The sequence below is a fragment of the Falco cherrug genome, chromosome 5, assembly GCF_023634085.1.
Source record: "Falco cherrug isolate bFalChe1 chromosome 5, bFalChe1.pri, whole genome shotgun sequence".
NCBI lineage: Eukaryota > Metazoa > Chordata > Aves > Falconiformes > Falconidae > Falco > Falco cherrug.
Genome location: NC_073701.1, coordinates 10,931,548 through 11,074,029, shown reverse-complemented (window position 1 = coordinate 11,074,029; position 142,482 = coordinate 10,931,548). Strand labels below are relative to the sequence as shown.

The 142,482-nt window shown below is 44.7% G+C and overlaps 3 protein-coding genes and 1 long non-coding RNA gene across 11 annotated transcripts; 3 read left to right on the top strand and 1 right to left on the bottom strand.

The window, feature by feature from the left end:
• The first annotated feature begins 33,866 nt into the window (after positions 1–33,866).
• Positions 33,867–39,635, top strand: LOC102059657 (zinc finger protein 239-like). The gene is made up of 2 exons (XM_055712155.1): positions 33,867–34,234; positions 34,777–39,635. Exon 2 carries the CDS (start codon positions 34,788–34,790, stop codon positions 35,772–35,774), a length of 987 nt encoding a protein of 328 aa, XP_055568130.1. The 5' UTR covers positions 33,867–34,234; positions 34,777–34,787; the 3' UTR covers positions 35,775–39,635.
• Positions 39,636–49,382: 9,747 nt separating this feature from the next.
• Positions 49,383–67,199, bottom strand: LOC129736210 (uncharacterized). 2 transcript variants are annotated; one of them, XR_008732511.1, is made up of 3 exons: positions 58,900–67,199; positions 54,549–54,743; positions 49,383–51,622 (listed from the first exon to the last, which is right to left on the bottom strand). It is a non-coding gene; the product is annotated as an uncharacterized LOC129736210 (long non-coding RNA). The 2 variants fall into 2 exon arrangements; XR_008732510.1 differs by having other exon boundaries at positions 66,743–67,198.
• A 209-nt stretch (positions 67,200–67,408) lies between these two features.
• On the top strand, positions 67,409–104,204 carry ARHGEF5 (Rho guanine nucleotide exchange factor 5). 7 transcript variants are annotated; one of them, XM_055712137.1, is made up of 16 exons: positions 67,949–72,739; positions 73,219–73,357; positions 87,076–90,655; positions 92,411–92,492; positions 92,867–92,931; positions 93,249–93,511; positions 94,416–94,576; positions 95,495–95,647; positions 96,997–97,126; positions 98,030–98,104; positions 99,983–100,072; positions 100,403–100,557; positions 101,231–101,392; positions 101,803–101,873; positions 102,217–102,321; positions 102,602–104,204. In XM_055712137.1, exons 2-16 carry the CDS (start codon positions 73,304–73,306, stop codon positions 102,754–102,756), a joined length of 5,301 nt encoding a protein of 1,766 aa, XP_055568112.1. In that variant the 5' UTR covers positions 67,949–72,739; positions 73,219–73,303; the 3' UTR covers positions 102,757–104,204. The 7 variants fall into 7 exon arrangements, with proteins under 7 accessions (XP_055568115.1, XP_055568112.1, XP_055568111.1 ...); XM_055712139.1 differs by adding an exon at positions 83,430–83,581 and having other exon boundaries at positions 67,950–73,357; positions 87,079–90,655; XM_027815094.2 differs by adding an exon at positions 83,430–83,581 and having other exon boundaries at positions 67,950–73,357.
• A 3,334-nt stretch (positions 104,205–107,538) lies between these two features.
• On the top strand, positions 107,539–124,590 carry NOBOX (NOBOX oogenesis homeobox). The gene is made up of 9 exons (XM_055712430.1): positions 107,539–107,604; positions 110,235–110,930; positions 111,347–111,453; positions 111,993–112,111; positions 113,025–113,158; positions 120,319–120,589; positions 121,170–121,516; positions 123,380–123,727; positions 124,331–124,590. Exons 1-9 carry the CDS (start codon positions 107,559–107,561, stop codon positions 124,354–124,356), a joined length of 2,094 nt encoding a protein of 697 aa, XP_055568405.1. The 5' UTR covers positions 107,539–107,558; the 3' UTR covers positions 124,357–124,590.
• Positions 124,591–142,482: the final 17,892 nt, after the last annotated feature.

The following is a 142,482-nucleotide window of genomic DNA, read 5'->3' as shown; positions in this document are numbered from 1 at the left end:
TTTTATCATTGTCAGAATCACACCTTTCAGCTGTGCAATTATCTATTTTCACGAACATCTGCATATGTGTCATTATAAAATGAAACAATTAATTACAAACTTATCCCTAGATAACAGTGGAATTCACTTCAGCACACTGATTTTGACAACTTAAACCTTTTCTAGTTTTCTATATGGCACAACTACAAGATCTTTATACGTTAATTACTTTCTACAATAAAATCTAGCCTGCAGCATTCCAAATAAAAAAAAAATCAAATTTCCCTGGCAGAAATTACCTTTCTAACCCCACAATTCTCTGGTAAGACTTACAGAAACTGTAAGACTACTCTTCATTCAGTCACCACTATAAAATTATCATCAAAGTCATATGCCTTAGATCATTTCGGGTTTGGCATTTGTTGTTTGGTTTTTTTACACACAGAACCTTCTATATAACAGATCCTTACATACCCCTCTTTTCCTAAGTGTCCAAATATACATAGTTGCATTATTGTTTTTTCATTATTTTAATTAATGTGCCTAGTACTGTAAAAATTATATTCAATTCATCTTACATATTGAAGAATCATTTCCCTCACAGAGAACAAAAATTCATTTTGTTACAACATGAAGAATTTTTACCTGTTCCTCCTGGTAAAAAGAACCAGTTTATCCATGAATTCCACAATTTCTCATTCAGCTAAACAAGAGGGAACAATCCTTCAAGCTCTGGCCCTAGCAAAGCTGGAAGCAAATGTTCCTTATCTGGGCACTAATTCTACTCATTCACTGACACAAATTCAGAACCATAGGTTTGAGAAACAAATTTTAGGGAAGAAAAAAAAAAAAAAAGAAAAAAAACCCCAAACAACAAAAACCCCACAGAAGTATTCCAAAGAACTAAGTTTTAAACAATATTACTTAGAAATATTAATTATTGACTAGAAAAGTCAAAATACTGTAATAAAAATATTGTATGAAAAAATACAGAGTTTAATTTTATAAAGAAACCGGGGGGGAAGCCTGTACATATAAATTCTTTTAGGATGGCAATAAATAGCAGTGGGTGACCAGCCAACTGGGATTAAACCTTACCTGTACATCAGTGAGGCGAAGGTGCAAGGAAAACAGAATCTTTTGCTACCTGCAGGTAAAAACCTCAGTAAGAACACGAGTTCACTGCCAGAAGAACACTGCTCTGGGGCAAAGCCCGTCTCTTGTTCTCTAATCACTTATAAAAAGCTGAATTATTATGGATTGAGTTATGGCAAATATGGTAAGTGGATGTACGTAATTTATCATCCTCCCCCTAGGCAGAGAATCTGCAATGTTTTAATTGTTCTTAGAACACGCTGTCATCTCTTGCTCTGCTGCTTCTACTCCACGCCTACTGGACTGATAAAGCACATTAGAAGCACTGCTGAGGACCACCCGGTATCATTATTTATTTTAAAGACTGAATTAATCCCAAAGAAAGATGTTGTAATGACATTTCAAAGAACGAACTCACTCTACACAACCTCCTGTCAACTGATCTTGACGAGGGATGGGATAGGATTTCAGGCTTACAGAAAATCTGTGTCACCATGCCACCAGCAGGGATCCATAGGAAAAGCAAGGAAGGAAAGTAGGAAGGCGGCAGGTATCGTTCAAAACTTGGTGGTTCAGTGCTTCAGATACTGTGGAGCAAGGAGCCTGTGCTACTATTTACTCATTCTTTTCAGTAACTGCTTAATGGGTTTCCTACAGAGTTTAGGTATTTTCCAGATGAGGCATTCGCTAAGCAAGGATGCCAGATGGGCAGCTGCATGTCTAAATTTCAGCACATCTAAAAATCACCCACTTGAAGCCCTATAAGTGACCTGTCCAGACACCAGACTTGAATGGAAGCAGAGGAACTGCAGGACTTAAATTTCCAGGTCTCCTCTTCAAGAGCCTTTGCCACTGAGCCTGCTTAACTCCCATTTGTGACCACTGCAATTGTGTGGAGGGAAACCCTCCACAACAGTGTCTTCTGGCTGTCCCGACATACGTGACAGTGTGGCAACTGCTGTCATTTTCTGCTGCCGGTGGTTCAGCAAAAGGTCTAGGTTTTCCATGTGGAGTTCTCAGCAGGTTTTGTCTTGAAAATGATCTTGGTAACTGGCCTCCTGCACCAGACAGTAGATGCTGGTCAGCCCAAGTCCCTTAGATAGCTGTCCTGAACAAGCAGCTACCTTCCTCAGGTGGGCTTGGGCCACTGCAGTGCAGCAGAGACAGGAGACTTGCATCTTCTCATCCTCCTCCAGAAACACCTATCATGATGAATGGGAGGTCACGGAGGGCAGTGGGAACACTTCCACGCTCTGCTCTGTTTCGGTTATCCAAACGAAACCCGACTTGCCCATGCAAGTGGAAAGGAGTCTAGTTTATAACTGGCAAACACGTCAGGGCAGGGAAGAGCCTTAGAAGAAAAATGGATCAGATTGTGAACATGGCCCTGCACTGAGGAAACTGACTTGAGAAGGCCACAATTCAGGATGCTGAACCTACAGGGCACAGTTTAACTGTCCAGAAAATCCACTAGAATATTACAATCATTAATCTAGAAGTCCCTAAGCCAACTCTTCCTACATGCCATGACATTGTGGCTTTTCTCAACTTCTTGGTTAACAGAGAAATGAGAACAGTAGATGTTTACCTTGTCCATTGCCTGTAAGATTTTTAACCGATCATATGTCTTAAGAAATTGAGTCCCACACGTCTTAGGACTCACCACAATTCTCCAGCCTCCAGGACCAAGCTATTTAATGGTGTTGAGATCAAAATCTACCTGCTTTGACATGATGATATTCTTATCTAGTCACCATCATAGTATTGCCCACAAAGCAGCTGCAAGAAAGAATTTATTGGAACCAGTCAGGTTCTCGAAGAAGACCAACATGATGTAGATAGATACGAGTGTGCACATCTCATCACTACATCAGAACCCATCATTCCCTTTCATAGAAAATGTAAATCTCTGTGCTGGCATCATTCCTAAGGCTACATGCCAATACTGCCACCACTTCATGAAAAGAAAGAAATATGCATGGTAACAAGGCACAATGCCACTTCTAGAAAAAAATTACTTTTAAAACTGTGTGCATTTGTTTCATTTTAGGTCCTTTAAAAATGCCTTCTCTTTTACATTTATTGTGTTTTTATACAGAGTGCCATCTGTGTGCTTTCATGCAAATGACAGCAAAAGGAACAAATTTATCTGCAGATAAATTTGAGAAGGTAACAAGAAAACAGAGAACAGTACTGGATCCATCAGATACCCACATAAGGAAACAGGATAACTATCAAATTCAAGAATTCTGCCTATGACTTATGAGAAGTGAGACAAAATGAGAGAAAAGGTCCCAGACAACATCCACTGCCACAGGGAACAAAAGGCTTGTCCAAAGTGTACTCCTCGCTTCTGCTCAAGAATGCAAAAGACATGATGAGAATTTGCTGTCCACCATCCCTTTGCCTCCACGCTGCACACATTGTTTGGGCCAGGCCACACTTGCACACATCTATTTCGGTGTTTGTGAGTACATGTGTGTGAGTATGAGTGAATTAAATCCATGCAAGAATTCATGTGAATGGGTAAAAACAAATTGCTTAGAGTTCATTAAAAAAAGTAAGCCAACAAAACCAACAGAAAAACACCTTCCCATTTCCATAAATTCTTACAATGAGTTATGCTAATATCCTACATTAGCCCTCATCTATACAGCAAAAGGATAACGTGGCTGAATTGGTGCTAAGGAAAGCCATGGAATAGGAAAACGCCGTGTCGTCTTTTCCTGTGATAAGGTAGAAAAGGGGCAGCAGCTGACAGAGGATGATTGATGAGTATTAATGATACACAGAACTACCAAGGGATAAGAAATAGAGGATACCATTCTTACAAAATGAGTTAAGCAAGAGCCTTCTTTTAATCCCAGTAATATTCAGAGACATTCTCTTGCTCAGCAGAAAAGGGGATTACTATAAAAAGCAACTACATGAAATGATCTTTCAAAACTTATCATGAAAGGACTTTTAAAGAGTACACACAGTGAAAGGTAGTCAGATTTTTTTTTTAAGCTGTTTTTTCTCCAGATGGCAGCTAAGTAATCAGAAACCCATGTACACTTAATGCAGTTACATTTTAATGGCAGAATTCCCACTGACTTCAGCAGCGAACGGATTATGTTTCTGTGCTATATAAAATGCATATCTACCAAAGCAAAGGCTGCTCACCATCCTCCTTTTACTGCAAAGGAGAAATGTGCGAACTGAATCAAATCCCTGATGCGACAGTCCTTTATGCCTTCCAAAATCTTAAAATTTGGCATGAATTACTTGGTCTATGACAAGGATTATTTGGTGATTGTGCCCCCCCCCCCCCCTTTTTTTTTTCTTCTTTTTTAAGAGCTGTGCATGGCTGGTGGGAAGAAACTTAAAAAATGTTTTCTGTGAAACAAAACCTAAATCACCATTCTCACAAAAACATCATACCAATGTCACAACAATGCCAACAGAATAGTCAATGATCATAATTTAAAAGACCTAGCCGATTTTAAAAAAAAATAAATATGTATTTATTACTGGATAAATTAATGTATTAGTTTGCAAAATTACAGAAAGACACTGATAATATTCACATTTTGTTTGATTTTGATGTAATTCCTAACTTAATGATAATGCTGCCTTGTACAGTAGCAATTAGACACTGAACTTTCTAGTCATAAGTGCTTTATTTTTTTAATAAAATAAGACTACATTTTTCTGCTATGGAAGTATTAGTTCTGCTATTTTTAAAGGTCTGAAGTTTTGTGTCACTGTATAAAAAAAAAAGTTAGCACTTTTTAAAGAATGAGAAATACCATTTTGTATCTTTAAGGGCTTAAAAGTGTTTAACATTAAAAAAATACATTTGTGAAGTGGGAAGTTGAAGCATGAAACATTTCCAAAAATTGTCATTTCCTTATTCAAAATTCTAGACCTTGGGAATCCAAACCAGTCTCAATTTTTTTATTTATGAGCCAGTGATCTGAACACTTGAGAAAAGCCAAAATAAAAAAGGCAAGGAGATGAATCATGACAGGCTCTTTCCCTGTAGCTTTTCCTTACCAAAAGGCAGCTGGAGCCCTTTTGGTTTTCTCCAAAGCATTTTGAAAGTATTTAAGAACAGCTGGACAGAAAGCAACCTTCTGAAAAGTTAGTTTGTCCAGTTCAGGATGGTAAAAGGAGGATATATTTTGCAAATAAAGCAGGCGAGAACACCCCAGGGTTGACAACTCTGAGCCTGACAGCTGCAGAAGCAGCAAAATTACTGATAAATTGGTTTTTGTTCTGTCCATCTGTGGTAACATGTATAACAAGTTTGATTTGACAGTTCTCTATTTCCTAGTCTGGCTATATTTTGCCTTTATAAGACAGACTTTGTATACATTTGTGAACAAATCAGGTAATGTTAGTATTGGCCATTATTATATAAACAGTATATTTTAATTTTAAAATAACCAAGGATGATTACGTTGACTTGCTTCAGTGGCTTTAAAATGCAAGGGAAAAGAATTTAAGTATGTTCAGTAGCAATAGTTATTTTGCTGCTTAGCTTCCCTCTTTTCTAACTTTTTATTTGTATGTGCAGATCATATATAAAACAAACTGAGAAAGGTAACTGGAGACAGAAAAATTGCCACTGGAAAGATTGTGTATTATTTTGAAAGAGGTCCCTATGAAACAGATATAAGGAAAGCATTTTATACACGTTATTATAAATGTTCTGTGGAGTGACTCTAAATATAACAACGTGGTGTAAGTGCCTGAGGAATATATTTAAAGATATTGCCATTTGAATATTTGGCTGCGTGAAAATGAATATACAAATATGGATATGGGAAAGTACAGCAGGTGTAGCACACACAAGTATTTTCATACAGCGAAATAACAACACAGGAAATACTTGAAGTAAATATTTAAAACTCAAACATATCTAAATGAAAAGAATCCAGTGCACATTATTTTGTTTCCATCTTTCTACAATGATTACCAAACCACTACAGCATGGAAAGATTTTATATCTTCGTATGAAGTCTTGGAAGTTGGCTGCTGGACACTGCATTTGCTAGACAGACAGTTGTGTGTTGTCTTTAAGCACTGTACCATAAAATTACCTAGACTTTTTTTTTTTTTCCATTTTCCAAGGCATATGAAATCAGTTGCATTTCCCTCACCACAGGATAGTAGTATTTGTCCCTCTTAAGCCTACACTACAACCATTATAGAGCTGCTGAGTGGTATCTGGAAACATGCCTGAACCAATGGAAAGAGGGAAACAATAAAGGACACTTTATTTCCAGAAATTAGTTATTTGCAGTCTTAGAGAACTGACAGGAAAATCACAAGGCAAGTAAATCCTTGGACAACAGGCAGTGGGAAAGATTAGCAGTTTCTTAAGTGACATTAAGTGTGCAAGTATGTGCCATCTCAAACCAATGGAAGGACAAAAGGTGAAGAGAGTAAATCTGACAAGCTACAGATTTTTCCCACTGGTCTGAAGTCACAAACAGGAGCCACACAGGAGGTGACAAGTAGGTCAGATTATGTAAAATAATGTTTTTTTTTAAAAAAAAAAAGTTAACTGCAAGTACAGCCAGGCAACAAAAGGTAACATAGCTATAAAGTAGAAGAGTGTGAAAACAGTCTGTAATACTATTGATCGGAAGACATGAGTATAGGAAGAGCTGACTGTTCGGTGAGATGGGGGAAGCATCAACAGAAAAGAAAAGAAAAAAATCGAGATCTGTATCTTTGCTAGAAAGAACTGCAGAAATTACATAATTAACACAATTAATATCAGCAACTAAAAGGTAAGAACTTGGGTCAGAACAGATAGAGAAGAAGCTACAGAATACTTAGGTTAGATTTGTCAATGTTACCTGTAGGCTTGAGCAAGCTGAGGTAGGCTGGTGGATGTCATGGACAGCTCAGGAAAAGTGGGCAAGATTGGAAAAGACAGACTGAAGGAAACATGAAAGGAAAAGGAAGAACCTAGAAACTAATTTTAGTTGGCCTGATTCAATACAAGAACAATACTGAAACAAGACTTAGCAGTCACATGGCAGTTAAAAGGGAAATTAACAACAGACAGCATAGATTTCCAAAGCCAAATTATGTCCTATCAAGTTTTCTCTTACAATAGAGAAGCATTGTTAAAACCGGAGGAGTTGAAGTTGGTATGAAGCATACAGTCTATGCTTTAAATGATTTTTGATACTATCGCACATGATTATTCTCATGAATAAGCTGAGGCAAGGATAATATAAAATTAATACAAAATGCATCAGGAAATCATAATATTTATTTGCAATTCAACGCTAGCCTGGGAAACTATACTATGTGTTACCCCAGAGCAGAAGGATTTGACAGAACCATTAATGATTTGAAGGATGGCATACAGAATACGTTCTTTAAAACGGCAACTGACCACAAGGTGGTAAGGCTGCAATCCCTGCAGCCGGCAGGGGTAGTTAGAACTCAGAATATGCGGGTTAAATTGGAACACTGGGCTTCTACTTAAGTTAGTGAAAATTATGTCTTTCAAATAAAAAATACTTGCACAGGTATCTAATATAGAGTTATTAGGCTAATTTCAGAGATAATTTTGAAAGGGTTTTATATAAATGAACACTGTTAGTTTTCCAGACTCAAGAATTTAAAATCATGAAATGCCACATCAAAGCTTTCTATCCAATCGATGTATTATGACAGGCTCTTTAATTACTTGCGTACTATTTTTGCATGAAGAACCACTGGTTTCTTCAGTGAACTCGGTGGATGGATGAATGAGAAAACTCTTCAAAATCTATTTTGCACCTCTATTATCTACATGTGGTCTTACAAGTTATCATGCCACGCACTTCAGATTCTGCTAAGCCAACAAAATAATTTATCAGTTTTTCTGTAACACTCATTACTGCAATACCTATAGGCTAGATTCATTTAGAATTTTCTGTAGCCCACAGCATTTCCAGCAATAGCCCCAGAATTATTACATCCCTACCCAGGTCTGGGATAAGGATTCCAGCACCAGTAATGGCTGTGCCAGTGCTAGTTTGATAGATCACTGCAACAGCTCCTTTCCTAGAGTTTGGACAGTGTCTTCTCCAAGTCTATTTTACAGAGGTTTTCAAGATACTATGGTAATGGATATACCACAGCTATGAGGTGAGGTGTTCCCGTTCACAGACACACAAAGTCATTCAGGTTGAAAGGGACCTCAGGGGGTTTCTAGTCCAAACTCCTACTCAAAGTAGGCTCAACACTGAGTTCAGAAAAGGTTGCTCAGAGCTTTGTCAAAAGTGAGGTCCTGAAAATCTCAAAGGATGGAGACTTCACTACCTCTCTGGGCAACCTGTTCCTAAGCTTTTTTATCATCCTGGTAAGACACTTTCATTACATACAGTAGGAACATCCCTTGTATCAACTTATGACTATTATCTCTCACTTAGTCTTCTCAATACCCTGTGAGTAGTAGAAGGCTGCTTATTAGGTCTCTCCTATGCCTTCCCCAACACCACCCCTTCCCTCAGTTCAACCAGCCCGGTTCCCTCCACCTCTCCACACAGGTCACTTATGGAGCCTTTCTGGACCTCACTTGTACTCACAGAAGTTTATTAATATATTACTTGTACTAAGGGCCCCCAAACTGGATGCAGCATGCTAGATGCTGTCTAACAAGTGCCAGGTCAAAAAAGAATAATGACTTTCCTGGATCTACTGGCTATATTTGTGCTGAAGGGGGCCACAAAGCTGTTATCCTTCATGTCCCCCAGGCCTGGCAAAGACCTTATCATCAGAGCTGCTACACAGCCAGTCAGGTCCCTGCTGTTGCACGAGGTTGGTCCATCCCAGGTGCAAAACACTGCATTTGCATTTTTTTCATTAATGATGTTCCTGTTAACCCATTCCTCTAGCTTCATTAGGTCTTTCTGAATTGCAGCCTTGCACTTGAGCAAATCACCTTCCACCTCCGCTTCCCAAATCAATGTCGTTCTGGGGACACGATGAGGGAGTCCCACCAACACTGCCAGCATGTGCCTGCCACCAGTCCTTCAAGCTGAAGATGTTGCTGGTGAGCATAACTGTATCACAACCTGTCCTCTAGGCTATCCACTGCTGCAGCTGAATCTAAACAGCACCCCACCGTTCTCCCCGCTCTGCTAACCTCCCTCGTGTGCTTGCCCAGCAGTCTTACCACCTCTGCCTAGTTAGGCTGCTGTCTTTCCCAAAAAGCCCATGTCTTACCTCTCAGTTCAAGCCTTTGGAGGTGACAGTACTGATGTGCTCAGCAAAGAGAGAAACTGTGATTGAAAGCTGAACAGCTGACAGCAGTCAGGCAAGACATCTGACATTCAGAAACCGTGAGGGAAACGGGGTGACCAAGACAGAAGAAAAAAGGGCAGTGGGGACAGAAAACAAGTGCATCGGGAAGGAAACTGAAATCAGGTGTGTTAGACAAAGAGACAGGAACACAGAGCCGCGCGGGAAATATTGGAGATTCCTGCTCCACAACACGGGAACATTGGAAGTATTTAATGAAGAGTTCTTGAGGATACGCCCTTGTTAAAACACGGGCAAAACAATGAGGTTTTCAAATAGCTTCACTTTTTAAAATAGCTGAGCCCTAAGTATTCAAGCACTTTGCTACCATGAAATGCGTACTGGGATCATTTCAACAGAAACATTAATGTGCAGGAAAGGAAAGATGTCAAAACACAATTATAGATGTAAAGTATAACAGTCACTTAAAAGATGATACTTGTGTGTGAAATGACACAGTGGAAATGGTAAATATCTTTAAAGATAAGCAGAAAAAAAGTAAAACCAGAATTTGTGTGCTGTTTTGCCTTTTTTTTGTTAGAAAAGGCCTGAAAGCAAGTAGTTTCTTTTTTTTTTTTCCTAGTCAATGGATGCTGATAAACAGCTGTGCTTCAGAGATGAAAGAAGTGCATGAAATGAAACCTGACTGTGATAGATAATTAGATTTTTATTTGACCCACTTAAAATTCTCAAGCTCCACCTATTCCAAAAAAAAAAAAAAAAAAAAAAACCCACACACAAAAAAACCCAAAAAAAACCCCACACACAAAAACACACCAACAACCACCCCTTACCACACACAAGCAAGAGGAATGTATTGCAGATGGAAGATTATTATCTGGAACGATACTTTGCCTGTTTAAGGCTCTAGAATCCCAATGACTATCCAAACTTCCCTAACTTAAGCTTGCAGTTCCTTCAGCTCTGCTTCTATGCTCATTTCAGTTGTTAAAATATTAATTGCTCTTTGGGAAAAGATCTATTTAAAGGGTGATAGTACAAGGGACAGTTCTTGCTATTGGATTATTGATTTATTCATTCCCATTTTAGTTGTGCCTGGTTCCAAGAGGCTACTGTAAATGGATGACTTTTTATCTTGCAGTTCTTATTACTTTCTAAAGATTTCATTATACATGGATTCATAAAAGCATACAAAAAGGAGAAATAAAAATAGGAGTAATTTCACATGAACAAAAGACAAAGAAAAGCTCCTAAAACATTATCAGAGGATGTTACTATGGTCAACAATTATTTATTTGGAGTTGTTGTTTAAACACGTTCTGGCAATCTTACAGACTAAATACTACAAGGCAAACGGCAACAAACAAATGACACGGAAGGTGGGTTTGGAACTGAAGAGAAGTGGAAGAAAGGAATCTGCTAAACCAATGGTAACCAGGAGTAATGAAGAAATACGGGGACCAAGCACTTCCAGAAATGCGGCAAAACCAAAACTTGTAGCTCAATGAGCAGGAGCTTGACTGCCACAATTGCGTTGTTAGGAGCATGCCACAGCCATACACGTGTGACCCTGCTGAAGGGCAGAGCTGAAGTGGCAAAATGGAGCGTATTTTATACCATTTGGAATCCTGCATAAATGTGATCAGCAAAAATAAAAGCCTTCCATCACTGACTTCAGCCGCCTCACACAAAACGGTCTGTCAACAGATCCTTGCAAGACAAGTTCTCAAAATGAGCAACGTAGAGGATGGAAGGGACTTTTTCAGTAACTGAACAGCAATGTAGGCCCCCTGACAGCTCAAACATGGCCTCAGTACAGACTCTTCTCGTCCAGGAAACCATACAACTTCAGCTGTGCTGATACAAAATGGTGCAAAGCTTCCCAAAGCACAGAGCAGCCAGATTAGAAAGGAAGCCCAGGTGCTCAGTCAAGGATGCATCTAGCCTTCACTGCCTTCCAGATGGGATCTGGCACCTAATTACCTCCTAGGAGAGGGACAGGGCAATGCATTAACCCACTTCAGTTGCTTCTGTGCTGTGATAATTACACCCACTAAGATTTCTGTCCATATCCAAACTCACCCTTACATTCCCACCCCTCCAGCAGCTGCAACCGTAGGCTTCAGAATTAAGAGTTAAGGATCCTTATTACCTTGTAAGTGAAGATAAGGACCCCAAAGTTGCCTTGGGGAGCCAAGAAGGGAATCTGAGTGATATGGGAAGAAAGATCGAACTGGGGAAGGCAGATCTAAAAATAAATTTGGACAGACCAGAAGACACAGTGTAAGACACAAGAACATCCAAACATGCACCTCTGAGCTAGAGGGACTCAAAATCCCAGGACAATTGCCGAGCCGTCAGGGAGACATGCTGGAAGAAATCGGATTTTGAAACTTCTTGGCATTCCCACAGAGATTCATTTAAATTAAATTGTTTCTAAAAGTTTTGATTTCTATGAACACATAAACTTCAACAAAAATATGTCTGTTTAGAAGTCTTTTCAATATTTGCTCTCAGAGCAGTGAAATTAGAATTTTTAAAGTCTGCATTTGAAGACACTTAAATAATAATGAAGCCTTATTACTGAAAGGGGTGCTACAGAGTATTTTTAAGATTACACACCTGGAGGAAAAAGCAGGCAAACAAGATTTCTTTGCTATGCTAGCATTTATAAATAATAATTATTCAGAGAACAGTAGGCCTCTGAGTACAGAAACCAAGTCAGCAGGAAAAAATAAAAACAGATGCATCCAAGCACTGACTAAATGCATAAAATCATGCTAATAGCTTAATGTAACACCAATTTATTTTATTTTTTTTTAAGTAGCCCCCAGCTCTGCATGCTTTATACCTAGAGCCCTCACAGGTTAGATCCTCAGGATTTCCTGCACAGTCCTAAGGAAAACAGGATATTTTCATGTTGCAATGAACATCGAAAACCTGCCCGCCACTGGAAACGTTTTCTGCATACTTTAATATCCACGCTGAGAAAAGGTTAAACCACAGAGCTCTGCAGCCACAGAGAGGATTTTTGTTCCCAGCTGTTCCTGTTCTCACAACCATGAGCTTTGCCCACTTAAGTGTGTTTCCAGGCCAGCCCCAACATAGAAAGAGGTACCTGTGGGTGACCATCCAGGCTGCAGTGCTGAAGGGGAAGGGCACGAGGGCAAGTGAACTGTGGGGGGACTGGTGGGACTCCAAGAGACTGGCTAGGCATTAAGGCTGTTTGCTAAGGGAACCGGGAAGGGGCTGCCAGGAACAGGGGAAGAGGATGTGGGCTGAAAGCACCAGGGCTTTCTTACAGTGCTACCTCCTGCAGCTTGAATTCTGCGGGCATCAAGGAGAAAGGCTACCTACACAGAACTATCAGCTGGCTGAGCAAGTATTTTGTAGTCATTATACTCTCCTTCTTCAGCTTTTGGAATACAATATACATCTCCTCTTCCGTTTCTCCCAACATAGCTAAGGCTTCTTGAGGCTGCTCTTCCTACGCTGCCTTCTCCCATTTCTTCCCACACTTCCTTTCTTTGCCTTGTTGTGCACACAGGGAACATGCATATTTTCCCAGATTTGCTTTATTTTTCATGGGTTTTTTTACAAATACATAAAGAATGGCTTTCTTTTCAAAACAAGAACTACTATTTTTGTTAAGTACTTGTAGGGTTTATAAAGAGGGGGCACACCAGTTGCTATTTTTACTGTAGTAGGAACAAAAAGTAATGCACTGTAACACCTAGCTAGAATATCTATAAAGAATAAAGAATAATAAAGAGTTACATCATAAGACATGCACCACCTTCTTCCTACAGTAGTTTAATGCTGATCAGATTCTGCCAAACTTAGTGGAGTTTTTATGCATATCCTGCATACTATTTATAAAGGTGAAATCAAATCTGGTAACTCAAGAAAAAAAAAAACCCTAAGGACAGCAGCAAAACCCCTCTAAGAACCCCTAAAGACAGATACCAATAAAGACAAAGGTGTTGCAGTTCTTGAAGAATCTTGGAGAATATACAACTGAAGAAGGTTCTCAAAAATATCTGGTACCTGCTTTGGCATGTCTTTCTTGGAGTATAGTTCACATGGACTAACAAGGTTGTCTTCTGCAGATGATGAAAAAAATATCTAAAAGTCACATCAAAAACTATGCTTTCATTAGAAAACTGTCCGTGAGCATGATACTAAGTATGGTAAAAAATATCCAGTCTGAATAATACAAGTAAAATGTAGACATGCAATGACGTGAGGTTAGTGTTAACATTATTTCCGATTTCCAGATAAGTCACCAAGGGATTGTGTAACACTGATGGAATTTATCCACTGATCTTAACAACAGAGTTTAGGAATGAAATCAGGGAGAGTGCTGTTAACAAGTTCCGGAGTAAACTCTTAATTTATCACAGAAAACCATTACTGTTGCAGCTAAACCTACTTTTTTTTTTTTTTTCCCTTGTTAGGTAACTCTGTACCCAGAGAGAATCTAGCATGCTTAAGGATCTTGCTGCCACCTTTACTTAGCTGAGACTGCAATTTCCAAATATCTGGAGGAAGACAACATGCTAAGATTGCAGGAGGTGTGGCAGGTAGGGAAACTGATAATGGGATTGAAAGATTAATATGCTTCTGGCACTTTGCAAATGAGCCTTGATAAAGAAAATGACAACAGTAGTCCCCAACTAGTCCAAAATAAGTATCAGAGAGCAGGTCATTCTTGAGCTGCCCCACAGTGAAGAAGACTACCAGATTATCAGATTAATGAAAAGACTGTAGTATAATAATAATTACTTAAAAAATATTTAAAAATAATAAAAATAAAAAATAAAAATAATTTCCTATAATCAGCTGAATTTTTTTAAAAGTATTGGTATTCGGTACTTTTCCTGTCTTTACCTCTCTGCATCTGCTACAACTCTACCCACAGCGTCTCATTCTTCTTGTCACTCCTCTACCTGTTTTATACCTTCCTGCACAAAACAGGTCCAGAGACACATTTAGGTCAGCTAGGTACCGCTCTCTGCTGCACTGACAACGGTATTTATGCTGCCTGTGACAGTACAGCAGGATTACTCAGCACAGGCCTGCTGAGTGATCATGCTCCTTCTTGCAGGTACTAGTGTCATTGGTGATAGGGCAGTGGACTTCACCAAGGAGGACTCCTGGACAAAAGAAAATTGTCTCCAAACTCTGACACAACACCCCTCTTCTCAAGGACAAGTCCTTCTTTAAGGACTTCACACCCATGGCAGCTCTGCTCTGATACTTTTCTGGAAACAGCACTGTCTCTACTAGGCACTGAATTTTGATTTGCACTGATTTGTTGCTTGATGTTGGGCAACTACAAGGTGTTTTTACAAAAAAATCCAAAAGCTTAAAACAAAACAAAACAAAAAAAAATCATTGCAGGAACTGAAACAGTAAGATCTGAGCAGAGTAACACAAGTTAATCGTGGAAGAACGAGGTGGAGAAAAACACCAAATCCCCACCTCTCAGAGGCTGTGAGCAAGCTATTTATGGTTTGTCATAAGAACAGTGCTGAGGCAGAGAGGACTTGTATTCACAAATACTTTCTCACTAGCGCCAGGTTCCTGGGATGGAAATACAGATACATGATCTTAGACTCCCAGTTCCTTCACGTGGCTAAAACCAGGATGTTTTAGCAGACCTTTTCTTCAGAAGACAGATTGTAAAAAGGACTGCATTTTCCTGCCTGCAGAATTCCAACATTGTGAGCATGGAATGAATTCCAGCCCTTTCCTTGTGTACAGATAGTTGGGTTTGGGTTCTTTAACATGCCTTAGAGAAGCAGATGGACATGATGTAAGATACTAAACTTCCAGTCCTAGGACTTGACAGCTGTCAGAGAATCTCACACCTCCTCAAGATTACCTTTCACTTGTCTACACATTCTCCAGTCCCCAGCATCAAATACACCTGCACAGACCACAGACTCAAAGTTCACCAGGGCAGTATCTCTGGTATCCTCTTCCATATTCTTGGACACTGCAAAGCTCTGCAGTATTCCTGGTAGGCAATCAGATGTTGCCCTGCACGCCCTTTTATATCATTGCCAGAGCACTGCAAGAAAGAAAAGGAGGCAAGAAGCATTCTAGATACCTTCCAATATAGTCAAGAAGCCTCCAAGCCCCATCCCACCTAGGAATAGGCCTATTTTTAGCATTAGAGGTGCTTTTCAGAACCACGCAAGTGCTTTGGAGGATAGCAGGAAAAAGACTTCTGGCATCCACTCTCACTTACATAGGCGAGAGAGAAGTAACCCAAAAATAACAAGTACGATGGTTGTTTATGCTTCTCTTTATCAACACTTCTTCCAGTCCCCAGTACATCTGCAGTTCAGAGGTATTTCAGGACTTTATCCTCAAGTTCAGATGGGACCCAACAAACAAGACAACAAACAACACAAACAACACAAACAGGAGATTGCTCCTACCTGGTCTAAGTTGCAGAAGTGGCAGACTTAGCTATGTTTTCTTTTTTAGGAGTTTCCAAAGACAGAAATGTAAGGAGATGCCTACATGCAGGGAAAGGAGAAGATAGAAGGAGAAAAGCAGGAGGAGCCAGAGAAGGCGTATACATTTCAGCAACTGTTCTCCAATTCAAGTATCAAAGTCTAAGCACTGGTGCTCTTTTTATAAAAAGGACAAAAGCTCATCAAAGATTCATTTCTAACAAAAATGCAACATTTTAATACTGAACATCTTAAAAAAACCCACTAAAATACAAACTCTAACCATTACTTTGAAGAGGGGATTCTGCTTCTAAGCAACATGAAATGAAACATCCAAGTAATTATAAACAATACCCCAGAGTTTCCATAGAATGTTAACAACTGTTATTGGAGCTCTTAAATCTAGAGCCACATGACTCCGATATGCTCAACTGACAGAAAACACACCCCAAACATTTCAATACAAGTTCACATTGAAGGAGCACCCTTTAAGGCCTCTCAGCTTGGCTTAAGTGACTATCCTACTGAGCTAAGACTAATAGAAAATCCTATCTGGTAAGAACCAGTGTGCGATTTTCAGTCTTTATGCACACAAACAGATTCATACCTGACCCCAGAGTTTTATCTTTGGACCAGAATCTGACATCATTGCACAGATTACAACAAGATGACTTCTTAAGAGAAGCAGCGTTTCCCATTCTTAAATTCTTAAAATCTAAATCATATGTTATTAATTACCAACAGTGGTTTTTTATGATGCCTTGTTAAAAGGATGCACAAACACAACGTCCATTCAAGAGAAAGACTGTTTGGTATAGGCGCAAGCCCGTTTCTTTATCCCACCAGCTGTTCAAAGGTAAATCGGTTAGATTTTTTGCAATTTTGAAGCTCAAAGGCTCCAACATTATTACTAGCCTGTGTCACTGATAGAAGCAATGATGTGGAAAGGACCAACACTTCTTGAAACTGTACTTCATAGCCCTAAAAGGCCCCACGTCAGAGTCCTACAGGAATGGGGCGGTAGAATTTTTTTTCCTCCACAGACTTCACAAGATGGTGCACCTGAGCTGCTCAATATTCCTCCCCAAACAGTGATAATTTATTCCAGTCCTGTCCCCGAATGAACTAATACATAACAGTCAACAGTAATAATCCAAATAGAATATGACAGAATATCTAAAACAGACTCAAGTGAGCTCATCTCTGAACAACAGAACAAGTGTCCTATAAACAAATGTTGCTTTTCCTCTTAAACTCCTAGTAAGCAAGGTAGACCTGAATGGTGGCATTTTGTTTCCTTTTTTTTTTTTCCCTTGGGGGAGCAGGCGTGGGGGGGTGGAGGGGGTGGGCAGCAGAAAGTTGTTTGTTCATTTTAAACAAAAACCAGAAAATATCTTTTTGTAGTTTTAGTAGTGATGCTGGCCTAAGAATCTAAGCTAAGGTCACCTAATTTAAAGCCTCCTTGAATGAAGCAAGCTTTTGCAAATGGATGCTGGAAATTGAGGTGCAGTTAAATTGAGCACCTTTACATAAGCATGTTGCTTACCTCTATAAAAATCAGACTTAATAGGAGTTTATTAAAGCATCCCTGATGATTTTATTATTAGCTTCAGCTCATTAGAAGAGGTCCAAGTGCCCAAGTACATATTAAAAACATATCAAGTAGAAAAATATGCTTCAGGTTTATGCATTATCTTATACATGGATGTTACACTTAACACCCAGTGATAAAGATCTCTTGAACTGCGCTGACAAAATACATTACTGGCTGAAACGTTTGCAAGCTGCAACAAAAGATTTGCCAGTGGATTCATCAAATGCTGTTTGCCAACACATCTGAGGCATGTATCATTCCAAGTCTGAGCACTTATGGTCAGCATCTTCACAAGTACTACAATTTCAACATTACACCACAGACATCACATGTTGAGTGAGAAAACAGTATAAAACAGTATCACATTTGTTTACATTGGACACATTCACAGCACAAAGCTGATCAAATTGTAGAAGTTGCAGGATATTGAGAGACCGGGAGCTGAGTGGGAGGCAGAATTCCAGGAGCAGATGACTGGGATAAGAGACTGGCATTTTCAGGGAGAAGACTGCTGGGATTAAGAAGGGGAAAAGAAAGAGATGCCACTGCAGCTGCCTGCCGTCCTAGCATAAGTCCTAAACTATAGACGTTTGAATTAATGAGATCATTGCCTGGAAGGAGTATATTCAGTTGTTTCTGAATTTCTTGCAGGACCTGCAGCTGACTCTGCTGGTTTAGAAGAAGCATATCCATATTTTCCCTCGTTTTCTTCACTGTACAGAGAGAAGAGAATGTTAACGCTTGCTATGTAAAAATAGTTTGCATGACAGTTTAGAAGCCTTTTTATACTTACACTCTTCAAGAACAAAAGTCAAGTAACCCGTCTCACATTTCTCTGCACTGCACCTTTGCTCTCCTTTATGATGCAGAGATGTAAACCCAGAATTGTTTGCATCTAAAAGGAAGATAGCGTAAGTCAAGAGCCCACTTTATCACCAATTGCTAGGGCATATGCTTTCACACAAGGAAAAGACAGCTCAGTAACAACCCTTCCTCTCACCCACATGTTAATGAAGTTTTAAGTTTAAATCACATGTTGGCTCAAATTAAGCCAAACCAGAACGAAAACTTGGCAGATATAGCTCCCTGAAACATTACAGACATAGGATTTATCACAATCAAGACACCTTCCTCTTGCTTCCCCCATACCTTTTTTTTGGGGGGGAGGGGTGGTGGTGGGAAGCAAAGCTGGAGCAAGGGAGCTGTTAAGGAATAAGAGCAGCTGAGATTTAGTAAAAATATACTTAAGTTAAACACATAAACCTCTTCTTTGACAATATATCAGATACAGAGTTCAAGTTTCATTCCTAATCCACACATTGTGAGGCCAATGTGGCATATGTTTGATCATAAAAGTAATTTTATTTAGGAGCTTCTGTTACAATTACGCAGTAGCTAATAGTTACTTCAGAACAAGTTTCCACACTTCCTTTTGAAGCTGGTACAGTATTACGCTGATCTGATATTAATTATTGGCCAACTACCAGGCTAAAGATGAGACTTTTTTTTCTTATTAATTACAAAGTCTTAAATCTAAAAAAACCATTAAAAGCCTTCAAGAAAAAAGTGCGGGCATAAGGTCCCATCTTTAGGGCTCATTAGCAGTTACTAGGCCACCTTCTGTACCTGTGGACTGAGTGGTCTCAAAACCTACCTTAAGAATTCAGTTTTGCCATTTCATTACAACTTCATCATTATTCATTATAACTTCATTATTATTTCCATTGTTAAGATGAAAGGCTCTCCTGCTCAGACACTTTTTCAGGAGGAAAAACAATTAAATAAAAAACTCACACACAAAACACCTTCTCATTTGGGGCTCATGTCTTAATTGCCCTGCTGTTACATGTTCTGGTGGTCATGACCCCAACACCCAGAACAATTCTATTGGTGGCTAGGCAAGACCCAAAGTTAAAAATTAAAACATTTTTGACCAAGTATAAAAGGACTGTCCATGAAAAGCTACAACAACAGAAAAAAACCACGTCAGTTTTTATCCCAGAATTTCTGGTTATTACAAGAACATGAAATATTGCAAAATCCAGAAAAACTCCCTACTTTAAACAGTCACCCTGCCTGACAGCTTGTTCTATGCTAAGAGTATTATGGAGTGATGGCCAGCAGACTTTCCACTGCAAATAACTAAAAGTTGCTCATTTAGTATCCACATACAACAAAAATTAGCTGCTAGAGATTACCAAGGCCCTGATTCACTCCACTAAGCTTAGTATTTTGTTGGCTAAACACTTTAGCGGATCTACAACTAGACATCAGGCAACACTACGAAGCAGGAACTAGTGGGATCTGAGAGTTGGCAGAGTCTAAGGTCCCAGGCAACCTTCATTGCAAAGTCTAAATTTCAACTTTGGCATTTTCAAGGCACTTCTTCAAATGACAGAGATAAATATATTATATAGGAAGGGGAAAAAATAAACCCCACCCAAATCCACATGGAGGGAGAAGTGTTTAAGAACAGAGACCAGAGTTACCTGATAATCCCCTGTGAGTCTGTACAGCTTGAAATAAAACTCAACAGATCTTAATTCAGTTACCTGCTATGTGTTCACTGTGTCTTTCTCTCAAATGAATTCGTTTATGTTTGATGAAGTTTGAGCACAGAGAGAAGTTACTTCCACACTTGGTACACCTACAGGGCTTTGCATCCACATGGCCTCTCTGATGCTGGAAGACAGCTTTGCTTCCACTGAAGCTTTTCCTGCACATGATGCCGAAGGCTTTCTTTTTTGCGTGGGTTCTGCGGTGAGCAATAAGGCTTGAGGTACTGCAGAAGGTTTTCTCACATTCCTTGCACTCATAGGGCCTCTCCCCGGTATGGACTCTCTGGTGCACAGCCAGGTTGCCCTTCCTTCTAAAGCTCTTCCCACATTCTACACACTCAAACATTTTCTCTCTCATGTGGGTCTGCAGGTGGTTCAGGAGCCTGGAGTACCCTTTAAAGTCCTTCCCACATTCCGTACACTTGTAGGGTTTCTCTTCTGTGTGAAGTTTCTGGCCATCAGCGATGAGGGCTTTCTTGGAGCCTCTTTTTTGGTGAGGGGGTTTATTACAGGCTGCCCTCTGCTGCCTTTGCAGACTGGCTGCGTCCCTGTCTGGGCTGTGGGCTTCAGGTAGCTGAGACAGTACATCTTGCTTAAGGTCTTCGGGGATGCCTCTCTCTTCCTCGTTGTCAGGCAAAATGCAGTCCCCTGTTGGAATAATAGAGCAACCTGACACTCCTCCTTCCCCAAGACAGATAAGCTGCTCCTTGTAAAATAACAAGATTCTCAGGCCTAGCATCAACTTGTACCCAACTGCCCTTTCCCAAAGAGGAAGGGAAATAATGAAGATTGAGCCGAGAAGGAAAAGAAGAAGTGGCACAGGGAAGAAAAACAGGTGAGAAACCTATCTCTTCTCCTTCCCCTCCCTGCTTCCTTGTTCTTCCTCCCCTCAGGGAATGACAAAGGAAGACTGTCAAAATGAAGGAAGGAAAGAGAACACGCTGGAACATCTCACCCATCACAAATATCTACTCCCAGCTATTTATTCCTGCAGACTTTGCTAAAAAGCCTTCCAGCCTGCTAAAATAGTATTAACACTCCGTTTTAAAGCTGTGTGTTTGGGTGGGGATGGTTCATCACAGAAGTCATCCCCTTAACCTTCATTAGGCAAAATCAACAAGGAGTTCTAGGTTGTTTCTCATTTGTGTTAATTAGTATTTACTGAAAACTTTGAAATTACTTCTTTTACAGGTGGGCATGTCAGTTTTTATCCCTAATTATCACAAGAACAGTTTTAATTATTATAAGGATACCATATATTCATGCATCATAAGTCAAAGGAGTTAAATCGTTACTGATAAAAAAACTAATTGCCAATTAACTATTACTACCTCTTTCATATCTAGATCTAGCATAACACCTACTTTTCTCGTAGTGACAAGCTAAAATACATTGTATTCCAAAAAAGCTCACAGGAAACATTCAAACATGGCCCCTTCCTTCCTAAGGAATGCAACCTATGTATTTCACAAATGAGTATGTATGATCATGAACCCCACGGTAAGCTTTGGATATCTTACACTTACATCAGTTTGGCATGCACACTTATCCAAGCTTGATTTCTTTCAAATAAAGGACTTAGCCATTAGTATCTCTGATCTAGCATAAAAATATTCAGTTACTCACGCTACATATACTTCCATTTAATACATCAAGTTCGATTATTCCTCTAACAAAACCCCCTAGGATTTCTACATTCAAAGTAAAACCCTGCAGTGCAATTCCAGTCCCACCTCTATGACATCAAGGAATACAATAATACAGTTTTTAAGTAACATGCCCTTGAAGAGACAAAATGCTCTCTCCATATTCACAACTGCCAAGATCTAAATACCTGTGATAAAACAAAACAAAACAAAAAAAAGAAACCAGCAACCAACCAACCAAAAAAAAAAAACCCAAACAATCAAAAAATACCACAAAAAACCCAAATACTTAATGTGGGAGAGGAGCTCATTTCTTACGTTAAGGAATTATACCCAAGAAGTAGCTTGCATCCAGGAGGATGAAGGCTACTCCTGCAGGAGCAGTCATTCCCTCACTCTACAATCGAGCAGCTGACTATTCCCAGAGGCCCATGCAGGGACCTCAAGTCTAACACTGAAATGGGAACTTGCAGGAGCAAAATCATGGACTCAAAGACCTACCAATATGATCCTAGTTGAAGACGCTTTACTTAAGTTTCGGCAAGCTTATATACAATTTTCATATTCGTACACACATCACACCTTAATTCTATTGGTTACATACACTGTTCAAATGCTGCTATACAGATACTAATTGGTTAAAAGCATACAAGAGGTTGGTCCCATCTTTAAAATTGTTGACATTCCTGCGGTTATCAGCTCCCAACTCAGCTCCTGTTTTCCTGCCTGCTTAACTGTCAAAGATCCTGTTTTCTTTAACCTCGGTGTCTTTCTCACAGAACCTTGCAGCCTTGCTGATCAGACAAAGCTTTTAATGATATCAAGCTGCTAAAGCAAGAGTGACTTTTTGATAGGCCACATGTCCCTTTTCTCCCAAATACATTGCCACAGGAACTGAACCACCCCTCCAATTCCCATCCACAGTTGGTGCTGACTCTGGGGAGTCACACATTTCAGATGTGGCTGTGCAACCCCCTCAGACCCTACTCACCCACGAAAAAGCCTGAAAAAAGAGAAGTGTACTGTCTTTCCTTCACTTCGGATGAACTGCACTGTCTTATTTTAGAACAGTTTCTAGAAACCCACAGCAGAAAGAAACGTAAAATAGCACTGACGGCCTTGCCCCAGCCTAGCGTGCCATACCATCCTAACAACCCAGGGCAGAGCAGCCAGCTGAGAAGGAACACAACGTCCCCAGCACCACTTGGAGCCTCAAGCTTCCCTATTTAGGGATTTAACTAGAAAAGTTCACAACTCACCTGTTCCTGCAATATCACTCATCCCAGGTTCCTGGGGAAGGACTACAGACTCTATTTCTGGCTCCATCTAGAAAAGGAGAGGAGACGTGGAGTGTGAAACCTTCCCCACACAGATGTGAGGGGCAGGGAGGGCAGACACAGGTGCAGCACATTTTGGCTGCCTAAAAATGGGCAAACCTGCACTCACTGGTGGACACCACCTAAACAGAGAGATGAATCTGCTGTAAACACCTGAAGTTTGGTGACTTGCAAGGTGGAGGCCTGTGTGAGAAAAAGCAATGTTTTCCAACCTCTTTCCCCTGCAGCGCCAAGCTGTGCCCTGAGGGCTGCTTTAGCTGCTGGCACCGGAGCCCTGCTCATCCCTCAGCCCTCGCTCGTCCTTCTTCCCAACCTTTAATACACCCCCTCCGCCGCCCCCTCCCAGCTAACAGCTTCGCCCTTCCCTCCAGCGCCCCTCCGCCCCCTCCCGCAGCAGCACCGCAGCCCACCCCGGGCCTACTCCCGGCGCCGCCCCGGGTCCGCGCCTTCCCTCCCGCGGGCCGCCCGGCTGCCGCGCCAGGGCCCGGCCTTCGCCCCCGCCGGGCCTGCTGCGGGCTCTCCGTGGCGAGGGGAGCGCAGCGACCGGCAGCGGAGCGCTTGCCGGTCGCGCCGGCCGAGCCGCCCCGGGGAGCCCAGCTTCGTCGGCGCCGCCGGGAGGTGGGGAGCGGGGACCTGCCCGGCCAGGCGGGGCGGCTGCCCCTCGGACCGACCCGGCAGGCGCGGGGCGGGGGGTGTCTCTCAGCTGGCCCGCGGCGCGGCCGCGGTGCGCTCTGGTTGTTGAAGGGTAACTCGGAAAATTTAGGCGGTCTGATGGTTTCGTGCAAGGTGTACTGTGTACGCGGGAAGCTGGCAAGCTCAGGCTGCCAGCGGGAAAGCAGGCAGCTGGCCGCTGAGCCGTCTGAGCAAGGGCCGCCCGGAGCAGCTAGGCCCTGAGGAAGCAGTTAATAAGGATACTCTGAGGGTGCCTTGCCAGCTGGGCAAGAACACTCAAGGCCGTGTATGCCTAACTGAACTACCCTCGTTATAACACTAAAAATCACACCTCTAGGTCAAAAAGACCTTTGGCCTGGTGAAGACCCCTCCCCTGAGCGTGAGTGACAATAGAAATAGTTGTGCAACCGCATTATAATTACATGTAAATTACTAATCAATCAGCATAAAGAGGATGGATTTGGAAACTTACTAACTGCATATAAATATATCATGGAAGATCCTCTTTGCTTTGTGGAATATCACCTAGCCCCAAACTTTGTACAAACCTGAAGTAAATAAGCAGCGTCTCCCTGATGTATGAAGATTGACTTATTGCACGCCAGGCCACAAACCTGCTTTTTGGACAACATATTGACTTTGTGGTTCTTTTGCCTTGCATTCTGGCCACGTCTACCCGTTGGGCCCATCCAGCCCTCGCCATGGCATCACTGTGAGAGGGGAACTGTTTTACTCACCACCTGGACGGCACAGCGCAGGAGCAAGGCTCCGCACCCCCACTGAGGATGGAGTGTTGCCCTAGCAGAAGTGCTAGCTTTTCTCCACAGGCTTCTGTGCCTGCTGGGATGTGATAGAGTGAAAACCCCCTAAAACTCTGCTGCAGACAGGAACTGCATAGCTAACAGAAACATTAACACCCGAGAAAGAAGGAAGGGCGGGAGCTTAGCACTTTAAGAAGGGACAGTTAGTACCAACGTAGATGAGCTCAACAAGAATGTAAAGAAGGAGCCGTCTGACGGGGACGTGCTCTGGGGTAAAATAATTGTGGTAGTAATAGATCAGCGACTTCCTACTCAAACGGCCCCCACCCCAAAGGTGCATCCCCTGCCTGGGGGTCATGCTGCTATAGATTAAAACCAGCCCAGTGGCCATGTATTATCTTGATTGTTTAGAGTGGACTAATCGTTAGCTAGCAGATGTTTTAAGATAACAGAAACTCAATAACAAAGACTGCTAATGTATGCAAAGACAAACAATAACTTCAGGTAACTGCCCAAGGAGATGAAAAGTACATCTTGAAGAGGCGCCAGAGGGAGGAGATTCTGAATAAGGTTTGGAAACCTTATGTATATGCATGACTTTGTATAATAAATATCGGACTGCTTGTTGAAACGGTGTGCAAGTTAGGAGGAGCGATCCCCCTTGCACCCGGTGCAGCAATAAACATACCTGCTTTATAACTCTCCTCAAGTTGTAAGGCTCGATTCCACACGTCAGACGCAGCTTGGCAAGGTGAGAAAGGCAGGCGAAGAGGAAGAGCTGCCCTGTACCAATGGAGAACATGCAGCAGCTACTGCTGCAAAGAGAGGGCCCTGAAACTCAAGATTTCTGAAACAACAGAGAGATGGACATGGTGATCACTCTTTCACGTGGAGCTTCAGGACCTAACAACCCAGCAGTGCCTCTCCCCTCCCCGTGGGCTCCCTTGCCAGCAGGCAGAAGCTGTGGGTGAGGAAACATGCTGGAAGGCATGTGCTGGGTGCTGTGCTCCTCACCCTTTCTGCCAGCTCTTTGAGTTAGTCACGCCTCCCTAACAGCACACACTTCCTCCAAAACATGCCTGGATGAGTGGTGTTCTACAGACTTGCACGTCGTGCTGCAAATAGAATGCTCCAGGCTTGCAGTGAAGGGCAAGAGAAGTGACACTGTGGCTCTGCTCCTTCCTTTCCTGGGTTCTCCGGGTACTGAGCTTCACCGGCAGTTTTCCCACAAGCTGGCCTTTTGCACAGCTTTAATTGCCCCATAGTTATGCTTCACCATTTTATCCAGGGATATCCTCAGTTCTTTTTCACTGGCCCTCATTTCCATACCATGTGCACACAGATCGAGAGCTCAGTGAACAATCTGAATGTGGAAACAAAATATTCTCCACATGCACATCATAACAGAGTATTCTGTTTGCTTTCAACAGCTGTTCCTTTCCAAAAGACGGTTATAGTCTGTCAAAACTGATACATTCCAAAAACTATTTCAGTTTTGTTAAAACAGCTTTTAGAAACAGAAATACTTGCTGTAAAAACTCTCTTTGTTATTATACCTGAGAGTAAAAGATAATCACATAACTCAAAAAAATTAAGTTAAAACATAAAAATATTGTATTTTCTTGCAAAGGCCACAAGACTTAGATGCCACTCCTTCCTACCACATCTCTTACTGCCCTCATCTTCAGGGGGAAGAAAAAAATGAAGAAATTTTCCCAGGAAGTGTCAGTTCACCTTACTCTCAAGGCAAGAGTTCAGAGGAAGACTAAATCTTTCTGACAATCCTTCCTTCTTCTACAGGAGCCTATTCTTCCCTCCTTCTTTCTTTCTGAAAGGCAAACACTATGGGAGAAATAAAGCAGCCAGTGTCTAAGTAGACATCTTGACTGACCTGTCAGAGAACAGAGCCAAGGGTGACCTGCAAATAATTACGGCCATAATAATGCCCCAAGTACAACCCCCAGAGACTGTCCTGCTGTAACCTACAAACTGTTACATTTCTACCCACATAAAGCTTAAAACAACAGCGAGGGAAAGACCTGTGTATTTGCTCTTTGCTTACACAGAGCTTAAATACAGAATGGAGACAAAACTGTTGCAACTTACTATCTTCCCCATTGAAAAGTCAAACTGATTGCTTTTCCATCTCAGCAGTGCAGAGCTGTTTGGAGTGTGGAGGTGCCCAGGACCTCAGTGGCATCTGTCAGGTCACCAGAGGATAACAGATTTATCAGTTTGGGTATTGTGTCAGTCCTTTCTTTCCTTAAATGAAGATGCAGAAGTTATGGCCAAAATAATTTTTTCCTCTTTAAAATTCAGTGGTCTGACTTTAGCTGTAATGCATGACAAAGACCAGCAGATGGAGCCCTACCATTGTACTATATTTGTATTATAATAGCTTTTCGGTGACCTCGTACTGGACAGAGACATGACTGTACTCTGGTCTTGTACAAATACAAAATGGAAAGCTGTTTCCTTCCACAAATAACTATCAGTCTAGACTAGAATTAATGCAATTCCCTCAAATGGAAAGCAGTTTTGTATATAATAAATTCTAGCATGATTTATTGCATGGTTTTGCCATTTTGCCCAAATTCCAGCTTTCAAAAATCATCCAGGACAAAAAAAAGGCTCACCACATTCCCAAGGAAACTAAGGAATTACACAAAGCATGGCTATACACAATGTGGCTATTAGAATAACTGAGGATGCCAAGAACGGTACTTAAAAACACTTGAAAAATTGTAATGTGCAAATAATTGGAAAAGCATCAAAAGGGTTTAAGATTAGGATTAAAGTGTGATTCACCACATTTATTTTTACTTCATGCATTTTGGTTTTGGTAGTATATTGTAGATGCATTTTGGAGTTTGGCAGACTCCCTGGTTTTGAGGATTTTCTTGTTTTTCAAGGAAGAATAAGGAAGTTAATTTCTCAGACGCAAAGGATTTGATTTTTTGTGATTGTAGACCACATTTACAGGATAGGAGAATCTATCATGGGAAGCACAGACTCAGGAAGACTTCAAAAGCCATGGTGAATATTGGCAGAACAGAAGCTCCAGTGGCGATGCTGGGATGAAATGGCTAACATAACCCACAGAAGCATAAAACAGGGAACACTGCATAAAACCAAAGATACTCAAAATATTTACCCCATATTTGTCACTCAAGCAATTACTACAGCAATAACAGATTAGCTGCTGGGTTTGAAGAACAAACTAATACAAAGAAGTTCCTTGGCATGTATTAAGCAAGAAGTCAAACTATCACAGTCATCATTTCTGCCCACCCTCCCTCCCAAAACCCTGTGGCACTTAATTTGCTGGTACCACCTGAAAATCTATGGAAATATTGACAAAGGATACCAGAGCCTTGCAGATTTGACTGAACTTCAGTAGTGGGAAGAAGGTGAAAATGCGGAAAGATATAATAAGTTCTGCCTTCAAGAACTTACTTCTTCAAGGAGCTCCAGAGGCCAGAAGATTGTGTGGCTACACGGGAAGTTCTCATTTAAAAGCTTCAGGGAGCATTCCCAGCACCAATGGACAGATACTTCCTTCTAGGAGCAAGTCCTGACCCACCAGAATTTTTGAAACAATCTGTGGGTTTTCTGTGTGGTACAACAGATGCAGGAGTTACCTCTGTACAACACACTCTGTAAATCAATAGCACTTCATTGGTTTAAATAAGTCAACAAATTAATAAAAAACCCTTCCCCAACAAGTCATTAAACTTTGATTTAGCAGAAATTTAACAAGAAAAATAATGGCAGATAACACTTGTGTTAAGAACTAATTATACTTGAAAGCAGAGACTTTCCATTTTAAATGAAAGCCATTTAAATGGCTTCAGAGGTATGAAAGAGTAACAGTCTCAGAAGAGGGCGTCTTTAACCCGTGCAGGAAACAATTCGGTTCCATCGCAAAACAGGTTGAAGACTGATTTCATCTCCTCCACATCTGCCACCACCTGGGCAATCCAGGAAACTGCGTTTCAGTCAAACGCAGGCAGACAATTGCTCTCAGCCTTGCCAGGTCTGGCAGAAAAAAAACCCCGCCAAAGTCATGGCATAATTCTGAAATGTCCCACTTGAAAAGCCAGGCGGTTCTGAAAACATTGGTAAATTCTGAAAAGCCAGGTAAGATTTCCCCTGTGTTGAAAACATTAAGTCTGGCACTTCAGAGGTTTCCAGAAGTCATCCCATGTTCCAGGTAAATCTCAGGGGGACACAGGGATCTAAAGCCTTTAGAATCCTTTGGCTTCTCAGCAGGGATGCACTAGCATTCCACACCTACCCCGTATGTCCTGAGACCAGGATATAATTGGATTTATAATCTACATTAATAAAAGGAGTATTTTTAATAAAAGACCAGAAAACAACTCCTTTGCCAGCCTTCCAGTAAAGAAGCCAATAAATTGATTTAGTGTCAGAGTAAGCAAAAGGGCCTCTTCTTTTGTGCTTAAAGAAAGTGATTGAAAGGAGAATTATCTGAAACTATCATTGATTTTGGTGTAGCCATTGTCATGACTGGGGAGACAGAGAATCACTGACAGGGTAGATGGTAATGCAGTCTTGAAGTCACAGTCTGGCCCAACAAAGCCTTGACCTGAAATAGTGACACATCTTCATTTGCACCTGCATACTAGAGCATGTAACTTGCAAAGATGTGTTGTGACACACACACACACATATATATTAGAAAAACGGAGTTGTGCTGTTAGCATTAATCTAGCAGATGCATCCCTATTTCATGTCTGAAGTCCCAGGAAGGTCTTCTCCAGATAATGCTTCTCAAAGTTTGCTCAATTCCAGATAATCAATTTTTTCTGGCTGAATTGGGACCAAAATACAGGAGAGAGAGGGAGTTCCTGCACTAAACAGGTATTTAGTGACACTGTACAAAGCCTGACTTCCACTACCCATTCCTTCTCTTTATTTATTCAACAAAAAGAGGGAGTAGGATTCATTCCCAGGTTCTCCAGTGAAGACAGAAGCCCATAAATCCGTGTGCCAACACACACTACGTTAGTTACATGCAAATACACTTGAACACACAGACCTGCTTACAGAACCATCAGCACACTGTCCACCTGTGCTCAGCTATATTTGGATCTGCTTACAGTTTAGGTGAGAAATCAACTGACTCATTTAGCAGTACCTACTGATGGGTACGTGTCAGTGTCCCTGCTCGGGGACTCGCTCTCCAGGACTATAGCACTATTGATACATGCCACAAGTCTCACACAGAAAAGGCACAGGCTGATTCACTAATAATAATACTCATATCCACAAATGAGAGAAGTGTTTTGGGATGCTCCCTACAGGCTCTGGAGTGCCAGCTTCGTTTTTCTGCCCTGCCAGTGGTACCTTGCACAAGCTGTGTAGTGCCAGAGATACGCATATTTAACCATCTGCCATTTGTTGATTGGTGCAACTAAAGCTTAGTCTCTGTTCCCTAGTTAGGTATTAGTAAAACCCACATTCCTTACCTCCCAGGGAAGGAGTAACTTGTCTAAGATTGAGAATATAACTCATCTACAACTGTGAAGTGTTTCACCTACTGCACAGTAAGGCTCCAGGTCCATATTCCAGGAGCAGAGTTGAGTGGAGCAATAATAAGGACCAGGACCAACAAAAAAATCACCTGATGTATCCAGTGCGGAGGGTTCATTGCCTGTGAGATCAAAAATTAACTCTGTAATCCTGAGCTGCATAAGACATCTACACAGCTGGCAATCATTTACTAGCTACATCTGTCCATAACGATGTCAGCTAAACTCTGGATGTGAAAACTGAACCCAAGCACAAGGAAGACCCTCAGTCATCAAGACTGTAGATGACAAGATTATTACTGTGTGGGAGATTCCACATTTCAAACTGCATGGGATGATACTGACTAAAATTGCACGTTTTTCATTCCACCTTATGGTAAGGAGCAAGTGTTCCTGCTCCTCTGTGTGAAGGTCTGAGAGACCTGGAGAGCCACAGCTGAATGTAACTGATGGCCACAAACCTGTGATGGATCACACCCTGGGAAACACAGCAAACCACCACAGACTGGTACACATGACACAGCATGAATTGCTAAAAAGAAAGACGGAGGAATCTGCACAGCATTTCAAAGGAGAAGGAGAGGAAGGAAGAACTTGGGGAGCTATCAAGAAGCCAGTATCTGTGACCCAGTCCTCCTGTAAAACCTTATCTTAGTAACAAGACAATTCAGTTTGGGAATTAGAAGGCTGAATGTTATTTGTCAATGTATTGGAGGACACAGAACACTTGAAATGGGAGACAGTCTGGGAAAGGAATGGTGTGAAAGCATGAGCAGCAGCCAAGTTGTTAAGTGGTTCTGGTTTTGTTTTTTTAAACTAGAACTATTTTAATTTATTTTTTAAAAAATTGTGTATTTTTCCCCAGTTACATCTATTTAAATTATAGATGAGATGAGAATGATGAGAAGACGGCCATCCATTTTAAAGCTCAGATTCACAGTAACCTATGAAAATAATTTGGCTTAAGTTACCTTAAAAAATAAATTGAAGCACAGTATACCTATTGCCAAGGACTTAAAGAAAATCATCCACAAACTTAGACAATATTAAAGCCAGAAAGCTTAGTTTCCCCTTCCAATCTGAATTATCATTAGGTGTGGGATTTATTATAATTATCTCACTTTCTTAAGCTTTGTTTAATAAATATCTCACCTTTAAACATAAAACATTTCTTAACTCTAGTCATCATATTGCACTTACAAGACAAATTGAAAATTCTAGTTTTTTCTTTTCCACTGTTCCATTTCCAAATATTTTGTCAAGTCTGGAATAACAGAGGACTTATTTAATAAATAGGAAGTGTAATTCAACAGTTTACAAAATCATGACACTGAAAATTTGTGGGTTAAATAAATAATTAAATGCATGTTAATTTATAGAACTACTTGTGTGTATATGTAGTGTATTCTTCTCACTAACAAAAAAAGGGTTACTGTCTGAATTAGTTTAAGATTTCTGAACGTTCAGCAATGAGAATCAATCTTTCCTGTAGGGAAGAAAACCCTTGAAAAGTATGCCTACAAAATATGATTAACATTGCTTATTCAGTTCAAATTTGCTCACTTGGTGATTTAAACTAGGATTAAAATCCTTATTATAAACTGGTTTGTATGAAATAAAGTACTATAAGCTGTTCACAACAACCCATTCGGCTGTCATCCTCCAGCTTTATTGCGGTTATTTTGATGATGCTCACCTCTGTATTGTGTTTCAAAGCTTTAGCAATGCGTCCCTGGCCATCTTCCCAGCTTTTCCTTACCCAGTGAGTGACTTGCCAGGCTTCACTTCCATTTCCTTCAGCCATGCCACTCCAAAGATATGGAAGTACTTTTTCTGAGCAACAGACATCTGTAGGTCCTCTTTCTTTTTCATACCCACCTCCTTTGTGCCTCTACTCTCTGTGAGGTTGATGTTGTCCTGCCTTAAGATCAGCATCTTCTTTTGCATCGGCACGTACATATCAATGTAACTTTCCTCTGTGCTGCACTCCTACAGCTGCCTTACTGACAATTTGATCCCATGTTCCATCTTCCCTACCTCTAATAATTTTCCAGGTATACATTCCAAGTACCAGATCTCCAACTTGCAAAGAACAGGCTGCACACAATCACTACCACATTTCTCCCATTTACTATTTGTTCCTGAAAATTTATTTTTCACAGCCCCTGTGAAAGACTTTAGCAAACGCTTTCTCCTCCTCCAGCTGACTATACCAGGCACTCTGTGGGTATGTAGTTCACTGGTCCTTCCTTTTGTTTTTCCAGCTCATGAAACACTTTTTCTTATTTACACAACTTCATTTCTCTCTTGCAATAGCTAATTCTCCTCAGCACCACTTATCTCAATGAAGCAACATTTGGGTATAAGGTCTGCAGAACAGTTACTAGACAGAGTTGTTTAAAAGGGACTGGAAATACGTCAGAAAACAATTCAGAGTGCATGGTGGGAACTACAGAACTGTTTTGCTACCATATCAGATCAGAAGGAAAAGTTGTGTGTTCGAGGCCACCAAAGCATAAAAGTCTTTTGTTCCTTCTGCTTTGAATAACTGTGGAAAACTCTAACATTTAACTCCAATTATTTAACAATCACAGACAATTTTTAATGAATATTCATGTCAGTATTTAAGCATAGAGACAAGTGTCAGTTCAGGTTCTGCAAATCTTTGCATCCTGAGCCAAAGAATGGTGTGTCCTGTCCTCCTCTTGGTTGACTCAGTACTTCCACATGATGTGACTCAACTGCATGAAAGTCTTATGAAAATCTAGGCTTCTTTCTTACCTTTTGGCAAATCCAAAATGCTTTTATTTTCTCCTATGCGCTCTGAGTTTTCTTTCACCAAAACAGCCACTGTTCCTCATTTATAGAGCAGTATGGGAATGCACCAGGTGCTGGAATTCGGGAATCATAGAATCATTTAGGTTCGAAAAGACCTTAAAAATCATTGAGTCCAATTGTTAACCCATGACTGCCAAATCCACCACGTGGTTTGTAAACACCTCCAGGGATGGTGATACTACCATCTCCAGGGCAGCCTGCAGTGCTTAACCACCCTTTCAATGAAGAAGTTTTTCCTAATATCCACCATAAACCTCCCCTGGTGCATCTTGGGGCCATTTCCTCTTGTCCTGTCGCTTGTTATCTAGGAGAAGAGACACACATACACCTTTCAGATCAAATGGTTTGGGTCGGAAGGGACCTTCAAAGATCATCTAGTCCTGCAGGAGCATCCTTCACCAGGTAGGTGGCTCACAGCCCTATGCAACCTGACCTTGAACACTTCCAATAATGGGGCATCCACAACTTCTCTGGGCAACTTGTTCCAGTGCCTCACCACCCTCATGATAAAAACATGTATTCCTTATGTTCAATCCAAATCTACCCTCTTTCAGTTTAAAACCATCGTTTCTTGTCCTTTCACTACAGGCCCTGGTAAAAAGCTTTTCTTATAAGCTCCCTTCATATATCGCAAGGCCACAATAAGGTCACCCCAGAGCCTGCTCTTTATTCTGGAACCAGCATAAAGAAATATGAGGGAGAAAACAGAGACAGCTGTGGCACAAAGATACACCAGGGTGAAAACAACATCTGAGGCCACAGAAAAAGGTGGCAGCATAAGGGAAGGCCGCCGAGCAGAGGCGACGCCGCGGGCAGCACTGCAGGCACTGGCAGCCTGGCACGGGCCGGACACAGGCCAGCCCGGCGAGGCCCGCGGTGCGCCGCTCCCTGCCAGCCCGCCGCCCCGAGCCCCGCGCCTCGCCCCAGCCGCCCCCAGGCCCTGCTGCGCGGCCAGGCCCGCTCCAGGCTCTGCTCGCTCCTTCCCACCCCCGCACGGCGCCAGGGCCCGGCGCAGGGATCACACCCGGGGGCAGGCAGGGCCGAGCGGCAGGGAGAGGCCGGGGCGGGGCGGGCCGCACAGCCCCGGGGGGAGCGGGGCCGGCGGCGAGCTGCGCCCCGGCTCGGCAGCGGCCGGCGCCGCGGGCGGGGAGGGGCTCCACCGGCGGCCGAGCCCGGGCCGGCCCAACCGGCCGGCTGGGCTTTGCCCGCCGGGGCCCCCCGCAGCCCCGCGCCCGGCCGGGGGCACCTCCTGCTGCCGCGGTGAGCGGCGCAGGGCAGGGGCCGGGGCCGGAAGGGTTACAGCCGCGGAGGCCGGCCGGCCGCCTCCCGGGAGCCGCAGGAAGCGCCGGCGGGGCGGGCCCGCGCGGGGAACGTCCCCTCCCCGCGGCCGGTGGCCGCACCGCGCCCAGCCGGGGCTGCGCCCGGCGCCCCCTCCGCCCCGCCCGGATCGGGCCGGGGCCGTGCCGCCGGGCGGAGGTGAGGCGGGCACGGCGGGTCGCCGGCCCCGGGCCGCGGCGGCCGAGGGACCGGGGGCCGGGCTGCGGGGGCGCGCCCGGGACGGGGGTTGGTTTTCCCGCACCGTGCTGCCCCCGGGAGAGGGCGGCGGGGCTCGGGAGGGCCGGCCGGGGGCCTCCGCCGCTCCGCCGCCTCCTCCTCGCTGCCGGCAGCGCCTTCCCCCCGGCGCGGCGCCGCGGCCTCCCGCGCCCCGGCCCAGCCCCGCAGGGGGAGCGAGCGGCGGGGGGAGCTGCGGGCGGGCGCCCCTTGCCCAGCGCCCGCGACGGTCGGGGGTGACGGGTGGCCGCGCAGGCGGGTGACAGCCGGGGGGGGATGGAGCCGGTCCCGGCGTCGGCGCCTGTCGCCGGGAAGCGGCGGAGCCGGTACGGGCTGTGCGGGGGGAGGCAGCATCTGGCCGGGGGCCGTGCGGGGCCGTTGCGGTTGCCAGGCCGCGGGGGGAGGAGGGGGTGCGGGCCGCGGGTGGCCGCGCTGGTGGTGTCTGGACTGTCCCTCTGTCCTGGCAGGTGATGGGAGCATGAGCGAGAATGAGGGGGATCTCCAGCCAGATGGGCTGCAGGCAGCTGAGCCCCCTGGGGCCATTTCGGACTTTTTCATGAGGGAAGCCTCTCTGCCAAGCTGCGACGGGGCAGCATCCCATCCAAGGCCAGACTTTTTCCCCCCAGAGCCGGAGCCGGAGAAAACTTCTCGCTGCGGCTTCCGGAAGCGTAAGGAGACGGTGGTGCACCAGCGAGCATTCATGGGAGAGAAGCCCTACATCTGCATCGAGTGCGGGCAGAGCTTCAACCGCAGCTCTGACCTGATCCGGCACCAGAGGATCCACACTGGGGAGAAGCCGTACATGTGTGCTGACTGTGGCAAGAGCTTCAGCCGCCGCTCCCACCTTATCCAGCACCAGCGTGTCCACACGGGCGAGCGGCCATACCAATGTAAGGACTGCGGGAAGAGCTTCAGCCAGAGCACACACCTGGTGCAGCACCAGCGCAACCACACTGGCGAGAGGCCTTATGTCTGCGCCAAGTGTGGAAGGAACTTCTACCAGAACTCAGGCCTGCTCCGCCACGCAAACTTTCACACAGGCGAGAAACCCTACAAGTGCCCCCAGTGCGGGAAGCGCTTCAGCGACAGCTCCAACCTCATTGCCCACCAGCGGCTCCACACGGGTGAGAAGCCCTACAAGTGTGCTGACTGCAACAAGTGCTTCAGTGAGAGCTCGAAGCTGGTCATTCACCGGCGTGTCCACACAGGTGAGAAGCCATACTTGTGCCCTGACTGCGGGAAGAGTTTCAGCCAGCGCTCGCACCTTGTCCAGCACCGTCGCACCCACACTGGAGAGAAGCCCTACAAGTGTGCCGAGTGTGGGACCTGCTTCAGTGACAACTCTACCCTCATACGTCATCGTCGTACCCACACTGGGGAGAAACCTTTCAAGTGCTCCCACTGTGGGAAGAGCTTCAGTCGTAACTCTTACTTAGTCTCACACCAGCGGGTGCATGTGTGGTAGGCAGCATCCCTAGGTGTGGTTTGAGGGTGATCTAGGAAGGAACTCCTGGTCCAGGCCTGTCCACAATGTGCCTAAGGGACAAGGGGGCGGACAAGAGTGTGACTACACTGGGGCTGCTGGCCCGGGTAATGCCTTTGGCCCATGTTGCCCTTTTCAGTCACCTCATCCTCCCAGTGCACTTTGGGCATAGACAGAAGGTGTGTAGTGGTTGTGATGGGTAGTTCTGCATCCCAAGGCCTCGTCATCCTCTTTCCCTGGTACTAGGATTGGATGCCATCTGCCAAATGAATAAGTGCAGATGTTTTCTCCCACCTCCCCGTCTGAGGTGTCAGTCTGCCTGGGAGCCTTAGGAGAGAATACACGATGTCAGGTCACATGATGAGAACCTGCTCGGTCATGCAACGTATGCATGTGTAGTCATGTCAAGGAAAGTAAGATGGGAGATGAGGTCCTTACAGGGCTTTGTCCCACTCTCAGATGAAATGTGACCTATGTAATATCGCACAGGTCTGTGGAAGCTCACCATGCTTGTGGTCAAAGCCAGCTCTGTGTCTCATACAGCAGTCAGGAAGGTTAAAGCTGAGTAAGTCCTGGTGAGAAGCTGGAGACTGCATTATGTGTACACAGTGTGTGGGCCAACTTGAAGCACAGGCAAAGACCACTTGAGTCTGCTTGTGAAAGGAACGTGTAGGCATACCCTGAGCAGAGAAGGAAGGCATGCCTGCAAAGGTTTTCTGCAAATGCTGCTTGGATGAAAGAAATGAGGGAGCTGTAGGATAGGGGCATGGCCTGTTCTGGGATCTCAGAACTGGTGGGTAACTGATGTAGAAAACTATCATACTTGAAGGCTTTAAAAATAAAAAAATATAATTATACTTGTGCTGCTAAAACCGTGGTACGCAACTTGACAGGTGTGTGGAGGTCACCTGTGAGTTTGTGCTGGTAGCCTCCTCATTCTACAGAATTTGGGTTTACAGATACAGTTGCAAAATGGGACAAAGCAATAGTGTACTAGGACAGACCTGATTCCATACCAGTATTTCTCAAGTCCTATTTTGACCAGTGTGTGTGCGTGTGTATGAATAAGATCCGTATGTATGTAGTCACATACGTGTGAACTAGCTTTTATACTACATGTATCTTCACACTCATGTGAGTGATCATGTGTGCACACACCATGGCAGTAGTCAAAATGGTCAGCTGTACGAACTACGCCATATCAGTACTTCTCAGAATGCTAAGCATACTGTATATCCTAGCATTTCTCAATAACAAGCTGGGAGAAATAGGTTTTTTACCAAAACATCTGATTTTTCATATCAGGACATTCAGTTTTACACTGATTACTTTGTGTGTGTGTGTATAAGATCTGGAATAGAGTTGTTTTATTTATATATCTATAAAAAATGTGTGGCCTCTGTGGTTGCAAGGAGTGACTTCTAAATGTCATTCAGTGTAGTGCTCTCCCCCTTGTTTTACACAGGTACATGTCAGTGGCATTTGTAGGGTGTACCCCCCTCATGGTTTTAACTACAAGGAATTGCAGTGCAACACTTTACATTGTTTATATTTTTGGCTGTTTTGCTGCTGATCGTTTTAGTGGCGGTACCAGCACTGCTGGAGCTTAGAAAAGATTTCTGATTTGCAGTGTACCTTACTAATCCTGCAACTGGCTCCATGGCTTCAGTAGGTCTCTGGAAAAAGGAATGCAGACTGAAGCCAGTGAAAGGACCAGAGCTGTGGTGGGGAAGAGATGAAGGAAATAAAGATGCTAAGAAGATCCATGGATTTGAGCAGCTGCTGGCCAGGGATGCTTGTGAATGGCTTGCCTTACAGACCTTGCTACTCTCCAAGGGATTGCAGGGATCCTTTCTGCCAGCCCCACTTCTTGACACTTAACTGCTGATAAAATGTTATTTTCGTACAGTTTAATAAAAAGGAGCTGTAGGGGGAGCATGAAATTGTTTGCAGCTCCTAGAGGAACAAGGCACCTTTATTTGCAGCTGCTCAGGGAAGTAGAAGGAGCTTTCAGAAATGGGGTGGGCTTTGTTTACACAGGAACCAAAGCCTTCATTTGCAAATGCCCATTTTTGCTTTTAGTTTTGTGTTTGTGGGTTTTTTTGGGTTTTTTTTATTTATTTTTTATGAACAGCTTCAAACCAATGACTTCTCAATTTCAGTTCCACTTCTGGAAAGTGGTTTGGCAATGTGACTAAGGGTCATCAGGTTGGTTCCAGAAGCATCAAGATTTTCATTTGCTAGCAGACTTTCAGAAGGGATACTACAAAGCCTCAGTTTGTAGGCTCATTTTTAACCAAATTCAGAGGTTGTGCTTCAGTCCAGCTGTAGAACTGATGTGGATCTGTCCCATTGCAGATTACTTTCCCTAAAGGTAATCTACAGCACTAAAACTGTTTGGCTAAGAAACCCTGTTTGCCAGAGAAAGGCATCATGTGAATGCAACTTTTCTTTTGGCTATCTGAACAGAGTTGCAATGAAATCAAACCTACATCTGCACATAGCTGAGCTCAACTCAGAGGGAAACCCTTACATCAAGATTCTGGTTTGAGAAGCAAGCTGCCCATGAATATGCTTTCGCAGCAGTCCTTTGAGCATTTCTTTTCTTTCCTACATGCTTTGTGAAGTGCTGTGTATACTTAACAGTGCTCTATAAATCAAAAGGATTGACTTGCATTTATTTCTAAGATCTTTATGAACTTAAAACTGTATGCCAAATCAAAGTGGCCTTAGGGTTCGCAGCACATTGCCAGTGCAGTATCTTAGCAGCTAGGATTGGATTGCTCATCAGTGTAAGCACATTTCTGGAGTTCCTTTCCACAGCCACTGTTAGTTTTCTCTGTTCAGTGTCACTTGGCTGAAATAATTCACTTCCCCGAGCCTGTCTGCCCTTTACTGTTTGTGATCATCTAGCTGGAGAGAAGAATCTGGATACCACCCTTCCTTTGCTGTTGCAGAAGTTACAGGGTATGTTCCTCTTCTTCCAGGAATTTAATTGTTTTGTGGGCAGTGCAAATTCATGAGTCACATTCAGAAGACAGAGGTACGGGCATGTGCAAAAATTCAAGAACGAGAAGGTTTACTTCCACAGCAGCTAGCTCACTGGCTTCTCTACCAGCTGTCTCCTCCCCAGGATCATGGTGGGAGACTACTGGAAAAAGGAAAAGGTAATTAGCTACTATCACTCCAGCAGACCATCTGTAGCACACTCCATCCCAGACCCATGGTCACCAGCTGGTGCCCAGATCTTCCTACCAGCTGGGGAGCTCTGTAGAATACTGTAAATTCCTGTTGTGCTAATTGTGCTTAGATACTACAGTGAGACGATGGCACATTAGAAATACCCAAGATAGACAAATGGATGAATGACATCTCTGAAATAAAATTTTTCACCCTAGTGTTTTTCGTTAGCCCATGTTTTTTTCTTTCTTTCTCCCCAGAGTGACCTCCTGAGCATCAGTTTCTTGGCCCCTGGCAGGACCAGGTTTGGAAATAATGTGTCATCCTTCACAGAGCGATGACTTACTTACACAGCTGCTGTGCAATGCAAATAAGATTCCATAGGTGAGGGGTATTCTTAGAATTCGTCTTAATAATGTGAATCTGAAAAGCCAGAGGATGGCACACAGTGCTCACCATTCCTTTATGAGAGAGTGCAGGACCTTATTCTGCAATGACACACTGTCCTGCTGGTAGATGAACCTGGTTCTAGCAGAGCTGCAGCTGCTCTGAGGAGGTACCTACCCAGTTCTGTCACCTGGGTTATATGGGATCCAGGTTTCTGTTCTCCTGCTGAAAAAATATGTGTAATAGCGATGACTGAAATACAGCTTCTTTTACATTCCTCTGCTTCATTGTTTATGATTGGGAAAATGAATTTATTTTGACCTTGGACAAGAGATATTTTGTGTGTGTAATAAATTGTAAAAAGTATTTTATGTGTAATCTTGAAAGCATACGTGCAAACAGCACACCAGCAAACAAAAATGCCCCTGGATGCACAGCATACTGTTCTTTCTGGCCCTGTTTCCCCTTTACCCTAACAACACTGGTTCTGAATAGCCAGAGACACAACAGCAGGAGCCATCACCTCCAAAAAAAAGGAAGATACAGGGTATTACAGGAAATGGAGCAAACAGAGGCCAGAAGAAGCATTGCTGGAGTAGTCTACTTTTGCTGCTTGTGACCCCATGTCCCAGGCTCTGAAGGGCCTTGAGCCTTTCCGTGCCAAACCTGATACATCTCTTGAGTAGGCTGGTCCATGGCTCAGCCATCCCTTTCCTCATTCAGGTGCTTGCTGGCTTTCTTAGTAGAAAACACATGAATCCACCTGATAACACTTCTTTTGCAGTCCTGATGGACTTGTGACAACTGTCATTTTCTTCTCAAGGGCTTGGCCTGCTTGGGACACTCATTTGTGTGAGCCTAAAAACCAGCGAGCACAGGAGCTTCCTAGGGGAAACAGAATTTTCCTTTTTCTTCTTGAGGCTTGCTATGGAGGTATCTGTAGCTGCAGAGAGCTGACTCTGTGCCTGGGGGACACAGTGTGGGGGGTGGAACAGGATGGTCGGAGCACAGTAATTCTTTAAGGGTAAGTGAAAGCACCCACCAGTTAAAGCAGGCCATACTAGGTCCAAACATCCTCATGGATGAAGAGAGTGCAAAGTCGTGCAAACCCCTTTGTTTCCTTCCCTTTGGCACCCTGCAAAGCACAGCTCTCTTGGATGTAAAGATCAGCATTGCTTAGAAGAGACTTGTCTGAGCAGCCATATGCCCGGGCAGTTCAAAATAACTCTGCTACACCGCAGCAAACCTTGGCTGCACAGCCCTAAGGAATTGACTGAAGTAACCTTCCTCCAAAAAAGCAAAGCTACTCACAGGACTCGCAACAAGCCTCAGGAGGCCAGACAAGCAAGCTGCTTTGAAATGCAGCTGGTCTGACCCCTGACAAAGCTTCCTTGGAAAGGTTTCTCTGGTAATAGTGCAAGCACAACTGGCCTGCACAAGACTATCTCCCTGCCCTGGGCATGGGTATAGGGTAAGGGTAATGGCATGGCTTTATTAAAAATGGCAACACAGCCAAAGTAAAGGTGTCACAAGGCATTTTGCATTGCGAAAGTGAATGGTTGAATGAAGCCACCATGTGAGGGGAAAGGGTAAGCAGAAGAGGCTGAAATGGGCTGAGCAGCTAGGAAAAAAGACTGGGGAGTTGGATTTCCTGGTGCTGCTGGGAAGATGAGGTGATTTGGAGGTGGTAACAGCTGCATGGGAAAAGGGTCACCATTCTCCAGAGCCCCCAAGTAATTGCTCCCTCATATCTGGACTTCTTTCTTTTGCTTTCCAGAGCTTTTGCAATTGTCCTGCTGCTGATCGTAGGTTGCTTTGGGCCATTGCCTGCTTCATCTTTACTTCAAGCTGACCTTCACCACAACACTGCTGAACTCAGCCTAGCTATGGTTTAGGTGTTTGCACTTTCCCATCTTTAAGCACAGAACCACAGAGGAGGCTTCTCTCCGTCAGTCCCTATTCTGTCAAGGTTTCCCCTCAAAAAAGGGCAGTCTCTCCTTGCTTACCCCAAATCACATAGAACGTGCATCTTTACACGTGCACTTTTACCAAAGGCAGAGCTCTTGACAGGCCTGTGTCATTTAATTTGCCTTTTCCTAGCCTTAACTGAAGGTCTTTTCTAGGACAGGGCCGGAGAAGTTGCTTCCCACAGCTCTGCACCTGGCTGTTGTGCTTAAGAATATGCCTTTTTGCTGGTCAACTGCTTTCTTTTCTTGTCTGCTTTCTTTAACAGCTGACCTTTGATTTCTCTCTACGCCTTCAGGCAGGCAGAAATACCAAGCAAAACAGGAAAATGGTTTACATATAGTATGCATTAGAGAAATTGCAGACATCTTCCCTATTCATTGGACAGATGACCAAACCTTTATGTGAACCTATGGTCAAACAGGAACCGCAAGCTGCTCTGTTAGGGGTGGGGAGCGGGAAGATCTTTCAACAATGATCACAAGAAGAGAAGCAACAATGGGAATGCAGGGGGCAGGGGAGCAGAACAGAATATTTTGCCTCATGTCTAGACAAAGAAGGATTACAATCACTGAACATGAGTCCTCATGTTTTTAGAAAGGTGAAAGAACATGGCAAAATATGATGGTACTTGTTCAGGACCCTTGAAATAGAAGGAGTTCCCTGGCACCGTCAACAGTGATGTTATGTCTCAGGCCTATTCTGAGCACAGAGGTTGGTCTGAAAGCATTCAGAGTCTGCCTTAGGGCAGCCACATCCTGCCCTAAGCCTCAGGCACTGGTTTTCACTTGGATAATATGTGATATAGCTGCTAATGTTGATGTAACGGTGGGCTTCAGCTGCATCTTCCACCTTGGTGTGTACAGAGCCACTAATGCACATGAAGAAAGGGTCAATTCCTTTCTCAAGAAATGTAACCTAGGAAGATCCTGAAATTCCTCAGGCTCTGAGGCTCTTGATGCTTCAGTTTCTCTGCCATCAGTGCTGCAGCCAGCCAGCTCCCAGCAGGGGCATTCCTGGGGAGGGAAGCAGTGAAGTGCCAAGTCAGAAGTAGGAGGGGGAGAAAAAAGGAAATGACGGGTATTTAAAAATACTCAGCCCAGGAGGCACGAACCATGAACTGAAGAGAGAAGCCAGAAGAAACACAGGTATGGTTTGGAATATAAGGGAGAATGACAAATTACAGATGTTCCCCTCCAAGCCTATGGGTAGGTGAAAATCATGTCACTTCTGCTGTGATCACATAGGTTAGCGCTGGTGCATCACAGTGGTGGTATTGTTTTTCTAGAGTTGAGAAGAAGAGGAGTTCTGGAATACATCCACAAATTGGTACATCACTCTGTACCATGAAGCTATTAGATTCATGTCTGCAAAGAATACTCTTCTATTCTCTTTCTTGGTGCTAGCGTAGCCCCCATATCTGCAGTATCCTTCCAGCACTTAAAAATCATGGTAACTTTCTCCCTAATCCACAGAGTAAATGCCATACGTCAGCTGAACAGTGTATACTGCCATTAGCTTTTGTTGTAAAACTGTCACGTGAAGTACTACTGAAGTAAAGCTTGTGTGAAGGCATTTTGTGCTGGCATCTGTGCACCATGAGGGCTGCTCTCTTGTTCGTTGTGAACATGGGTGAAGGATTCCTGCCTCCTCATTCACAGGGCTCCTTCAACTGGCTGAAAAGTTCGTATTTCTTGTAGTAAATAGGTATCTCTGAGGCTGGGCTTTCATGAGTTCCTGCAGTTGTGAACAGGTCTCACTGATTTGTGATTACATCGGATCGCTGAAGCTCTTGCCATCCCCAGCCACCCTCTGGGTTATTTTTAACTTGGATTGCTTCCCTGCCAGCGCTCAGCACAGCTCCACAAACAGCAGGGTTGGCACAAGTGAGGGAAAATTGCAGTCTGGGGCTGGTGGTAACAAACATCCGAAGAGCTCAGCAGTTCCTTAAGCTGGTATTGCCACCGTGCAATCTGCAGTGTGAAACAGCAACCCTGGGGGAGCAGCGAGTTAAGAGAAAGCAGAACAAAGGCATTAAACAGAAATGTACCTTTTTTTGCACGCAAATATTTCCAGAGGAGGACAGGCTTATGAATCTTTTCTTTTCCAAATGTACATTACACAGCTGGTATCAGTGCTCATCTCTTGCTAAGTACCACTGAGGAGTGGAGCTGCCAGGTTTGTACTATCCCACTGAAGTTATGGTTCCACTTGCTTCTCTGTCAAAAGCAGCATGAGTGTCCCTCATCCCCTCCTCTGTGTGTCCTTGGGGTCGTTTACTCCGGTGCTCTGCTCACTGTGCCAGTGCAACCGTGTGTGCAACTGCTTTATGATACAGATTGGAAAGTTTCAGTGGCTGAAGAGTAATAGTCCCCCAGTCTAGCTTTGGTTATTTTTAGCCGGATTAGTTCCTGATTCAATCCACTCTGCAGACACACAAACAGCTGTGTCAGTATGAGAGGCAAAAACTGTTTGAGGGAAGGGGAGGAGAGGCTTGGACTCGTTAATCATCACTGGTACCAAACAGGAAACCGCAATCATGAATGATTGCTTTAAATGCCCAGCAGCATTAAACTTCTCTACAGCCACCTGTCTTACTCCTTATGCAAGAAACAAGGCCTAAAGAACTTCACAACTCTGTGCCACAGAAACAAAATGGCATTGTGCCTGGTTTAGCTGCATCTTTATCAGTAGTGGATCAAGGGAGGCTGAATGCAGAGAGCCTAAACAGGTCCTCTGGTACGTGTAGTAGTGAGGGTTCTTTGTAGCTTGCTTATCTGCTTGTAGTTTTGCCAGCCTGTGCAGTTAAATGTCAAGTCCTGCAGAGATCAAAGTTTGCCATTTTAGTAGTCTGGACACCACCCGTGAGCAGTTAATGAGAAATGTGCAAAATGTGTTTAGAAAATGCTCTAGAGATGATCTGCTGGCGTATGAAAGCAACGTGTGTTTTGCTTGGAAATGCTCTAAGTGCTGCAGCACAAAAAACAAGTGGCACATTCTCTGCTTTGCAAAGCAGTGGTTTCACTTTGTGCCCTGGGACTCAGGGTAACCCCGACTGCTTCAGCCTCTCCTCCTGCTCCCTTCCTCCGTCTAGTCCACACTTACAGGTTGGGTAAACAAAGTAGAGTCCTCACTGAGCTGTGGCAGCTTGGCTTTGTCTCACGTGTTGTTGCCCTGACCTGAAAGTTTTTCTTGGCACAAGGTGTTTGATGTAACATGGATAGATTTTGGTTTTCACTGTCTCCTTCCCTGAGGCTTTTGCTGCTGGGATGCTCTCCCCTACTTCCTTTTGTCCTTCCCCAGTGCTGTGCTCTGACAGCCAGCAAAGGGAAGGGGAGTCGGGGCTGATTTCCTCCTGTGTTTAGGGGACCATTACCCAGGAGTTACCTTGCCTTCTGTGGGAAAAGCATCTTCTCTTTGTGTTCAGAGTAGTGGGTTAAAACCAGAGAGCTGGTACATCCTCCAGCACCTAGCAGTGGGAACTTAATTAGGGAAAGGAAGGTCCCATGTCTGGACATCTGTCCCCTGCAGCCTCCTTTCCCCAGCAAGGAAGACTGTCTGAAGCAGGAGGACCAAGTGCCTCCTCTTGCACAGGCCTGGCTAAGGAGACAGGGGGGGAGAGCAGCCAGAGCTGCAGTAGGATGGGAGATCCCAGGGGCGTGGAATAGAGAACGAGAAAGCGGAAAGAGAGCGATGGGAGGGGTTGCTGCACTGGTAATTTCCCAGGGGAAAACACAGTTTAGGATAAATTTGTTACAAATACAAGAAGCTTAATTAAGAAGCTATTAATTAATAAAGAGGCAGAGACTGAAATAAAAAAGGAGGGAAAATATTTCACTGCAAAATGCTGAGGGAAAAATAAAAAGCTGCCTGAACCTGTGGATAACTGGCTAGCTGAAAAAGTTCACATAAACATCGTCCAGCTGGCTGAACAAAAATGCGCATCGCTCTCAGCTTATCTGAAGTAAAGCAAAATACACTGTCTTTGGCTGTCCTTGTTACACAGTAACAGGAAGATTTCGGTGGGAAAAGAATGTTGCAGGCGGGAACAGATAACTACAGAAGAGAAACTAGGGGCGGGCTTGGAAATTAGGCAACTAACCCATAATGAGCTTAACTTTTGTAATATGTATGAGCTAATTATAACAAGGCATAAAAGGTGACTGTAAGGTACAATAAATGAAGTCTGCTGATCACTCATATTGAGTGACTGTGTCTTCCCTCCATCGCGACATGAACCTAAGCATGTGTCCAGAGCTGGGCTCTATGGACAAAGATGCTAATTCTGTACTATTTAATTGTACTACATCAAAATCCACAACAGAAAAAAAGCATTTAAATTCCAGTTACCCAGCCTTTGCTGACACATCATATAGTGGTCAAATAATATGCCTGAGACACATGGTAAATACTGACCACTACCAAAAGACAGTAGTTCTGAAGCATAATTTAAAGATGGGAAGTATAATTAACAATATAAAGTTTTATTCAGAAACCAAAAATCTGCTTAGTCAATTAAAATCCTTACGAGGGTATATGACATGCTCCTCATATAGGGTGCCTGAGCAATTGCTGCTGTGGGCAGGAATGATGGGGATATCCACAGATGATGACTTTGCTCCATCCAAAGACACAAGTACAGAAAGGATTTTTAGAATCATGGAATGGTTTGGGCTGGAAGGGACCTTTAAAGGCCATCTAGTCCAACCCCGCTGCAATAAGCAAGGACACCTTCCACCAGATCAGGTTGCTCAGAGCCTCCTTCAACCTGACCTTGAATGTTTCCAGGGATGGGGTATCCACCACCTCTCTGGGCAACCTCTTCTAGTGTTTCACCACCATTTCATGCAACTGTAGCGACTTCTGCCTAGATTCCAGCCAAAATAATACATAAAGTTGTCGGCCAAAGAAGAAATGCCACAGCAATGATGGTTCAGCAAAACACCTGACCTCCTACAGCATTTGCTGCAGAAAAAAAGGATATGCAAAAATCACTGATTTCATCTGCTGTCAAGAAAAAAGTTTCTCAGGAAGATAATGAGAAAATTATGAGGAATATTGACATGTTATCTCTTTAGAAATGTAGCCTGTCTCTTAGGAGAGTAGTCTTGTGGGAAGCACAGGCGTAGCAGGAATGCTACTGTTTGCCAGGGGACTGGCTGCTGCGAGGCTTGGCTGGGCAGAACCAGCAGGGAAATGTGCTAAGAGAGCGGTCACAGGTACGTGGGGGAAACCAGAGCAAAGACAAAGCAGAAAAGTGGCAGGGCAATTGTTTGGGGTCTGGACTGACTGCAGGCACCAATGCGAAAGGCATCCAAGGTGATCACCTGGTTTTTAGGTGATTTATTATGGATTTAGCACGCATAAAAAGGGATTAAAAGGGAAAACATGAGGCATCTTTTTGTTTCATACACTGACATTTCTGAAGGTGGAACTCTATGGTGCAATCGCTCTGGCAGCAAGCGGTTCTGTCCTTACCTAACCCCAACCAATCCTTCCTACCTCCAAGCAACAGCACATCAGCATCCATTCCTTCCCCAACTTCTTCAACAAAGAACTTTTACAACAGGGCAGTTACACCGGCCATTGAGTACCTGTAACTAAGAGGGCACTCAGCTGTGGTATGTGGCAGAGGGATATGAGGAGAAGGATGAAACTGGAAAAGGGAACCTCTTAAACCACAGAAGAATTTGTAACCTGGAGCCACAGCCCCCCTGTTGCACATACTAAAAAGAAAGGAGAGCAAAATGGTACCAAGAACCAGGCTGACTGACTGACTGACAAAGCTCAGAGTTACTTTCAGACCAGAGGAAAGAAATTGAGTATGTTCATTCACCTCCATGGAGGGCCTCTGAAAGGTTCAGGTGCTGTTAAAGCCACAGAGGAGGATCCATCAATTCATTTACCTGCAGGAGAAAGCAGACTGGCTGAATCCTGCAAGTTTTCCTAGGGAATGCACTGAGTCTAGTAAAACCCTGTTTAGTTTTAACTTTTCATGTATCCTATCAATTTGAAATAAAGATTTAAAATTTGAAAAATTTGAAAAGAAATTTGATTTAAACAAAGTCATGGTTAGGAGTCACACTTAAAAACATACCTTACTAGCCTAAGGCTGTATCTGTTCTTCCAAAAAAAAAAATAAAAAATTGGCTGGTGCCAGAAATACGTGGCAGCTAGCCTTTTTCCTTGCTGTGCCGGTATGTGCGCAGCATGCTGCTCACCATATTTTCCAACAGACTGTCATCTTCCAGCACAGACCCTCCTATCAGCTGCAGCACCTATCTTCTTAGTCTAAGAGAAACTGCAGAGACCCGTGACTTTTCTCAGGGATCGCCAAGGTCAAACAACTGATCTCCCACATTCATGTGAAGTCGTTCAGAAACTGTAGATGAAGAATTTTCTCTTCCTTGGGTAGGGTTTTTTGACTCACACAGGTATTTTGTGGCTTCTAATGACTATGTGGGCTCATTCTGTAGCTTTTCCTGAGTGTTCTGGAGTCATTACAGGAGACCTAATGAAGCCCTCTTAAAACAAAGTTGAAGTCTAATGGGTTAGGTAGAGTTGCATATGGAGACTCTTGCAGACCCAGTGCCGGCCACCAGTACCACACAGCTTTCTGATGAAGTCTCAGCGACCTTGCTGCAATATCCCTCGTGTGGCCTTCTCCAGTATTGCACAGGTCAAAAGCTGGAACATCATCCGGTACCTGGCGGAGAAAATGTAACATTCTACCAGGTTTAGATTACCAAAGCAGAACTGGGGTGGAGAGCATTTTTAAAACCAAAGGGGGGAACCTCCCACCCCCCCCAACCCCCCCCACCCCCCCACCCCCAACCAGCATAGAATCAAAATCATAGAATCATTTAGGTTGGAAAAGACCTTTAAGATCATTGAGTCCAACCATAAATCATCTTCGTTTGCATAGTGCATTTGGGTCTGTTTTCCAGACAGCGTGTGAAACTTCAAAAGACTATGCAGGAGGTAGGTTTGAGGTTTTGCACCAGCAAAGTCCAGTCTCTGAAACTGTGGACGCAGCCACAGGAAATGAAAAAGCTGTGCAAATACTGGCTTTCTTGATCTCAGAATTATATTCAGGGTTGACAAGCAGCAAGGGGCAAAAAAACCCAAAACAACCCAAAAGAATTAAATAAAAAGGGAAGAAAACTGGCTAGGAAGCTCCATAGGATTAGAAGTCGTTTAATTTAAAAGGGATCCAATGTGTACTCTTTATAAAACTATATTCTGAGCTGAAGAACTGTGTCTAAATTCCTCTGCCAATACTACCTCTACTAGGATTACTGAGTCGTTAACATTCATTAATAAATCATGTACAACATTTAGATAAAGCAATGCTACCTAAACCAAATAATAAACAAATACAGGGAAAAGATGCCCTTGCACATAAACTTCCATTTCAGCTGTAAATATCACATTTTCCTTTGCAGACAAACAGCTTGTAGACTTCTTCTGAAAGCAGAAAACCCTTAAAAACAAGTATTCTAAAAGTTTCATAATTACAAAGTCAATAGTTGAAGGAGTGAAAGCTCAGCTTTGTATGTTACATATTATTATTATCATTGTGGGTAACACCTGATCTAAGAAGATTTTTATCAAATCTAGAGTTCAGAGTTTAAATACGGATGATCCATTTCACACTGCAAGAGTCTCAACCCACCATAATACACATATTTCATTACTTGACTGCATTAGGTACAGTCAATTGAGAAAAATACAAAAGAAACCACAGTGAATTATCCGTATCATTAAGACACAAAATTAAAAACAGAAGAAAGTGTTCCCGCCCCTGCCCCACAATATAAATGAGAAATGTTGCACATAATACTACTGTAAAACCAGCCACCACAAAACTCAGTTCAGAATGCTCCTTCCTCTTTCACAGATAAAACATTTGAGAATGGACTATTGCATTGTTTTCTAATTCCATATTTATACATTTACATTTATAGTAATATGTATTATAATCAGATATGTATATTTACATGGAGGCATTTCTTTGTAAATTAATATCTTTATTCAAGAATTTTTAAAAGCCTTTACAATTTTCAAATTCTTACACATACAGGTTTTCTACACAAGCAAGAAGAAATACAAGAAAAGGTGTAACCACAGGGACATGCTTTGCCTAGAAGAAATACAGAGCCCTGGATGATACACGTCATCACAGCAACCCATCTCCTGCATAGTCGTTTGAAGTTTCACAACTCCAGTTCAAATTAAACACCAATGACATGACTCATTCTTACAATGAATTTCACTGCAAATAATTGTAAAAAGCATATTTAACACCATGACTCAGTACGCAAAATATCTTCTGCTCCTCCAGGCTAAAGCTTGCTCTGCCCCACACCTACCTCCAGAAAAGGCTAAGTGTCAGCGCAGCCAATAAATGGCCCCACAGCCTCATAATGAGGCTTCTGACACTCATTTTTCCCAAAGATTAATGTTTGAACTAGTGAAGGGACCAGGATGATTTGTTATCAGTACTTGCAACAAGGAAAGCACCTCCAAATATATTATGTTTTAAAATAGCATCCCATATCCTGCAAAATAGAAGTTATCCCAAATACACTCCAAATTTTCCATTTTTAAAGCCTTTGACTTGGGGTGTGTATGTGTAAGTGTGTGTGTGTTAAAACAAGTACTAAGGAAACTATGAAAGGTCACAAAGAAAAGCAAAGATCTATTATTAGGCTTGCATGTACTATACAGCAGTTGACCAATACACTGGAAATTTTCAGGGGGTCTGGAACTGAGAAAAAAATATTACAACCACTTATGGCACTGAGGTCAAAATCAAGGAAAAGATGACAGACCATACTGTTATCAAATCTTTAATTCCTGGGAGTCCCAAGTGGTCAGCATTACATAAAACATTTATTAAAAATGAATGCCATACCAAGAATAACTTGCATGTATTATGTAAAATATTTATTGAAGATGAATGCCATTCCATGAATAGCTTGCATGCTGCTTAGTTTGAGCAACAACAATGCATTTATCCATTGTAAATGAAGTTCTGTCTTCTACCCAACGAAATGCCCTTTATACCTCAGTCTATAACCCTTTTCACCAGTAAAGTTTATTATAAACACATTTTATACAGCCACATTCTATACAATATATACTTTAAAATATAGCTATCATAAAAATACCTATAAAAAAGAACAATGAATGCAGCTCATCAGTAGCTCTTGACAAGGGCTCAGTGGGAGAGGAAGCAGATACAGTACAGAGAATAAAATGTCTGTGATGAAGAACTTCTAAACCTGACCTATGGCTGGGAGACAACCATGTTTACACAGGAACATGAATTGGAGTTCAGGCCTATGTTCCTCCAGGTTAAACCGCTTCCCACATTGCTCCTTGCATGATCCTATGCTGACTGAATAAGCAAGAAGAAAGCAAGCAAGAAGACAGACAATGCAACACCAAGCTCTTGACACCTTCAGAGGGGCAGGAGCAATAGCACATCAACCCTACATGCTTATTTCAAAATGCAGTGGCTGCCAATCTCCTGTTGCATGTGCTGCTCTGGTGCAGAAGGGGTCTAGAAGAAAAACTGACACAACTGAAAAAAATCATCCTTAACTTTCACAGACAGATATCTTTACATTAGGGGACCATTTCTGAAGCTAGGTCCCATCTTCAAGGCTTTCTTAGCTATACTGAAGGGTTAGAAATGCAACTTAACAACCACAGTCCTGCTTGGATCATTGGGTATAATAAAAAAATGATTTATTCCACCACTTCCCACCTTCCATACATAAACCCTTCTCTGACAAGCTCCTCTGCTGTCTTATGCACATAGATTTGGAGCCTACAACAGTACGTACACACACACTTGCATACACACACATAAAATCTATAACAGTATATGCCTATATAGTATAATATCCAATATATGAATATGATATTGGATAGTCTATCCAAGAAATTAATCTGCCTTTTTGTATATACACTGTGATTCCTGCAGTTAATGAACCTGCAGCTATGCATACACAAATTCCCATCCCCTCTAATTGAACAAACCTGCTTTTAACAGAAACCGCATCATCTGTGTTTCCTGACTACATTGTTTCAGATTCTGACTTGCTCATCCTTTTCGCCTCTGGGCTTCTGTCTTCTTTGGTCTTAATACTTCATCATTTCTGTTCCGCACATCCCTTCCAGAAGACAAACTACAGAATCACAGGAGTGAAACTGCTGATTTTTTGAAACATCAGCTCTCACAGAAAGATATCTTATCAGCACATCCCCATCTTCAGCAAAGATTAACTCTGTATTTAAAATGAAAATAATTAAAAAATATTACTTAAAAGCAAGATATTTTGCATTTAACAAACAGAGAATAAATCATCAAACAAAAGAAGAAAAGCCCCTTATTCAAATATTCAGAAGCATTTCTAGGGCATGATTCACCTCCTTCTCAGGTAGACATTGAAAGTATGTTGATGAATCACCGTCTAACAGTGTCCATTTCTCTCCAGTGACTGAAGGAAGCCCAGACCATAACTCAGATGGAGACACCCATACAGCAGCTATTGAGATGCGGGCAGACAAAAACCAGCCTTAGCCTTCACCCAGATTGCCTGTCTCAAATGCACTCCAGCTTCTGCAGGAACTACCCTGCAGAAGCAGGTCCTTGATGGAAGGGGAGCAAAAGCTCTGCCTCGTGCCTTTGGTTGCTTGCCCAGCCTTCTCCAGCTTTCTCAGGAAAAGCTTTCAATGAGAGCTGCTGCAGCAAGGAGGCAGAGCTCTTCTGTCCCACTCCTCCTCCCAAGAACCAAAAGGTTTTGAAGTGGGAAAAGAGAATTAAAAATTGTTTTCCTGCTCCCTCTTCCCTGTGAATACAGTGTCAGTCTGCACATCCTAGGTTTTCTTTCCACTTATATATACTCAGAATGAGACAGAAGTTTGAAAATTAGAAAACAGCTCAAAAGCTCTGTCTTTATTAAAATACATATTTTCAGATTTGGGGGTCAATTTCATGATGTATTTTTGACAGGCTAATGGAGGTTTTTTTCTGTAGTTTCTTAAGGAAATAAGGCTATTTTATCGCACTGTCAGCCCCCCATTAGCCACTTAGGAACCAAGTGGCTCATTTCAATCGAATTTAACATGCACGTAGAGGAATCAAAGACGAGCTTGCTCCTATAGCCAGAGATCAGCAGCTGGGTACCGCATAGAGCTTTACTGGCACCCTCACGGGAGGATCAGCAGGCAGAGACTGGCCCTTATCCATGTTCTTTGGCAGTTTATGTAATATCTTGTCCAGGCAGCAGGTCAAAATATTTGGTTTAGGGACACTGAATCAGTTGGGAACGTGGGAGGGACATAAGGATGATTGGGGGGGAAAGGGCTGCTGGGAAGAGGGAGCACTAATAAGCTTCTCTTCTTCAGGCTGAAATAACCAACAGCAGAATGTGCCGCTTTTCTAATACATTATTAATGGGAATATTGGTAATAATGAGCTAACTATATACTGTTTGGGGTCTTTAGACTGTAAGGGTTTGGTTGTGTAACACTGCACATGACCAGGATTTCCACCACTGTCTACGAAGTAGCTGGTACAAGGGCTGTCCAAGAGCCAAATGTGGGGATAGATAACTCCAACCGAGCCTGGAAGCTGGTGCTCCTAAATGGCGGAGAGGACTTATAGCTGTTTTTTGGAAGCCCTTCCTTTCTAGGAGTTCCTGGAATGCTTGCAGCCCATAGAACATGGGGACCTCTGTCTCCTAGGAGAATTTCCCAAACAGCTTACCAGAAATTAATCAGTAATTAACTTCTCCCGTTAAGAAAGGCTGAGAGAGTTTTGGTTGTTCGGCCTGGAGAGGAGAAGGCTCCTGGGAGACCTTATTGTGGCCTTTCAATATCTAAAGTGGGCTTGTAAGAAAGACTGAGAGAGACTTTTTGCCACTATAATGACAGGACAAGGGGCAACAGTTTTAAACTGAAAGAGGGTAGGTTTAGATCAGACATAATGAAGAAATTTTTTATAATGAGGGTGGTGAGGCACTGGCACAGGTTGCCCAGAGGAGCTGTGGATGCCCCATGCCTGGCAGCGTTCCAGGCCAGGCTGGATGGGGCTTGGAGCAACCTGACCTCGTGGAAGTTGTCACTGCCCGTGGCAAGGAGGTTTGGAACTAGATGATCTTTGAAGGTCCCTTCTGACCCCAACCATTCTGTGATCCTATGATCAGAGAGCACCTGAGGAGAGAGCTGGTGATTTTCCTGAACCTGTGAATTCAGGACAAACCCCAGGAAGGGAGGGCGCCGGTTTCCTGGCAGGGCTGGGAGGTGAGGGGAGTGAACTGCACATGCCGGTTCCTGCGCTCGGCAGGGCCTGGGGGCCTGGCACCCAGCTCCCAGCACCTGGCCCGGCAGGGCCCCGCGCCCACGCAGCACCATCGCTGGGCCCAGCAAGCGCCACAGCCAAGCCCCAGCGCGGGGCGGCCAGCGGGGCTGGGGAAGGGGCGCCTGGGCTGGGGGCTTTGGGGCGGCAGCACACAGCCAGGGAGACGCGAGGAGCCACCACTGAAACCAGGCAGGGGAACCGCAACTGCCCAGCTGGTCCGGCTGGAGGATGGACACAGGAGCACATCTGTGGCGATAAGAGGTTTGGAAAACAGTCTCTGGGAGGAAGCAGGGGAACTGGGTTTGTTGCGTCTAGGGAAGGCTGGAAGGAGGGCAGGACACGGTAATGCAGTTGCAGTGCATGAGAGGTTGGTATTAAGAAAGGCAGCAATTACATTACTGGAAGGACAAAGATAAGATCTAATTGGCTTAATTTTCAGGAATGAAAAGAAGAAAGGAAAAAAGAAAAAGGCTAGATGTTGCAAAAACTTTCTCTGGGTAAGGCAGTGCTGGAATAGATTACTTAGGGAGGTTGTGAAACCCACTTCACCAGAAGTTGTAAGAAGTTAACCAAATGTCACTGTGCTCTCTCAGCAGAGGATGGACTGCCATGCCATATCTCAGCTTTTGGAAAGCAAAAGTCCCTCTAATCTTTTCAAAAGATAAAATTTAAACCCCTCTAATTTTACTACTACAAATGCAAGCATTTACATTCAAAATATAATTTGGATAGCAGACTTTGATCTTTCCTCTCAAAGAAATCAGCTCGCAATTCTTGAGCAGGTAAATGCTGGCAAGATCTTTTCTCTCGTACAAGTTACCTCATCCCACCTCTGTCCTGCTACCAACCTTTCTCCTGTTACCTCCTGCTCCCATGCAGTGACCTGCAGTGTGGTGTCCTGCAGAGAGGCGCCGGCCACTTCTGTGTTCTTTGGGGCACTTCTATTCCTTCTGAAATGCTTGTGGGCTGGGCTGATCTCACAGCGCGATTATACAGTCACCTCTCATCATCTGAGGTTATGGGGCCATAGGATACCTCAGGCACTGGAAAAAAAACAGATCATATGGTTCTTTGGGGACCCACTGTAGAGCAGAATACTCCCAACATATAGAGTATACTGAGGCATGCAGACCTTCCCAGTCCCTCAGGGGATGTTAAGTCTATCAGGACATCTTAACTCCAGTACCTCAAGGACATTACTTAAAGGACATTACTACATTACCTAAAGCTAGGGAGGTTTTCTTGAGATGCTGCATGGGTGTCTAATGTTAATCATCTGATCAGATGCTGCATTCAGTCCAGCCTTTCACCCCAAAATGGTCCTACTACCAATAACTCCAATAAGCTTGGCCAGCCAACCAGCTAATGCTAATGGCACAGCTGGTTAGGGCTATGTGCTGGCTGGGCAGTTTGCTGGCAGTCCCTGGACAATACTAAGAGGTGTTCCTCAGATCATCCCATGCAGGGAAATGTAAACTACCCCGACACTGCCAAATGATTTCCTCTGCTTGGAAGTATGCTGCAGTGACACTGGAATATCTAAACAGGCTTGGTAGAACTTCATGACGGGGTTATAGTGATTTGGGTGATTTGGCGAGACCCTTGTCTCACCAGTGCTTTGACATCCATATGGCTTGTGAGTTCAGGCACAGCGCTGCATGAAAACATAGGTAGCCCACATCTGCTGAGCACACAAGATAAAAGATCCTCTGGGAGATGGAAATTTTGGGGAGTATGATGCAGGTTATACACAAGGCTCCAGCCTCAGGACCAGCGCAGGGTCAGCAGTGATGATGCTGATCCACAGCTTATAAGCCTTGCTGGGTCTGATCTGACTCTGTGGGGAGTCATCCAGGTGCCTCTGCAGTTGTTCCTTGAAACGTCTGACTCCATCAGGGCACATTAGCTTGGGCTCTTCACCATGTGCTTCCAGACACAAGCTGGCCCTGAAACAATCTAGGCATATTCCTACTTATAAACTCTAGGAGGATAAGACAGGCGTTCTCAGAGTCAGCTCTGGTACCTCTGAACTTCAGGGGTAGCGTATCTACACACTGGATAAGCTGCCTTGACATATCACAGGTAGCTTATTTCATTAGCACTGAAAGATAATTTTGGGTGTTCAAAGTCATGTGCAGATACTATCTACTGAGGACATCATGTCTTCGGAAAACAGACTGTAGAGTAAGATTTATCATTGTTTTATGATGAAGATACCAGCCTAGAAAGAGGCAAGCACACTGGTCAAGGACTCTGGAAGTATGTGTCCAGTTCTTAGGTCTGCTTTTTATCTGCTTCTGGCCTGATGGGCTGTTTTGTGCAAATCTCTTCACCCACCACCATCTTCACCATCTTGGTCCTCTCCACTTGTATGACTGTGGCATGCACCTGTTGGTGAGAGGCACTATATAAAACAGAGCTATAATGATGAAGGCTGTAAGAGAACTGGTGGCAGATGGAAGATGAGAAACCATGAATTCCAGGCTGCAAGTTGTCAACCAAGAAACTCTTCATCTGAAGAACTGGTTCACGGATTTGACTCTTATAAATGCTGTTCTTCATGTGGTGTTTGGAGGAATAATCATATCTGCTGAGTTTTTCTCCCCCTCTATTCCAGCTGATGATGACATTGCCCCAGCTGAAAATAAGGAGGCACATCATCTAAAAATTCATATGAAAATGGACACACTTTGACCTTTACACTCACCAACAGAGAGCCCAGGTGGGAGAGAAACTCCTTAAGTGCTGTGACTTCAGAAAGGATTTTGATGGGAATTCTGACCTGACCCAGCATCAGCTGGTTCACACCAGAGAGTAGTGTGATCTGTGTGCTCCTTGTAGGAAGAGCTGGAGCCAGGATTCATCCCTTCCTCAGCATCAATGAACCCACCTCAGCAAGAAATCAACACCTGAATGCAGCATGGTCACTGTGAGTCCTGCAGGGCAGGCATTCACTCCTGCACCACAGATGGAATAAAGGCAAAGATATCCAAGATACTGTTGGGAGCCTTGCAGGGAATATGAGAAACAACCCCAAACACTATAGAGGACAATCTGACAATGCTCCAGTGCAGCAGGGTAACAGTCAGACATGAGTACCCTAGTAAGATGATGGAGCCTGGGAGGTCCTGTTGGTTTTGTGAGAATCACTAATGAAGGAGGAGGAGGTCTACAGAAGGGGGAACCTTGAAGCGGTGAGAGAGAAAGAGAAGAGGTAAAAAAAGGAGCAGGGTGAGTAGAGTCAGCAGGACAGCAAACAGTATCTTTGGGGTATTGAGAGCTATCTGGGTGCTGTGTTGGTAGTTAACTTGGGCACCTGAAGCACCTGCCCAACAAAGAAAGAAGGTAACTTTATGCTTGGTTTTTTTGTGAAGCATGGTGCAACATATTCTAGAGTTATGAATCATTATTTGCACTTCATTAGTCACTGTTAGCTGCAGCCTGGAAGTACTTCAGATCATAGACTACACAAGACCTTACAGGGTTTGTTTCCCTCACCTTCTGTCCCTTGACAGAAATCAAACTTCTAGATCTCATATCCACCAACTTACAGTTGTAACAAGCTAACCTTTAAACAACTCTTTGATCTTTGTTTCTTTATTCTCTCAGATGTTTTGGGGACTGCAACTTACTTGTCCCAGGAGATGTGAAAATTTCAGAAGAGACAGAAGAAACTCTCACTGTGACAAATGCACTGTGAGCACAGGACAAGGATGTGGTTCCTACCTCAGCCCGTTGACAGTCTAAGCCTCCAAGGGAATGTAGCAAAGTTTTTTTCTAAGGTAGAAAACCTACTCTTCTTATAGAGTCATTCTGCTTTTATGTTTTACTTGCAGCATTATTCTTGTGCCACTCTTAAGTAAATGCAAAGAAAACTATAAATATCACACAGTGTGAATCACAAAAAAGGCCCTTTTTGTGTGTTACAGACAAAAGCTTACTTCACGAAAAATGTGCCTTTGCTCATACAAAACAATCCTGCTTCAGTCTGCCCTTCCAACAATAGCATCATAACTCCAGACAAACAATACGCGTTCCCCACCCCTGTGTGGATGGTCATATTTCTCAGCAAGCTCACATCGATCTTTACAACCCATCATATGGGAAAGGTTTCATTTTCCGTGAGTGAGGGGCATGGGGAATCTTCTCCTGGTACAAAACAGGCCAACACTGCAGAGGTGATTTCAGGAACACGTGCTCTCTTTCCTGTTATTAAATCTGTGGGCCATCATAAGATTCATGTTAAGTTGAGGGCCATCAGGAAAGCCACCGTGGGTGGCCTAGGTGGGTTTTGGTCTTGCGTTACCATGGACCAGAAAAGAACATGCATTTTTGAGGCCTAACAAGGTCACTGTTGTTAAGGATCTGAAACTACATGGGAGTTGGGTTACAACAAGGGTTTGGGACCAAACCCACAGAAGATGTCTGTGACCAGGGCTGCACTCTCCAGGTAGACTCTGTCAGGTTATGTTATCCTGGGCCAACACGGTGCAGGTGTTTTGGAGAACCATAGCATTAACATTATTGCAATTTTTGGAGGAGGGTGAGGGTTCACTGACGTATGGTTAGGACTGGATGTTGAGGATGGCAGGGTGGGGTGGAAGATAAAGGGCCAACCTTGGCCCTGCTTCTGCAGGGTAGGGGAGGAATAGGGATCAGGCAAAACCCAGAGGAGAAGGGTTTCTCCTGTTGCTGTTAGGAATGGGAGAAATAACTGTTGCGCTACAGGAGAGGGTATCCCAAGCAGTAGGATTTGCTTCCTGTGCCCAGCAACCCCTCTCTGTCCAGGCAAAGACTAGGGACTGTTTCTCTGGGCTAAAGCTGATCTCCACCATCTGCAGACCTGGAGTAAGCAGCCAGTCTGCAGCCCCACACATCTCCCTGCTGATGACAGCCAGCTTGGCTTGTGTGTCTTGAGCTGAGCGAGGGGCTCTCGTCTCCTTCTGTGGTTAAAAATCACAAAGATTTTACTTTTTAAAAGCTGAAACTGTAGTCAAACAGTAGATCTTTCTGGAACACTCTCACAGAAAGCCTTAATAGTATGTTGTTAGGGCAACTGCTTGCTCGAGCCTAGCAAAAAATATCCGAGGGAAGAAAAGGCAAGTTGATTTTTAAACTTGCTGGTGTGACACTGTATAGACTTCACGGGTGTACAGGAGCACGTGTAACAGTATGGTGTTTGTGTCGATGTTCTCTCACCTGGACGCAGCCAGGAGGCAGAGCCAGGAGCAGCTTCCCAACAGGGGGCACTACGTTATTACACATACAGCCTTGGCGCGCTCCACCTCATGCAAGGACTCCTCTCATGCAGACACTGAACGTGGAGGAAGGCACATTTCAGCATTCTTTGTCCTCCTCTGCAAAAACTAAGCTGATGAAAAATTACTACGTGCATCTCATTTAAAGTCACACTGTTATGTGCAATTACATCCGCCAAAAAAAGCCAAAACAAACCCCCAAACCCTACATCCAGGTTGCAGGGAGAATTCTGAATTTCCGGGCTTTTAAATGCTTGATTTCACAGCCATTCAAGAGTATCTTAATATAAGCCAGGGACTTTTGTATGCAATTTGTTAATTAACAGGGAATCACCTTTACTGGGGCATGGGACAGATTAATTTGCTTGTGGGCTGAATTTTGTGTCTGGCCAACAAGAGGAAGGAAAGTGAAGGGCTGATCTGAGTCATTACTGCTGACCTAATACCACAAGCAACAACACCTAGATGGACATTATCGTATGAGGATCTCAACTAGGAAGAAGTAGCTTCCTAGCACAGTGGTTTCCAAGTGAGCAGGGATGGGCAGGATGGGGCTGGGGCAGAGGCAGCACTGCTGATTTGAGCACAGGTGAAAGCTTCTGAATGTCATCTTCCCACCTGTGCTGCACACGCCAAGGTGCTGCAGCTGCCTGCATGGGTAAAAACCTGCACACCTGTGTGCAGTGCTTTCTGTATCCAGCTCCTACACAGCAAGATCCTCCCTTTCAGGTTGAACCAGAGGACTATTTGGCAAGCCCCTCGAAGGCAGCATGCTTCTCCTTTCATTTTTGCTCTCCATGCTCAATTTTCCTGAGGTCCTAACTTCAGTTCACTGTTTGAGCAGCTCTGGACTAGAATTTGCCTGTCGTGGTGTGGCTTTGTCCATATTCTACCTGTTCCTTACAGTAATTTATTATTGAAGCTCACAGTTGAGCAGAAAGCCTGAAGAAATGACCACAGGATAACTGGCCTACCTGAATCTGAAGAGCACAGAAAGGACAAATGAAGTTTTCTAGTTATTCTGGCAGTGAATTGATTTATTTGTTGTCAGCATCCTTTCTACAGAAGGCTTTGAGTGTCATACACACACTCCTAACTTAAGTTATTGCTGTGAACACCCACACATATGAGAAAAGTGCAGAGGAAGACTCTGCTTGAGTTCTTTCCTTGGCAAATGGAGTGCAAGTATTTTAAGAGTCCCAGTAGCTGCCTTCTGGGCTTCTCAAAGGATGCTGGGGGAAGAGAAAAGGAGAGAATAGCTATGTCACCAATCCTCTCTATTTAGGCCTTTTCCAGCTTCTAAAGAAGGGGTGGAAATATCGGTGTGTGAGGCCAAGGTAAAGGACAAGGCTGTTAAGAGACTCCAGTCCAGCAATTATCTGCATGTGTATATGAAAGATGCATGTATGGAGTGGACTGGAAAAGAATTTACTGCACCAAGACATAAAATTAGGACTCTGGTTCAGGTTTGCACAAGGTTTTAGGTGCTTCTAATTCAAACAGTTATTTTCTGTGCACCTGCCCTCCCTGCCCCGCTGCTGCCACCGTGCAGGAAGGACAGTTGGACACAACACTGGCAAATTCCCGTTTGCCTGTCTGCTGATGCCAATCTCCACTGACTTCCACCATTCCAAAAGGCCAAGTTCACAGGCCATCCATCCTGCCAGTCCGCAGGGAGAATCTGATTCTTAAACAGCCATAGGATCAAGAGCACTGCAGGAGTAAAAAGAAGAAACAGTACCTTTAAAATATTAAGGCTATGAATTAGTCATGTAGCCTGAGCTCTAGATGGAGCCCCAGAAGAGCATGTAAGAGCAAAGCTGTGAGCAAATTAGTCTCCTGTTCAGGGGAGGCAATACTCAAGATGGGACTCTTTAAGAACTGCATCCCACTCAGACAGCTGCAGAGGCATCGCAGCAGCCTCACTGCCTGGACCAGACTTTACAACATCCTCAGGAAGCTGCTGCTCCCCTGCACTGCAGCCCACAATGTTCTCAGGTGTTCTCGCAGATCTTTGAAGGCTGTATGTATCTATCTGAGATCACCAAAGGATCTGGGTCAAAAAAACAGGTTTTGTGTTCCTCTTGCAGCATTCAGAATCACAAACACAAAAACTGAGAGTGCTGCAGCAAACCAAGAGCTGCTTCCTAAAGGCTCCCTGGGAGCTGCAGCAGAGGATTTCAAGGCACCAGCCAGGAACAAGCAATAACTGGAGTTAAGCATGTAGCATCTCAGTGGAGAAAAAGCGTAAGCCCAAAGATTTCCTTAAAATTGTCACTGAGCTAGAAATCGCTTACGTCAATTCCTGTAAAAGAACAGCTGCCCTGAAATGTTTGCATAACCAGCTTTCATTAGTATTTTTCAAAATTTGTTTGTGGTATTTCTGGATAGACCAATGTTGTGTATTCTGGATTACCATCAATTACCACTTTTGATGATGGAGTAGAGGCAAAACCCATTAAAAGCCTTCCTATCTTTCTCTTTGTCAACTGATAATTCCTCAATACAAATGTTTTTATCTCCATGTGTTTTTCTCCTTTTGGAAGGATCTTAATATGTAGCACCATTTTTTAACCCGTTTTTGTTTTTAGGTTCCTTGATTACACATATTGCCTTGTATTTCTTAGTTACCTTTCATGGATCCTCTTCAGGTAGTCCATGGACCTCCTGATGTGTGTGGAAGATAGGCCACAAATTAAAGCAATAGTCCTACTCAGTGAAAGACACCTATACTGACATTCAGTGCAAAGTACCAAGGAATGCCCTCATTGCTGTTCTTGGTCAGAAACCATCTTTTCCCTGCACTAGTTCAAGATCTACATTTTGGAAAAAAAGTGTATCTCAAGCTCATGTTATAGCTGCCAGGACACTTCCATATAGATCTCCATATATTAATCAGGCGGGAATAAGACTTGAAAAGCTGAATGTTCAACAGGAAGAGGGTGATGTCTTATTAGGTATATCAAATGTAAATTTTGCAATTTTGGCTGAGGAAAATCTTCCTTAAATGTAAAAGCTTACTATTATTTCACTGAAAATACAGTCACTGAGTTGTCAAATATTATTGGTGAGCAGGAAACAGGTTGCTTTGACCACAGTATCATTAAAGGCTGGGCAACTGCTTCAGAGAATATACCCCATTTAGTTGTAGCTCCTTGTTTCCCCCAAATATTACTCAAAAGACCTTCTTGCTTGTGCAAGTTTATATTTTATTAACCTTGAATAAAAGGATGTTTAATATCTGAGGCTATTTTGCCTGCTTTTACTATTGGAAACTGGCCATTCCTAGCTCCAATTCAAGCAAAACCAGGAAAGGTCAAGGAAACCAGCATTTTCACGTGTGAAGCCCGCACCTTTCTGATGCCTGGGCACCAGCAGTCATTTTCCTTGACGCCAGTCCGGATTGCACTGAAAGAGCTGCAGCTGTGATTATAACTGGGAAAGCCCAGCGGTCTCTGCCAGGCCCACGTCCACAAAGTAAGAACCACCTTCTTGCATTTTAGAACAAGCAGTGGCTGATAATCAAGTGAACTGTTGAGCAATGTCAGGCTAAATAGATCTGTGCAAGTAAAAATATGCTTTTGCCACCTTACACAGCTGTCAGGCAGGGATTCTCCAGACAAGCCCTTGCCCTCATGCCTCTAACAGCAGCAGCCTTTGTCTCTGACTGTCAGACTGAAGTCTTGTTGATTTGTTTAAATTTTCCTGGCAGCACCTGTAAGAAAGTGGGGTTTAGCAAGCAGCTCATTTAAGACACTGGCCCAGTTTGCATATCAGGCAAGACCATTGCTATTATTTCGGAAGAATTTTGTACAACACACTAAATGGGCCATTCCTTCTTAATCCATCCTGCCAATGTAGACCTTCATGGTAACTGGTACATAGTTCATCCTGACATAAAACTATCACTGCGTGGCACATATGTAGGTATCCGTTTGGACAAAGAGTCCTTACTGCTTTTGGTATGAAAAAAATGGATGAGGTTGAATAAGGATTATAAAGATACATAATTTAAGTGGATGATTGTGCTCTGGTTTTATTCTGGTTTTATTATATAAGTGCAAACACAGTGTTGTGTCTAGGTCACTTTTTGGCTGCAGGCTAGTTGGGATTCCCAGGAGAGAAAGCATGTGAGAACAAAATGGAGAAAGCCCATTTCAGTCTGTGACTGCTCTTCTCAGGTTTACACACTCTGACAATATGGGGTTTTTCTCAGAGCTACTGTTACTAATTCAGATTATGTCAGCAATACAGGTTTATAACTAGTTTCACATAGGAAAGCATCTCTAGCCATATCACCTGAAGGGCTTTCCCAGTTATGCATTTTCCTAATCCTTTGCCACAGGCACTTGTTGCTGGACATATGCTAGAACAAATTTCAGGCAAAATACCAGAAATCAGTACTTGTCTACGTGAAGCCCGTAATCTCTTGAACACCTGGGATAAATGATGGCTCTGTCAGACAACAGTAGGAGTTCACCATTGTAACGGCAACCATGACTGTCACTGAAGCAGATTTTCAGATTAAGACAGGCCAGGCCCAAGCTCACTTCCACAAATGAAGAACTACTATAAGTAAACAAAGAAACAAAAGCTAAAAATACTGCTCCTTCCTAGCTGCTGTCATGTGGGCAACTCAAAGCACGAGATACACCTTAATCTGAACCGGGGAGGCTCGCTCAAACCCCTATCTCTGAGAGATGGTTTGCACCCTGAAACAGCTTAGTATTCCACTGCACCCTTTCTGCCCTACCAAACTGAATCCAAAGGGATCGTTATAGGAATATATAATCCCTGTCAACAGTAAGACTGTGCTCAAGATATAAACAAAAAACGGGAGTGAACTGTGCAGATCTGACATTTTTTCCTCTTTTACTCCAGCATCTGCTGTAGCTCAGCAAGGCGCTAGCACCTACAAATCCAAGAAGAGCATGGTATCTGTGGTACCAAAGCTGAGCTGAGGTCTGGGAGGGTCTGCACTTCTCCCAGCCTGCTAGAGAGAGACCTTGGGCAAACTGAGTGCTTGGATGCTGAGACTCTGCTAACTGCTGATAGCATGCTGTAAATAAGGTACGGGAAAGGAGATGACTGAATTTCAGAAGGACCGTTACTGCTGGATTTTCACAGCAAGCCTCGGAGGAAATGAAGGGAACAGCCAGGACCTGACTCATTGGGGATGGGTGTTTTTCTTGTTGCTTGTATAAACTTACTTTGGTTCAGTTTCCAAGCTCAGTGTTCTGTTTCTTTCCATTCCTGGAAAAGGTTTTTCTTGCCACACACACTGGTTTGCATCTGCTTGGAAGAAGGTATAGCTTTGAACAGGCCCAGGGAAGTTATTTGGTTTTCCAAGGAGTGAAGGCTCAAGACGATTTCAGTTAATTTTAATAAGACCCTCAGACCCTCTTCTTCAGCAGTATTTCTGACATGTCAGCAGCTTAACTAAGAGTTACTAAAACTGCCAGGTTCTGTCCAGCTGTCTGCCTGGCTCTTTACATTTACAACCACATGCTTTGCATATAGTAGAAGTTCAACCCAGAATAATGTCTGCTATGGAGCAGCGAGGATGGGACAACACAGGACTTCAGCTGGACGGGACGTTTACAAGGAGGATGTCTGAGTGGGAGGTTGGTGTCCGAACTGCCTTTAGCCTGCCAAGGTCGTGGTGTGCTGAGATAGTTCAGGGCACTGCAGGAAGCAGGAGATCATCAGGGTACAGGACCCTGCTCTTGGCGCTGCTGGGCCTCTTCACAGTACGAGTGTTTCCTTGGAGGGAAAGAAACACTCTGCATACTCAGTTGGTGCAGCCTAGCATTTGGTGGGCGGAGATAGGCAGCAATAAAGCCCAATCCACCTGGGACACCTCTGTGCTGTTCTCTGACCTGCTTCCCACTAATGCTGGCTCTTGACTTGCTGGGAGAGGATCCCTGTGCTGAGGGATCCACTGGCCAAAAAGCATTGACTCACTGTAGCTCACTTTCCTAAAGGAGTATTCCCAGCATGGGACAGGACCTCTCTTGCTCACACCGTTGAGTGTGATGTGCAGGTGTTCTAAACATGTTCTTTCTTTTACCAGGAGGGTGGCAAAATGGTTGCCCAGAGAGACTGCAGAGTCTCCATCCATGGAGATATTAAAAGCCCAACGCGACAGAGTCCTGTGCAGGCTGCTCCAGCTGACCCCACTCTGAGCCAGGGGGTGGGCTAGATGATCTCCAGAAGTGCCAGCTAGCCTCAGCAATTCTGTAGCACACTTATTCTTCATTGACAGTCCCTCCATACCACTGGCAGAATTACCTTAATGGCATTGCAGTAAGTTTGCATGGGTACACATAGAAGTCAGGAGTCCAGTTCCCACCAAGTTAGGGAAGGAGAGCTTGGCCTACAGAAGGATATAAATACTGTGATACTGAGAGCTGCACATCATGACTTCAAGCACTACTTCACCTTATGTAAGGCATTAAGAAAAGTTAGGCACTCACACTCTGTGCAATGGTCAAGGAAAGCAAGGTACCCAAGGATATGAATCACAAAACCAAGTAGAAAACTGCCCCTGCATCTATTGGAGGCGCCAAGGAGAGGGGTGAAGGTTAAGCCTTTCTTAGACAATGTTGTCCTTTTCTGGATGACAGAAATGCTGTCTTCCAGTCAGGATGCCCAGCTCCAGCCGGCTGCTAGCTGCTAGGATCTTATATAATGCAGCAGGAAGAGGCATTGCCTATTCATGTAATGTCCCAGAGGTTTAAGCACCAACCCAAGACAGACATGATCCAGAGCTGATTTCCCCAGTCTCTCGGCTTGTGGGAATTTATAACATCCCATTCCTCTCCATTGACTGTAAATGCAGTGATGTGGAATAGGAATCTCAGCTGCAGAAGCTGATCCACTATGATCCACACAAATGAATGAAAGCATTAATTGAACCAGAAAGCAGTAGTAAGCACAAGTATGATTTTGTCACTGCCTGGGTACAGCTGTCAGTGTACTGCTTATGAGGGGGAGTCTTCCTGCCTGGGAGACCCCACATGGGTCATACAGGGAAAGGAGGGTTGAGGACTGCCTGGGTGCAGGCTACAGGGTTTCTCCGGTGGTTGGGTAAAGCTCCTTCCTCTCTTCTGCTGAACTCTTCAGAGTACGTCCTGGAGGATACACACCTGCAAGCCTCAGGAAATTATTAGGAAAAAAAGACTGAGCAAAAAGATGACACTGGATATCAGTTTAAGGAGACAGAAAATATAATATAGGTAATGCCTTCCTCAGTCACCTGTCTAGCATAATTCTTTGCTCACTTTGCATTCTTTGTGAGCAAAGATCTATACCACGGTAAAGTGCATTCTCACATAAATCCTGTACTCCTTTAAGCAAATCCAGGCATCTATGCCACAAATAATAAAACCAGAGCAGTGGAGAACAAAGCAACCTACTCTGTTTATTTTGTCCAGGAATGAAAACCCCAAAACTTCTGAATTTGCCCCTTTTATTTATGATCACAGTAATCATCTGTGTTTTCCTTTTCCCTGCTACTCCCAAACACGTCTTGTATCTAGTTGTCCTCCCTCTTTCTTCTTTCCCTTTATGTATGCCTTTTTTTCTGCCAGGCTCTGTTCTACTCTCCCATGTGGGGGATGTCTCCCTATACAGACTGTGTGCCCCTGTCGCTACAGTCAAGCTGGCAGACAGGAACAGAACTTCCTTTACTGGGAACTGATATGCCGTGCCTTTTCAGTCCACAGCTCAGCACAGCAACCACAGAAAACCTTACTACAGGGAGGGCTCCTCTGGATACTTACCTGCGTACCTAGGAGAGGCAGGATGCCTGGGAACGGCAGCTGTGGATTCAGATTTTTAATACAAACCTACAGAGTTTTCCATCCGCATCCGGCTGAATTTCTTCCAAATCCAAGTGTTAAATTCATTTACATTTATTTGACAATCTCAGGCGCAATCTGGGGTCTGCAAGGTGTGCTGCTGCAGAGGCACAGCCACGCCACGTGTAGCCAGGATGGCTCCTGACACCCGTCGCTTTCCAGGGAAGCCTGCTGGGAGAAAACACAAAGCGGGAAGGCTCACGCATGCAAAGTTAACGAGTGACTTTAAGGAGCGGGAAAACCAAAGACTCAGGTAATGAGGAAAACATTTTAAAAAAGAATAAAAAGCCCGTGTTTCTCCAGCCAGTCCGGGAACCTGGGACCGGTGGGTCAGGTGTGCCCAGCCGCGCTGCTTTTGCCCTGGAGGCAGAGCAACGCCGCCTCCCCCCAAACTCGGTGCCGACGCACTTACTGCCCCCGTTGAAATACAACAACAAAAAAAAAAAAGGCAAAAAAAAAAAAAAAAAAGCATAACCCTCACGCTCGGGCGGCCGGCGGGGGCCAGGAGCGGCCGCGTCCCGCTCCGTCGCTGCGACGGCTGCGCCCTGCCCGCGCCGTCGGAGCGCGGCCCGCTGCCGGCCCGGCTGCGCCCCGCACGCCAATCAGGGCGGCCCGCCTGCCTTCCTGTAGGTGTGCCCGGCTCACCTGGGAGCCGCGGCACTCATGACATACCTGCGGCCCCGCGGGCGGCGGGGAGGCGGCGGCCGGCGGCCGAGGGCGGGGGGCCGCGCAGGCAGCGGCGCCGGGGCGGGCAGCGCTGGCCCCGGCCCGGCGATGTGAGGCCGGCGCAGGTAAGGGCGGCCGGCGGGGGCGGCGCGGCGGGAGCGGCGTTGCCGTGTTCCCCGGGGAGGCGGAGTGAGGCGCGGGCCTGGCGCCGGAGCCCCGCGGAGCCCGGGCCGGGCCGGAGGGGCGGCTGCCCCCGGGGCCGGGCCGGCGGGGCAGGGTCGGGGAGGTGGCGGCGGGGAGAAGCGGAGGGCAGGGCCGCCCACCATTTTGGGACCCGAGGGGGCCGGGGGGGAGGGATCTGCGGGAGAGGAGCGCTCGCCCCTCCCGAGGCGGGCCGGCGGGCCTGCCGCGCTCCTCTGCGGGGCCGGGCCGGGCCCGCGGCGCACAGGTGTGGGAGCGCGGGCAGGACCGCCGTCGGGACCCGGAGCCCCGCGGAGCCGCTCCCGCCGTGGGGGCGCTGCGAGAGCCCCGGTGGGCCGGTGCCCGCGGAGGGGGCGGCGGCGGGGGAGCCTCTCCGCCGGCTGCGGGGCAGGCCCCGGGGGGCCGCAGCCTCGGCGGCGGCGGCCTGTGCGGGATGGCGAGGCTCCGCGCCCCGCCGGCGGCGCCCGTGCCCCCCCTCCCCGCTCCTCCTCCTGCCGCCGGCGGCAGGTAGGGCCCCGAGCACAGGCCCGGTCCCAGCCTCAGCTGCCAGCAGCCGGATCCTCCTCCCGCAGAAATGGTGCCTCCCACGCAGGAGCCAGATCCCAGGGCGTTCGCTGGGCTTCCAGCCTCAGCCGGGCGGCCCGTGGCCGGGGCCCGGGACTCTCGGGGCTGTGCTTGAACTCTGGACACCTTGTTTTCCTCCGTGCTTTGCTGGCTGGCGCCTCGTGACTTTTATGGCCTGTCACGGCAGGGAGGCAGAGGAAGGAAAGGCGAGAGAGATACCTGCCCGCCGCTCGCTTCTCGGCTTCTGGCCGCCGCTTCGCAGCCCCAGCACCGCAGCAGCTCCGGGGCAGCCTGGGCGCCCCGGGCAGCCAGCCGGCGGTGCGGGGGTCGAGCTCCCACCGTGCTGGCCTGACCCATTCCTCCCCCCCAGCATCCGTGTTGCCCTTATGCTTGATGCTTCGTTTATTCCCAGAGGTTGGATAAGACCTGGATCAAACCTGGTAGGGAATTCAGGGTCAGGGAAGGAGGTATCAGCTCAACGGGTCTGTGTTGACATGTTGCAGACTTTGCCAAGGAGCTGCTGGATGTGGATGCTGTTGGCTTCTCCTTGAGCTGTGTGCCTGTGCCTCTCTGACCAAGCCACATCCGTAATGTGGTGTTGAAGTTTTGTGACCAGGTGTTTTGGAGTTTCTCGTAACCTAAACAGCTTGTTGAAGATGGCCTGGATAAGGGCAGAGTCCTTTTAAAGGGCTGCATGGGAGGGAGGTGGCTTGGTTTAGAGGAATAATGTATGGGTGACCCAGATTTTGGAACTGCGACTGAATTGGGTGAGGAGGAGGCATCCATAAACGAGACTTTAAGTTGTACCAAATCCACATTCTTCTTAATTCTCAGTTGTTGTTAATATTTGGAACAGCTCAGCTGGCTTCTGTGTAGAACCTCGTTTTGGCCACTCATGGCTGAGGTTAGCGTTTGCACTGTACTGTCTGTGCAGTAGCCTGGTGATTCTGATAAATCTGTGAGTGGGATTATATGATCTAATTGCTAGGTGACTAGGCTTGAAGTTGGTACTCTTGCTGAAGCCCCCTGTTCCTGCTGCCCAAAATAGTGGGATGCAGGTACTTCTGCTGGGAACCTCTTGTGCATCCTGATAGATTTTGCTAGTAAGAGTTTGTTCCCTGGGACTTTTTTTTTATTATTATTCATTCCATCCTGTTAACTTTAGCTAGCTGTTCTTGCTGTTTTCTGTTGAGTTTTACCCTTTCTTATGGTTCACTTGCTTCAAGTGCTTTCTAGAGGTAAACAGATAAATTTTGCTGTAGTTTGGGTTTTTTTGTGGCGTGTGTTGGTTTTTTTAAAATGTACTTTGGAGTCTGGTTTAAGTGGGCTGTTTCATTTAATTAGTTTGTATTCCTGTAAATTATGTTCACGCTCCATGGTTATTCCAGGCAAAATTTAAGAAGCAGCCTGCAAGGGATTTCACGTTCATAATTGGAATCACATTTTTTTCCAAGAATATTTGATTCTGAGAGTTAACTGTGCTTTCTGTCATCTGTTATCTTTCCAGTTTGATATTGGAGGCTTAGTTACTGTTTAGCTAAATTATACATAGCTAGCTTATTTCAGTAGTTATGCCTGGTAAGTTTTGCAATTCCCTTCAGCTTTGAAGTTCTTCACTGAACTGCTGTTGTATCTTTTAATGAAGTATTTAGAAGTGACTTCAGTGCAAGTGTAGTTGCGCTCTATTGTTTCAGCTCTTGGGCTGTACAGAGAGAAATTGTTTCCCTCTTCTGTGAGGTGATAGCATAGTTGATGTTCATAGTATCAGCCATGTGGGGTCAGATGCCTTATTCTGACCCCTGGCAGGTATTTACATTTCCAGCTGTTATCGCTGCATTAAATCCAAAATTCTATTAGAAAAGTACCCAGTCTTGATTTCAAGATACCAAGTGATAAACTGCACTGGTTCCCCAGGTAAATTATTCCAACAGCTGATTACCCTCTCTAATTTCTTATCTCAATCTGTCCAGCCTGGTTCCTAACCACAAAGTCTTGCTACAAATTTTCATGCCGGCTTACAGAGCCTGTTGCTGCCAGGATGACACATTCCAGCAAAAAGGTGACCTATTGTACTGCAGTTTACAGCTGTTACCCATGTTAACCTCTTGCTTCTGGGAAGAGGCAATCGTGGAGCTGTAGTCACAGGGGGTATGATTTAGAGCAGCAGTTAAGTGTGCCTGGCTGCAATGTCTGTGTACAGACAGGACTTTCAGGGAGGTGTAATTGAATGACTTGTGTTGCTTGGAACACAGCTTCACGTGATGGTTAATCCAGCATAACTACTGGCTGCCACTGAAGGAACAATCCAGTTCTCATCCAGTTCTGACTGCGAGCTCCTGCAGTTTCCCTTGGATCGCATCTAGTGATCAAGCAGCCTTGAATAAATTCAGTCACTGCTCAAACTGAAAATTAACCCCCTTCCCTAGACAGAAAAATATGACTTTTGGATCTGGAAGTTGGACCAGCCTGCTCTGTGGCCAGGTGGTGCTAGGTCTGATGCAGAAGGGTAGCATGCCACTGGGCATGAGAAATGTGGAGAGGGACTACTTCCAATAGCCGTCTCATGCCTGTGCCGGATTAAATGCAAGAAGGAATTGTACATTTAGTTCCTAATTTGTGCACTCAGGTGAACAGGCTGTGGTTGCACAAGTCCTCTCAGCTGGCACTGCCATTCAAAGAAGCTGGCGCGCCTACCTGTTGTCATCCACATCAGTTCCCTGCTCTGGTTGATTATAAGACTACATGCATGCCTATACCACCAGAAGAGAAAGGGCAGTGTGGTGGTGGGAATAAGGAAGGCAGAGGAGGGGACTCCTTTTGGCAAGCTGAAGAGCTTGTGAAACTAAAGCTTGAGATACAGAAATTATCACAAGCACACCTTACCTTAAATCTTAATGGAAGCTAATGTATTTTTTTCACCTTCCTTTTGCAGCAGATGTGTGAGAATAGCTACCCTGATTTGTTCAGTAGTTCAGGTTAACTCTGTTGCCTGACTTGGGAGTACTGGCTTTAGCCAAGGCTGGGTTTAGCACAGCTGCGTTTATGTCTTTGGTCAGGAAGTGTGTGTTTGAATTAGACTTTGTGTGGGAAGGAGCGTGTAACGTACGAAGGAGAAGTTCTGTGCCTTGGCTGGGATGTGCTGATGCCTTTGAGAGGTTCATCAGTGCAGAAAAGTTGCAAGCTAATTTATTTGTGCATTCTAGATGTGAGGTTCTCTGTCGGTTTTGGTGCCTGAGCAAGGTGGGGTACTCTTTTGGGAAAGCTTCACTAATCTTGTGTCTTCCATTAACACCGGCTTTCTTGCTCTTCTAGTGGGATTAGCTTGCTGGGACAAAATCCATTCCCCATCTATTGGTTTTAAATGCCATTCCTTCAAGTGTAATGCTGAAAACTGCAGGACACGTGGAACTGAGCCTGTGGTGGAGACTTGTCTTGAGCCCACGGTTTGGGGGTTGGATTACAACTAGATGAAGTCAAAGAAGAAAGTCCTACGTCTTTAGTGCAAGGTCAGGGTGAGGGCTATTGGTTTTGATAGTGGAAAAACTTTAGAAGGGGGAAGGTGATTACCATGACATGTGTACAAATGTACGTAGGTAAATAGACACACATATGTAAATGTATGTCTATATAGATAGATACATAGCACAAAATAGAGGGTGTTCTGATGCTAGAAGAGGTTGAGGAGGAGTGGCTATAGAAACTGTAATTGCATGGTATACAAGAAGTGAACCGAAGTGGGAGGAAGCACATGAACCTGCTGCTCAGAAAATACTGCGTTAAAGCAGAGCTGGCCATAAATTAGCTTTCTGAGAATGTATCCCATTTGCAGTAAGTCACGTAGAAGTGTGTGATGTTCAGACATCAAACTACCTCTTTGTAGTCTCAAATTGATCATCTAGCTGCACACAGGTGCTCAGTGTGTGAGGTCCACTGCCAGTGGCCTTGCTGGTGCTCAGAGTACATTTGGCACTGGAGTTCCTGCCGCTGATCATACACAAAACTTCCCAAATCCTTACCTGGGTCAGGCTGAGGTGGTGCCCAGTGGGATCCACAAGCTTGGTGGTCCTGGCAGACCCAGCCTTGCCCAGGGTGTGACTGGAGGAGGAGAGGTAAGGTATGGCTGCAGCTTCATCCACGAATCCAACAGTAGAGTTTATGAATCCAAAATACACCGCTCTGGAGGGGAGGAGACTAGGATCCTGGTCACGTCAGGGCACAATTCGATTCATTCAGATCGCAGGAGCCCTGAGATAATCGGCACATGTGGCGCAAGGCGTGAGTTGGGTTACAAGCAGACCTGCAACCTGTTGGATGTGCTCGTTGTTCACAGCTGCCACAAGGTGGCCGCAATGGCTACACGTGCATCTTCACTTAGTCGTAGAAATAGATGCCCAGGTCAGTGTTCAACTAACACATACACCGCCCGTGGGAGGAGGGGTGGCAAGAAGAAGACTCTTTGCCTGCAGTGTTGCTGGGCAGCTACAAAAAGTAAGCATGTGTAAGTTTTATGGCATGTACACTTTATACTCACAAGTTTAGAGGTGCAGTGTTCAGAAGTGCCTACATGTATTCTTTGAATAACGTAAATCTTAACTGGGCCCTTACTACAGATTCCTGTCCTGTGAGGAGGTGCTAGTGGAAACTTTGTAAGAGTATACCAGTAAGAGTATAGCTTTGTTGGTGTACCTCATTTCATAGGAGAAGGAAGGATGCCATACCATACCAGTGCTTAGCAAAGCTCTGATGCTGTAGCTTGTATCTTTAGTGGGTCTGGTCTCTAGGAAAAAATCCTTTTGGAATGGATTAAGCCTGAGTCTCTGTTCAGATACAGAATTTTTGCTGTAGGTATTCTATAGTGCAGTCATCTGAGGGTAACTCTAGACCTATGAAATGTAATCTAGCTGCAACATTTGAGTCAATCTCCTTTCTGAAGTACTCTTGAGATCACTGTCTTTTTTTTTTTACAGGTGAGGACTGTCAGGCTAATAGCAGTGAAGTTGAGAAGGTGCAGTATGTATCTATTTCCCCTCTGTTGCTGGATTTGTAGAAGAGATGTTCAGAGTATATCACCAGCCAACAGTGTCTCACTGTGCAGTATCTAGAATGGTGAGGATTTGGTTCTATTTGTTGGTATTGCAGAATGTCTCAAATAACTCCTCCCATTGTTTGTTGCTTTTCTGCCTCTTTTTTTTTTCTTCTTTTTTTTTTTTTTTTCTATAACTCCTTTTGCACGTGGAGAGATATTTCAGGCTTGAGTCTGAGTAGCATCCATATAGCTGATGGATCTTATGGATGTTTTTAGAATGATGCACTTATCTCTCCCTTCTCTACCCCTCCCTAGGAAAGGTGTTTTCTCCTGGCAAAGTATGTTTCAGGTACAGGCAGGGAGAGGCTCAGGATGGGCACGGGGGGTGGCACTGAGAAGGCTGCAATACAGCACACAACCCTGTCAAGACTCTATGCTGTAACAAACCTTGGGGCAAAGAGAGGATGCTGTGGAGAGACGGCAAAGGGAAGTAGGAGTATCCCTATTTTTATAGCAAATTATGGGTTATGACATGTTTTCCTAAATGTGCAAGTGATTGACAGGCAGGTTTACCCCTCAAGTTGCCCAGCAGTTTCTTAAAAACAGTTGGTGCTGTGTTGAACTATGGGAAATATGTTACTGTATTGTTGTTCTCTTCCTCATCCCTGGGCACCACTGGGAAGAGAGGATGTTCTGAAAGGGAAGCAGTAAGATGTTCCTGTAGGCACAGGGTCAACACTGCTCATTTGGGTCAGAGTTCTGTGCCATGTGGAAGGCAGTCTTCCTCTGATACTGCTCATGCAGTCCACCTTATCTTTCTGCCCCTGCACGGTGAGTAAACTGAGCTTTCGTGTTTCAGAGAGCTGCAAGGAAAGGAAGATGAGCAATTTGGACATATGCTGGGGCAGTGAAAAGTGCCTTAGCCTCGAAGAGCAAGGCTAGGCATGCCAGTTATGTCACTGTGGTGTGTGCTCTGACCAGTCACAGGGGAGGGTCAGGGACATAAAAAGCAGCCTAAAACTGTGGCTGTGTGTATAGAAAAATCATGACAGCTGAGTTGCCCAGTGGGTGTTATCAGATGTACCAGAGCCATTTTTCCTTCCTATACACAGCATCATTTTTACCTATTCAGCTGCTGGGTGTGTAATAATAGTGATATCAAAGGCATGAAAATAGGCATCTGAGTGTAAAAGGGGAAAAATGGATTGACTCTGACTCATAACAAAATGACTTTAAAAAAGAACAGAACAAGGTGGGATGTGCTGCATTGCACGTGCAATGAAAACTGACACGAGAAATCTCAAGTTCAGAAAGGCAACGTGGAAGAAAATTTGCTCTGAAATGTTTTTTTTTTACTAGAATGCTGACTTTGAAAGATTAATTTAAAGATGGCATTGTATCACGTTTGGTTGTGACAATGGAAAAGAGTAAACAAAGTGCATATAAGGAAGGAAAAAAAAAAAGTACCAACAGATGCAGGAGCCAAATATGGAAGTGTTGAGGTAAACTGTGTGCGAAAACACCAACTTGGCTTTAAAGAACAGTTTGGTAGAGAGACACATTTTTGTGCTTAGAGGTGGCAAGAAATATCTGATGCTGTATGTCCTGAGCTCATAAAATGGGTAGAATTGCAGAAAGGTTCTCATCTGAATGTGGACACCGTGAGAAATAGAAAACTGTGAATATCTGATGTATTTGAGGTTATGGGGTGGGGGCTTTCATTGACTGGCCAGTGAGATCCCTACAGTACAAAAAGTATGATACCAGAGTAACACTAGTCTAGAATGAGCTGAAACAACTAATTACAGACACCACTTTGTGTGAAAAATGTGTCTATTATTTGTACTAAACAATTCTGCAGCACAAAAGGGAAGTATCTTAGTAATGTGTTTGTAACTTCAAGAGCTTAGAGGCAAAAGGCACAGAATGAAAGAACAGACTGAGCAGTCAATATATTTTTGTTGGTGAAGGGATTGCTTAAATAAGACTTTGCTTACGGTTGCAATCAGATACAGAGTTTATAACAGGGCTTTGCATATTCAGTGCACTGAGCAGCCACTCCCTGACTAATCCTCAGAGTATGTGAGGTAGGAGGGGTTGGTATTACCTCAGTTGCTCAGATGACCCTCAGATGGGCAGAAACTGCTGGAAACTGCCAGAATTCGGAACTGGCAGTCCTGCTGGATGAGGTCTGGGGGTGAAGGCACAGTTCTTGGTTGCCTTGAAAAAATCTAGTTACAATCTTTCTTTAAATGAATGACAGCAGTGGGGAATTGAAGGAAGGAGAGCTCCTGGTATCCTAACATGCATGTTTCTGTTTCAGCCTGTATATGTTACTGATGATAACAGTTATCCTTCGTGGACCCACTATCTTGAAATTTCTAGCTGATAGCAACTGTGTTTAACTGCTCATAAGCTGTAGCTGTCAGTAGAGGCAAGGCCTAAAACAGCAGTCCTATGGGTGCATCTTTATCTCCTCTTAAGGTAAATGCTAGTAGAGCAGGAAGAGCCAAAAGTTCAGAGTGCGGAGTGTTTCCCATGTGTGTGACAAAAGCAGTAATGCTGGTATCTCCTGTTGTGGGTATAGCTGTAATTGCACCTTCTCTAATGCAATTGCGTCTTGGGAGCCAAACTACTGTGATCTGTGTCATACCTCCTGTGTAAAGCTCTGCGAAGGGTGACAGAGTAGATTTGTCACATGAAGACGTGTGTCAGTGTTCTTCACTTCAACACCCTCATGGCTGCGAGTTGTAGCCAGATACAGCTGTCAGTGCTGTAGGATCTGCCACCAAGCAAGGCAGAGATGTTGCTCATAGAACAGTAGCTGGACTTCGGTTGTTAAACCTTCCTGCTTTTCTGGTCATCCTAGGCAAGGACCACTGCCTCAGCCTCTCGCTTCGCCTGCACAAGGGTGCGACCTTGCTTGTCTTGCCCTCAGCTCTCTGCCTTACTTGCAGTTCTTCTGCCCGCTTGCGCCAGGGACTTGCAAAAGTTGCTCACTTTGTGCCCCTGCCCCAGCCTGCTCGGTAAAGCGTTGGCCAGCTGGCTGGCACACGTGGAAGAGGTGGGGTGCTGGGTTCAGTAACAGTCAGCAAACGTTTGTGCTGAAAGCTGGGTTCCTCCAGTGCATCAGCCTGGCAGAGGTAAGAATGAAGACCCATTATTCCATACAGGAAGGTGTTTGGGAAGACAACTCTAAGCAGAGCTCTGGCTCTTCCCTCCCTCTTGGACATGGTCCACTGACACCCCCACCCCCTTCCCCCTTCAAGCACCTCTCTTAGTCTTAGCTTTCCCAAAATACAGTGATCATACCAGAATGTATTCTTTGCTGTTGGCTGTAATGATTTTTTAAAAATTATTATTTATTTTATGCCCAGCAAAGCATTTTGCTATGTGCCCAGTCTGACAAACTTGTTCAGGTGAGTTTGATGGACAGTGTCAGAAGTTATGACTGAGAGCTGCCTGTGAGGCTGAAGTGGAGGAATGCTGCTGTATCTCATTGAACTTGGGAGAGATGGGATGTTTATGTGTTTATTTATGCCCCACCGATCAAAGCGTGTTGCAGGTAATGGGAAAGGCAGCAAGCTGAGTCTTAGATTTCATTTAACTGGTGCCGATAGCTTCCCAGGGGAAGTTTCTCATTCATGCTAAAGTATGCAGAACTTCATTTAGAATATAGCATGCACGCTTGTGTGGGTTGGTGGGATGCGGGTGTACCAAAGACTGCATTCCTCAGCTGGAACTGGCATTATTTTGTGATCATGTCATAAAAGAGGTAAAGGAATTGTATCGGGTCTTTATTAGACTATTAGTCACGATGAGTGTTAGGAGTTCAATTATCTTATGTTCTATCTCACTAGCACACTGAAGTCATGAGCTTGGGATGAATTCAAGGCACACAGACCTTATTTTACTCCTCTGCATAACCATCTGATAAGGTGGGAACCGGTAGGGGAAAGAGAGATGTAGTTTTACATGCCACAGGGTTGAGGAAAAGGAAGCCGTAGGCCAGTCAAGAGTCAGAGTCAATGTCTTCAAGAATTGCCAAAGGGCAATCTCAGGATTTTAATTGCTCAGCTAATATCTGAAGAGCCATGGAGCCATCAAGGAGTACTATTTTAGGAAATATTGAAGGGTAGTGGTGGGAAGCAGAGTCCGCCCTCTCATTCATATGCAGAAAAATGAAAATGAGAGGAAGGATTAAAACATCTGTAATTGTTCCTTATGTATTGAAACTAATTATTAAAATGGTAAAAATATTGTAATTAGTACATCATAGAAATACTAGTGATATTTCTAAGCTGCTATAAAAATCTATGCCTTAAATTAATAGAGACTTGGAACTGTACTGCATGTGAAATTATGTGGGCATAATTTTTGCCTGTTGACAGAGAAAATATTGCTGAAACCGAGAGTATCAGTATTGTTGATCTGGTTGTTCTATTTCTTAATTTTTTTTAAGGTTGTACCTGTAGGGCTCTACTTTTTTTTTTTTTTAACTTTTATAATATGCTGTGTTAATTACAGTATTAGGAACTAATGCTAAATCTTAACTACAGCATCTGTGAGCTGTAATTACTACTATAAACTTTGAAATAAGGTAGTGGTAATTGGTGAAGCTAGTTATAAAAAGCGTTTCATAAGATTGATGTGTATCAGTTACACCATTCAAAACCCCGATTTATACAACTTTTCACTGCTTATTCTGAAAGACAGGGTTGCAAAAATGTCTTCCCCTCCCCCACCATTGGGAGTATTTCCATGCTAGACTTTGCAGAGGGTTTGAGGAGGTTTCCAGGGCTTTCCCTAGCATCTCCTTCATGTTGTTACTTGTTTTGAGAGTTGCTTACAGGAGGCTGACTCCTTTGACTTCATCTGGCTGCCATGCTGTGTCTTCTTAGACCCAATTCTTTGCTGCGGAGTGAAAGCTGCATTTGGGTTCACGGGAACCGTAGAGTCAGTGGCAATAATGAGACAAGGAAACATTAAACCATAAAATAATGGCTCCTTTGGAAATAATTGTAGATCCAATTAGAATGTCCCGCTTCCCGTAGCGCCTGCTTCTGACCTGTAAAGGTAGCAAGCATGTTACTAACAGAGGGCCAGTAGTGAGAATGTAAAATTTCCCTGCTCTGCTGCTACTGTTCTGCGTGGGCTGGCGAGGCTGCACCTGTTTCTGCGTTTGAAGTGCTTGGCAATCACACCCAGCAAGACACCTACGCCCGAGCGTCAGGGACTTGCTTGTAGATCCTGGGTGTGGTTTCACCATACCTTAGGTCTAAGTCCAGGTTTCTGCTTTCCCGCTCTCTGGCCCGATGCCCAGCCTCTTGTTCCTGTCCACTCCTCGCAGTTGCTACTATGGCTTGTACATCTGCGTGTACGGCTGCTGCAGGGACCTGTCATATTTACCTTTATTGGTAGGGTTTTTTTCCCCTCCTGTGTCACACCTTTATGGCTGCTCACATCTCTCTGCTTCTGGCTTGGTTTTTTTTTTGACTAGATAACTCCCTGAGCTGGCTCATGTATGGTCACGTGTGCCCTGGCACATGGGTGAAGATAGGAGCAATCTGGATGCGTATTGCCTTAATCTGTTCTGGATTTCAGGGTGCGACATCAAGTCTTAAGATTTATTAGGACCTGATTCTGGATGGCGTCGGATGGTTTGTACAGTCAGCAGCAGCAGAAGGAATTGAAGGAGCTCTACACTTTTTTTAAGACTGGACCGTAAACAGATGGCTTTTCAGAATGTCTTCAAATACCTAAATTGTGCCTGATGAGTTTGATTAGTCATCTTTGTTAACCCACTCAATACCAGAGCGTATTTCTTTGCCGGTCTTTTAGTTTCTGGTAGCTTGTGTAGCTCACTGGATCAGGTCTAAATATTCTGCGAACAGTTCAGTGTCATCAGTCCCGACTGCTTAAAAATAGTAACCAGGTAGAGGGGGAAGGGCGGAGTTGCCCTTGCTCTTGTTAGTCACAAGTTAAGGCTTAACATTTTGGCTTAAAAACATTGAGATAAACCCAGACAGCAAGATCTAATTTTTGAGCCATACTTTGTTTTTCAGGCCTTTTCCACACCCATTGAAGGCCAGACATGTATTTTTCTTAATTGTAAGCCAAAATTCTCACATAACCACATGATTCTAGGAAGTGGGACTAGATGAAAAACAGAAAATATTGTGATGTGCACAATAAACTTATGCCAGTTGGCCGTGCAGGCGTTACACCATGAGTAACAACAAGTTTTCCATGTGTTTGCATTAGTACCTTCCTATTCAGCACCCACACAATTCCTGTGGCTTTGGGTGTGTGAAGCTGTTTTTCCACGGGGAGAGGGAAGGGGTCCTCGCTGGTGCTTTCCCACATTTACATTTCTTATAACATTTTATTTGTATCTAATACTTTTTGTTCCCAATAGCAAACATGTCTCATTGTGCTTGTTAGCTTCTTCGATCTAAGCACACCAATTACATTTCCAAGACAGAGTGGCTTGTTCCCCGAAAAGCTGGGTTAGGAAACAGTTGTACCAAAATCTGTTTTCCCCACACACATCCCTGTATCCCTTTTGGATGGACCTTTTTTTGTTTCTTCTTTAGCTGCAGTTTTCAGTATAAAGCTGCCAGTATTGCCAAGTATTTTTGGTTATGATACAAGTCTCATAACATTTTTTTTCACGTTTTGTAAAAAAATCTTATTACTGGAGTCATAAGGTAATTAGAACCTCTATGGGGAGCCAAGGCTGAAAACATGCATTCTAAAAGCTCAAAATGAGGACAAGTGTGTTCAAAATTTTTATTGTTGTTATCTCATGATATGTTGATTCCAACAATTTTTTGATTGCTATTTCCAGCTGATGGTACTAACAATATTGAAGCCAGATACACAGTACAAGTTTTTGCTGTATGTATAGCTGTTATGACAGATGAAGTTGTGCTAGTAGAAGTCGTTAGCATGGTATGGTACACAAACGCAGCTTTGTTAGTATTTTAGGAATTGCTTTGGTTGCAGAGGTTATGCTTTACCTATTGATACAAAATTAGCACTTTGCCAGTATATCTATGGCTGGCTGGGTGTATTTTGCTTTATAGCTTATCAGTGGTCCCATATATTGCTAAAATGTTCCAGCTTTGTATCTTCTATAGGGCTCTGACAGCTATCAGTAATGGCAGCAAGAAATTGTACAGTTTTCAACGTAGAACTTGATCCAGCTGTGAAAGAGGTTATAATATGTGTTTGCCAAGAACATCAGACAGGATAACTTTGGAGGCCCCTTCTGCAGGGGAGGATAGTTTGTTCCAGTTCAGTTTGCTGAGTATTGTTCATCCTTATCTGTCTGTAGCTGAACTGTGCTCAGGACTGGTATGGGTGATGTGACAAGTGTGCTCAGCAATGGTTCCACTGTGCTGTCTGGGCAAGGCCAAGCTTTCAAGTGTGTTTCCAAGCCCTTTGATGTTTTAAGCATTTGCATCTGTCAAAATGGTTTGGTGCGAACATTAGCATTCTTTAATCTGAGACTCAAAAACAGCAGCGTGGGATTCTGGCTCATGCTTCTGTAGCATAGTAAGAGACTACAAAATACCTGCTGCTAACTGGAGAATCTCCCCTATCTGGGTCCCCGTTCACTGTGTTCAAAGAGAAACTGGGAACTCCTGTAGTTTATAGCAAACCTGCTATCTAGGAATGTCTATGCTGCTAGCTGCCAACACTGCATAAAAAAAATCAGTGTACATCTCTGAAGTCCTTACCTCCTTTTGTGCCCCAGATGTTTCTGTCAGTCATCTCTCCATCCCCACAGTTCGCAGAGGGACCTGCGCAGAGCAACGTGCAGTGAATCTGTGCCTTGCTTTCACTGCGGGGGTTCTTCTGCCCGGTAGTGTCAATAGTCTCTCTACTAAGCTACAGCACGGAGAGCCATACACCATTCTTCTTTGTTCCGTACTAGAAGGATGCAGATATCAAGGCTTATCCATTGCTTTTATGAACATAAAACTTAAGCTCTGCTTTAGTGAACCGGGTGTTTTGATATACAGGTGACCCCTTTTTATCTTAAGACTGAATCATTTTTATTGCACCTCTGGGAAGTGCAATCCAAGCCACATCTTTGCTTGCTGTTTGGCAAATGTTCAGTAGCAGTTTCCAAGGTGAAAATTTGTTCTACCCAAAATCATGTTTCTTTGGTGCTTTTTTTTTTTTTGTTAGCATTAAGTATTACAATCTACTTAAATGGAAACGAATGTAGGAAAGGTATATTTTTTTTCTCAATTAGTGAATCACTAGATAATTAATAGACTCAATATATCTTGAGTGTGCCTACCGTGACTGAAAGCTAGTGAGATGCTACTGGGAGTGTTAAATCTCAGTCAAATTGTCTGCATCGGTGTGACTGGGAAGTCTCATTCACTTTTCCCAAGCTTCAGTAGCAGCTCAGATGCGTTTTCCAGGAGATCAGGTACTATTGTCAGCTTTGTTCTTTCTCCTCTGCCTAAAACACTTGAGGCAGCTGCTGCTTCCCGGGATACTAACAGCATGTAGACCATTTAGCACAGCAGTAGACTCTGTTATTTTGGCACATAGTTTTTTTAGATTGCTTTACTTGTTCGATATGTTCTTTCCTTCAGCAGGCTCTGTCTGTTCTCCGTACCCTCAAACGGAAGGTAGTAATGTTGCCATGTAACATTACTTCCCTCCTTAATTCTTATCTCTAGTGCCCTGTGTAATCTCTTCCCGAGCTCAAGATTTTTGACCCCACTCCTTCAACGCTCTCAATGGGCTGTATGGTGATAGAGCAGCCGTGGTGCATGTGTATTGGTAACAGTTTCTTTGCAGAGGAATACATGGAGAAGGCATCTCTCACGTGGAGGGGGTATCCAGCTGAGAAAGCAGGCTTAAGCATGGCATGAGTAGCTCGACCAAAAATGCAAAGTGAGACTTGTCATAGGGCAGGCTGTGTGTTGGAGCAGTTGCATCGACCCCTTTCCAGAGTGTCCCGCTGTACCGGGGAGGGATGGTAGTTCTGGTGACTCTTCTCTGGCACGGTGAGCCCTGGATTTTGTATGGAGAAAGGCAGGCTCTGAGCCAGCCCCCGCTGACCCGGCTGCTTCTAACGTGTATCTGAACTGGATGATGGAGGTCATAAAGCCCAGCTGAAATAGCAGGAGGGGGCTCAGGGCAGCCTTGTTGCTCCTCAGGTGGGTGTTACAGCCTACGCAGAGCTCTTTCCTGCCAGCACTTAAAGCTAGCTTTGGCATTTCAACACCGGGCTGCGGCCGTGCCGGCACGAATGTGTGCCCAGGCGATGGATTGCTTGGGAGAGCCTTTGTTGTCATAAGGAAACCCGTGTCCTTGCCTGCGCCACTCGGGGGTGGCTGTGAATGGCTTTCTCCTCTCACGGCCAGAAGCTCTGGCTGCTGCCTGGGTGACAAGGAGGCGAGCCGGGAGAGCCCCGGTGCACCGGCTGCGGTGGGGGGGAGGGGGGGGCCGGACAGGGCAGCCCCCTCCTCCCCTCCCCCCCCCGCCAGCCTGTTCATGGGGGGAGCGGGCAGGGAGCACGGGCGGCCCGGGGGTTGGCAAATGTTCAGTAGGAATTATTTATATTACCAAATATATAATATATATTATTTAGGGGGTGTGTGTGTATATATATAATTTGGTAATATATAATATTACCAAACTGCTAAATAATCCTGCGCTGAAAGCTGGGGCTGGCCCCGGTTTGGGAGCAGGAGGATCGCGGGGCTCCGCATCGCTCCGTGCTGCCTTGTTTCCTGGCTAGCTGAAGGGCTTGTCTGTGCTTGATAGCACTTGTTATTCCTCCTTTCTTGTTTGTTGGAGGGGGGTGGGTGGGGGAGGTGAGGTACTTGCTATTTAAAACCAGAAGTGTTTGTCATCTCCATCCAGGTGAATTAAACCACACTGGAAGGAAGTATGACATTCACTTTGCCTTTTGTAATCTGGGAAAGCTATGGGTGGATGCAGTACATCATTGCAGGAATTGCTTTGTCCACTGGTGCTTTCACTGCTGTCCTGTTTTGCGTATCTGGCTGCCTACTGCACCCTTCCCCTCTCAAATTTTGTGCTCTGTACTACCATATGACCAAGCACTGCCCCTTTTTTTTGTTGTGCTGGCATGGGGCCAGCTGCACCCTCTCACAGTTCCAGCTTGCAGTGAGTTTGTGTACCCAGAGTCACCTACAAGTCAGGTGCATGTGAACTGCAGTCCCGGATTTCCAGGCCCTCTTGGGAGAAGAGCATATGAAGAAGTGATGGCAAGTTCAGCATCTGATCCAGAGAGATGTGAAAGATCAGTAAGTCCCAGCAGTGGTTAGGTGAGGCTTCTGGGAGAGTTTGTGTAGCCTGCTGGAAGCTGGCAGTTGCCAGATAGGCTTCTGTGTGCCTGCCTGTCATGTTATTTGCCTTACTGCAAATGCTAATTGAAAGTTTGCTTGGGCTAGCACAGCTCCTGGGGGTCTCCTGGGCATTCCTCTGGAAGAGGACCAAGCTGACCTGAGGTGGAAGCATAACATGGCCATGCTCCTAGGCAGTCTCTTCTGGTAACTGCTGGGCTTTGTACGTAGCTTCTCTGTATGTGGAGGCTACAGGTGTAGCCAGGTTTGTTTTATTTCCTCTCCCATCTCCATTAAATCCTTATTGCAGAGGTATCTGCCTCTTTCATTACAGTGCAGCAGTCTTCAAGCAGGAACTTAACTGTTTCCCAGACTAGTTAAGTCCTCCCCCACTGTCTGCAGAAAGTTTGTCCCTTCTCCTGCCTCACTTCCCAAAGCTTCTCTCTTGCTTTCCCTGAGGTGTGCAAAACACCTGGCAGTAATATGAGGAGACAAATCTCACTTGGCAGCTTCCAGCACTGATCTCCTGTGCACCTCCCTCTACGCTGTCTCCCAGTATCATCATGGAACTGCTCCAAATGCAGCTTTAAACTTGTCCTTTCACCTGTCCAAATCCCTTGCAACAGAGCCAGGGAAGTGGAAACTCGGTCCTTGAGCTTAATAAGAGGAAAATCGGTGCTGTATACATCTGTAACAGCACAGTGAGCAACAATTCTTCTTCCTCTCACAAAGTGTGGGCTTGAGTTTGAGGATCTTGCTATTCAGACCTTTCTTCATGGGCCATCCTGTCCTTAGTAGTAGTAAATGTTCCTTAGCCATTAGCTTGTGTCCTAGACCGCCTGTCCCCCTAAACATTTGTCTCTGCTCCTGGGGAGCACGTTTGAAAACTGTATTAGGTGTGAGAAGTAACACTTTTCTAGTCATTAGCAGAAGAGACTCACTTAGGTAGCTGGAATTGTTAAGAGCAGTGTAGCACAAGAGTGACCTGATGTGATCATGGAACCTTTGTTAAAGAAGGGGTAGATGTACCTACTGGGGACAGCTAAGTGAAGTTGATCCTGCCCTGGGCAAAGTGGCTGCTTACAAGTGTATGACCCGGCTCTTTTCTTGTGCTCTGCCAAGCTCTTGGGTTTTTTTTTTTTGGTTGGTTGGTTGGTTTTGTTGGTTGTTTTTTTTTCCTGGGCTGGAGCTTCTTCCTGACAGTCCTGTGCAACAGTTCCCATGTGCAACAGTTTCAAAACATGGTTTAGCAGCACCGAAGTAGTTTACTATTAGCTGATAGCAGTAAAATGTGGCAGAAAGTCCCATGGGAACTTTTGGAATAGACATATCTCTTTGAAACATGGTGTTTATTGTAATTACCTGTTTACAACTACTTACTTTCTGCTTAGGGGGGTGTTTGGGGTGTCCAGATTGCTAAATAATCCCAGTTTTGGCCCAATGTTGTAAGAAAGATTCTTTCCAATATAAACAAAAATAAAAAAATTACATGAGAAAAAATACTTGGGAGCAAAGTTAATTGATGAGTTAACTCATTTTTTCCCTGCTTTTTAAAAAAGCTAAAGATGATGACAGTCCCCACAATTGAAGTGTATGCAATGCTTCAGCTCTAACTCCAGAGCATGGGGTTATTGCTTTCAGAGCAGGTGTTCTGTTTCATGTGACATGAAGAAAAATATAAGCTAAACCAGCTTTCGGGTCAGGCATGCCTTGGCCATGGAGTTAACTGGGACAATTAGTCCAGATGTAATCATACCTTTATTGCTTTTACTTTCTGTGTGGGATCAGGAAGTGTTACTTGTGACTACAGAGTCACTTCAGCACAAGGAAGTTGCCATTGATCTCAAAGATTTCTCTTTCCTTGAAGACACTTCCCTTTCTCTGTTTGTGAGTCTCCCAAGTTGAAATTGTCACACACATGCACCCCCCTCAACAGCAGTTGAAACCCTGGAAAAAATGCCGTTCTTAAAATAGTAGGGAAATTTGGAATGCCAGAGGAAGAAATAGTGTATAGATTTGGTTGTTAGTTTTGAGCAAGAAAAGGGAAATATTTTTGCATGAGTTTTCTGAATGGTTCAGAGCCAGGCCTTGGGGCTTTTTTTGCCACTAAACAGCTAGCCGGCTTTTACCTGAGGATATGTGGAATGGTTTCTCAGACCAAAAGATGCAGGATGATGCATTCATGTCTGGAAACGCAGACATCTGTAAGGTCGGATAAAGGAGGACAACACTGAAGCTTTATTCAGGGGGAAGTCTGGCTGTGGCTACACATTGCAGGAGATCCTTTGGGGCTAAATTACAAGCTGTGGTATGACTGCGAGGGTACCCAGTGTATGTGAAGCAGTAATTTATAAACCATTTCTGATAAGCAGGGGATAGGGAATAGGGAGGGCAGGCTGGAACACTGAAGAAAGTGTCCCAGAGGCAGAAGAAAAGAGAGGAGAGCCACTAAGATTTGTGTCTTTCTCATGTCTTTTAAGGTAGGGATTGTGGGTCATGGGATAGGTAGAAGCCAGAAAGATAAAAGTAGTGAATCAGATTCTACCATCCGTTTTGCAGACATTTCCCAAATGTACATTCCCTAGTGCTTTGTCATGTCTGAGCTGCAAATGCAATAATGGATGGGAAATTCCATTATATCCTTTAGGAAACCATCCAACAAGCCTGAGATTACTTCCTACTGCCCCCCCCCCCCCCCCCCCGCCCGAGTAGACTAAATGATGATACAATTTCTCTTTGTAGTCTGTAGACACTTCCACAGGCACCAGAGGTGCTCCTCTCAACCCATGTGGTTTACAGCCTTCAAATACCTTGTGTCTTGTGTCATGTCCTAGTTATCTGTTAATCAGGTTCTTACATTGCTGTCTTGTTAATCAATTCCTGTGATCAGTTGCAATAAGGCCCTGTGTTGCACATGTGTACGGAGATTTGTAAAGACAGCCTTCAGCTCTGAAGTACAGGCAAGGGCCTGTTGAAATCAAAGAGATCTTTAAAATTCAGCTAGCAGCTAGAAGAGGCCATGAGTATTTGTCTACCATGCCCTGCAAAAATAAATGGAGATTTTGATGATTTTCTCATCTGAATGCCTTCTGGTATCCCCTTTTGGGTTTGAGGTAGCTAGCCATGGCCAGCACTTTCCATAAGTTGCATTGTGGCTGTTAGGAGAGATTATCTTCTCTGTTCTTTGACCAAAGTCACTTTCTGGATTTGCGTGTAAAGCTAAAAAGACACTAGTCGATTTATTTTGGTGTTACTCTCATACTGCAAGCTTACACTGGGCGTTTTGTTTACTTTCAGTTGTTTCCCAACTCTTACCACCCACTGAGTATGTTTTTTTGTATTGTGGTTTTTTTTTTTCCTCAGCTGCATTAGTACCTGTTTTGAAAAGTCTTTTAAGCTGATTAGCTCCACTGTATCATTCTGTAGTAGTAATAGCAAAATGCATTTTTCTTTAGCAGGATGTGTCACTGATGGAGTCTGAAGAAACCAGTGAGGGAGGGACCACTCCCCGAGAAGCCAGCGGCGTCACTGGGGAGGTTTGGGATTCTACAGCAGTTGAAAGAGAGCATCATGCCCCTCACGCATCAGCCAAAATGAGCAACAGCCTGTCTGAATCTGCAAAGGGAGCAGAGCTCAGCACTCCTGAGGACTGCCTTTCTGCTCCAGGGAAAGCAGCAGAGATGCTGGGCAGACCCTCTAACCCTCTGCAAAAAGTGCCAGCAGGATTGGAACAAGAGCAAGGTGATGCAGAGCCTCAAAAGGGACTCTCGGAATTGGAAAGAGAAATGCTTTTAAGTGAGGGTGGACTGGATTGTTCTCTGAAACTTAAGCAAGTAGAGCTGGTTGACCTGGAAAGCAACCAGGACTCTTCTCTCAGCACAGTCCAGGATGGGCCAGACCCTGGCAGTGCCATCCTGCAGGCTGTGGACCTCAGCACTGAGTTTCCTCAGAGCCAGGCAGAATTGGCACTTTGTGGCTCAAACTCTCAGGCTCAACATCCAAAATACCCTTTGGCAGATGCCATTTCCTCTCAGAGAGAGACACCTAAGTGCTTCTTGGTGTGTAAAACTGTTTCAGAGGGGCATTATAAGGCTGAACCATTTCTGGATAGCCTCTCCATGGATTCTTTGCAGGAGGTTGATGCTGGTGCAGAGCAGAAGCAAAGCAGCAAAAACGTGGCAGCACCAACTCATGAGCAGCCTACCTCAGAGGAAGCAATAGATGACATGGCTAAACCTCACATTTCTGAAGACGCTAAGGAAAGCGTAAGAGCACTTGAGGGTCTGGAAGAGAATATAGAGTCTTCCTTTTCCCATCAGTTGTCTTCCACCTTAGCAGATGACAGCCAGATAAGTTCACTACAAGCAGAATGCAACATCTCAGCTGGTGAAACAAGGAATAGCAGTATGGTCAAAGAGCAGGGAACAGCAACGGTTCCTAAAGAAAACTCATCCGCTTCTAAATGCCTTCATCTTGAAGATGACCACAGAAAAACAGAGAGCAGACCTGCCTCTCAAGCAGAGAGTGCCTTCCAGGTAAAGGATACTGCTAAAAAAAATGAGGAAATGAGTACTTCACAGCATAAGAAACCAGCACAGGAGGCAGTGTCTGAACTTCAGCAGGAAGAAGAGAAGAAAGAGTGCAAACTGCAGAATCTGCTGGAAGAAGGGAAATCTTTGGAGCCCAAAGATCGGAAAAGCAAGGAACTAAATGAGAAGAAACAACAATTGCAGATGGAAGACCTCAATCTGGAGGCATCAGCTTCCAGGTCAGAGTTATCTTCTGTTCTCAGGCATAATGTGGACTTGTGTGGTTTGGAAAACGTTTTTTTGGCTGAGCAAACAGGATCAGCATTTTCTCCTAGGGAGTCTGTCTCTGTGGATCAGCATCCCGGTGAGGATGTACTGCTGAAAGCTTATGCCACAGAAGCAGGTTCTGGACGTCAGCCACTCGCTGTTAGCTCTCTGTCCTCAAATAACCTGAATGCAGTGGGTGAAACTCCAGTGGTGCCTCCACACACATGCCATATCTCTGACCAGGCAGAAGACCTAGAAGACTCTGGCCGCTTTTCCATTGGTGGTCAGGATATTGGAGAAGCGGACTGGGATGACAGGACAAGACTGGGCAGGGAGAATGAGCACAGTGATGGGCATGGAAAGGCTGTCCAGAGGCTTGATAAAAGAGGTGCACCTCTTCGTGGAGGAGTGGCAGCGCTTTCTAGTGCAGAGAACCCAGAGGCTTCTGTTCTACATCCTTCCTCAGGTACCAAGAACTTGGAGCCACCTGATCCCATAGATCCTCATCCCATTACAGAAAATTTGGGAAAAGCTGAGCTTCAGGTCTTCATTCCAGCTTTACCTCCAGAGCTCGCCTCTGTGGCTTCAACATCTGGCCCACAGCAAGAGGGTGCTAGCAGAATGGCCTCCTTGACCCCTGAGGACTGTCCTGGCACCAGCCTGAACAAACTGCTAGACTCTGTAGAGAAGCCAGCCAGCCAAGCTGCTTCTGTACAAGTGCGGGACCCAACATCAGGGGAAACTGCTAGTGTACGTACTGATCCAGGGGAGGCCAACATTTCCCATGAACTCCTTATTTCTGAGGAAGGTTTTCATGAAGACCTTAGTGGCCAGTCTTCTTTCTCTGTAATATACCCAAGCTGTCTTCCTCTAGAGAGGAGCTTTCCTGAGGGCAGGAGGACTGTGGCTGTCATTGCAGGGCCTCTGGAACCACCCCAAACACCAGGCAGGACTTCCACTCCCCTGAACCACCCAGAGACAACTCAGCAAAAACCCCCAGAAGAAAGTGCCATTATCCAACAAAAAGAAATGGGAGTACCTGTGGATCGTGAAGCACAAGAAATGCCTTTATTTGATCAGTCTGACTGCGGTTTAAACCAAAAAGAGCCTGGATCCAGAATCTCCAGTGTCCTGAGCACCCTAACCTGGCCCTCTGAAGAAGATATGGTCTTTGCCGTGAGCCAGCAAGAACAACCTCTGTCCCCTGCATCCCATTCAAGCCTACCTCTGGTGTCTGAGCCTGATGCCAAACAGCTTCCTCGCCTTCCTTCCCTTGCCCGAAGCCCCAGGCAAACTCAGGCCCCTGCACTTAATGCAAATCACCTTGCCCAACCTCCAGCCCCTGAAAGTTACCAGCCGCTGGCTCCTTTACCCTACTCCAGGCCACATCTCAACTGTGGTATGTATGATAGTAAGTTACTAGCCACTCACCCTACTATAAGCCATCCTCTGCACGCTGCTGCCTCTCTGTCTGATTCTAATACTGTGGCCTCTGCTTCTCACAGAGAAGATGTAGCAGAGAAAGATGACCTTGTTCCAGTAACTAGAGAGTGGGATCTCAGTGACTCAGGTACCCATACAGAGACATCTGATGACTCAGGGGTCAGTTTGTTGGCCAAAAGCTTTTCTGCTGTTGGAAATGAAGCATTGGCTGGCTCCTCTGACGCCAGCCCTGAAACAGCAGACCACCACATGGATATACAGTATGGAAAATCTTCACCTGACCACCCTTCTTGGCCCTCGCTGGAAGGCCTGATAACATCCACAAACTCCAAGAGCCGGGACTCTGCACAGCCACCTCCAATGCTAGCATTCACCAATCCAATCCATTTCCTCCAGCTCAGCCCTCCATCACCACCAACCACCAGGACAGCCTGCCAAGAGGAGGACATCTCAGGGGAGCTGCGATGGGAGCAAGAGGCAGGTGTCTTTGGTGTGGACTCAAAGAATGTCCAAGCTCCATTGGCATTCACAGAGAAAACAGAAAGTGAGAGGAGGATCAAGCAAAGGCTGGAAGGAGAAGGTGGGGAACACCACTTGGTAGCTCAGCCAAAGGAGGAAATGCCCAGACACTCACCCTTGGAGAAATCATCAAGTTGGCCAGACAAAAAATCGATCAGGGTAGTTGCACAGGAGCCAGCAGCCAATCAAGAAAACCCAATTAAACGCCGAGTAAAAAGCAAGGACTGGCACCGTCAGGGCCTGAAGAGGATGTCAGTACCACCAGACATCTTGCAGGGTGAGTCCCCCCCATCAAATTTACTGTAGATACCAGAAACACTGGATTAAATTAGATAGGCAACGTGATAGAGAGGTCTGAGAGCTCAGCATTGCTCTCGTGCCTTTCTGGTAGTACTCCTCGCTGCAGCCCTGCAGCCCCTTGCTGTCCTGCCCCAAGCTCCCCGCTCTCCCCTAGCTCTTCCCTGCGGCCCTGTAACCAGTACATCCTGGTGGTTCTGAGTAGGGCAGCGTGCTGGGGCTCAGTCCCCTCGTTTCACACTAACACCTGCAACAGAGAGGACCCCTCACCCCTCAACTTCACATCCAGTTTCTTTTCTTCTCCCTTCTCCGCGTTTGGCAACCTGTCACCCTTACTCGGTAAGAGGGGCTATTTTGCCCTACGTGCAGGAATGAGTTTCTTGGTGGGGCCGAGTTCAGAGCTTCTGCTCGTCACCTCCTGCTGCCATCACATGGCTGCTGCGTTTTGCTGCACTGGTAGCAGCCCATTCCCAAGCGGTAAGGAAAACACGTGCGCACATCCTCGGTCATCCGGATCTGTTCCCGCATGTTTTAGTTCCTTCTGTATTTGCAACCTGCCTTTCTTTTGCAGCTGACACCTTTAGATCCCAGTTTGACCTTCTGAAAGAGATGATCTTCCTGAGAATGTAGGATTCCTGAGAACAGATAAGAAGGCAAATTTGTCAAATCCAAGGTCCTAGCTTTCATAAAAGCCAAATAAATCACTGATGTCACAGATGGAAAACATGCATCTTCTGTAATGCAGCTCATTTAGACAGTACTTACTGTCAAGATGCATGTCTGTTCTTTATTATGTCATACATGGGCTTTAAGTATACTTGTTTCTTCTCAGCTCTTAGTTTATTTTCCAAGCTCCGCAACATGCTGGATTTTTGGCATAGAGGAGAAGGATTGGAGTGTGGAGGGGCATAAAAGGTTTGGCAGCACTTGAATCAGGATTTGTTCAAGTGTGTGACCTGTAAATTCTTGGTTCCAAATTATAAAACGTTCAAGGCAACAGTCTTTCCCCTGACCCATACTTGCAGCTCAGTCTTTGGGCTTTCTTCCTCCTCCAGCTTCCAATGAATTTTATACAGAATTTCTTTACACCTTATTTAAATAAATCCCTCAGAAAACAAAAGTCCACAACTTCCCCATTTTACATAAACAGGAGATGACTCAAGCAGCACTTTCTTAATGCTCACATAGTACATAATGCTGTAATACAATTCTCACATTTCATTCTCGGGCCGCATCCCTCCTAAGACTCTTCACAGGACTGACTCTGTTAGATGTCCAGCATTCCTGCCCCAGAAGTCACTGAGAGTTTTTGGAGGCACAACATCCGCAAAAGAAAGTATAAGACTTTCAGACATGACTGGTGACTTGGGGTCTGTTGATCCTCTTACGCCTGACCCAAGTTGCTGAAAGGGGAAAGGCAGCACCAAACAGAGCCCACAGGCAGTGTCGTCTTTTGGGCAACTGGAGAGGGAAGCTCTTAAGAGTTACTGTGATTGCTGAAAGTCTCACCCTTTTTTCTTTGTATGAAAAGCAAATGTGGCTAAGTAACAGATGTGAAGTGTAAGTAATGTCAAGGATTGTTAAAACCAGAATGTTTCTGACTTGTAAATAAAGGTCAGGATGGTACCTGTACTCCATTCAGGTGGGGTACAGGTAAATGGTATCTGTGTATCATTTGGATTGCAGCTTGACTCTAAAAACGGACTTATGTGTTTATTTTCTGTCTTACATGCAGAAGTTCCTTCTGTTCCTTCAGAGGAAGAAGCTCACAAGACACACAGGGAGCCACCAGTCAGTTCAGAAACAGTTATATTGCGGTAAGTCTCTCAAAAGCCCCTTAGAATTTGCCCCCATCCCTGTGTAGCACAGACACCTCATGCTCTCCATTGTTCCCAAGGGACCACAGATGGTGATAAGGAGCAGGAAGCAATAATAAAATTACTTAGGCCTGTGTTTCAGTCTGTGCCCTCTGGGAAAGGACCTCGTTGCAACAGAAGTATTTCTGTCCCTTTAGGAGAGTGTTTCCATTAAGCCAAACTTTATTCTTTGTGAAGTAAAGCATGTGGAGCTTGAGCTTGTTGGAAAGAGAGGTCCTTGGTGTGACAGATCTGTTACTAAGATTTTGATAAGCCATTTCCAGTACTGTGTTTTCTGTTCACTCTTTTGTTTCCAAATCCTTATTCCCTGACAGAGAAAAGAAACCTGCAGATGCAATGGAGAACTTCAAACGCCGGCACTCCAAACTGATCAACTCCTGTAAGTGCCTTCTGCCTCAGGTGCTGTAGCAGACCCCTCTCCTCCATCATCCCTCACCCTTGCAGTGAGCACAAAGTGAGCTCCTGCCACATGGTAGCAAGGAGGGAGTGTTAAGAGAGTGGTGTTCAGTGGAGGCAGTGAAACCAGAGTCCTGCAGTACACTCGGGCAGCTGGTGAGCTTTGTTTATAGTGGGTGCATGTGGTCTAATGTACTTCGGTTATCCTAATCTGAGACAATAACAAGAGTTTTCTCCAGATTGAAGCAGAGGGCAAGCAGCTGCTATAGAAAGTATTAATGTATATGCCTCTCTTCACAGCAAGACTGCTGTATCAGGAATACAGTGACGTGGTTCTGAACAAGGCCATTCAAAGCCAGAAGAGAGTGGATTCTTTTGCAGAGGATATAGAGTCGAGTTTCCCGAGCTCTCCAAGGCTACGGAGGAAAGTGCTTTCTCCCCAGGACTCATATTTGCAGCGTCTGTCAGTCTCATCTAATGCGTCCCTCTGGCAGGACATCCCCATGATACGGGGCAGCAGAATACTACTCAATATGTCCCGTGATGAGCAGAAGCTGCAAGAGGTAATGGACCAATGTAACGAGGTAGATGGGTGGTCTGTAGTCAAGAAAGAGTCCCCAGAAGGGTGGTTAAAGTGGAGAGCAAAAATTCTGATGAGGGAATGCAGGCTGGATGCGGAGGTCAGCTCTAACCATGTAAGCAGTATAGGGATGTGGTATTAGTGCTTGTGAAGTTCAGAGCTGTAGAGAAAAGGAGCGCCAAAGGGTAGACTCTGGACCATATCAGTAACTTCATGAAAACAGACACAGGGAAATTGAAACGAGGTAGAAAATTAATTTTGAGCATGTTCAATGCAAAAGAGAATATTAAAGTAGAAGACTTCCAGCATTCTCCCACATAAAAGTTTGAGAGATGCTAATAAAAGCACAGTGAATTGTAGTTCCTGTGGCAGAACGTGAGTTTACCAAATCAACCTGTGTGAGCTGCGGGGCTGAGAGTAAACAGGAAGATGTATAGCTTCAGCAAAATGGAACATAGGGAAACTGGGTAAGGAAAATGAGAGGAACTGAGTAAGGTAAGGAAAATAGGAGGACCCAGAGAAAGAAGCGAAAACAACACCATGAGAAACATGATGAAGGAGAAGAATGTGGGTGATGTGGATGCTGGAAAATTTATGGGAGCGTGTAAAACGGGGAACCTAGTGAGAATGGAGTTGGGGGGGAATAAAAATAAAATTAGAGTAGGTAACTGTTTTTCTTGCAAGTCATACCACACTTCTGTCTTCTTGTCATTTTATACTCTTTCTTTAGTTCCCCCCTCATTCCTAAAGCCTCTTTTCTGTAATGATGCACTACTTCCATCATGTGCTGGGAGGTTTTCTTGCTTTGCCCCTGTATTCCCTCTGTAAGATTACTCACAGACTTGCATAGTTTACTGATGCTGTGCTCCCTTATTTCATCTCTCAAGGCCAAGTTTGAGTTGATAATGTCTGAGGCTTCCTACCTGCGCAGTTTAAATGTGGCGGTGGATCACTTCCAGCGATCAGCAGAGCTCCAGGCAATGCTCACCAATCAAGAGCGTCAGTGGCTTTTCTCCCGCCTTCATGATGTACGCGACGTCAGCGCTAGGTGAGATGTGGCTCTTTGCTTCCAGGACTAACACCCTTCACGAAGCACAGACACAGACCATCACTTCTGTCAATAACCTCTCTCGCTCCTGTTCTGCGTGTTCACTGACCTTGATATGACTACGTGATACACACGCGTAGCACTTTGTGACTGCTTACCAACACTGCCCTGAAAGAACATCTGCCTTTTTAGGTGACAGGGCAATGTAAATCTTGGTGCTAAGTCCCAGATATTATGGTGCAGTTGTGTACAGAGCTTATTGCAGGAGATGAAAATGTTCAAAATGCTACTGTAGCCATGCACTGTTGGCTTCAACTACAACTAAACTTGACTAACTAGACCTCAGCCCAAACCAAATGTAGCTCCTGCCAAATCCAAGACAAAAGAAGCAGCTGCATGAATCGTGACCCAAAAAAAAAAAAAAAAAGGTGCTGGTGTGGAAGTAAGTTACAGGCATCACTTGACAGAACCTAATGTGAATCAATTGAGCATAAGTCATAAAATGTAGACATGATCCCACATGCAAGGAATCCTGTATGTTAGAGGATTCTGTTCTGCTTTTCTCCCAAGGCTTAGCTACATATATCACTAAGCTAGTAAGGTTTGCTGCTACCTTTTCCATTTCTACTAGTGGGACTATTCTGGTGATTAATTTTCTGATTAATTTTCAGTTGTTTCCTTTAGTGCTGTAGAGGTGCAACCTCTCAAGAACAGAGGTCTTTTGCCTCTGCTTCTTCCTTGCTGATATCTAGCCCTAAATTGTCATTGCGCAGGCATTATACTCTCTCTAGAAGTAAAGAGCTGTCTTGTGCTTACATGTTGGCTGTTGGGATTTTAGAGGACTGAGGCCATTCCTGCTTTTCTAAATGACACTGATCTTTCCCTCTCCTTTTATGGCATTGCAACTATGTGCTGCAGTTTCCTTTTTGACTTGGAGGAGAAATTTGAGGAGGACATGTTCACCTTCCATGTGTGTGACGTGGCTCTGAAACACGCCCCTGAATTCCGCAGGGTGTATCTACCATATGTAACAAACCAGACATATCAGGAGCAAACCTTCCAGCGGTTACTGTAAGTTTTCTCATTTGTTGCACCGTTCTCCTCTCTCACTTCCTTGCTGCACCTCAAATATTCGCTCTTTCAAGTAATGGGGAATGCTGCAGGTACAGGCTGTTGTCCAGTGCTCTCATGACATCCCAGAACAGGCAGGAACCTTCTTCAGATCAATGGCATCTGGAACAGCAGGACAGAGCTGCTGCAGGCTTCTCTCCCATAGCATTGGAAAGGGAGAGAATAATTAATATCTGATTCTATTGCAAGCTGTTCTCTCTGTCTACCCTCTACTGAAGAGAGCAAAAATTAGTCCTGGATAATGGTTTTCAGTCAGTGGTTTTCAGACTACTAAGAACCAGGAAGTGATAATTTCAAGTGAAACTTCCAATCTCGACCATTCTGCGACTCTGTAATTAAGAAACATATGGCTACCATCAGTAAGCTTAAAATGGCTAACCAGGAGTCTTAAAACTGGATTGTGAAAATCCTGGGGCCAGAGAACGCTGTTGGTCTTTCTTGCTCTGAGTGGTGGTGTGAAACATCTCATCTGTACCCACTGGCACAACCGAGCATTAATCGGGCATGGGGTTTCCTTGCCAATTCTGCCCTGCTCTCTGTTGTAACAACCCAATTCCAGTGAAACTATGGTGATTCCAGGAGAAGACACTGTACCCCCAGGCTGTTCTGCCACTATCTCTGTTTGCTGCTGACTGGGAGAGACCTAGTCTTGTAATTGTTTCCTTTCAGGCAAGGCTCAGTTCCACACAGACAGTATCCTGGAGGTCCTTTCCAGGGCAGTATGTGCTGGGCCTACAACCTTCTTCCCCATCTCTTCAAGGATATGGGATTGGCTGCTTTGGTGACAGGTGCCGCTCTCGTACCATTAGCCTTGTTATCTGCTGCTGCCCAACATGGAAAGCTGGATGGCAGTGGCTGTGTCTAGAAGGACATTCTGGGGGAAGGCAGCTCCTGAGAGGAGCTGCAAGAGAGGGGAAGCAGCTATTTCCAGACCCTGAACACAGCCCCTGGTGCTGGACCATTCAGTGTAAGGGAATAATACAAACCACCAATGTCTCTGTGAAAGGTGCCCTACTCATCAAGGGGAATTGAAACGTAGATGTTACTTCTGACTTTTATTCCAGAGGGCTGTGGAAGGAAAGATGTAATAACAATTGTACTGCTGTCCTGTAGCTGTTAGAAATCCATACTTGCTCTTCATCAGCAGAGTGGTGCAGTTTCTTGACATCTTTTGCCCCAGGGACAAAGCCTGAGTATTGGGAGTACTCCACCACTCACTGAAATCTGATACTAGGAAGACTATGTATTCGCTCTTAACGTCTGGATGTCTTTTTTTACCACCCCCACAGAAATGGAAATGCAGGGTTCCAGCAAGTCCTGGAGAGACTGGAAAGTGATCCTGTATGCCAGCGCCTCTCACTGAAATCCTTCCTCATCCTTCCTTTCCAGCGCATCACTCGTCTCAAACTCCTTCTACAGGTAACTGTGTGATTCTCTGCTTTCCTATCGTTTCTCTCAAGCTGGCCCTTCTTCAGGTCTGAGAGTCATACAAATACGAGCTAGCTCCAAGCACTGGGTGGAAGGACTGCATAGAGCCATTTGTGTTGCATCTGTGACGAGTTTGGCAAGATGCTCTATAGCTGCTTTGTTGCAAATACTGTGAATATGCCTTTGCAAAAGCAAACCCATTTGTCATCATACAAACGCCTGCTGTGCATCAGACCAGCACTGTGAGTTGAATATGATAGCCTGTGAGAGACAATGCAGTTTGCGTATTTGTTAGGACTTTGTTGCAACACTGCTTCAGTTGTACTCCAATAAATAATTTAGAGAGTCTTCTCAGAACATGTTGATCTACATTTTGTTGAACTATTTTGGCTTCCTGCTAAGAAAACAAAGCAAGGGTTCCTTGACTGCCCTCTGGAAGGCAGCCTGTCTTTACTCTTTCCCTGCAATGTTGACTAATAGGAGCCTTCCAGACAGGGAACCAGCAAGTTCCTAATGAATTAATTTTGAGCTCTTTCTATTACACTCTTCTTTTTGATTATTTGAGCCTATTTTTAACAGGAGGGGAGGAGTATCGGCCAAAGAACAATTCTGTGTGTAAGGCTGTTTGTGCTTGGATTAATGGTTGCTTCCTATGCTATGTAACTTGTACATGATAGTTTAGGTTTTCAGGGACGCCCTGTTCAGTGCAGCTTATCCGTGACATTCTGCATTTCAAATTTCTGGCCTTGTTAACTCCACGTCTCATCACCTGCTACTGCTGTAGTTCCCTTTGACGCTGGCATCTTGGCATCTCCTTGTTTCTCCTACCCCTTCCAGACACATATATCCAGCTTTGTCTGATTGCATTATGAAAAAACATCTTTTCTTACACAGAATATCCTGAAGAGAACTCGGCCTGGGTCTGAGGAGGAAGTGCAAGCAACACAGGCCTATGATGCGCTTGAAAAGGTAAGGCCATCAACCTGTTCCACAGCCCTGCAGAAAGGGATCCAGGGTTTTGATTGATGATACCCTCAATACAAGTCAACAATGTGCCTTGGCAGCCAAAAGAGCCAACTGTAGGCTGGGGTGCATTAAGCCCAGTATAGCTAACTGGTTGAAGAAGTGATTGTCCCATGATACTCCGCATTGGTGGGGCCTCACCTCAAGAGTCTGTGTAATTTGGGGTTCCACAGTATAAGAAGAATGTAAAAATATTAGAATGTGTCCAAAGGAGGGCAACAAAGGTAGTGAAAGGACTAGAGGGCAAGACTTACAAGGAGTGGCAGAGGATGCTAGGTTTGTTCAGCTTAGAGGCTGAGGGGTGGCATCATTGCTGTCTGCAACTTCCTCATGAGGGGGAGCAGAGAGAGAAGTGCTGATCTCTTCTCTGGATGCAAGGGAATGGCTTAAAGTTCTGTCAGGAGAAGTTCAGATTGGGTATTAGGAAAAAATTCTTCACTGAGAGGGTGGTCAAGCACTGAAGCAAGCTCCCCAGGAAAGCGGTCATGGCTCCAAGCCTGACAGTGTTCAAGAAGTGTTTTGACAATGCTCTGAGATACATGGTTTAACTTCCAGTTTGCCCTGTGTGGAGTCAGGAGTTGGACTTAATCCTCATGGGTCCCTTTCAACTCAGGATATTCTGTGGCTCTTTACAGCTGTGTTGCATCACGCAGCTGCAGGGCACTGAAGTGGCCCAGTCCTTTCATTGATCCTCACCCTTGTCAAGGGCCTTTGTCACTGATCCTCACGAGTAACAAATTAGCATGTTCATGTGACTCCTGCATGTGCAGTGGTAGGTGTGAGCAGAAAAGACTAAAGCAGGAGCCAGCTGGGATGCAACTGAACCTGCATCAGTGATACCAAAGTACTTTTTTTAGGACTTGCTTTTGCCAGTATCCTAACCACCATTCCCCCTTTGTGTTCCTTATCTTTGTCTCTAATTAGTGATCAACTCCCACCCTAGCCCCTGCAGAAAACCTTGCCTTAAAAAAAAAAGGCATGACACAAAACATTACTCTGTTGCATCCCTTACCTCTGTCCTGTTTCTTACAGAGACAAGACTTAAAAGTCTTCTGAGACAACTTGTTACCTAAAATTTGTACAGCAGCATAAGGTGGACTTGTTCTTAGCTAGCTCCTGTTCTGTCTGGTGATTATTTGACCTTCTTGGAGTGTCACTCCATTCCTTAAAATCTCTCCCCTATTCTCCACCATAAACATAAAGACCAGTTCAACATGATGCATACCTCCTTAAAGCTCTTAGGACTGCAGTCTAAGGTGGGTGGGCAAGATGTCATACACTGAAATCTTTAGACTCCAGCTGCCTTCAAGCCACCGTTATCTCTGTTGACACTGTTAGGCAGCTGCCCTGTATCACCTCAGGCGGCTGTACAGGCAGCTTACAGGCTGAAGTACCTCTGTTTCATTATGTGCTGTCCTCACAGGTACTGGCAACAAGCTCTGGGTTGTGGAAAGGTGGGGTTGCCATTTATCTCATCAGCTTCCTGTGTTTACAGTGGAGCATCTAATAAGAGTTGCTTCCGAATGACAAGCAGTTCAATCTGTGTCACCTGAGAGAGATGCCTAGTATTCCTCCCAGTATCCCCAAGTTAAAGCAGTACTTACCACGGAGACTTCATCTAAAGAATACCTTCCTTAAGAAAGAAGGATGATCACTGTACATATGGAGAAGTTTAGTATGCTTGCCTGCAAAAATACTTTTTTTTGCAGGAGGATGCCTAAGAAGTTGTCACTTACACTGACTCTTGAGGGGCTCCTTGAAGTAGTACTGATCCTACCAGGCAGTTCTGCTCCCACCTCACTGATCATCTGTTTTCCACTGCAGCTCATCAAGGATTGCAATGAAAATGTCCAGCGCATGAAGAGCACTGAAGAGCTGATCTACCTCAGCCAGAAGATTGAATTTGAGTGCAAGGTGAGCTTGTCCATTCCCTGGGCCTTGCTGTAGCCTAATGTATTTTCTCTCTTTCCTTACAAAGTCACTGGTGCTTATTTTTTGTTCTCCTCTCCAATCTGCACAGAGCTGTTGAAGCAGAGTATCATACACAGGTCAGCTCTTCATCAGTGCTTCCCTTGCCCACTCATTTGTGTCAGCCTTGGCTAAAGGTGCCGACTGTGGTGTACACCTGTCCAGCTGGACAGACGAAAGCACACTTCCTCTAGGGAAAGACGAAAATGCAAATCCAAACCTCATGGATACTGATTTCTTTGTACATGCTTGACAATGTTTGTTTCTGTCACGCAGATATTCCCACTCATCTCACAGTCAAGGCGACTTGTAAAGTGTGGTGAGCTGACAGCACTGGACTTCAGCACCCTGAGTCCAAAATGGAAAGTCACCACCCGGCCCATCTACCTACATCTTTTCAATGACTGTCTGCTCTTGTCTCGGCCGAAGGAGTGAGTGCTTCAACACAATTCTTCCTGCCCCTTCTAAAAATACCTGTCTCTTTCTGGGTCTGTGCTTTGGTGAAAAGAATCCTTTCCCTCTGCCTGCCAGCAAGTGGCAGCATTTGTCAAGTCACTCTCCTAACTGTACATTACGTGAGTATCATGCAAGTATGTGGAATCTGGTAGTCCCAACTCTTAGTTACAACATATGATGATGTAACAAGATATCTTTTGGTCCCTAGTGCACACTTCTGTTCTGCCTTTCCACCTCTATAACGTGAAACACTTTAATAATAACCACTTATTCTAGTTTTACTTGGCAAATAATTTCTTTCTGAAGGACAGCGTGAAGATTAGTGAATGTGCAAATCACTGGTTTGTCAAGAAACTAAGGGAATTGGTTGGTTGTGTTGGAGTTTTGGAGGGTGGTTTTGTTTGTAAGCTATAAAATAAAATTCTGACAGGACAGAGCTTAGTATTTTTACCTTTTTCATTAAGTCTCCCGTCTCTTCTCTGTCCTTCTGCAACTTCTAGCAAGAACAAAGCTTAAGATGCCTGAAGCAGATGAAGACTCATTAAAACCTTTTTGCTTTCCTGACATCAGAAAACAACATGGACTCACTTTGTAACCCTCATCACCTTAAAACTCACTATTTGTTTTGTTTCTTCTCTTTACCCACAGGGGTGGACGTTTTGTTGTGTTTGACCATGCTGCTTTCTCAGATGTGCGTGGGGAGAAGTGTGAGATGAAACTGCATGGAACAAACAAAAATGTTTTTCGTCTCTTTCTACTTCAGAATTACCAGGGAAAGAGAGTGGAGTTTTTGTTTCGTACAGAGACACAGTAAGAGCTCAAGGTTACCCTCAGTATATCCCATTACCATAGCCAGACACCTCCTAGGAGCCTGGTGGTTGTCCTTTGGCTACCCAAATGCTGAAATATCAAATGCAGCTGCTGAGCAGAGGACTTGAAAAACTCCTCTTGCCAAAGAAGCCCCTCATAAACCACCTTGCCTCTCTGTTATCAGAGCTGCTCATACAATACTATCGTGTTATGTCATAATATCAGCCTCCAAAAATGGGAGGTTTTGCCTTTTCCTATTCCCTCTCCCCACTTCCAATTTCTCTGCCTCCCCTAAGTACCCCTCCCTGTCGCCTCCTGCAAGCAAAGCTGTACACACACACCCCCATTCCAGTCATCAAGCTGCTGTCCCTCACATTGAATCCTGACACCTGTCTGGTAATGTTTTCCAGCAGTGAGAAGCTGAGGTGGATCTCTGCTTTGGCTCCTCCGCGAGGAGAACTGGATCTCTTGGAGTGCCCCGGTGAGACTGCTCTGCTACTACAGCAGTGGGGGTGGGCTGGCTCAGAGGAGTTGGAGTCACTGGGAGGTGGAACATTTCAGAATGATTCCGAGGCAGAATGCTTGCCTTTTTGTAAATAAAGAAGATACTACGGGCTTTCCTTCAGTGCCAGATTATGCCAGTTATCTATTTTTTTTTTTTTTTTTTTTACTCCTCATATTTGGAAGAAAACCTGTAGCCTCCCTCCCGGTTCTCTGCTCTTTAGTGTTTGGGCAGTCCTTTATCCCCTACCTCCTCTGGGGCTGATGCACATAGGTTTACTCTTGCTTTCTAGTATACCATTATGATCTTTCCTCCCCTTTAGATGCACCCCAGGTTCAATGCATAAAGACTTACAAGGCTCGGGAAAATGATGAGCTGGCTTTGGAGAAAGCAGACATCATCATGGTTATGCAGTACAGCAATGATGGTGAGCAGAATGAACAATGGCTATCTTAAATTATGGGTAGGAAGTTACTCTAGTAGTGTAAAGCTTTAACAACAATCAGGCTTCAGAAGGAGCCTCTCATTCCTGATTGTTGGATTGAGAGGATGAAGAGACTCTTCATCTTCATTAAGACACTTTATTTGGAAGCTGGAAAGAGATCTTTTTCTTTGATATTAGGGCCTTGTTGGAGGGGGCTTTTGGGGAAGAATGAAAAAATGTTTGACAGTTTTGCCTCATGTTTTGTGTCTTCCCCACACCACAGGATGGATAGAAGGAGTCAAACTTTCGGACCGGGAGAGAGGCTGGTTCCCCTCAGAACACGTGGAACTCATCTCCAGTAAACATGCGCGGCAGAAGAACCTGAAGGAGGAACAACGTGTGAAGAATGCCAAGCAGCAGGTCTTTTGCAAGAAATAAGACTGTTTGGACCTGTACAATCTCCCTGCCATGGGGGAACCATCTTTTTTCCATTGTGCCTCAGAAGAAATTCCTCTGTGAAGAGCATAATACAGCACTTTGACAGAACCAGGTGCTTTTTGCCAAAGAAAGCGGGAATCCAATCAGGAAAAATCATTCACTTCCTTTGTGTCACCAGGAGTACGGCAGCAGGAGGGAAAAAAGTTGCATGTATTGCTTGCTTTGTGGTAGTAGGGAGGGACTTCAATCAGACAGAGGTCTGGGATCTGGACTTCAGAAAATATATTCCTGGTTTTGCCACTGACAAGTTGCAGGACTTTGGGCAAGTCACTTCAGAATTCTGCCTCAGTTTTCCCATCTGTGAAATGGGGGTAAATTTACCTACCTCACTGGATGTTGTGAGGCTAAATTCACTAGTATTAGTGTAATAAGAGTTTTGAGTTCCTGAGAAGGAATGTGCTAAGTGCAAAGCACAGTAGAGTTGAGGAGAGTTTTCCATTTGAATATCCTCTTGGTATCTTGACGGTGTTGATCTCCGTAGTGTAATTTCCATTTAGAACAATTTATCTATTTGATCGTGCAAGTCTACTGGTTTTTAGATAGGCAAATATTTCATCGCACCTAAATTTAACTTAAGTCTCAGCATACTGTTAAAAGAGACCTTAACAACATTAGAAAATCCACTGGAGTTAAGCAGAGTTTTCAGAAGGCACTGTGATGATCTCCCCCACCTTAAGAGGTATCATGCTGAAGAATCTGTTTCACAAAGGTCACCTCTCATCTGAACAAGTGTCCATAAGCCATCTGAAATGACCCTTTTTTACTCTGCCTCCCTCTCAAGGTAGATCAGTGACTTTTGACAAAGAATTTGTATTTGTGTTGGTACATGCCCTGTACAAAATAACCATGACTAGACATATGCAATGAAGTGGCACTTTCCTGCTGCTCTTAATCTGATAGCTGATGTGGTATTGCATGCACCATTTTGCACACTTATAGAAAACACTAAGAGATTTAGCCACTGTAGATAAAGTCAAAATATGTACCGGAGACTTTTGTTCTTTTTTAGAACTCTCTGGTTTTAAGTCCAGTTTACATGCAGTCCTGCTTTTGTGCAGAACCTGTCTATTTGAGGATATGCCTTCAACTGTAAAATACTGTTTCTGTGTTCAAGTGTTTGCGTTCAGTTCAGTCAATGCAAGATCAAGTTTAAGAATCAATACACCAAAGAAAGCAACGTGTAGCCTTCTTGCATTTAATATATTTGAAGAATTAGTTATCTTCGTATCTCCAGCTTTCTGTCTCTGTAACATTCTGTCTCTAATTCCCATTTACACTGTATCTAGTATAGCTTAATACAGCCTATTTATATCAATAATTTTAGCTGGATAAAAAAAAGTTGCTTTTAGTCCTAATAAACTCATGCACTTCTCCAGTTAAAGTAACAACTTTCTGCTTTCCTTGTTACTTAGGTTTTCATCTCAAATGTAATTCATTCAGTATTTACTGAACATTCAGTATTTTCATTGTTTTTTCCATTAACTCTCCTTTCTAAGTGAATATTAAGTACAAATAGCTATGCTTAGCAGAGGCAGTGAAGAAAGCTTGCTTTACCAGCGATACCCTGAGATTCTTCAGAGGGTTATCACCAGGCCTGAAGTGATTTCTGCTGCAGGCTGCTGCAGGTTCCATAGTGGTATTAGTCTTCAGTATATGAAGGTAAGCTAAAGGGATGACCCACAGAAGATGGGAGTGCAGTCTGCTGTACCAGTAAGGCAGGATGCAATTAGTCAATTGTCTTTTAATCTATGGTCCAGACTACAATCTGCCTATGTTTTTTTTTCCCTAGAACTGCAACTGTTCCCTAGCTAAGAAGAAAGCAAAGCCCTACCTCAAACCAAGGGACATAAGAAGGGTTACAATCCTCAACAAGACTTATAAGTGTTCAGAGATCAAAAACGCCTGCTTGTGCCAGGCCGTCGTGAATTTATGTAACGCCTAAGTCATCAGGATCATCAGTGTCTCAACTGGGACACAGAACACTGTCATGGGATCAATTCACTGTGTGTCCATGTCAGGTCTTATGCAGACAGTCTGAGGCATCCCATATCCGTATCAGCTTCATCTTTGCTACTTGTATCATGAGAAGGCAGGCCATAGATACTGCCATTCTAAATCAGAAATCATCTCGTTAAACATTTAACAAAAAGTCAATTCTTTTTCAACTTCCACTCTCAAAACCAAGCAGGTATATTGTTAGTCTCCCAAGGCGGTTTCTATTTTAAATTCCACATGTTCTTGTTAAAATTCTTGTTGAGACGGGAAACTTAAAGACCACTTGTGACTGACAGCACTCCTATACTGTTTAACTAGTTGGATAAAAGGTTAACTTCTCCCTGTCACAGGTACAGGCTTTATTTCCTGTTGCCAGGTTTTTACATGTTAAGGAACACTTAAAAGTCAGCTTATACTTCAACAAATAAGTGGTTATTCCCTGGTTTACTTTGATTTGTTACATTTTAGATGGGCCTCAACTTCTTACTAGTTAAGTTTTTATCCCCAGCACCATCCTGCCACCAAAATCCATAAACAATCTTCATGCTTTTTGAAGCTGATTAACATCTCCTTGGTTTGTACAAATTTAATCAAACCGGTACAATATCACTTATGCTGTCAACGTGATGTGCAGTTGAATCCACTGTATCCTGCTGCAGTCTTCAGGATCTCTTCCAACTTAATTTAATGTGGATAGCCTGATTTCCCAGAAAATCACTATTAAACAGAAATAGAAGTGTAGAGTTTGTCAGCCAAATCCCTGTACTTTTCTAGGAAGATCCCCAAAGAAGGTCCACAGAATAGGAACACTGTATGAGTGGTGCCAGTGTGTCTTAAACAGCTGGCTGTAAACTGAAGCATGAAAAAAACATCTACAGGAACATGTGGAGACTGATACATAACATACCTGGACAAAAGAAATTCAGTATTTCTGTACCCCCAAAAAATTAAAGACAACCTTCAGAGGGCAGTTACACTCATTTCTTTGTGTAGTAAGAACAACAATGAAATACAAACATGAACTACGTTTATAAAGTTTTGTTGAGAATCTGAGAAATTTGTGCTTTATGTCTCAACAGTGAATTTTATGACTGCTGTCAGTTTTTCATACGAAAAGTAAAAATACCTATGTGGGTTTTCAAAAAATGCTCACAGCCCTGGAGACCTATGTTGATCCCTCTTAAAGGAAAATAAATGAAAGCAAGCACTTTCACAGTTCATGTTTTACATCAGTAGAAAAAGCTGACATGAGGACCTGAGTTCAGTGAATATGCACAACCTTGCTCAGAAACAGGATCTTCTAAAGCAGTTAGTGATTATCTTTGTGCTTTTATCTAATATTGAAGAGGTCCCATCCCCTCTAAGATCAGAATTGTGTTCTGTTAGCTGAATCCTGCTAACAAATTAAACACCATTTTAGCTTCAATAGCATTCCAGCCAGCATGTCTTGCATTTGGTGGATGAACCAGGTGCACTGTCTCCAAAATGCTGGCACATGTTTCAGGTTACACTCGTTAATATAATGAAATGACTCTCAGGTGAAGCCATCTGTGGAAGCAGGACCTTGGGTGCTAGGGTAAATCTTGAAACAAAGACAAGGTGTATGGGGACATGCACCGCAGGGGAATGGTGCCATGGCAGCAATGAGACACTGAGCCAATAACCAAGATGAGGATGAAGGATGTTCTGTCTTGGTGCAGCAGAACACAAATAAGCAAATCACATTCTTCAAGCAAGCACTGTCTTTGCTGTTTGCAGTCATGCAAGTTGCGTTTACAGCTGGCTGCGCTTTCTGGGTGGTTAGGACAGCTGTACGCAAAGGATGCAAGAGCAGAGGGCTTGGTTTCCAGAACTATTTGTGCCTTATGTTGCAGCACAAGTCTTTCCATCAACTCCCTGTGAGAAGAAGGAAGCCAGAAAAGCCAAGCTTGGTTTGCTCCTGCCCTTCATCTTGTGTAGACGTCCCTAGCACACAAAGCTGGTATGTTACCCGAGCAGATGATGCCGCTTGCAGTTGTGTGAGATCACTGCCTGGAACCACACTTGTTAGGAGCCTTGTTTTTCCTACAAACTGTTAAGTATTGCAAGGCTGCAAAACTACAGCACCTGAAGTCAAGAAGTGCTATTTATTTCCTGCAACTGCTAGTTTATGGAGAATTAGCAGCACTGCTTAACAACGGCAGCCAGAGCACGTTAAAAAATAACGTCTTCCTGCCAGCCCACAAGGACGGATAACGAGGTTCACCTCGTCGATACGACACGACCCAGTTCGGTAACATCCGAGTTGCCAAGGTGTGCCGTTCGCGGTACCCAAGGCTGCTCTCACGGCGCTCACCAAGCGCTCCTTCGGCTGCCCTCGGACGCGCCAGGCCCGCTGCTGTTCCCGGCGCGCGGGGCCAGGCTGCCCCCGCCTCGGAGCGCGGCTCTGCCCCTCACGCCCCGCGGCCCGGGAGGCCCGGTGGCCGGCCGAGGGTGGCCGCCGCAGGCCTGAGGGGGTAGCAGAACATGGGCGGCGTGAGGCCTGGGGGCAGCCCCGTTACCCGCGGGGGCGGCGGGGCGGCAGTGCCCCCGCTCCTGCCGCTGCCCGCCCGGGTGGCTGAGGGCACGTAGCCAGGGCCCCGCTCTCGCCCCCACCAGCCACCAGCGGCCCAGGTGGCCGTGATGAGCCGGCGGCCGCACTCGGCGCGCAGCCCCCGCTGGGCGCGGCATTAACGGGGCCAGCGCGGGGGCGCTTCCGCCGAGCCGGCATGGACGGGGCGGGCGCGGAGGAGGAGCGGGCGCCCGAACGGCTGGGTAAGGGCCGGGCGGCGGGGCCGGCTCTCGTTAACGACCGTGATGAGCAGCAGGGTAACGACTCTGTCGTCTCCTCTTGACTGTCACCTGCACGGCGGGCCCGCAGTGGCGGCGAGGGCCGGCAGCCATTCGGCGCTGCCTCCCCTCGTGGCGCGGCGCCGGGCCCCGCCGTGCCCTGGCGGGAGGCCGCCATTTTGTGCGGGGTGCAGGGCCGGGGGTTGGGGCAATGGGCTGGCGCTCGCTCCGGTGCCTGTGGCCCTCGTGTCACCTGGCTTGTACAAACAAGCGCCTGGCAGGGTGGCAGGTGGTCAGCCCTTCGCATGGCGCCGAGGGGTTCCTGCTGCCTGTGGGTTTCTGGGCTGCTGACGCTTTACCGCCTCCACGTACAGCCCGATTTTCCTCCTCCTTGTCTGAGCTTTCGTGGCGGACCGGGTGAAGCTGATGTTGCTGTGTGTGTGTGTTCAGGTTGTTTTGTACCGAATGCTCAACACAACCTTAAAAATCTTGCTGTCACTGTGCAAGTGGTTCCCTTGTTCCAAGTCTAAGGTGGTGGTTGTGAGAAAAAAAGAGGACTGCTTTGTTTTCAAGCACCTTCCACAGCTCAGGTGTTCTAGAATGTTCCCAGTCAGTTAAAATCCCTTCTGTTTAAGGTTATGTTTACTTAAAGGTGGGACGTATTGATGTTCAGTCTGGTCTCTTGTTATATGAATGATAGGAGAAAGAAGTGGTTTGATAACTCCCCATTTGTTACCCTGAAGGTCTGTCTTTCTCTCCAAACTTTATTTTCATTTCAGGTAATTTCTTTGGCAATCCTATGTTGCTGTCAGGCCTTCACTCATTGTTTTAGAACTAGAGACAGGAATTTATTTTCTCTCGGGAAGAATATTGCTGTAGGTGATACAAAACTCCCAGTTGTTAGTCTCTCTGCCGCAGATACAAGGTACATACGTGGTTTGTGATGTAAACACTTACTAGTGTTTGCATAAAAATAACTAAAAAGCCTTCTCAAATCAAAGCATTAAGATGAAAATTCTATTCCTGATTTGAGGCAGGTGTTGGGTGACAAAATGAATGACAAGTGAAAATGTTAGATTTTTCACATAATGAGCGAGACAAGCTCAGAGGCAGTGAGGAGGATGGTGGAAAAAGGAATTATATAGAACCTAGCCAGCTTCTGCCTTGCTCAGTTCTTGACCCTCCCCATCTGGTTATTTCATCTCATTTAACAGCAGTGGAAGCTGTTGATGTTTAACAAGATCAAATTATTATAGTTGCGTAGTTTCCTGCTTCCGTCTCTTCCCCCTCCAGCTAATTCAGTTCTCTTCATTGTGTAAAAAGCAAATTGGAAGCTCTTGGAAGCAGCCTGGCGTCCCCTCGTACGTCCATCAACTCCTCCATCTGACTGGCGGTGTGGGCTTTCTTCTCGATTAGCTAATGTTTGAGGAGAAACACTGGGAGAGAAAGCAAGTCCTTTATTTTGGTATTGTGCTAATATATATTTAAAAAGTAGGACAGAATGAAATGAAATTATTTTCAATCTTTTTCCCAAAAAATTAAACAGACACATTTCTCTGTAGGCACATAGAACTAAAATGCTGCCAACAGTCTGCTCAAACTTACCTCTTTTCAGACAGAGGTAGATACATAGTTTTGGTTCTGTTACTCTACTTTCTATCCTTTTTTGTGTGGTGTGTTTTTTTTTTTTTTTTTTAATGTAGCAGAAATCACACAGACTCAGACATTCTGAGACAATCGGTGGGTTTTCTTCTTTTGGAAATGTATGTGCCAGCTGGGAAAGTATAATGCAGCTTTATTATTGTTGCTTATCTTAGTTGTTTTTCTTGTTGTGTTCTTTCTGAGCTGTCTTATTCAGTGTCTCTTAATGTAATGCACTTTGTGCTTTTTGTTAAACTTGGTCAGACCTCTCCACCTATTTTTGTCCTCAGCCAGCTATTTCATTCCCTGTCTTGTAAGTCTGTAAATCATAAGTGTTGTGGCTGAAGCCGCAGAAAACTAATGTATGACAGTTTAACTAGAAGTTTATACAGTTAATTGTTTTTTTGCTTGGTCAACTTTAGTATGATGGAAACAGAAACCTATATAAGTCAGAAGGTGATCTAATTCATCAAATAATCACTGCTGACAGAGTAGACCTGAATTTTGCTTGTATTTTTCTTTTGATCATTTTACTAAGGTGATACTTAATGTCTTGATAAGTCAGTCATTTGTTCTGTTCCTTATTCCAAAGACCTTTGTTATCCCCAGTGCTGTTCTGCCATGCAGCCTTCCCTTTATACTCATGTCTGGAATTAACTCTTCCTGTAGTTTACAGTTGGTTGTTGTTGCAGGCATCTTCACTCTCAGAATGAGGCTTTTCTCATCTCAGATATTTGAATATCTCCATATCGCATTCCCTGTTGCTTTCCTAGCAGCACTATGTCCTGGTGACAGTCTTAATTTTGAACTCTCTTGTTCTTTTCGCTGTTGGATTTCCTGTGTAGTGTTTTCCTTCTCACATAATTGAAACTGTCTATCCAGACACACCCCTTTTCTCAGGCCATCCAGGCACATCTGCTCAGACAATGTGCATGTGGGGTGAGGGTGTGGTGTTTTTCATTTTTTCCTTGTAGAGTGCAAGGACGAGAAGGAGGAAACATCACTGAAAACTGAGCAGTTTGTGGTAGATGCTGATGCTGCCGCTGGACAAGGTACAGGGAGCAGTGTGCTATCTGCATTCCAAAGCACAACTGTAAAGGAAGGAGCTGAGCATACCTTGGGAACAGAAGATAGGATCAGATCTGTAAAGAAGGTGGTGGAAGATGGAAGATACTGCACCCTGCAGGCAACTGGGTCAGCTCCCCAAGACTCGGTGGCACTTGACAGCCAGCTTGATCTTGCCTCTGTGTGTGGGCAGCTGTCAAATTCCCTCCGTGACATGAAGGCTGTGTCCCCACTTCCTGTGGTTGGATTTGTACCGGAGCCCACAGGTCAGTCAGGGGCACGTGAGCAGTGTGAGAGCTATTACTCGGATGGGACTGAAAAGGAGGCAAAGAAGAAAAAAAGTAATGACGGAAGTGGAATGTGGGCTGAGAAAGCATCTAGTGGAATGCCTGGAGACCTCTGCAGGCGGCGTGTGAGCAGCCCAGCTACTCGCCAATCATCCAGATGTGCTTCAGCCAACCCTGCAACTCAGCAGTCCTACAAGGTGTCTTCAGCTCTGGCATGTGGAAGTAGCCATGATGGGACCAAAGGAAAGAAAGAGTTATTTGAGAATCCAGGAATTCTGCCACCGGTGAGGAAGAAGCCACGCACCTTATATAGCGCAGGTAGATACCGGGAAACCCACTGGCACACAGTGACACTTGTAGTGCCAATGGTGCTGATGTTTCCTTCGCCATACTGAAGGCACAGCAGGTGAAGAGCTGAACTGCTCTAACTGGTATTGCAGTGCATTCTATGCTGTTAGATGTGTGAACACTTCTTAAAATAAAGGTTGCTGGATGCCTTATGTTTGAAGCATCACTAGCAATGCTCTTTGTTTTACTGTGGAAGAAGATTTTTGTTTATTTTTGTGGCTTACTTTTAAAAAAAATATCTTTTCTGTTGTTCATGTATTTCTAAGTACAGTAAAAGATGTTCTGTTTTGCCTGTCTTGTTTCTTTTGTTTGGTTTTTGCTTTGTTCTGTTTTCTTACCACGTGCTCCCCACCTCTCTCTTTCTTTGAACAATGCATCATTTCTAGAGCAGCTAGAAGAGTTGGAGAAGATGTTCCAGGAAGACCACTATCCCGACAACGAGAAGAGGAGGGAGATCGCGGCTGTGGTTGGTGTAACACCACAACGTATCATGGTAATGCCTGTGTGGGTAACAGTGCTGACGATGGGTTCTGTGCAGAAAATGGAGAGAGAGAAAATAAAGAGAGGGACTGGAACAGGGAGGAAGAGCTTGAGTAGGAAGGAAAGAGGAGCTCATGAGTAACAGGAAAGAGACTGTACCTGCCACTGGTGACAAGAGAAGGAAGAGAGCTCACAGGGATAGACATGGCACAACCAGCTACCCCACTCAAAATGTCAGTGGAGTCTGTGGTTGTGTGCTCCATCTCTTTCCATTTCCTAAGAGGAGACACATAATGGGTAGGCAATAGAGGCTAAGGAGGCTGAAGTTAATCTCTTTTATCTGGAAGATCATGGCTAACAAAGAAAACGTGTTTGGGGTTATCTTTCTGCTGGTGTCTTGTCTCTGTTTGCAATTAATCTTGCAGATTCTCTGAAAGAAATGTTTCTGGCCTCGCCTGGTGATATGTGGAGGGAGTCATTGCTGATTTGTTGCCTGTGTCCCCGTATGTAGATGGTTTCCTTTCTGAATGCATCCTTTCTTTCATTTATCAGGTCTGGTTTCAGAATCGCAGGGCAAAGTGGCGGAAATCGGTGAAGTTGAGTGTGAAAGGCAACAAAAAATACCCAACATCATCAACTCTCTCAGTCACCTTTGGGTCAGATGGTTGTGGGTGAGGGACTTACTCAGTTTTCTCATTTCTCCACAATAGATGTCGATGAATTAAACATTTTCCTTTGTCATTTCCTCTTTATGGTTAAGCTATGGAGAGTTGACCACTGATTTGAACATTGGTAGCCTGTTGGATTTCTGGGCAAAATGTAGTGGACCCTCTTAAAAGGGCTTTTGCCTGACCTGTATAGCACTGTTTTGAAATAGAACTTGAAATCGCTCTGGCTGTGTAGAGAAAGCAAGAGATGAGATAGAAAGGTGTGTGGAATCACCCGTTCATTTTTAGTTTCTGTGAGTGTGTTGGCCAGGCACTTTATGTGCACTTGGGAATTCTATTCCAGTCCTTCTCCCACCATCATTTTCCATTTCCATGGATTTTCACTTGGCAATGGAAACGCTGCTTGCTTAGTTTAGATTAGTCTTACAAAGTCGTGAGCTTCATTGAAGAAATACAAGCTAGCACCTTTCATAGGTCTGCAGGGGACATTCATTGGAGGGTGTGGGAAGGGGGTATGTGAGAGGATAGATGGTCTTTCCAGGGAGAGGGAGGGAAGGAAGAAATCGGTCTCCACAAGGAGGTATTTATGGCAATCTGGAGCAAGAGTCTTCCTGTGAGGAAAACAGAATGAAAAGATTGCAATCAAGTGGAAGTTTGGAGACCACCTGAATGATCTCATTGCACTGTCCCTGCTGCCTGTCCTTCCCACACTAGTGACCTGGGGTTACTTCCCCAAAGACTGTACGGTGTCCCTTGTGCTGTTTCTCCTTGCACTCATAAGTCGGCCAACACTTTTCCTTTCCACCTGCTAGTGTTCTAGGATTTGCTCATTCTAGGGTAGTTAGAAGAATGTATATACTTTGTTGTAACGTCTTGTCCTCTGGTCCATGCTCATACCCTTTATGTATACCTCCAGGGCACCTCTTCTGCCCATGCTTCCATTGCCTGACATTGCTCATGACCAGCCTGCCATGCTAGATGTAGACACTACAGCTGGGAACTACTCCAGCCTGCTCAGTGGACATCCTGCACCACTTGCCTCCTCCTCAGGTGAGACCCCTATCAGCACAAGTGTTTTGCATAGCTGCAGCATTAGCTGGTGGTCCTGGTATGTTCCTGCACGCTTTAGGGAAGGTCATGGGAGAGGCCTATGCCATCAGTCCAAAAATGACACCAGGTTTAACAGCTCTTTGCTAATTGAATATCTTTCAGTTGTGTATCAGCACGGTGGTGCCTCCATGCTAACGGTAAGAGCCAAATTTGCAGTCGTTATTCGTGTTTTAGGACAAGCCAGCAAGGAATTCTGAATGTGACTTTGTAAGGATACATGATCGGAGCATTCTTCCCTAATAGCTGTTTGACACTAGTACTGCTGCTCTGAATGATGATGAAAGTATTACTGCGGTTATTATGTTCTTCATGGCAGATACATACATCCCATATTTTGGTTTAGACTGTAACGTTCTGGCTACAACCTGTAGTCAAATGAGCTGTGTGAGCCTCCTTCGGGTACTCCATACCTTTCAGTCTCCAGAGGAGGTTCCTTGACTTCTCCAGCCAGCGCAATTTTCCATTTTGTGCAAGACCTTCAGGGAGTGAGTCTAGTTGTCTTAAGCATACGGGTTAATTGCTGTTGCAGTGTTGTTGGAAGTCAGTGGGGTGTGCTGTTTGACCAGTTTGCTACCTGAGCTGCATTTAGATTTTAAAGATTGACGGCAACCAGAGAGGATTTGTTCAATTGTGTATTCATGTGTGGAGTACTGGAGCATTCCCTAGTCAGGAGTGTTCCCTAAAGCATTTCCTATATCTGTTTATGTTTCCAAGTTGGCACAACTTGAAAATATTTCCAGACTGATGAGGACTTCACCACTTCCTTAGAGACAGATATCCCAAGCAGTAGATGTGCTGATATGTAGTAGTTGTGTGTATTTTCCTGCTGCCCCGTGTAAATCATTCTTTTGAGTTTCATGCCATTATTTCTGCCTCTTCATTGTTTTTTTAAATATACAGGGTTATCGGTATTAAGGGCAGTTCTGTACAAGTAATTTTCTAGTAACGACTCAAAGATTTTAATGTATTTTTAATAGTGCTGGTACCTTAAAAAGTATTTTGGCACTGTATTAAGCAACTGTAAGATTGTATCAATAAGCTTAGAATACTAATAAATAGATATATATGCTAAAAGTACTTAATTGAGATACTTTCTTGATACTGTAATTTAGCACTTCTGTCCTTTAAATTTGCCTCATAGTCTCAAGGCAAGGACTACTTTTGTCAATCCTATGAGCTGTTTAACCCATATGACTGTAATTCAGTTAGTTCCAGTTTTTCCACTTCTTGCAGCAGAGTAAATATGGTCAAAGTGCTTGAATAATTCGCTGCTTTCCAGAATGATGAAGTAGTGCAGTCTGTATTTAATTAGATAAAGACCAAGATTTGCAAAATAATTCATTTAAAGGAAACACCAAATATCCTTATATTTCTACACTTGTATTCAGAAGTCTCTGTTCCTAAAGTACATCTGCAGGCATGCTATTTAGTTAAGAGAAAATATGTCTGTTAGAAAATAGTTTAATTCAGGGATGTGATCTTTTCACGTATCTGTATTGAGCAATTTCTTTCTGGGGAATCTGCACACTGGGATGCAGTTCCCCATGTGGAAAGCACAAGCAGTCTTTCTGATAGGGAAGAAATGTCCCATCTGAATTCTTGGTGCAACGTGTAAGGAAGAAAAAGGGCACGTGAATGTCCCTGAGGGAGGACTGGGTATGTGAGAAAATGAGTCATAAAGATAGCTGAGTTTTTACTCCTTGAGTCCTTTGAACTTGCTGCTGACTGCCACCTATTGCATTTACTGTGTATGCATCTAGCTTTTATGAAACGCATGCTTCCTTTGTCTGAAACCCTTGTATCTTCATTGTGAAGATACCCCTGTATCTTGATGTGTGAAGATGAGAAAGTACTTCATTCTACTAGATCTCTGTAAGGGAGCAAGGTTCCTCTTGTTTTCTTTAAATCGTGCTGGGCAAGAAGTAATGAAATCTATTTGTGTCATCTAAGGCTGGTGAATACTTTCCAGATACAGATCTGTTTGGAAAAAAAAAGTACCTTTTTTAAATTACTTTTCAGAAAAGAGGCATGCTTTATTAATGCATGGAAACTGTGAGGTTTGGTGATTGGTTTTTAATCTGGTTGCCTGATGGAAGAGAGGAATATGGTGTGTGTAGTGAGCCACACGCTGTCTTTGTTTATAAAACCTACCCTACCCTCTAAATCTGTTTAATCAAACTTGACGGATGGTTGGAGTCTTAAAAATTACATTCCTACAAGTCACGGGAGAACTGGTGCCTGGGCAGCGTAGAGACCTATGTTAGTGTTCCTGCTGTGCTGAGGGAAGACTTACTGGGTGTAGAGTCCTCACAGAAGAGATCTGTGTGGCACAATCACACAAAAAGCTTCAGTCCCACTTACTAGATGCAGGATAACACAGCAATAGGGAATGAAACTTGCTTTTTTTTGTTATCTAGCATTTCACAGGCAGACTTTTCTTTAATAATGAAAGCAGAAAATGAAACGGGAAAAGACACACAACGTGACTTTTGAATTCATTCGGCCTCCTTGTTCAGAAAGAAAGCTTGCCAATAAATAGGGCCATCCAGGCTTCACCTGTTTATTAGAATATTTCAGAAAATGAAGAAGATAAAACTTGGATAGGATAAAATCCAAACTAACAGAAGCAAAAGAGGGAACAAATTAATGAAAAAGGTAATCAATTTACAAGGCAAAAATAGTTGCTTAGTAGACGTGGCCCTGTGGAAACAGCTCATGGCAAGTTTCAGCAAAATAATTTGTGACCTGTGCATAATGGTGTAGTTGTACACAAAGGTCGTGGCCTAATGGAGTGGCTATTCAGGTGCTTTTCTTGGTAGCAGTGTGTTTAACCGCTTTCAGCAGGACAAAGATATTATTTAAGTGCATGAGAACGGTACAGTCTGTTACCTGATACCTTTGGAGAGTGTTCAGTGCTGCCTTTTCTATTGTTTTTCCTTGCTCTAGCCAGTACTTCTGACTGTTGGTTTATGTTTGTTTGTTTGGTTTTTTTTTAAAGTCCCATTGTTTTGCACTGTTCTCCAAACAAGCTTGTGAAAAATGCCAGCAAATTGTATTTGAGATGTATTCTACCTTGCTGGCAGTTACGGCTTCTGATTTTGATATTAGCCACACTACTTGCCATAAGAGCCTTCTTGAATTCAAAAATTTCAGTCTTGAGGTTGCTTTGATCTTAGTATTGGTTTTTTTACTACTTTTGCTAGAGAGATAGCGTGCTTTAAATTAATGGAGTTATTTTTGACATTTACAGTTATTTGAAGTTTTTCTTGTTTTTTCTGAGATTCTTATGGATCTATATATCCTTGACTATATATATATACGTTGACTTAAAATATTGGCCTATGTTTTCTTCAGAGTTGACTGTTTAGAAAGTAAAGTTACTTTCTATGCTTCTGGTTTGTGGGAGGAGGTTTTTCTGCCCCAATGCTGCTTTTGCAGGAAATACTTTATTTCATGCGGCTGTCTTGCCGAGAACATGTCAGGAGCCCAGGCTGTGCTTGTAGCTCTTCCATAAATAGCAACGATCATTCAGTGGCAGAGATGGGATTGTAATGGCAATCTTCGGAGCAGTTGGACAAAGTTGGATATGATCTGTCAAAGAACGGTAAAGAAATTACAAGCTCTAATGATTTCACTTATAGGATTCTGGCTTTTGAACAAATTACTTGAGAGCTGATGATGTGTAGCTGACATGGCAAGCAAGAGTCATACCTTTTAAACAAGTGGTAGGTTCTGGCCTACTGAAAATCCAGAAGAGGATCAGACTGACACACTTCTCAAAGCAGCGCAGTTAGAGACTGACGTTGGTTTACTGATCTTTAGTCCATTAAATGAAGAATGCCATTGCTCCTAAGTTTGATTAATATTTTGTCTACTTTCAAGATGTCATTTACAAGATAAACATATTTTCTTATAATTTCAAGAAGAGGAGGTACCTATGAGAAGCTTTGCAATGGCCCTTAATGTTCCAGTAAATGCTGCAATTACACAGGCATGTTTCTTTAAAAGAAACTGGATTGGATAGTGTATGATGTAGAGATTCATAGTTAATAGAGCCTTTTGCTGAACTCTTCATTTGATGCTTGGGAAAACAGCCCTAGAAAGTAGACCATCTGAGGTTAGACTGGTTGCTCAGCCTGTAAACATCAGCTGCACTGTGCCCAATAGCGGTGGGCTTGTTAAACAGCTACAATCCTGGCCTCCAGCCACCCAAACAGTCTGCAAACAGCTGCATAGTCAACTGCCGGAATCGTTGCAGGCACCTCGTACCAAGGCCTTCTGGAGTCAACGTAGTAAGTGCTTGACTAAGAAAGTCCTGTATGGCTGATGTCAAGAGGAGAAGCTCCGATGCAGATAGGTGTCACTCAAGTAACAGATCTTGTGCGCGTGATGTGGTCTGTTAACAACAGTGAAAGGAGCTTCCTACAACATAGTTGCACAGTTGAGACCTGCCCTGTTGTAAGCTCATGGACACCTCTCTAGACTAGGCCTTAGTTTCCTTCAAGGCTGGTGAAAATCGGTCATCCTGACAAAAGTATACACCTCCGTTTTTGTTCATTTAAGACTCTGTCCCATTCATTGAAAGCTGTTTGCATTAAAGAGTGGGTCTCTTTTAACTCTGCTAGGATGTTGAGGAAGCACCGATAGTAGGGGAGGAACAGCTGTGTAGCTGAAGACTTAGAATAGCCATTCTTGAGTTAAGTGTAGCGCAAGGACTGGTTCAGAGATCTGAAGTTGCAGATTATTAATTTGCTCTCCAAAAATTCCCAAGGTTGTCTCATGGACTGAAAACACAGAAGTAATGGAAATTATAAGCAAAAATTCCCCTGTTCGCTGGAAAGTCTTCTGAATCTCTCTACGTCAATGTCAGGAAGAACAACAGAAATGTAAAATGATCAAGCCAATGATCAGAATTCATCATCGAGCAAGATGCTGGAATCATCTAAATATAGTGTCAGATTTAGCAGATATTACTTGTCTAGGAATTTTTTATTCTTACCGCATTTGTGACTTTATTCGGAAGATACAAATTCAGTGTCTGTCTTTGAAAGGACAGAGAAGTAGAGGAAACTTTAGAGAAGGCTAAACCAGCTCTTTGGAGGCCAAGTGTGCTGTTTTCACGATCTCATTGCCTGTGGGTCTCGTTGCCATGATCCACAAAGATTATCTGCGCTTTGGTGCTGCAAATATTTGAAAAAACACAACTTAATTCTTAGTAGGTGTGAAAGTGCGTTTAGAAGTGACCTCCTTGGCTATGTTGTTAACGCTTCTTGTATTCATCCGAAGCAAGACTTAAGGCCATCTGCAGAATAGTAATCCAACTGTCATTATTGAACTGAAGCTTTATCTGGATAGACTCTTTTTCAGGTAAGTGGTGCCCCACATGGCTGCTGTTTCATGATGTTTGTGTGAACCGCTCCATTCTGGGACAGAATGGTAAGGAGAACTTATGTGCAAATGAAGGTGGTTTTTTGTGAAAAAAAAAAACAAAAAACAAACACCCAAACCATAAAGAGATCTTCAGCTTCAGTTCAGGCTAAGCCATTTTGAATTGTGAGGAAACTAAATGTTGTCTTGACCAGTGCTTTGTTCGGTGGGACTGGATCTGTGCTGTGTCAAAAACCAGGAATGTGACAGGTGCATCATAGATGCTGCCTGACAGAGAAATAACATGTTCAAATAGAAAAACTAAACCACTGAGAATTGGCTGGGCGCGTGAATGCTTTAGAGATGTCATCCTAGATCTTGCTCTGGTTTTCTAAATGAGCCCAAAATCAGGGCTATTCAAGTTTTCATTGAAACGTCATGACTCCCTCTTTCCATAGTTGCAGAGAACTGAAAAAAATGTGCTGTGGGAAGATGTGATAAGATAGATGCAATCGCACAGCACGCTGGGGAATCTGGAAATGGTGCTGCAAGGTGTTGAAGTGGAATCTCCTTATCAGCTCTGGTCATGCATTCCAGAATGCTCTAAAGATTGCTTATGCTTGCAGTGGCAGCTTTAGGTTTTACATTTAAGGCCTTTGATTCACACCTGGTGGAGTGCATTTGGTGTTACTCTGTATGCATGCAAGGATGAAGTACAGCTGTAAATTATCCATGCAGCTGGCTTTCCCCGAGTGCTTTACAATGTGTGGGAGTAGACCAACTTCAACTGAAGAGTCAGTGATACTGTCTCATATCTGCTTCATCCTTGTGCTGGTTCAGCCTAGCTAGACTTGAAAAATCATTTCAAATTATCATGCACACCTGATGGTTACACTTCTCAAGAAATAGTTTGCTATTTGGCATAATAAAAAAGAATCTTGTTCTCTTGCACCATGTGCAAGCTTCTTGAACTTCTGTATATACTTGTTACTCTGATCACTACCATACATGATTCTGACCTTTTCATTTCCTATATTGTCCTCTTTCCACAGAGGCTGTTCTGTAGGAAACTTCCTCTCTCCTTTTCCAGCAGTGACTGAGGAGACAGGTCACCAAACAAGATTCCAGCAATGAAATGGTGTTGGTTTCATTTCCATCTCCCAGCTTCTCTTTCCCAAAGCCCTTCAGCTGACATCTCAGCTTTTTTAATTATTTTTTTTTTTTTTCTTCTGGCATGACTCATCAGAGGCCAAACCAGGAGTGAAAATTTGGTTAAAAAATGGCCTAGACAACAGATCTCTAAAGGCACGTTTTTGTTTCTTTCAAGCAAGTTAGATTTTTCAAATGGGTAATCTGTGCAGCACACTCTTCCCAGAGGACAGTAGAGATGGAAGATGGCTGGGGGATTGTTCTTGGCTTTTTTCCAAGAAAGTACTTTGCTTCATTTGGCTGCCTTCTTGAGACCTGAATAAATCCAGTATGCAGAGACTGAAATCATGAAGGTAATTTTATTTAACCAATAAACATCATCTTCTGTTCCAGAGAGCTTGCTACTATTCCCTTTTGCTTCCCAGCGGCAATGCTGGTACATGTTTACTCTTGTTCCCATAAGTTAACCTCCACTCTTTGACTGGCATCTCGCTTTTCTGTTCTGCCACTTGTCATTCCTCTGCTAGCTCCTTTTAATTTTCAGTATGACAACATAGCATGACAGTCTCTCTTTTTATTCGCAGTCTCCTCAGTGGCTGGAATGGTGGCCTCATGTGAAGCAGCTCAGACAAAGGTGTTACAACAGCTCAACTTGAATTCCAGCAGAACGGAGTGCTCCCTTAGTCTTCCCAGTCCTCCGCCCATCCGCAGGGCCAGCCTACCTCGCAGCCTGTCCTTTGACCCCCACAGTCATATTGCTCCCTTGATGCTGGACACTCCCAGCAGTGAATGCAGCTTGTCCAGTCAGGAAAACGGCTCCGGGCAGGCCTTCAATTACAGCATCCAGAATCAAGGGTAGGAACAGATGAGATTGTCTTTGAGGGAGAGGAAAAAAGTCAACCGCAGGAGCAGACTGAGGAGGGTGAAGGTGGGACACGGGGCAAGGAAAGAGGTCGAAGCATAAGTGAAAAGGTGGATGTGGGAGTGAGAATGTCCTTTAAATGGAGTAGGGAAAAGCGTGTCATGTGTGCAGTAGCACAGGGCACCTGCTATCAGAAAAATGATACCTTTTGATCAGAGTGCTTTCAGAATTGCATGCCTGTCAAGTGAAGGTGGGGTTCAGAAGCAAAGTGGAAAGGAGTCCTTGTGAGAGGCTGTTTTAAGCATTGGGGCATGCATTGGAGAGTGGGAAGAACTGAAGGAAATGTAATCCCCACTAACGTACATTGTTAAAGAATTGTGTTGTGAATGCACTTGGCTCAAGTGGTTTCTGTTGCCCTTGTCCTGTGCCTGGTATTTGGGAGGAAGGGTTGGAGTCAGATCAGGGTTGAAGTGGCTATCAAGCGGAAGATACAACAGTTGTTTATTGTACAGGTTGCTGTAGCTGCTGGTCCTACTTGGATCTCTGAATTGCCTCTCTCCTTGCTCTCTGCAGCTTGAGTTCACCAGTTCCCTGCAATTATCCTGAGCAACTGGAATCAGGAGGTGACCTAGAGACCACGTACTGTCAGTACTGCAGCCAGGGTGGAATTTACCAGCTGCCCCCATATCCTGAACAGCACCAGCTCTCCCAGTTCCACCATCTGCCAGGTCACCTGGCCAGCAGTGTGCCCTCCAGTGTCCACCTCGCTCCTACAATGCTGCCCGAGTCCCACAGAGATTTCCTTGCCTTACCCGGTGACAGTGGAGTTGTAACCTGTGGGGCAGCAGGAGCCACACAAGGCTACATACAAAACCACATGGAGGGACAGCTGTTGTTACAGGAGCCAAATGAAAACTCAGGTAAAGGTCTGAAATATTTTGATGTCTCACTGCTCTGGAGTAACTGAACAATTCCCTGAAATGTTCAGGATGATCTGTGATTTTACTGATAACTGTAATGGAAAGAAGGAATGTGCATATATGTGCACAAATATATATATATGCTGCCCATTTTTTTTTAATTTCCTTGTATGCTTTTTTTTTTTAAGTGCTGAGTGACCGGTTAATTTGAATCAAAAATTGCTAGATAGGCTGCATGTCATGAGAGTGTTACTATGTAACTATGTCAGGTGGTTCTTTGTCTGGAATGGAGAGCTAACTTTTTCAGGGGTGTACTGTTGTGTAAACTAACATGCTTTTGGTGTAAGGGAGTGTGGGTCAAGGGTGCAAAGTGAAAAAGATGCCACAGGAAATGGAATAGTTGGATACAGCGAGAACAACAGGTTTTTAACTGCTGGGCTTCTGCAGAAACCATTTTGAAAGAATGCTATGTATGTTAGGGTAGCACAAAAAAAAAAAAAAAAAAAGAGGCCAACAGAGTATGGATATAGCTTTTTCTTCCTCTGACATAAATTTGCAACACCACTTAAAGCAATTCAGCATAATTTTCTCAAAAGTAACTAGGTGAAAGTGGTGGTCAGTCTCCTTGTTTTGTGTCAGGGCTTTGTGTTTTCAAGTTGTTCAAGCCCAAGTACAACCAAAATATAAACTATTACAGTTACTTGTTTGGACTGTCAAGTTTGTTAAATTAAGCTTGTAGTCCAAAAAATACATCTCTCTTTTTATAAGAGAATAAAGAGTTATCACGCAACAAATGCTACTGCTGTTTTTGTACCAGTTTCGTGGACCTTGTCAGGGAGAGAAGTCTGACTCACAGGCTGATGGGTGCAAGCTGGCTCATGTTTATTTACGCTGTTCATAGCTAACATTCTGCAGAATAGGTTGGCAGCACCTGTGCTCTCTAGCGCACTTGGCCTGGTTCTCCTCTCTGGTTGCAAGGCATAATTGTTACTTTCTGTGGTTTTTCAGTTTGAAGTGCCAGAAGTAATGACAGGGCTGTGTTCCAGCACACCAGATTAATGTTTGGTGCCGTGATCATGCTATAAGCATGATGCCAGAAGTGTGTGTTGCATGCCTTGGGGCATGTCGTGCAAGCAAAAAGGGATGTGGAAAGTTGCAAGCCTTGTCAGGATTGATAAAATTGGAGGATTTTTGAAGGAGCAGAGGCAGAGTTGATGTTCTCTTATTCCATACTTCTGTCTGGAGCACAGTCAGCAACATGTGGCTCCTCTGTTCAAGGAAGGGATCCTATGGCTGTTATGCAGGGCCTGGGGTTCCAGCAGTGCAATGGGGAGGGAACCAACCTGTCAGTTCAGACACACCCAGAATTCTTACTTCAGCATGAAGCAAGCAAGCAGTTTAGTTGAATTATAGATATTAATTAAAAAACATTCCTGCTTCCTGCAGCTTTTATAAATGAAAGTGAGGATCAGCATTCAGCTTATGCTTTGCAGAACTAACTTGGAAAATAGGAGTGGAGGAAAAAAACTTAGGTGTGTGTGTCTCTAATGCCACTATGTAGACTCGGCATCTGTGCTGAAGTGTCATCCTGGTTTTTAGATTCTTAACAGTGCTATGAACTTCCTATGTTTTTCTTCCTAATAACTATGTTTTGGATAAATACACTTCAATTTAAACAACAAAGTTAACCTTTGTATGTGTGTGATGTCTGCTCTATTGCAGTAACCATTTAGGCCTAACTGTAATACTGTATTTGCACTGAGCATGCTCTCTTAAGCACAGCGTACAGTCGTTTACATATACGTGACTTTAATCCTCTTTTCTGTATTTTCTGTATCCTGTCCTTTGTTGCTTTTTTCTCAGCAGGCATTGCTGCTTATGAAGCTGTCCCCTGGAGTGATTTCTGCATGCAGGGAGCTCCATTCTCCAACCAGCTGCACTCACGAATGCAGTTTTCTAGCACAGCCGGAGGACAGTACTTCACAGAGCAGATTTCCTACACTCAGCCACCTTGCCTGCCCTCCTCACCGTGTTTTCTTCGAGTGCCCAATGGAACAGCACTGGGATCCATGCCACATACTGGAAAACAAAAGGGAGTGACACCACCAGGCCAGAGTTCATACCAGAACCACCAAACAGAGCCAGAGTTGACATCGCTTGTTGAAAGAGAGGAAGCAGAGAGTAGCAGCAAGAAAGGAGAGACTATTGCTGGTAACTGAAAGGCCAGCTGTGGGGTTTTTTGGGTTTTTTTGTGGTTTGTTTTTTTTTTTTTTTTTGTGAAGGGGGGGATACGGAAGGAGTTCCAAGACAGCAGTAGCTTCTCTGAATGAAGGATCAAAACTGGCATGAATGGGAATGGGACATTTCCACCCCACCTCCTCCACCCCCGGGCTGCTGTCAAGATGGGTCCCATTTTCCTATACCTAGTTCTTGAAGCCATTGTTTTTTAGAAATGGGGACTTAGAGGTCAGTCAAATGGCGGCAAATATATCAGGTGTCAGACAGAGCTGAATGGCTACACAGGACAGATTATTTCTGAGGTTTCCAGAGGCATAGACACTTCTACTTCAAAGCAGAACTTCTTGAGCAAGAAGGGATAGGGAAGGAGGAAGGAGAGCCTTCTGTTTGGATTTCCATTTTCAGACTTTCATTATGAAAACAAAATTACCTTTCTCTGGATTTGTTGAAAGGGTGTCATAGGCCTTAAATATTGTTTTTGTGTGTCTAGTTTTGCAATACAAAGCATTTGCAAAAATTAAAGATTTTCTGTGTCATGTGAGATCACATTTTCTTATGAATCTGTTTTTTCTTCAGAAATTAAAGAGGAAACTAATGACTGATGCTGCTGCACTCTGACAAGAAAACAAAGGAAGAGGAAATGTTGCCATTTTAAACTGTGTACAACAAGAAGAGATAAAAAGAGATGAGAATAATAGTATTTGCAACAGAAGCACTTTTTGGTTTCTTTTTTTGGGTTGTATTTTTTTTTCTTGTTGACATGATTATTTTCCTGCTGAGGAAGGAAGCAGGGAAATTTCAATCAATAAAGGCTTCTGCTTTGTGGTTTTTGCAAATCTCCTGACTTGATTCTTCTTAATGAATTCTAAACTTAAGGAGCACACAGACAGGAAAGAGCTGACAGGCACCAGAGTCCCATGGGTAGGTGGAAATTCCAGATGATGCAAGAGTCAGAAGGTATGGCTGGTATCCTGAAACACATGGGAATAGAGCCACGGAAGAATAAGACATATGCAAAACAGGGGGTGGAACTCCAGCAACTACACCTAATTTTAGGGACTCCAGACAGGGAAAGAAGTGGTGTTGGAGTCTACCATTGGTTTGGTGTTTACTAGCCTTGTTTCAGTACAAAACTCTAACAAGAAATGGCAGCAAAACGGTAACTATAAATGCTGGTAGTGAAACCAGATCCTTATCAGTTATTAATTGGCTTAGCATCCCATTTGAATTGTAGATGGGTGTGAATGTCGGAGGATTGCATTAAAATTTTCTTGTGAATTAGTTTGATAGCTTAAGTATTTAATGGGTACCACTTAATTGAGTTACTTGGCTATCATCTCTGGGTCTGACCCAGCAGTTTATTGCTGAGGTGGCTCTGTTATTTCAGAAGGGGTTAAGCTCTCTGCTGGTTTTTGGTTAATGTGGGTGAGCCTTGCATTTACATCTGCATGCTGCTAGGATGTGTTGAAGTTAAATCCGATGGGATGTTTCATAACTGTGGCTTTTCTATCACATTCCTCAAATCTTACTGTGGGAATATCGCACTGCAGGGTTAGCAGGAGCAGTTCAGTAGAGCAAGTGATCTTGGCTTGATAGTCTCAGCTTCTGCTTTACCTGGGACTGTCAGCCTGGGAAACAAGAGAAAATACATCTTTCAAACCGGTGGCGGCACTGGCAGAGGACTCAAGTGAAGAGATTATTCACTCTGGTACATAAATGGCTGCAGTCTCTAGGAACTGTGGTTCCCAAATGAGCTCTAACCACCTGAAAGTGTGGGATGTATCATATGAGTGGCTAAAATGTATGTTAGGCTCCCACCGTGTCCTTGTGAGGAAAGACCATGATGTTGTAGGGTGCTGGAGGTGTATTTCCTTTGATACTTTCTGTGTTTATCCCCAAGTCTTTCCACTGTCATTTGGACGCAGGCAAGGCCTGAATAATTCTTATATTTACAGTGATCTGGGTGCCCCTTCTGTACCTTGTGAAATTAAGTGTTACCGGGTCTTTTGTTTCAATTTCTTTGTAGTCTAGTCATAAAGAGTGTCTGTCAGGAGCTGAATGCTGCTCCTCCGCTCCTTTTTCTTTCTCCTGTATATTGTAAAACACGGTTTCATCTCTGGCAGTGGCAGAAGACTGCTGAAGACTAAGCAGTATAGTCAGGGACAGATTATATCATGAATCTGCAGATTTGTGTAGAGCTTCTGGAATTTCCATTTCCTAGAGGAAAAGTTTATTCTTGTCTGTAACAAGCTAAAGAATTGGTAGGGAACGTGCATTAGTTCACACTTGTTTCACTCATCCACAGCTGAACAACCTGAACCAGTATTTCCAAGAGGTGTGAATAGGAATTTTTATTGCAATTACAAGTACGCTTTGAAAACTCTTAGTGGTGATGACAGCAGAATTCTTCATAGCTAGGGCTGTGAACCAACCTTTCCAGGAGATGGAGAGGACAAAACCAACAACGGAATGCCAACTTGTGTGCCCCTACCTTCCCTTTCTCCTACAGTAAAGAAAATAATAATTTTTTGAAAAACTTATTTTCAGAAATAAGCCTTTTAGATATTGTCTGGTGGCAGAATTGTGCAGCCAGCTGGCATATTCTGCTCATGACATTTCCCATAAAAATGTCATTTGGACATTCAGGATCGCCAAGTGCTATGTGATACAATTTCAAAAAATTGGGGGGTTAAATGAGCACAGTCAAGTTATTGAAATGGAAAATCTTTTGCGCTCAAGCTTTTAGATAAAATGTGGGCTTCTCTGGGAGTGGTTGCCGAGGGGAATGGTTTGTTTCATTTCCATACTTGTACCTTAAACTTGCCAGGTCCAACTGGACTGGGCTGGAAGTTCTGAACTGAAATTTCTTTCATACTGCTGTTAACAGCTGGAGGAAAAGGTGGGTGCCTGAGAGAATGCAGCTGGCCAGATTCATCCCTTCTGTGTTCCACTGACTTTGTGGGAGCTGAACCAAGGTTAATCTACTCTGCAGGTACCAGACTTTTTTTTTTTTTTTTTTTTTAAAGCCAGTGCTGCCACTGGCAGAAGCAGCAACAGCCCTTGATCATGTGCCAGGTCGCCCACCAAGGTGCAGAGGCTTGCATAATTGTGTGAGCTTCTCAATTACACCTGCAACACACACTGCAGAAGTATCTTGGAATGGCATCCCTCCTTAATCTCCTTGTGCCATTCCCCCTGCTCCAACTTACTTTCAGTGGAATTGCCTATATGTTGCGCAGACACCTTGGGTTTAGGCCCCAGTGTGCTTTTAGTGGGTATTTCCTTTGCATGTCGAGTCTCCAGAAGGCTCACTTTGTTAGGATGGCAGGATCAAAATTCAAAATGTCATGGCTTTCTGACTGTGGCATCTCCGCCTTCAAAGTGAAAACTGTTTTGCCTCCATATCGTAATTTTAGCCAGAAGCACCAAGCCAAGTAAGCAGAATTTTGAAGCAAGTCAGACTTATTTCAAATGGACATAGCTGGGTGCGTTACCAAGTATTACCGTGGGTTTTTTCCGAATTAATGAAGAGGTTTTATAAGGTGGAAAGCCAAATTGTGGGTGTGTGTTTTTGTGTCGGACTAATTCAGCACCATTGTTGTAAGACTGGAAATGAGAGCGAGGATATTGTTTCCACCGAAGGAAAGCGACTGTAAGGTTTTGTCTGGTTACCCAAAACGTGACCGTTCAGCTGAACAGTACAATCGTGCACACACATATGCATATCTATCCACTGTATTGCATATTTTAACATAATTAAATGGTCCATCTTCTGCTACTTCTAAACAGCTGATGTATAAACAGGTAAATTTGGTACATTAACCTTTTCCTATGTGCCTTAGCCAGCCAGTAGACATTATTTTCTACAAACAAGTCCTGTGTTATGTGGTGAGAGCACATAAAACCTCATGAACTAACTCTTCTGTTTTAGTCAAAAGGAGAACTCTTTTCTTACAGGCTTCTTAGTTTCTGTAAAGCAGGATACATTAGAAACTATCAACATTTATTCAGTTCAGCAGTTGAAATTCCCAAGGTATTTTTTGCATTGCTTATTACAAAGATTGCTACAAATCGCGTAAGAAAATAATCTATTGCTGAATGGTAAAAGTTGATTTTTCTTTGAATGGCTGTGCTAAGCACAAGAACAATGCATCGCAAATAAAAAATAAACCCCAAATCCATTATGTGACAGTGCTGTGCATCTTCATAGCTAAATGCTGACAAGCATGGAAAACACCTGTGATACCTCATTTAGCTTAATGATAATCATACCTTCGGAACTGATAATAAATCTGCCAGATGAGATTGCACAGCATAAGACACACAATGTAAGTCATCAAAACCAATACTGAGGGAGTCCAGGACACATTGCTTAGTCTTCTTGTGTCCCCCACGTGCCCCCATCTGCATGATCCCACCAGACAAGGGATGGTCGATCCTGAACATTAAGCCAACAGCTTCAGAGAGACCAGGGTTGTGATAGCAGCCTGCTAAGGGTTGTCGCCGGAGATGTGAACTGCAGGAAAGTGTTTGATTTTATGGCAAGGCAGCTGTAAATAGCCAGGAGCTTTAAGGATCCAGTTACATACAGGCATATAAGCTATCCCCTTGGGATACTGGTGCCCTCTGTGCTCACTGTATATTTTTACAGCACCTAGAACAAGGAGGTGAAGTTCCTCCCTTGGTTTCTTTTCAGGAAGTTTGAGCAAAGTGTGGATAAGAGAGAAAGCTGCAGCCCGTTTCACCTGCAAAGTGTACCTCTTGGGTCCACCTTGCCTTCTGGTCCTGGGGCAGGGAGGGAGCCCCACTCCACCAGTGATCCCTGCCGCAGCAGAGGGGCTGAGGCACAAGCCTCCATGCAGATTTTGGGAAGGAAACCGGTTTCCCTTTCTTCTGCGGGAAGATGATTTCATCCTTGCCTTTCCCCCTTTAACAGGGAAATAACATGGCTGGTTCTCCTCCACACAGCTGCTTGGGGAAGCTGGGTGGTTGGGTTTTTTTGGCTTGGGATTTTTTGGGGGCCAGGCAGCCTTGCGTGTTCCTGCATGAAGTCTCACCTGCCTGCCTGGGGGCTGGGGCAAAGGCTCAGCATCTTCCATTTGTGCCCAGGCTCTTCCTCGTGCCATGTGCAGCTCCAGAAGGTGTCATAAAATCAAAACATTGCCATTCATGGTAATGGAGAGTGAAGAGAGCCTGTGCAGAAACTGGTGGGAGAAGGTCAGAGAAAGAAAAGAGCAGCAATGGGAGAGAATAGTAAGAAATGGGGAGGAGAAACAGATGTGAAAAGGCATGTTGTGTGACCGTGTTCGAGCAGTGATGGGTATCCTGAGTCCACGAGCAACTCCAGTTCATTAGAAATGTGTGTCCATGCGACATCCCTGCTGCCAGTGCCCCTGCTGCCTGGCATCTCCTCCAGCTGTGCCCGTGCACTTTCATGCCACGAGTGACCAGTGGGCTTCGGGCTACCTGGCTGTCCTGCAGCAGTCTGTGCTGGCAGAGGGGTGAGCCGGGGCCAGGGGCTGCCAGTCACCTTTTATATCTTGGGTTTTCATGCTGAGATTGGCATGCTGAGAGATTACACGCCCGACCTCTGAGGTCATCTTTGCATTTCGCTGAGGAGCACTTCAGGAACCCTTCTTGTAAGCCAGTGGCTTCTGGGCACCTGCTTAATTCGAGCCTCTGTTGGGAAGAAGGAGCCAAAATCTGGTTTACTCAAAGAGCCGTATTGGGAGGGGGTCTGCACCCCAAGCGCAGGCTCTGTGCTCTGCTGAGGGGCTGCTGGGCTGGCTGGAGCACGCCCTGGCCAGCTCGCCAGGCCCCCACGAGGAGCGGTACCCCATGCCCACCGGCTCCGCCTTGCACTGGAGGTGCCCTCGTCACTGCAGCACAAACACCCTCCGTGGAGCTGACGCTCGCCCAGCCGCTGCCACCAGCCTGAGCTGGCGCGGGGAAGCTGCAGGCTGCTCTCTGCCATCCCACGCACGGTGGCAGCCTGTTCTGCCGGCTCTGCTGTTTGCGCTCGCTCCGTTTGCGACAACAAAGGCTGAAAATATTTCTCATAATTTCTGTTTGCAGTTCTCTGCAGAAGAGTCATGGGTTATTTTTACAGCAACCTTCCATTTTGAAAAGCACCTTCCCATTGTGTGATGTTCCTGTAGAGGCAGAGGAATACGTGACCTCCCAGCCTGTGGAGTACGAGTGAGGTGTGACTCCAGAGAAACACTGCCCAGCACGCATCTGGAGGGATGTCCTCTGCTGATTCATTTAGTTAATGGCTCGGGAAGAAAAGCCCTTTGTGTACTGAAGACTGAATAGCAGCCCATATATCATAAAGCAAAAGTCAATGCCTTTTTTTTTTTTTTTTTCTTTTTTCACCCCCAAAACTTGGCTCCCCACCCTGCCAGAGCTGCTCTACTGAGTCATTCCAGTGATTTAAAACACTATTTTAAAGTTTGCCTACACAAAGGAAGGAAAGGGAAAGGGAATCCCCATCTCCCTGTAGAGGAGGAGGCTTGCCCTGCAGCGCGGGCTGCCCCCACAGGAAAGCCTCTGCATGGGGGGCGAGTGAGTAATACTTGCGGGAACGTGCATCTCCAGTGGCTGCAAAGCAACTGACTAAAGGTGGAAAAGAGACAGTGAAGCGGGAAGAGACAGGGAGGAGGCGCAGGAAGGGCGCCAGCGCTGCTTGCTCTAACATGTAGTAGGACGCTGGTGAGCAGGGGGAGAGCTGGCGGGACCCCCGCGTTGCTGTCGGTGCCCGCTCTGCAAGCCCAGCTGCATCCCTCTGCAGCACCTCCTGGTCAAAGTGGCTACAGATGAGGAGTGCAGTGAGAAACAGGCTTCATTCCTTTCTGACTTGGTTCCGTCTGAAATGAAATAGCTTCTGCCCCAAGCCTGAGCCAGCCTGGTTGGGGACAGGGCACCCGTGGGTGCGGGTGCAGACTCCGTGGGAGATACAGCAGCATCGTTCCTCTACTGGTAGATGCCCTTGGCTGTTTTAAAGTAGAGGGTCTCTGGCAATATTGCTGGCCTTTTCGAGAGGAAGGTGATGACATCTGTGAAAAATGAGCTACACCAGAAGTCAGGTGCTTCCCTCCAGCCCAGAGGAAGGTCGCCAATTCCTACAGGGATTTGGAGGATCCTTTTGCTGCTTTTGGCGGTGACCTATTCGGCAGAATTGGCCTTAGTGAAAGCTGGTTTTCAGAGCATTTGCTCTGGTGCCTGAGCGGGTTCCAGTCTGGTGGGCAAGACTCCTCCCGTCGGTAAAGTTCCTGGTAAATAAGCGAGCTGGATCCGATCTAGAGCAACGCCCTCCCTCCATCCCGCCCAGGCTGAGGGACTGCAAGGACAGGTAATAATTAAAATAAAGAGGAGGAGGAGAAGAGAGAACTCCCTGTTCTGCGCTGGAATGTGACAATATAAATGCGATGCTGCCAAATAAAATCTAAGAGTGGTTTCTGTTTAACTTCTTGGCTCTGTAAAACCCAACCTAGCCAGGGGAAAAGGAGCAAGGCACTCTGAGCCCACGCATCATCAGCTAAATCAAGTTCCTGGTTCAGGAGCACCTTTTGCCCTCAAAGCTATTTGCACAAAATTAGCCACAACATATTTTCACTGACATAAAAAGGAGCTGCTATCTGGAGAGGGTGCAGAGGCACGCGTGGAATTCTCCAGGACTTTTTTACTGGCAATTGCATACAAAATGGAAAACATCCTGCTTGAAACAGAGCTGGCAGGCGGGAAACAAAACCCAGCTTTGAGCCTTTACACAGAGCGTAGCTGATGTGCAGCCAGTGAGGGACAGGAGTAACAGAGCATTGCACAGCCACTTCTTAGTGGGTAGAACAGCACTTTAAAGAGTGTAAATGTTTCACCTGAAAAAATGCAGAATTTTTTTCAGTTGATAAGAGCTGAGCATTCAAAAATTAGGAAATGCTGCTAGGAAGGTGCAACTTTTATTTAGCCTCTTTTGTGCCTATGCGTATGTGATCTTGTAATTAAAAACTATTTTTAGCTCAGAGCCTCTGTCTCAGCCAGTGAGTAGGTAGGTAGTAATTTGGATTTTTTTAGTCTTTTCAGCCAGTGTGTGACTGAGACCATATTTACTTCATATAATCTTAATTCTTCGCTGAGTAGTTAATAATTTCCATGTGGCATTTTGATGATGTTCATCAGTATCGTTTGCCAGTACAAGCATGGCAGTATTCACATAACACCCTGCAGGAACAGAAGGCATTATTACAATTCTCTTCTACATCCTTGGTTTACAGCGTGGGTGCTCAGCCACAAAATGTTTAAGTTCAGAAACAGGTACTGGCAATGGACTGAGACAGTAGAGGCATCATCCTTCAGGAGGCAAAATCTTGGGTTTGTAGTCCATGGCTTTTACAGACTTCAGCAGTTGCCATGTGGACCCAGCACCTCAGCAAAAAATAAAAGTACTTTTATTTACATCTGCGAAAAATGAACTACACCAGAAGTAAGGTGCTTCCCTCCAGCCCAGGGGAAGGTCACCAATTCCTACAGGGATTTGGAGGATCCTTTTGCTGCTTTTGGCGGTGACCTCTTCGGCAGAATTGGCCTTAGTGAAAGCTGGTTTTCAGAGCATTTGCTCTGGAGTTTACCTAGTAAAGTCAGAAAATCAGGAATACAGAAAGAGCCCAGCTGTGTGACTTGCCCAACATCACCTTAAACCTGAAGCAGGACAACATTGATGTATCTTCATCCCAAGACCATTCTGTCTCTTCATTGAGTTCCAGTTCATTAGAGCCTCTAAGCTCCTGCACAGATCCTGCAGATCTATATGGTGATGTGTGTGCACATGAGTTAGAGGTTTCCTCCATGCTTTTCATACTAGCATGACCCAGATTGCAGTCAATGTCATTTATTCTCTGCTCTTGGTTGTTCTTTCTGTTGTGGTTAAATAAATGGTAAAAGCGACAGTTCATGCTGTGAGGTCATACCGCCACGTAATGATCATCAGAAGGTTGGAGTATTTGATTTCATCGTTTGAGCTAAAGAGCCAGCTGACAGACTATTTGTAGAGCCAGCATCCCAAGCTAGAAGAGCCCTCTACATCTTTCAGTCTGATCTCCTGTGTACCCAGGCTATTACATTTTCTCCCAGATACTACCAGTTCCTGACATTCCCCACAACTATTTCTTCTTGCTCATCATTATCCTTATACCTGTGCCCTGCATTTGCCTTCCCCACTCTGTTTCTAGTGCTGACCCTTTCCTCCATCCCTAGTTTTTCTCCCTTCCCTTACTTTCCCAGCCCCTCTCTTCAGCCTCGCTTCCCCTGATGCAAGTCTCACCTAGTTCTCTGCGCTGCCATCATCCTGCTCCAGGTCACAGCACGTGACTCCAGGGGGAAGCTTTCCACGCTGCCTCTAGCAGACATGGGGAGTGATTTACTACTTTATTTTGAAATGATGCGAGAGAGGGGAGCAGGGGTGGAAGGAGAACGTGGTGTCCTTAGCCCCTACTCACCCACTCAGGGTTCCAGTGCCTGGTACTGTCCCCCAGGATTTTGGGGAATTGCCTCCAGCTCCATTGCTGCCTGGTAGCTTTGAGGACTGGCACAAAGAAGGTGGGCACTGGCTACTCTGGGATTTTACACTTTTCTGCTGAAAAAAACCAAGGAAAATCAAAAAGGTCTCAAAGGGTGGAGCATAACTGTCCCTGTGCCACCCTGGGGATGCAGAGGCCAGGCTGTGCTGAGTATTTCTTTATAAAAGAGGTCATAGTGTAAAATGCACAGACACTTTTGGAACTGCTCTCTCTCCTCCCAGCTCTAAGAAGTTCCACAACCACTGAGCTTCAAAGCCATGCATCTGGCCAAGCATCAAGCTGTCCTGCATATTGCAACACAGGACAGCAATGAAGGTGTGGGCATGAGAAAACCTGCTCTCATAGCTGCAGCACAGCAAGATGTTTCTGCATCGTCTGGCACATCTCGCTGTTGTGTCATTTGCAGTTTCTACAGGAACCTGGCAACACACCCAAGACAGCGAGTTTTACAGTGCGGTCCTGTGCAGTCTGCCACGGAGTATTTAGTATCAAGCTGAGAGAATTAATATAAACCAGTTAACCAGGAGGGCAGACCAGAGATAAAACTTCAAGGCTGCCTACCAGGGCACCCGAAACTAGATCAATAGGTTTTACACAGCAGATACACCCGAGATGAATAGCTGGATGCTGTGGATGCCAGTAAGGATCCAAGAAGCCTGTCTCCTTGATGGCCCAGCTCCGAAAGACCCCAGAGCAAAGCAGCCTGGGCTGGGGCAGTGCCTGGGCACTGGGTGACTTCCAGCCAGGAGAGGCTGGGAGCACTGGGGGAGGTTAAGGCAGGTTAACCCTTCCCCCCCAGGGCTGTCTTTTATCTTTTCTTCACTTGCAACCTTGGCTGAGGACAAGCCTTGCTGTAAGTCTTGCTAGATACCTACTGTTTGTGTTTCGTTGTGAAGCCTGGGGGTGGCCGGGGAGAAGACTGGGTGAATCTGCATTAAAGCAGCGAGTTTGCAGGGTGTTGTCCCGCCAGAGGCAGCAAACCGGAGCAGAGGGCTGTCTGCAGGTGTGCCTGAAAGACTGGTACCTCGGGACACGTTTCAGTAACCTGGGTGCTTTGTGGCAGCCTACAGGTCGGCAGTGCCAGGTCTAATGCTTTCAGGTTTTAGCTTATCGTGGTTTCCCTCCAAAAGAGTACGGGTTCCTCCCGCGTGAAGCTCATAACAGAGGCGTGCCGTGGGCTGGGGTGAACCAGAGCCTCTAGAGGGCTGAGAAAGCCTGGTGTCCTCCACCCAGCGTGCAACTGATAGCACATGAAGAAGTAATTTGGGCACTTACCTAGAGATGGGTGTGGAGGATGGTTTGCATTCCCCGGGCAAAGAAGGGGCTCCTGGGGGAGCCTGTTTTATAAAAGGGCCCTTCCTCCTGCTGTGTCCTTGAGAAAATTTACCTCTGGAGTATTTACACCATGTCACATCCTTCAGGTGCACCATAAATGTCCATAAGCATCTAGGAAAGACCTTCTCACAGAGAAGAGACCATGCCAGGAGGGCAGGTGAGGCTCCCTCCTCCCCGGGGCAGCCTGAGGTGGGAGGCAGGATCCACCCAACTCAGCTCTGACCAGGCTGAGAAAATTTGGTTTGCATTATGGCACAGCTCTTTTTCCCAGGAAAAGCCTGATGACTATCTACAGATTTTAGGTGCGTGTGGGGTAAGTGTAGGTGAAGCTTGCAACCTTTGCATGGTTAGTCCCGGGGATGCACTTAGGTGCCCAAGGATTTTGGCATCTGCACCTCCAGGTCTAGCAGAACTATACAGATGAAGATGTCTCCAAGAAGCTTACACTTTGGTGCTCTTTTCCTTTCTAAAAAGCCATACACACCTCTCTAACAAAAAGCAGAAACTATCCACAACACCCAAGCACTGCCTCCAAAACAGCAGATGTCCTTCAGTTAAATGGTTGCTAGATTTTCTTTATTTTTTTTTAAATTGGCAAAACAACATTTTTTCCTCTAAGCTCATTGTTGGCAATAACTGAACCCTGTTTGCTGATACTTCAGGACATACAAAAACCCCATTCAGCTTGAGGCAGGCGGCACAGAAAGTTTTAGCCCAGACACTTGAACTCTGGCAACGATAAGGTGCTGATAACAGGGGTCGATCACAAAAAGCATGGAGGAGTAGCTCGTACCAGCTGCAAGGCTAATTTTACCGATAAATGCGACATGCATTGCAAAACAAAATGCTTATCAAAGGGAAACCGAAACTTTTTAATAGAAATCTTCCCCAGGAGTAAGATGGGACTTTTGCCACCCAGCCAGAGGGAGGAGAGGCCCTCTCACGGTACAGTGAGATGCCATCAGCAGGAAGCAAGGGACTGGCTGCTCTGGGAAGGAAAGCAGTTGTTTGTGTCCACATGGCTGTAAAAGCAAAGGAAGCAGCTTACTAGATACGCTGACAGGCTCAGGAAGGGGAATTGCTGTCAGCAAAAATCAGCTGTGATTGCAGTGCCAAGTCAAGGGTGGAGCAAAGCTGGCCTTCTAGAGGACCTTGACATGTGGGATTAGCAGTCCTTGATGCGAACTTGTCAAGTGACACGTTTACTAGTTGCTCAGCTTTCTGCCCCACTTCCACCACCAGTTTTGTTTCTTTTTTCCACAATAAAGTCCCTGAGCATGGACACGCTGTCCTTCACAAAGCCCAAAAGTACCAAAGAAACTGCTTATTGTTCTTCATCAGTGTGGCTCTAACCTTGGCTACTAATGGGCCCGGGTGTCCCAAGGGACACTCTTCCCAGAAAGCAGCAGAACAAAAGCCATGGCTGTAATGACTTTTTTTTTCCAGGCAACTGCTCTATGTGGAAGATGAGTCATGAAGATTTTCCCACAACAGTGGTGAAGTATTTTCCCTGCCTTTAGTGTACTTGCTTCTGTCAGAAACAGACCTTCGGGTAGCCCACAACCAGGACAAGTTTCCAGATGTGAAACGGATGCTCATTTGACAGGAGGCCAGTAGTGAGTGGGGCACTGCAGGCATCTGCAGGGAACTGGCCTGTGCAACAACTTTACCAATGATCCCATGGAAGCGATGGAGTGCACTCTCCTCACCTTTGCAGGGGGACCGCTCCGTGTGCTTGAGAGCAGAGCTGTCATCCAGAGAGCTAGGCAGGCCAGAGGGATGGGCCAACAGAGACTTTATGAAATTCAACACAGATTATTGTGAAACCCTGCATCTGGGAAGGAATAACCCCACAGCAACAGTACAGGGTGGGGACTGCCAGGCTGGGGAGCAGCTCTGCTGAAAAGGTCCTTGGGGGGAGCTGGGGTGGGGGCTGTGCAGGCGGCAAGCTGAGGATGAGCTGGGAGTGTGTCCCGGCAGTGATGAAGGCCAACAGCATCCTGGGCTGCAGTAACAGAAGCCTAATCAATGGGTCAGGGGAAGTGATTGCCCCCAGGTTCTCAGCACTCATTAGAGAGCATCCAACACGCTGCGCACAGTTTTGTGTCCCTCTCAGTATCAGAAAGGCACCGACAAACTGGAGCAAGGTTGGTGGAGGACAACCAAGCTGGTCAGCCTGCTGGATGGAGCATGTGCCCTGTGAGAAGATGCTGGGGTTACAGGGCTGTTTGACCTGGAGAAGAGAAACCTGTGGTGGGAGGCTAACGGCAGCCTGCCAGTATTTCTGAGGAGATGACCAAAAAGACAAGAGTTGGGCTCCTCACCATGGTGTGTGGTGAGAAACCAGGCATAGGTTAAAACAAGAGAAGTTCAAACTCATAAGCAAAAACTTTCTCATCAGGACACCAGCCCAGCAGTGGAACATGTCACCCTAAGAGACCGCGCAGTTCCCATCTGTCCTAGTTTTGGCTGGGATACAGATAATTTTCTTGCTGGTAGCTGGTACCGTGCTGTGGTTTTCTGATTTAATATGAGAATATTGCTGATAGCACACTGATCTTTTTAGCTGTTGCTGAGCAGTGCGTACTCCAAGTCAGGGACTTTTCAGCTTCCCACGCTCTGCCAGTGAGCAGGTGCACAAGAAGCCGGGAGGGAGCAGAGCCGGGACAGCTGACCTGAACTAGCCAAAGGGATATTCCATACCACAGAATGTCATGCTCAGTGTATAGACTGGGGGAGTTGCCCAGGAGGGGCCAGTCGCTGCTTGGGGACTGGCTGGGCATCAGTCAGCAGGTGGTGAGCAACTGTATTGTGCACCACTTGTCTGTCTTAGGTTTCATTCCTCTTTTTGTTGTCTCACTTTCATTACAATTATTAGTATAATATTATAATATTTCATTCCATTTCAACTAGTAAGCTGTTCTTATCTGAACCCATGGGTTTTACCTTTTTTTCTGATTCTCCTCCCCATGCCACCAGCATGTGGGTGTGAGAGAGAGCAGCTGCATGGTACTTACTTGGCAGCTGGCGTTAAACCATGACACCATCCTTGGAGGGTTTCAGGACCAGGTTAGGTAAAGCCCTGAGTAACCTGGTCTAACCTCATGGCTGACCCTGCTCCTGAGGTTCCTTCCAAATCGCACTGTTCTGTGATCCTATGATCCTAATTCTCTTTAAGAGAATTCTCTGTCCTCACATCCTGGAGATTTTTACAGCCTCTGGTGTAAAAATTAAAGCAAGCAGCGTGTCATCCTCTCAGCTTCTACAGGGAAAGGCCTCCCTCATTCACCGCACACACTTGCCATTAAAGCACAACTTGCATGATCAGGAGGGTGGTACTTGATGCAGTCTTCTCTCTCCCATATATTTACACCCTATTTGTCACCCTGGTTTCTTTTCAAGAGCATGCAAAAACCTCCAGTTTGGTGCAGAAGACAAAGGCTACAGCCACAGACTGTAAGAGAAAGGGGAAAAAGTCCCCTTCTGTGCCACATATAACAGCTGAATGCTTACATGGCTTCTAGGAAAATGTCGAGGAGGAAAACAGAAGTAAAACCACAATGAAAATAATTTTATTCAGTTGGTGGTTTGCTGATGTTAATGGTTGAGGGTCTACAAATCCCGGTGTTCCCATGACACAAAGCAGCCACCCTGTAAGAGCAGAGGTTCCTGGGGGCTGCCTCGTGGCACCGGAAAGCAGGACGAGAAGCTGCTCTTGGGACTCACACTGCAAATACAGCGATTTCTCATCTAAAATAGATACGACGATGGCTGCAGTGAAAGTGTGACTGGATGCAGAAGGGCAGCTGAGTTTTTCATCTTGGCCGTTAAAGCATGAGATAGGTCCCAGCTCACCCAGCGATACAAAAATGTTTGTGAATTCACCACGCTAATAAAGCCAGGCAAAGAAAGGCACACGGTAGTGGCTGACATGGACTCACACGCCTGGCAAAGGCAGCCCCAGTGGCATGGAGCAGCAAACCGGCCCCACAGCACAGCATGGCTGCGTGGCTTTACAGGACCGGGCTCCATCTGAAAACAGAGACAGACCCCACCGGCATCCCTGACCAACACAGATTTTCCTGTCTTCACTGTCGTGCAGAATAAAGTCACAGAGAACTGCCAAGGAGGGGCTGGTCCCATACAAGAAGAGGCAAAACAGTAACTTTATTGAACACCCACGGCCACTTTTAACATCTGTCTGCATTCACACTGTGCCCTGAATAGCCTGCAAGCAGACCAAGTCATGAATCACGTCTGCTGAACGCTGGCCCTGTCTCCCTTCTGCCTCTGTTCTGTTGCTGATGGTGGGATGTAACCCAAAATACTGAAAAGTCCATCTCCCTCCTGGGAACTGGCCCTGCCCTGCGCCTCCACTGCAAGGATAACCACCCGCTAGGGTACTGAGAAAGGAGAAGGACCAAGAAACCCCAGCAGCAGAGCTGCACCAAGGATATTTAAAGCTGTTCTTTTAATTACAAACGCCATGCTAGGGTGAGACTGTGGGTTTGGAAGGGGCTGCTGAGCTCTCTCCCATCTTTCTGTCAGCGGGGGTGGTACCAGCGTAAGCTGAAGGTGCAGCTCGTATCAGGCTGTATCAGCCGAAAAACCTGTCCTGTGGTGTAATTTCCCCAGCTCCCCTCCACCCTATTCCTTGCCCATACACAGCCACGGAGCAGCATCTTCAGACACAAACTCCTTTTATCCAGCAGGACCTGCCATGTTCGCATTTCAAAGGGAGCAGTTCCACTGGTGCGACAGAACTGCAGTAGCCCAGTGCATGACGAGTTAGGGACTAAATGCCAGTGTTAAGAATAAAGCATAAAAGGTTACTTCTCAGCCACAGCCTGAATATCTATTGAACGTCAAATAGGCAGCCAGAGAAGAGAAGCATTCAACATGCCATGAATGGCTGCCTTGTGGATTCATTTTGTAGGAGCCATGCATGTGGAAGCCTGTGTCCAGCAGTGGAAAAATCCTCACTAACCTATTTTTACCATTGCCAGCGAAGTCTGGCAAGTGTCTAGATGTTCTAGGTTCATTTAAAAGTGACTTTGATAGGGTTCAAGGTCCTCACTTGCTGGCAGTTCAAATTAGGTCGTTTCCTCAGAGCTGCCAACAGGCAGAGACTGAAGAGGTGGCTATTTTATAATAGTCATAATTACACAGAGGCCATAGGCATAAACCATCCCCTAAACATAGAAACCCAACAAACCCAGCTTGGGCTATGCTGAGGAGCACAAGCTGTGCTCATGCTCCTTCGCTGGAGCATCAACTCTCACCCAGGGACAGCATCCCCCAGACCCCTGGGGGCCACGGGCTGTCCCACATGGGCCGCACCACCAGCGGCTGCCTGGACTTGTTTACTGTGCTGCAAAGCCCCTGGCACAGCTCCCCAGCTGCCCAGCACACCTGCACCCTCCCAGGGTGCTCAGACCCCTGCTTGCCTTCATGTTACCAGCCTCCTGGCACTGAAAAAACAAGAAAATGGGATGAAAAGGCCATGCTGTAGTAGATACAATCCCTGCAATGCTTGTATTGTTGCCTACAGCTGAAGGCTTGCAAGCTCCTGCCTTCAGAGCTTCCAAGGAGACAGGGCAGGGCTCAGCCTGAACTTCCCAGCACATTCCCCACGAAAACTGCATGACTCACATTTAGCACCGGGATTTTAGTCCCCCTCGCCCCACCCTGCAGAGCAATTGCTCTGAGCCGCTTTCCTGTAAAGTTTGCTTGGGCTTATAAAATCTCACAAACATCTCCACTATTTTTGTTTTTCAGCTGGATTTAGGAAGTGCCTGTACAATTCATATTCTTTTCTCCTGAAGGGTGGAGAGGGTGAACTATTGTCCAGACTAGCATAGCCTGCCAAAATAAATCCAGGCTTTTCTGCTCACTGGAGCAATTCCTTTAGGAGCCACTTTAAGTCACACTGCAAGTAACTACATCCTCCCCTTCTGCAAATACATCTTCTCAACACCCTTTATGAATAAGCTTAGTAATCGCCGAAATGTTGTCAGAATGTGGTATGACAGATTTAAATTTTTAAAGCATCTGAGAGGGTAAGCTTTACTCCCTCCACAGGGAGGCTCACACCTCTTTCCACTACTACCAGCTTCCTCCCACATCCCCGCACCCTTTCCACATTTCATTTTCCCTTGTACTTTTTGCTAGGACTCCTGTAAAACAACAGCAGCACCATAACAATGTGCTGTGTCCCCCCCACCCCCCCCAAAAAAAAAAGAGACTACTTCCCCAGCTCCACTGTAAAGAATGCTATTTCCTAGCAATAAACCCTGTCCCCATGGAAAACCTGGCTCTCCATGCCCCAACAGACCTTTTCCTGCCACTGCTGACCACACAGCTGGCTTCAGACTGTTCCTCAAGCAGGCAAATTCCAATTTTCTAAAATCAGTCTAAAAAACTTTCTGCATAATTACCTTCTAGATTGCCAAATCCAGCCTTCCTTAGAACTTTATACAGTGAAGTCCTTGCCCCTTAGTCAAACATTTATTTTCTCAAGTTTTCAACAACAGATACACTGTTTCCTTGTGCAAATTCCCACATTCTGCCCTGTGCTCTATTGTTTTTCCCCTGTCCTTGGCTAGCTTACAACATATAAATAGCCGTAGCTTTTAGTGGTTTGGCTTTACCCTCCCTTGTTTTCCTCACAGCAGCAGACAAGGGGCACAGCCGACAGCAGCCTCGGAGCGGTATGGTGCACAGCCCACCAGTATTTCCCCACTTACACAAGCCAAAACCCAGCAGCAACCTGTGCTCCGCCATGCACATCAGCTCATACCTCTTTGCATAACCTAGTTTAACAGCATTACAGGCACTGTTTTATGTTAGTGCCCAACACTGGACTTATTCCCACTACCAGTTATCATTCCTTTATTGCAAATTAACATAATATCTAGACCAGGACTGCTCTGATCCCACAGCTCTTTGCTATCCACAAGCAACCCCTGTAGATTTACAATATATCAGGTCGTGTCTGGCCATAAAACATAGCTATACTAAACAAATTTAGTGCAAAGGATTAGCAGCACCTGTATTTAATGAAGAAACCTGCTTGTGTCTGTAAATAAAGCTGCTTAAGCCCTTGTCCTTTCTGGTTTCTCACATTCCAGGCAGGCTTTAAGGTCTTAATGTAGTTATACCTTTCTGTTTACTGATGGGGATGCTAAGATAGCATAGAAAAGTATTTTACTTTTGTACGTTTTCCTTCATCCTGTCTATTCCTCCCCAACAGGTATTACATCCCACCTCTACTCTTTTTTTTTCCAAGACTCAGTATTTGCTTCTCTGCTGACCAACCGAATGAGGACAGAGCCATCCCTAGCAGGGATCTTGCTGTCCCCTGACTCACTGCGCTCTCCCTCCCTTCACAAGCATTACGCCACCGTTAGTCACTTCTGCCACAAGCACATGAATGGAAAAAAAAAAATCTCACCCCAATGGCCCAGCGTTTCCTCTTCATTATTGTAATCGTCTTATACCTGCTTCCCAGAAAAAAGTTACTACTTTTGTACACCCAAGCCTCGATGTATTACTTTGTAAGTCACATTCTGCTCCAGCTTCAAGACAATCCTGACCTCACTTGATGGAAAGCTCTCTCCCTGCTTGGACAGTCAGCGCTATGGACTTTTAGGGCTGCCATTGCTTAGAACCAGATTCTCCAGGAAATTCCGTCACAACTGCTACTTCTAAAGTAAAGCATCATATAGCTCATCGATAGTCATTACTGAGAAGCATTCATTCCAGGCTAGCTTACAGATGACTGCAACTAGGTTTTACTGCTTTCCTTCTGGCAAGAATGCA

Coding starts and splice junctions, on each gene's coding strand:
- NOBOX (XM_055712430.1), top strand. CDS start 107,559: ATGGACGGGGCGGGCGCGGAGGAGGAGCGGGCGCCCGAACGGCTGG. Junction 111,454..111,992: donor TAACACCACAACGTATCATG/GTAATGCCTGTG, acceptor TTCATTTATCAG/GTCTGGTTTCAGAATCGCAG. Junction 112,112..113,024: donor TTTGGGTCAGATGGTTGTGG/GTGAGGGACTTA, acceptor GTATACCTCCAG/GGCACCTCTTCTGCCCATGC.
- LOC102059657 (XM_055712155.1), top strand. CDS start 34,788: ATGAGCGAGAATGAGGGGGATCTCCAGCCAGATGGGCTGCAGGCAGCT.
- ARHGEF5 (XM_055712136.1), top strand. CDS start 68,422: ATGGCCTGTCACGGCAGGGAGGCAGAGGAAGGAAAGGCGAGAGAGATA. Junction 90,656..92,410: donor ACCACCAGACATCTTGCAGG/GTGAGTCCCCCC, acceptor TCTTACATGCAG/AAGTTCCTTCTGTTCCTTCA. Junction 102,322..102,601: donor TATGCAGTACAGCAATGATG/GTGAGCAGAATG, acceptor CCCACACCACAG/GATGGATAGAAGGAGTCAAA.